The sequence below is a fragment of the Durio zibethinus genome, chromosome 1 (assembly GCF_047325235.1).
Source record: "Durio zibethinus cultivar Kanyao isolate XHJ-2024 chromosome 1, ASM4732523v1, whole genome shotgun sequence".
Lineage (NCBI taxonomy): Eukaryota > Viridiplantae > Streptophyta > Magnoliopsida > Malvales > Malvaceae > Durio > Durio zibethinus.
In genome coordinates, this window is record NC_143162.1 from 34,876,211 (window position 1) to 34,999,195 (window position 122,985).

Sequence of the window (122,985 nt, forward strand, 5' to 3'; positions counted from 1 at the left end):
TACATTAGTAATAAGTATTATATTAATTAATAAATTTATAATTCAAATATTATATTAAAAATTTTTTAAATTTTATTATAATTTAAAATTTATTTATGATATTAATTTTTATAAATATATATGTATATAAAAAAGTAGTAACTTGAAACATACAAAAAATTATATGTATTAAATTTTAAAATTATTAAATATTATATTTTAAAAATAATTGTATAAATTAATTGAACTAACTTATAAGCCTCTCTTTTACATTTTTTTAAATTAATCGACCAATCCATTTTAATTTAAAATCAATTTAGCTCTAAATCGTTTGATTACATAAATATTAGTACTAGCGATTAAAAGATTCTCAAAAAAGTTTAGCGTCGGCATTGTCTAATGGGACAGACGATCCACCGTTTCAGACCAAATTTTTAAAATGTATCAAACTAATTAAATTCATGTGCCCATGATTTAGGTCATGGAATTCAATCAACCGTCCATTTATTTTAGGCAATTATTATTTATATTGGAGATCAATTATACTTATGACCAATGTTCTTTACTCTCACCTAATACAGATGCTAGGGTCCTACATGTTCTGCAAATTTTTTTTTCTTAAATAATATTAATCTTTATTATAATGTTAATTAATTTTATAATACTTACTCACAAAACTTCTATAATTCCTTTCGTTTCATTGGAAAATAATCAAAAGCAATCATACGAAGAGCTGTCATCCATGAATGTTGGTTTTTATAAATATGATTTGATAAAAAAATGCTAGTAATATACTTATATAGCGTGAAAAACTTGAAGAAGAGTTGGTTGCCATTAACAAAAGCTCATGCGTTAATGTTTTAGTATTTCAAGAAAGTGAAATTCAATATCTCAACCTAAATGAATGTACAACAATAAACTCAAGAGCTTTCATGTGTTTCCACTCCTTTGGACATCTCAATAAACCCAAACGCATTACAATGAGATACAGCAGCAAATTAAACTGGCACTGGTACGCAAACTTTACAAGCCAGCAACTACCCAACAGCTAATCAAACAAATTTAAAACAGACATTGCATGGCAATAAAGCCAGACCACAGCTAGAGTTAAATATTAAAAAAAATAAAAGGAAAAACTGCCTCTTGGTTTAATATAGGATGGAAGTAACCTCTTTGTATTGGATAATTTTTAATAAAAAAGAAAATTTATATTAATAAACAAAAACAGCAACATATAATCCTCAATATGATGATGGAATTATCGGGAAAAAAATGGTAGTATGATGTGTGTATAAAATTTTTTATGTAATTTTAAATAAATTATTATGTTTATAGTGATTTTTAAGCTACTTGTAATGCGGAAATTCAACTCTATTAACAAGTAAAAATGATTTTTATGTGTGAAATATTCATTTTTAATTTGCCACTTAAGGCTTGGCAAAAAAAAAAAAGAATGAGGCAGCAAGTAGGCGAAGCGAAGATTGCGCGAAAGTAGATGAAGGCACGACAGGCAGCTGCCGGCTGTAGTGGCCAGCCTGGTGTTGTCTTTTCCTCACGTCACTTGCCATGTGTCTTGCCTTTAAATTGCTAAGATAAAAAAATTGAATTTCCAATTTCACCCCTTGTCCTATGTTTCAGACAGTCTATATCTTGTTTTTTTTTTTTTCTTTAATTTTGAAAATGCTATGTTGTTCCTCACTTTATCGTGTCTCACGCGACCATGACCAAATAATTCGTTTTCATTTTTTTTTCACAAGAGGAGTTTATTATACCGTGCAGCCGATCAGCTCGGAGGAGTAAATGTTTTGGCAAAGGCAAAGATTTGGATCACTGATTCAGTTTTAGATCAAGGCATCGATTTTCTGAAGTACCACAGTAACACGGTGCTTGCGTGTTCATTGATTTTTCTTGTATTGTCTCTTCATCCATTGGATTTCCCAAAACGACCCTTTGTAACTTCACGCTCTTTGACTCCAAATTGTCGGTGGCATGGAGAGTGTCGGAGGCTAATTTTGACAATTCGACAAAAACAAATTTTTGATCGTCAGTTCGTCACAACCGAAACCGCAACTATGGCGCGTGCTTTTCTCTCCTTATATTATTCTTTATTATTGGCTAATAATAGTAGGAAAAATAGGCAATATTAATTTTTTGCCTAAATTATGGAAATAAAAAAATTAATTAACTCTTAAAATTCCAATTAAGGGCATTTTCCATTTTTCTAATTACCAAAGTAAAAATAGGGGACTTGGTCTTCTTCCCTATCCTTTTACCTCATCAAAATGGGATAGCCGTGGATGAATTACTGCTCATTAGCCATTAGCCTCTCTTCTCTCCTCCTCTCGAAAAAAAAAATATATATATATAATATAAAAAGAAAAACCATTTTCATTTTTTAGAAAACTTTTTAACACAGAATGGTTGTTAGAAACATAACTTTGAACTATCTCGAGCTTGGCCTACATTTTAGCGTGTGATCATTTATACATAGATATATATTATTCTCGGAATAATATATTTTGTTTCCTTTTTTTCTTGAATCAGAGGCGAAAATTACGACGCCAACCCAGAAAGAAAGAAGATCGGAGCTTACCATTTTTACACGAGGGAAAAATCTCTTCGATTTTTACTGCTCTGTAAATTCTGCCGATGATTTTTTATTTTTTATTTTTTTATTTCTAGGGTTATCGGTTATGGCTGATGTTGTCGTGGTGTGTTGTTGTTGAATTTATTAAAATTTAAAAGCAGTTGTTGTAAAAAAGATAGAGAGAAATTGAAAAGAAAAACTGTCATTGTCGGAACTCCACAAATGTCTTTGTTTTTAAAAATCCTCTTTGTAATTATGAACATAATCTTGTATTAATTCAATTCCTTAATTGCCGTCTTTCTTTTTTGTTGTAATAAAATCTTCTTAGGGGTTAAGATTTGGGTTGTGGTAAATACAAACAAAGGTTATCAAGATAATTTTTTTTTTTTTGAATCTTTGAAATTGACTGACAACGTGCTGTCGTGTTTTGTGACTTGAGAAAATAATGTACTGTGTATGAATTCCCAATTTTTTTTAAAGAAAATAAAATCAAAGACGTGCTGAGCTGTTACCATCTTTTTCCCATTTCTGTCTTCTTTCAATTTTTGTTTTTGGTTTTTTAAAGCCACCTCCTTTTGCAAGTTGTGTAATTGAATGAGAAGAGCCTTTTTTGGAACTTAATCTTTCCCCTTAAACAGGTCAGAACTGAGAAAGCTTCTCTCTCTTCTTCTCAGCTCCCCTTCAAAACCCAAAGTTTCTCTTTTTTTTTTTTTTGTAAGTTTGGTTCGCCATAATTTAGAGGAAGACGCCTTCGCTTCTTTGCTTTTAACAAAATCCACGCGTCTGCATGTCCCCTTTTGTTTGCTTTTCTTCTCCTCCTTTATTCATCTGATAATGGCAATGTTGTTAAAATTTTAGCCTTTTTTTCTCCTACATTTTCAATTTTTGACCCCTCATCAAGATCGAAACCAACAGCCAAGTTTCAAGGATAAGAAAAACCCAACAATGGCACCGCCCTTTGATTGGTGGGCGAAAGGCAGCCATAAAGGAACCCCGGTGGTTGTTAAAATGGAAAACCCAAACTGGTCGATGGTCGAGCTCGAAGGTCCATCCGAAGACGATTTCCTCATCGGCAACACCCCCACCGGTACTCGAGAAAAAGCACGTGGCAAAAACGCGAAGCAACTCACTTGGGTCCTCCTGCTAAAAGCCCACCGTGCTGCCGGTTGCTTAACCTCCATTGCTTCCACATTGGTCAGTCTTGGTTCAGCCATCCGTCGCCGAGTCGCCTCTGGTCGAACCGACACCGAGACCGACAACGACAATGAAACCGACAACAGTTCCTCCAATGAAAACAAAACCGTTAAAACCAGGTTCTACAACTGCATCAAAGTGTTCCTTTGGTTATCTTTATTGTTACTTGGTTTCGAGATCGCCGCGTATTTTAAAGGCTGGCATTTTGGTGCTCCAAAGCTTCAACTACAGTACATTTTTACGGTGCCGTTTGGTGTTAGAGATTTGTTCGATTGGATGTACTCTCGTTGGGTTTTGATTCGGGTGGAGTATCTTGCTCCTCCTCTTCAGTTTCTTGCAAATGTCTGCATTATTCTTTTCCTTATCCAAAGCATGGATCGGTTAGTCCTCTGTTTGGGTTGTTTTTGGATCCGTTTGAAAAAAATCAAGCCAATTCCCAAACAAGACGCTGTTGCTGATCTTGAATCTGGAGAAAAAGGTTTGTTCCCAATGGTCCTCGTTCAGATTCCTATGTGCAATGAAAGAGAGGTAATAGAAAAAAAAATCTTTCTTTTATCATTTTAAAAGAAACCCATTTTGTGATTATGGTTTAATTTTAAATCTTTATTTGCAGGTTTACCAACAATCAATTGCTGCAGTATGTAATTTGGACTGGCCAAAGTCGAAAATATTAATTCAGGTTTTGGATGATTCTGATGATCCAACGACTCAGCTGCTTATTAAAGAGGAGGTGCATAAATGGCAACAAGAAGGTGCTCACATTGTGTATCGGCACCGTGTAATTAGAGATGGTTACAAAGCTGGTAATCTTAAGTCTGCCATGAGTTGTAGTTATGTTAAAGACTATGAATTTGTTGCCATTTTCGATGCTGATTTCCAGCCCAACCCTGATTTTCTTAAACGAACCGTACCCCATTTTAAGGTAACTAATTTAACTGTTTCTGTTTTGAGTTTGGTTGCAATTTAGTAAATTCAAGCTCAATTTAGTATGTTTAGGATTAGCTGAATTGAAATTTTATTTTGGTCATATGCTACAGGATAATGAGGATGTAGGATTGGTTCAGGCAAGGTGGTCATTTGTGAATAAGGATGAGAATTTGCTGACAAGATTGCAAAACATAAATTTGGCATTTCACTTTGAGGTAGAGCAACAAGTGAATGGTGTTTTTATTAATTTCTTTGGGTTTAATGGGACTGCTGGGGTTTGGAGGATTAAGGCTTTGGAGGATTCTGGTGGGTGGTTGGAGAGAACCACAGTTGAGGACATGGATATTGCTGTCCGTGCTCATCTTCAAGGATGGAAGTTCGTTTTCCTCAATGACGTTGAGGTATAGCTCTAGTTTTAATCTGTCATATTGGTAGTTGAATTTACCAGCCATTCACTTTCTAGGGAGTTAATGTTTGTTGGTTTTGTTATCTGTTCAGTGTCAGTGTGAACTTCCTGAGTCCTATGAAGCTTATAGAAAACAACAGCACAGATGGCATTCTGGACCCATGCAGTTGTTCCGCCTCTGTTTGCCAGATATTATCCGTGCTAAGGTGCACACTTTTTCAGAGCATTCTTTGCTTAAAGTGGCAATCATCTATCCTATTTTGTTAGTGATTCTGATTCCTAACTTTGTTCTTGTTCTGCATTTTAATTGGTGCAGATTAGTGTGTGGAAGAAATTCAATATGATCTTTCTGTTCTTTTTGCTTAGAAAACTGATCCTACCATTTTATTCTTTCACTCTTTTCTGCATAATTCTCCCCATGACAATGTTCGTTCCTGAGGCTGAGCTTCCAGCATGGGTTGTCTGTTACATCCCTGCTACAATGTCATTCCTCAACATACTTCCAGCCCCAAAATCATTCCCATTCATTGTTCCTTACCTTCTTTTTGAGAACACCATGTCAGTGACCAAGTTCAATGCCATGATCTCTGGTCTTTTCCAACTTGGTAGTGCATATGAGTGGGTTGTTACAAAGAAATCGGGTCGATCATCTGAGGGTGATCTTGTCTCCTTGGTTGAGAAAGAGCCAAAACATCAGCGTGGGGGATCAGAACCCAATCTTGATGAAATTAAAATAGATCTCCAGCAAGAACAAAAGGCTAGGAAAAAGAAGCATAATAGGATATATACGAAGGAGCTAGCTCTGGCATTCCTTCTTCTAACAGCTTCAGCGAGGAGCCTCCTGTCTGCACAGGGTATCCATTTCTACTTCTTACTATTTCAAGGGATATCCTTCCTTCTGGTTGGTCTAGACTTGATTGGTGAGCAGGTTCTGTAAAGGACAGATTAGGAGCTTTGTCGGAAAATGTGGATGATGTCAATACAGCTGACTTGGATGATATCAAATCCGAGTATCACCGCAAATGAACTTTTATGGGAGATTTGAAGAGGGCTGAGAAGTGCTTTTCATCGTCTTCTACCCTCTAGACTCTGCTTCCAAGTCCACCCAATACAAGAACTTGCGTTGCATGGACAGAAGAATGGCTTCGATTTGGATATAGGCGCGCTTGAAAATTGTGACACTCTTCAGTATATGTAAGCTCCCCCCCCCCCCCCCCCCAACTTTTTTTTTTATTCTTTTGTTTCTGTCAATTCTTTTGTAAGAAAAAATTGTTGTTCAAACATCAAACAGGAATTTAGTTGCAGTTTCAAGGCAGGCTAGAACATTGATCCCTTGTTTTTTTTTTTTCACTTATTTTACTCGGATGGTAATTGAGCCAATTTCCATTGAAGCTGTGGATGTTTGCATTAATCATTTGATTCACTTGAAGCAAATTATGTACCCGCCCCCTTTACTGTTGTTTTATTCACATTTAGTCATTGGGATTCTTATACAAACTAAAAAACCTTTTGTTCAACAAATTCAGGAAAAGTTAAAAAAACATGATAATCTTTATTGGCTAACGAAACTTCGATCTTTGATCATATTTGGACAACTAGCCCTCTTATCTCTTCAAAAATCATCCCCCATCCTCCCCTCCACCTGATTTCATGAACAGAAACCACCTTTCTAATTATGTTTGGATAAGTTGCTGAAAATAGCTAAGGAAAGGATCTTAAAAACTGAAACTTTTTCATTTCAGGTCTGCCAACGGCAGAGTACTAATGTTGTTTCTACATTTACTTTCTTTTCTAACGTTTTCAGCCTCGTTTTGACAGATTCAGTTAAAATTTCGGATGGAAATATTATCCAGGATTAAATTGAGCTTAAATTTTGTCCTAACACTATACAATTGCTAGTTATAAAATATGTCCTTTGGTAGCTGGCAAGCACATGGGGGTCTCCATGGTCTGATTCTAGAGTCGTGGGGTCGTAGCCCAGTGCAAGAGATGGCTCACCGAAGTTTTGGTTGGACCACACTAGGATATGGAACCCCATGAAATATTTTCCCGCACGTAATTTGTTCAAGAAAAGACAAGAAAATTTTGAATTGATGTAATTGAAAGGAAGAAAAATGAACATGCTTCCGAGGATATATGATGATGATGATGGGGTTTATGTGTCGTCAATTAACGTTTGCTTGGAGAATGTTTTTACAGCTTTTACATTTTCATGCTCCAACCATCTTTGTTGCAAGTCTTTCAACAGTTGAGGTTATTGTGAATAGTCAGAACTGATTTTGAATTTAATAAAAAGAAAAAGAAATTCTATAAAATCCAAACAATTGAAGGAGGAACGTCAACAAATGGCATGAAATTTGCCCATGCTCGCAAGATTGGCTGTAACGTCCATGTTTTGCAAATTCAAATGTAGTTTGTCTTCTTTCGTAAAATGTCCCTCATTTGACAAAATTAATGTTCTACGAATAAAATGTTCGTTACATTTGTCTTTCATGTACTCTTTTCGTTATGAAATTATCTTGTAAAATCCATATCTTCTAGGTATATTGTATTCATTAGCCATCCCATTCCTACTCATCTTTTCTACCACTTCGAAAAAGCTAGCACGCTTTCAAAATAATTGTCGGTCCAATAAAGCAAAACAACAGTAATAATCATAATAAAAAAGCAATTATATGTAATGTAAGGCTACCAGCTTTACTCATACCAATGAACAATAATTGTTTGCTCTTGTTGTCCAACAAGAAATAATTGTTGGTCCAAATGTTTTCTTTCTTTTTAGCAATTTATTTTTCCCTCCTTTGCTTTGATTTTTCATACTAGTTAGTCAATCTAATCACTTCTCCTGATTTTTTATGAAAATATTATCAATTTTTTTTGGCCAAATAACATTATCAAGTTTGATACTAATTTTTATTTGGCCAAAAAAAATACTGATAATAATCATATCTTAAAAAACAATGTCAAAGGAAGATAATACAATTAAGATATTTATCCAACAGTAATTAAATTAAATATCAACCCACAAGAGTTTATCTTCCGAAGATAAAATCTTGAGTAAGTAAGCTCATGCAAAAGCCTTATAGCACTATTGTCCATATGTCATGGTAAGAGAGGAGAATGATTTATGGGCCTCATTGGGCCTATAGAGAAATGCTGCTGCTAATTGATCAATATATGTCCAGATTTAACAATGCTTATTTCTCGTACCGGTCTGATTTTATGGCATTCCCATTTTTGTTGAATAAGATTTGCCCCGACAGCCCGACAACCACGAAAGTTGGAAAACTAGCTTTAGTTGTTTCTTTTAAAGATATTCATTCCTTCAATTTGATTAATTTTAAATTAAATTAATCAAAATATTTTATTCTATTTTTATTAATGGAATTAAATTTTTTAATTTCAAAAATTAATCAATTGAAAATAATTCGACCTATTTGATTAATATTTTTTTATTAACCTCATAATAAAATATATTAAATTAAATTTTAAATTCTGTTTTTATATGTAAAACAAATTAAATAAAATCATCTAATAAGGATATTTAATTACCAAAATATTAAATTAAAAACTCTAATAACTTAAAATGAAATAAACAAATTTTTACATTTTCATTTTATATATAAATTTTATAATATTTTTAACTGAAAATTTTTAAAATTATTTTTAATAATTAACCTATTAACCAAATTAAATCAATTAAAACTAAATTATAAACATCCTTAATTTCTTTCATTTCCTCTTCTCTCCCTTTCATAATAATGACTTGTTCCTTTCTGCGAACAAAACCATAGCCGAATACTTCTTTTTCCTTTGTTTTGTTTCGCCCATTAGGGAAAATATAGTTGGATTTTTTTGGTTCATATATTAGGACAAAAGGAGCTGGGAAAAAGTGTTGTAATCATACCTAAAGCAGTTTCTTTTAATCGATCTTTAGATGTTTCAAGCAGTCTATTTTGCAACTATAAAATTATTCATTAAGTTCGATCATCATTCTCAAACTACAAGAGAATTTTCTTAGCACAATTTCGCAAGCTTTCACATGCATCAAACCCTTACAATGATACCAACTAAAAACAAAATTCCATCAACCAAGTCTTGCTTTTGTTGCCTTAATGTACATGATTTGTAATTATAACAAGTTATCTTCCTCGACTAAAAATTCGGAAAACACACAGTTAGAAACTAAAAGAACCTATACAGCTGAAGAATCCTGGTTTTTCTTCTTTCTTTTCCCATTTTTTCCTCCATTGTTTTCCCAATTTTCTTTTCTAGATGAGTTCAATCTGCAGTCAACTTGAAACATTTGAATGTGGTTATTAGGAAAACTAAAGCCTTTTTATTTTAACTTCTTCCGCATATCAAAGCTCTGATTTTAAAAGCCCTGCTGAAAATGATAAGAGGCGTAAAGGTTTGAAAATGGAAAACCAAGTAAGAAAGTTTAACTCCAATACTTGAATGAAATACCGTTTGGTCCCAAACAGTCCATGGCTGAAGTGGAATCAAATCCCCTTTGAAAAAGATTTTGCAGCTCATTGTCTAGTACAGTCTGTAGGCAACAGAAAAGTGTTGAATCAATATTTTGATGAGCAAGAGGTGAGAAAGAATGGTTTTGAGATCCTTAAACACCTGATGGGGCAAGGAAGGGAATTGTGGATTTGTACTTGGGATGCCAGAAATTGTTCCCGGAAAGGTACCAGAGGAGAAAGGGTGAAAGGAGTTTATCCCTGGACCTAATCCGAGAACTGCAGCACTTCCACGCGAAAGAAGAATCTATATAGGAGGAAGAGTAAGGATTCATATGGTTTCTTGTATATCAAATCATAACTGATAGTACAATTTTTCAATTTATATTGGAAGAATAACTTACATCTTTGGATAGAATTCTCTCTAAATCAAGGTTTAACTCTGGGTTGACAGTGGCAAGTTTCATTGTCAAAAACTGCAAAAAAGAAACGGGGGTATATACATCACTGAAATTTAGTATACTTTGATCCAAGTAACAATGTTACAAAAACAGATTCAATTGTACTATATCACTAAATTCATTCATATTTGTATGTAAAAATGGCATAATTCTCAAATTCATGTCCTAAACCTTTAGTATAATACTGCAAAAACTGCATTGTAACATCCCAAAGGGAGGATCCCTTATTTAGTTACCAGCCTAAGGTAAGATAATACCCAGATAGACTCATGGTATCTTACCTCAACCTGCTGTTGCAGTGACTGGACATAGTTGATAATCTCATCAAGCATTACAGCTTTCCCAGTTATCTAAAACAATGAAACCACCTCAAATAATCAAGATTCCTTTTTTTTTATTTTATAAGAAAGAGTCTAGAATGAAGCTATGGTACCTCTACTTACCTTATTGCATCCTGGTACAAGTTCTTGAAGCAATCTCATTCTCTCACTTATCTTTTCCCTTCTCACCTGCCACAAGGAGGGTTTACAGATTCAATATTAAGTAAAGAACACAAAAATTGTTCTTTCAATATGAAAACAAGAATTACCCTTTCTGCCAGGCTGTGACTATTTGTAGCCTGACCCCTTCTTGCTCTCACATGGATGTAATTTTCTTTTGGAGCTTCTCCAGTTTGAGAACTGTCTTTACCTTGTTTTGCAACTTGCTTACCACGTGGATTTGCACCTGTATTTTGTTCAATTTTCTGTTTCTTTCCATCCTGTTCTTTTGGAACATCGCAGCTCTCTAAAAAAGGATCCTTTTGAGGCTCCTCGTCAGCATTCTAATGCAAATAGCCAATTTACCATGTCAGTGGTGCCATAGATTATCATATTGCTTCAAAATTTTGATATTCTAGTGATCATATTAACAATATACCTGGAATGATCTTAGTGGAGAGTTTGATTCAGGAACTCGTTTTCTACTCTTTCCATTGGGCGAAGCACCTACAACCCCCTCTTCTGAAATTTGTTGCTCATCAAGAGATCGTGTACTATTTTTTGAAGTCCTTTCATTGCCAACCTCAGAGTTTAGAGCATTATTTGGGGGGCACCTGCTGTTGGCAATCTGGCTGCATTGCGGTAGACTGAAGGGACCAACCATTTCTGACAAATTTCCACCACCAAATCCCGGAAGCTTTGGCACCAGCTCAACAAAGCTTGGATCAGATTGATACTGGGAAAAGTGGGACGTACTACTCATTCCCTGATTTTCTATTAGAAGAGGATATTGAGAATTCGCAAATTCACTGTGAGAAACCATTGAAGAACACCCAAGGCTTTCACTCTGACTCAGTGACACAATTGGATCCCAACCAGAACCAAAGAAAGGATCTGATGTATTTGAAGGCTTGTTATACATTGATATTGAACTCATTGCCATTCCATCAAATTTGTCAGACAAAGGATTTCTGTTCATCTGTGAAGATGGACAATTCATAAGGCTCTCGTTTCTGTGTTCAAATCCCACAACATCATTATCACCACTAGCCATGCTCTAGATTCTAAAGCTAACCATCCAAATTCTAAGGAACTCAGCCTATCTATAATTGCATATTTGAAATCAAGCCCTACTCAACGGCTAACCTAGACCTGGGCTAAGAATAGATATTTAACAGAAGGAAAGTAGCTAAAATTAGAGAGAAAGTTGGCTTGACCAAAATTAGCTGGGGATATCTTGCAGACTGAACAAGGAAACAAGTAATCTTGGCAGCTTTATAGAACTGAGAGGATGTTAAAGTAAGAAAAACCTCTCATTGCAGAATCCTAGAGACACAAAGTAAAAGGAGAAATCCAATGCATCAGGCACAAAATCTTACACAGACAAATTATTTACCTCTTCTTCCAAAAACCCTAGGATCAAGTCTACTCTGCTGGAAGGCAAAAAAGAAAAATGCTTCCCGCAGACAAGAAAGTGAACCTTTCAGAGCATAAAGTGGACATAGACAAACGATGGCAATAGCTAAGTAACAGCTCAATAGAGTAACAAAAGGAAAGCAGATTCCCTTTTTCCTTTTAGCTTAGAGAAGAACTATATTTTTCACAATCTCAAACTCAATTAAACACCAATGTGATTGATTATGTTGAGCAGTCTTGAATCTCTTCAACTCAAACCCTATTGAGGAGGATCAACTCAAGTCTTCAATTTGCAATCAAACGAATGTAGAATGAAAAATGGTGTGTAGGAGAAATTCCTAACAAAGCCAGTAACCAAATGTTCGAGATTTGAATCAAGACCTAACAACCCTCTAAGGACCAAGAAAAGGAATTTGTAGAAACCCTTTTGAGATATTCTCAGATGGGTCTCCAAAAAAGACAAGCATCAAATTCTAACTTGAATTATGCATGAGCTGAGATGGGGCAGTCTCATTCACAGTCAAATTGGTTGTTTGACAGTAACTCTAAAAACATCAAATGCTAAGCTTAAATTCTACAAGAGGAAAACAAATTCACCAATTTTGCACTCGCACAAAACAGCAGAAAGAAGCATCAAATTCCAACCTTTTATATCATTTACCCTCTAAAAAATGCAAGAGAGGAGACCTACAAGGCCAGAGAGAGAAAGCACGTAAGAGAGAGTGGAGTATGTGTAAGAAAGATAAAAATTGAAACTTTGCTTACCTGCCCAAGCTTACAGGTGACATGTATGCATTTTTTTAAAAGACAGTAACCACTGCCAACTGCTCTTGTTCCTAAATTATTACAAGAACCTAAGCTCCTTTCCTTTTTTCCCTTTGTAAATTTTTAATTTATTAAACACCTTTTTCTTTTTTCATATTTTACAATATTTATCTTAGAGGTTCTCCTCTTCAGGGCCAAGCTTGCTTCCTTCCGTCCTTCCTTCCTTCTTTGACATTATACTTTCTTTTCTCTTTTTGTTTCACTGACACAATTTGCCAACGATTCTAACAGAACAGACCTCTCTTTGCTGTTACTCACTTGTTTCTCTCTCTCTCTCTGCCAACTAAACTTCTTCATGTCAGAAACTCTCAAATTATACGCCTAAGCTCCATCAGTCTCCATGTACCACCACCCTTCGCCCATCATTTGATTCACATTGTCCCCACCAAATCTCCCTTCTACACCATCCAATCTCATCTCTGGGTCAAATCAGTGGGTTGGCTTCTCTTCTCCCCTTGTCCCATGGACAAAAGATGCGATTTTGCTTGATTGGTTCAAGCTGATAAAGTCGACATATGTCTATCTTGATTGGACAAGTCACAGAAGAGACTGTACGTTTATAGCATAATATGATTTCCCACGTTTTTAACAGTATTTTTAAATGATTAGTCAATTAATTAATAATACCTGCAGGCATTTTTCTTTATTTTTTGGAAACATACGGAAAAATGGAATCTAATCATCAATTTTACCTTGTTGTCCTGGTACTTGTTTCCAGCTGTAGCAGTTGCCCTATTCAAAAAGGCCAATCAACTAACCAACCTGGTCAAGTCAGATTATTTGATTAACTTCAAGTCCTGGTTGTGATCATGCTGGAAAAATATACTAACGAAAAACTATTATTTGCGAAATCAACGGGTAATTTTCTTAGAAATCAGAGATAATTTAAAATATAATATAATGATAAGATATTAAAAATATAAAAATAATATAATTTAAATTTTTAATAATTATTATAAGTAAGTTTAATAAATTTAAAAATATTATTTAAAATTTAATATAAGTTATAATAAATAATTTTTATATAAAATATAATATAAGCATATAAATTTTAACATATTATATAAACTAAATATTAGGATTATCACATCTAATTAACCATTGCTGAGCTGATCGTTATCCAATGTACAACACCCCACCGTTAAAATTGAGATTGTTATGGAACATTGTACACGATCTTCTGTGATTGATTACTTGATTTTGATGTGATTTTTTTCCATATCGTGTGATGTGGAATGGGACCCCACATCAAGGATTGGGTAGTCAAATAAATAGTATGGAGATGGAATGATTGAGATGGTACACCACACCTAAATCACCTATGTGGGTATTCACACCATGCCATTCTTCTGCGTACCAGTTTAAGAGCTGCATAGTTATAGTCTCACATTATTATTATTATTATTATTACAAGGAACGAAGGAATAATAAAGAGAAAATTTGGATTAATTTGATGAAGATCCAATCAAAATAAGTCCCTGTTGTACCTATTCGAAATCTAATCAATTAGAAAATAAAACCAGACCCACCAACATCGGTGGTTTGGTCTCATTGGACAGCTTAAAATCCTTTAGTTATCTCATATTTGATTGTTGCATGTGTTTAATATAATTAATTATTAAATTTTAAGTTTAATTCAATTAATTTATTTAATTATAATATTTAATAAATTTAAATTTTAAAATTCTTTATCTTTATTTCATATTCCAATTATTTTATAAAAAAATAAAACTAACGATTAACTCCTCAAAACAAGACTAATTTTCATATCAACATTCTTGGTAAAGTCCCCAATCACAAAACCAAATAGATGATTAACCAAAGCCAAAGCCGAAACCGACCCCGCCATCACCCATGCGGCATGCGCCGAGCTCGCCCGCCTTGGCCCTACCCTTCTTACCCCTATGGTCTCCCTGAGATGTGGTCCTTACCTATTTAGCAATGATGAGATGGGATACCTGAAGCGAAGAATCTCATAAGATTTTGCCACACCAGAGTTTCTCTAAGCCAGTGAAAATATAACTTGGGTCCTTCTTTTTTTCGGCTTTACAAAGTTCAGAGCCCATGCTTGATGCCGCCTCCTCCTAACTCTTTTTGGGCCAGTAAGATTTATACTTCAAAGAAGCTTTAAGCTTTTTCCTCTCTTCTTTACACAAAGTTGCCCCAAGCTTCCTTTTTTTTTTTTTTTTTACCGATTATACAAAGCCAGAAAATGAATTCTCAGTTTCTTGTAGTATAATATTAGTGGACGGTTTGAAGGTAGTAGAAATTATAAAAACAGTACAACTGATCGTGATTAGAAATATATAAGAAATTAGAAAGTAAGAACATTTCACTTATAATTATTTTAATTGATAAAAGTAAACTTTTATAGAAAAATTTTAAATGCATTACATAGATATAAAAAAAATCCCTTCTTAAAATCACTCCATAAAATTAGACATAAATAAATCTAGAGATACCCATGACTATATATTATCACAAAAAAGAAAGTCTTGGGTTGGAAGACGGATTTTTATGATTAGTTAATTTTAATTGGCTGCATGATGGGGATTAAGATAGAGTAAACATGCGAAAGAATGTGAAATCTTTCATACCATCCAATGAAAAGCAAAGAGAAGCATGCGCATAGGAGAAGTAATCATCATCATCATTTTTCCTTTTGATATTAAAGCGGAAAGGCTGCTGTTAAGGAAACTGAAAACAATGATGCGTTCTATTCGATTCAAACTCATCCAACCCTTGACGGCTCAGCCCGATAATTATTCCAAGTCATTGATGTTTTCCACATAAAGAAGTGTTTTCACTATGAAAAATGGCGAATCAAAAGGAGTTGAAAGCTGACGGAAAATAAAAACCACAACTACAAATCATTATCAAAAAGAAAAATCGATAACTGCTATTCCAGGCATCAAAGACACATTGGACAAAGATCTCTTTTTAACTTTCCAATGTTTTTTAAAATAGGCATGGTTCTACTGTCTGTAAAAGGGCAACTTCTGAAACTATTAACATTATAAAAAAATCTGGGTACTGAACATAATCATAAGTATGGTAGAAGAAAATGTATAAATAAGCATAATGATGAGTTCATAAGGTGGAAAAATAAAATCAAGTACTTGATTTCCTGGTGGTTATCAAATATTGCAAATCTTTTTAACATTTCTATATAGCTTACAGGGACAATATTCAAGTCAGAAATAATTGAGTATCTTGCAGATATTCCCATAATCCTACCATATCCCAAACTTTAAGCTTGATGTGTCTCTCTGGAATGAAATCCGGATAGCCTGAAAACTGAAAACATCATCAAATCTGATACTTGCAATTTTTCAACGTACCCCCTGACCCTGTCATTTGCCAGGTGGTAAAGAGGTTTCAGCTCCTGCAGCCCTTTAGCTTTGTACTTCATGCCCCAGTAGCCAATGAGCTAAGAAATAACTCTAGCTAGCCCTTTAAACCATACCTGATAGGTGATTTTGAAAGTAAACTGCGTATTAATCATTGGTTTTAAGAAAACTTTTATCACGTTTAAATCTACAAAAATGTTGCTTTCCAGCATTGGTTGCCATACCAAAAAATAGATAACACCTAGGGAAGCTGAAAACTCGGGTCATGTAATATATTCTAAGTCACTGACAAAGTCATGGAGTGATGTTCATCCACTACTTTAGGCTTCACAATTAATCATCTACAAAACCAGTAGTGTTTTGTTAATGTCATGGCCTCGTGCCTCGCAGTGCAGTGGCGGTGGGTGAATTAATATTGAACAATCTTTCCCTCAAAAGCAAATCTCAAATGGGCTGGCTCTGTGGATTCTTTCTGGACTGAAGTGGAGCCTGCCTTTTTTTTATTTATTGATTAAACTAGATTTCTTTCTCAAAATTCGAACAAATATGGTTAATAGGACAAAGTTTGTATGAAATTTTTTAAATAAAGTTTGTAAAGTATTTTTTAAAAAATGATTTAACAAAAATTTTAATAAAAATTTCAAATTCATAAATTAATAAAATTTAATATGAAATTAATATTATGTAAAAAAATTATTAAAAATATTATTTATAATTTAAATTTGATCGATATTTATATAATAATAAAAATTTTGTAAATATTTTTATTAAAAATATTTATTTAAAAATATATATCAAAATTTATTAAAATTTTTTAAATTTTACACATTTAATTTATATAATAAAATTTTTTAATTTATCCATTTTAATTTTGATTTAATCATTTTTAATAAAAAAACTTCATAAATTTCTTCTAAATCTTTCTATGATAAACAAAGGGTTGGCTCAATCTACTGAGCCCATTTTTTTCGTTATAAAATGCCTTGCTAGTGATCTTTTAAAAGTGTTAACCTCGAATGCAGCCAATAAATTTTTTGAGATATACATTTTATTTTGACTTGAGGTTAGAATAAATTTTTTTTATAACAAAATAAAATATGAATGAGTGGTTATTTCTCCCAGGAATTAAGTTTAAAACTTCAAAAAAAGGGTCCATCCTGCGTTGTTTCAAGAAAAAGGAAACGATCGTACCACAAACTTTAAATACAGGGAAACCATATTCAACATAACTACGTCTTTTCATTTTTGACATTGCCCTATGGTAGAGGGAATTTCCTGCCATTAAACTTCATGTTGAGGTTTAAGGACAACCACATTCTCATTCCTCACCTGAGGCCGGAAGGACAGCTTCTGAGTAGGGTTAAATGTTAATCTCTCTTCCTTTTCTTTTCTTTTCCTCTTTGGAGCAAAGCAAAAGCTATAGAATATCTAAGGCAATTTCCACGAGGTTACTCTCTTTAAAAAGATGAGTGCATCGCAAAGGACACACATAATTGCATATTTGTACGGAAAACAACCATTTCCACACTTTAGATTAAACCAGGAAAAAAAGCAAAAGGACAAACCCATTAAAGGAATTCCGAGTTGTTAAGTAAAGTGGGCACTCAAGTCAGACCTGATTATATTGGCATATAATTAGATTTTTACCCACTAAAGCGCCATCAGTTTGGCATAGTTGAAAGGTGAATCGCGTCACAAACTCGTTTAGATAACTAATGACAGTCCAGTAGAAACATCACCGCAGTGCCTCACCATTATTTAGGAACTAGACCTTCATGGGTTCAGTGAAGAGCTATCGGTGTTTTTCCTCATAATTATCCTTTTTTTTTTAATATTGACTATTTTTATTTTGTTTTACTTTTAAATTTTTATTAAAAAGTTTTCAAATGACTTTTTTTTATATAAAATCAAAATTTTAATTATTTATTAATAAATTTATTATTTTACATAAAAATAAAATAATTTTTAATTATTTATTAATTTTATAAAAATTAAATTATTTAATATTTTAATATAATATTTTTAATGATAATTTTTTCTTTTCATTATACTTTATTACATCATTATTGTTGTATTTGTATTTAAATATATATCTCACTATTTATTTTAATCTTATTAATTTTGCTTTAACTTTTATTTTTCAACTTACTAAAATTAATATCAACGTCCATTCAAATATATATATTTTTTTATTTTAAGAAAAAACTTGGCCAGGCTAATGAGGGACCAACGTGGTCAAATCATTTACCAAATATGGACCCAAAAACAAAATAAAAATGGGCAGTGCCACAACATCATAGAAATATGACAGGTTGTTTGGTCGAGGCATCAATCTTATTAACCATGCTTTATGCATTGAAAAGTGAACTTTGGTCGAACATTCAATAGGAAACTATGACTAAACGTTGTGAGCCTCAAAGAAGGTGGTCCTCACTAACAGTTCAGCTGATCTCCATGATAAGGATCAATGTATCTAGCTAATTTTTGGCTACCACTGTTCATTTTCACAAACACAAATATTTTATAATGGAAAGCAAGATAGACCATAGTTTTCCTGGAATCCTCTGGTTGTTTGTATATTTTTATAAAGAATTGTATGGAGACTTACATCTAACTTATAAAATATTATTTATTTTGATTAAAAATAATTTATAATTTTGTTTTACATAAAAAGTGTTTTATAAGTATAGCTTTAAATTTTTATTTTTATTATAATAAATTCTCATAATATTCATACATAAAATTGAGATATCATAAAATTTTTTATTAAAATTTGATGTTCTATAAAGCTCAATACAAAGTACGCACATAATTATAAACTCAAAATCACATTAGATGTTAAGATCTTAAAAATAATTCTTATTGTTTAACATTTAACTTTTTCGAGATTTTAAAAGTAGTTCTCACAATCTAGTACTAAATTCCTATTCAACTAATTACTTATCTGATATTATTTATAGAAACTTATATTTAATATGTAAAGTATTATTTATTTTAATTCGAAAGATCTAATAATTTTATTTTACAAAAAATATTTTATAAATATAAATTTAAAATGTTATTTATATATTTAGCATATTCTTAAAATATCCGATGTCATACATTGTTCAGTTAGATGTATCAATGCAATCATTCTTTCTTTAAGTGTTATTACCTGATTTGCTACATTGTTCCTTTTTTCTTCAAGCTTTGTCACAAGATGACAATCAAAAATTTCATTCAGAAATTGATGACATGAACAGGCCATTTTTAAGCCCAGGAAAGATTTGGACGGGAAATAGAAACACAGGAAAGACAAAAGAAGAGCAATTCAATACCTGAATTGGACCAACACTGGGCTCATGGAGTTCGGTAATAAGCGGAAAGACCCAACGAGTTGGAAAACAGAGTGGCCCTAAAGCTAAAAGTATCCAGAATAGGCCTAAACCAAAGTCGATTACTAAATAAACGATTGGGCCCAGAAAAAGCAAATGGCTATGGAATGTGGTACTAGAAGATAACGGATCGGCTGGCAATTGCAAAGATTATGCGTGATTTTTCGGAGAACCGGCCTGGAAACTGGAAGACTAAAGGAGTAGACAGGGGTAGCATTGAACTAGAGTCAAAAGAAAAGACAAATTTACAGACAAGACTCAAAGCGGTTACGGCGGTGCAGTGACAGAGACGACGTATCAATGCCACGTGCCAACGCCACCTGCTACGCAATTAATCTTTCTGAAACTAAAAATCACAGCCGGGATCACGAGGCAGCAAAATACTCTATGCCAGCAAAAGTTGGACCAAAGATGCTCACTTGGATTCGGGACGTCCGACGTTGACAGGTCCAACCCTTAAATATTTTTTTGTGTGTGTCTCAATAAAAGAATTAATTTTATGGGCTCCCTCGCTCTGAGGCACTGACCCTCTATTTGGTAGCAAGCATTTGCGTCAGGAACTGATGTAGAGATACGATCTGAAACTGTACGGGCTATGCCTCTGAAACTGGCTCCCCACCTGTAAGGACCATCACCCTCAATCTTGTCCGAGCCATTCATTTTATCATCATTATCACTATTTGGAAGTTTTAAATTCCAACATAGAATTAACTGAATGGTTAATCATGTTTTAGCCTTTGATAATAAATAAATTATGCTTTTTTATATAAATAAAACTCGAAAACAAGTAGGCTGTTTCAACTCGACTCAATTTCAAATTTACTTTTAATGCCTCAACTACCCAGGATGAAACCGATCCATTTCAATGTGAAAATGGGTCTTTGTACGAATGTAAAGTCTTGGTGTTTTTAACGTGAATTGCATGATCAGGAGACAGGGGGAACAGTGATGCAAGAGACAAGTTTTCTGGCAAGCAGCAAAACGAGAGGCACGTAATTGCAATGAACGTGCTGAGGATGGTGACAAATATAGTAGTAAATTCTCAGGATTCTGAGAAGCAACCGTATCTGGTGAGCCGGGCCCAAGGGCAATTGCTACCTCATCCGTTCACCCTTTTGTTACATCTCTTTCTCATACATGTATCTGAACACCCAAATTTCAAAACTTGAAATAAACAAAGAAATGCAGAAAATTAAAAGGGTAAATATTAAAGGATAACAGGGCGTAAGAGATTGGGGCCAACTTGAAAATGGCACATCAATGACCTATCTAACATTACCTGGTTAGGTGGACTTTCATCTACCCACCTCTGAAATTGGTCCTAGACTTTTATGTCCCGATAAATTTGGCTTGTGAATCGAAATTGGCCATTATATTATCGGTAGTTCTACGACTTGGAACAGGTTAAAGAATCTTTCAAAATCCTTCAGCCGTCTGAGCAAAAAAGTAGGGAGAAAGAAAACGTGAGAAAAGTCAGAAGTCTTACAATTTTGTTTGTTCCAGTTTTAGATTATGAATTTTAGTCTCATCATGTCCTTACAAGTTCACATGAAAATCTTGGAATGAAGGACAAGTCCAAGTCACAAGCAGGTAAAAGGGTGGAGAAAGAGCCACTAGTTTTTAAGGTCTCCCCCGAAGAAACAAGACTCCTCCACACAGGACATCCCCTATCCTTTCCCTATCAAAATGTTTGACAAATAGATGCACAACCTGAAATTGGGTCACTTTCCGGTGAGCTGTTGGTCACGTATTATCAAAATGGAGGAACAAGGAGTTGGGGGCCCTAAAAATTATGGGACCATTTATATCTGTCTCAACAATCTTTGTATCTAACAATAAAATTCATCTTCGTCTAAATGAGTTTGAACTATTCAAAAATTATGTACATAGTATAAATAGGTGACAATATGATATTGCTTTGGTCCTTTTTTTTTTTTTTGAATACTTGAGACAGGTTCAAAGGAGTAGGGCTATTAACCAGAGATTCAAAGACGAAACTTCTTTGTAACCCAACTGAATTTGTGCCTTTCAATAACATGTCTGGTACTTTCCATGTGAATCCCAAACATTCCTTCTACCAATCCATCAAGTTCACTGTTTGTTTGGCCTTGTTAATTAAGTAACAGGACAAAGAAGTTGAACGAAAAGATAAAACAATGTGAAAATGGCTAGTACTATAAATGAGTTGAACAATGAACAGGAAAATATTTGATCTTGGGATTTTGACGTAGCGGTCATGCACCACTTTGGAGAATAGTTTCCACCATCCATGCATTTTAAATAAGATTCCCCCCTGATTTTGCTTACAGTTCTACTGTAGTTCAATTACTTAGCAAAAAAGAAAAAGAAAATCAAGACACTCGAAGATTGAATCTTGAAATCAATGATCATGAGCTGCTAAGATCCAGCTCGTGCGCAACTAAGATTAGCCCATTACTTTTCCAATGCTGTCCTATGGAAAACTTTGTTTTCACCAGTACAAGCTGTCAACAACAAGCATGTAATCATATTTGTTGACTAAACTCAAAGGAGAGGTTTGAACTTTGAAGAAAATCATATTATTGTTTCTACTTTTTTGTTAAAAATGAGAAGTACCTGTTAACTTTCCAAACTTTTTTCCACAAAGAATAGCAATCTTTTTGACCATCAATCGTTCCACTGTGACCTTTTCATTGTTGTGGTTTGTTAGTGTGTTTCCCCTTTATATATCCCTCTTTTGCTTTCTTTTTTCCTTGTCAAATCAAGCTTTGATTAATTCCCTCTTGACATTTTAACTCCTTTGTTCATAAAATAATGGGAGATTTTCTTTGTGATGCAATTGCTGTGGGGCATCTTCGGCCAGCCCAAATGCAAACCGCGAAACTTATAATTGCCAATATCATTTAACCATCTGGCAATTACCAACAGTTCTTTCTTACCATCCTTCCTTCTACAGTTCGTTTTTATTTCGATATTATTGAGCATATCTGCCTAGAAATCCTTTTTTGATAATGTTTGAGTTCACTAAGTTATGGGTTAATATTATGGATTACTCTTGAATTATATTAAAATATTTAATATATATTTGAATTTTAAAAATTTTTAAATATTATATTTCAATAATAAATATGCTAATTAATGTAATATTTAAAAAATTATTTATCTATTACGTATTATGATTTAAAATTAATTATATTGAAAATAAATATCATATTAGTTACATATTTATAATTCTTATCAAATTAAAAAATTTTTAAATTCAAGTATTATATTAAATATTTTATTATAATTTAAAGATAATTTACGACATTAAATCTTAAGTTATTATGAAATGCATGTTTCATATATATTAAATATAAGTAAATGAAAACAAAATGTTGTCTAAACTTAAGCTGGATAATCTAGCAGTGGATCTTTTAAATTATAAATTTTCATATCCTAAGGATCTTTTAAATTGAAAATTTTATAAAATTAATTATAAACCATTGATTCATTGCAAGAAAAGTTAACGGAACAAAATTATTGTCATAAAGATATAATTCCATAAAAAATCATATCACTGACTCGACGTTTAAGTGAAAAGGATAGCTTTAATATCATCAAATTTCCTTAAAAGCATTAAATTAACCCCATTTTTGACATTTTTATGCTTAATCATGATCGCGGTGAAGATAAGCATGCATGTTTTCCAAAGTGTGGACTTTTTTGAGATTAATAATTATCAGAAAACGAGTTATTCAACCTCCAGCTTTTGCAGCACGTATTCATCGCTGTCATCCAGTCAGTGAAATCCCAACAATTTAATCGTCCGAAGATCGCAATCCACCTCAGACATAGCAAATTAACGAAGTAACGGCAGTGTCCACACAAGGGTTAAGGATCTCATATCTTCTCTCAATTTACACAATACATGCATCACTTTTGACGCGAACTCACCAGGACATGGACATGGAATCGCTTTTTATTACATTTGGTTTACATCGAGGAATAAGGAAAAAGCTAATGGGATTTTTAGCAACTATGTCATTATTCCTTTACGAAGTTGATATATAGTAGCAGACAGTCGTCACTAATTATGACACTATTAAATCCTACAACAAAACTTGCTAAAGTCCTTCCTTCGAGAATCTCATGGCAACCTTTTTGACATAATGGAGCGGAAAGCTAATGTTAAATAAGAGGGCGATTAATGTAGGGCGATTAATGTAATCATGTGTGCAATGTAGATTTGAGGGACAAACTTGTGGGAAGGATGGATAGGAGATATTGTTTGTCCAAACTCAGCTCCCCTTTTGCATTATTGGGAAACATTGAGCTGGTAATTTTGTACTTACCGGCCCCTAATAAAAAGTAAAAAGCGGATTCAATTATATGAACAGCCACAGCAATATCTAAAACATCATCATTCGATAAAATTTAATCATTTGGGCCCCCCCCTTTCTTAATCCCTTCCCTCCATTTTGTAAAAATCTTCATTCCAATATGAAGCCGAAAGGTACACTTTGGTTCCCAGACAGAACACTGGCCCCCCACCCGTCTTTCGTTAACCCCAAATTCCTTCCCACTAACTGCACCTTAAAAAATACATTAATCAAAATCTTACTTTTCTCCTAACTCCACTGATTTTGTTACTTTTTCTTCCTCATGCAAAACTTCAACATGTTCCAGTAACAGGAGAAAAGGGATTTAGGTATCGTTCCAGGCAGCAAAAAGGGGCAAGTGGGCCATTGAGAGAGCACCGGGCCTCAGTTCAGCTGCTGCTGATGGGAAGCAACTAACACCATTAGTTGGACTAATCAACTTTGATGCCAAGGGAGGCTTAGCAAAAAGCCTTGCGGAGCCTGTTTTATCAGGGCTGCCTTCTCTCGAGTCGCTCACACAGGTTACCAACGATGATGGGTTGGAATATTGAGTCCCTAGCTTGGTGGATTCATCCAACAATGGCTGGCTAGAGCTCACTGAATCAACAACGAGATCTTGCAGGGCCATTGAGAAAGTGGGATTTCGATAATTTCCGGTACTCACGGACTTCTGGTCAAGCGACTCAACAGCACCAATGCTTGGTTGTTGCTGTGGTGATTGATACAAAGCCATCTTCCAGTCTGAAGCATTCCTATTGTTGACGTCAGGTTGAGTCTCTTCATTCGTTAGAATCGGTGTACTGTAATCGTTGGCCTCATTGTTTGAATCTGTCTCTTTCTTTCCCCTAGCTAGCTCACCAGCAAGGAGAGTATTGCTAGCCATGATCCTTTTAACATCATATCTTGTTATGTCAAAGTTGGTCACAGCATTGACACCTCGGAACTTAATGGCAGCAATGTCATAAGCTTCAGCTGCTTCCTCTTGGGTGCCTGAAATGAAGCCAGAACCGTTAATTGACAAATTTTTGTTACGTCAAGAGCTTTGGAAAAAAGATTTAGCTTTTGGATTAAGCATTTTAGACTAAGAAATTCTTTTCCCATCTTCTTTATCACCTCACTAGAGAAAACAGCCTTAAAAAAGGTCATTGGGACTGGAATCAGCAACGTACAGTTTTTAAAGCAACTGTCTTCAGCCTTATAAAAGCATCATTATTCTCTATTGGAAAGATAAGAGCAGAGACGTCATAAAAATGAGCCGTTTAAATGCTCTTTATCCTAATGGAACAGCCAATAAATTTGAACTACGAATGAAAAATGATGGTAAAAGAAAAAGCAAAGAAAACAACTACCAACAGATTCAAGAAAAAAAATTGTTTGCAAGAGATCCAAAACTATCAAGAACTTACTAAATGTTCCAAGATAAAGGTCTTTGTTTCCAGCAACCCTGCCAATGCGAGCTTGCCATCTTCCATGCTGATGATGCCTACACCAAAGAAGAAAAAAAAAGAGGAATCAGTACATGTAATCTCTCATAAAGGAAAAGAAAAATGACGAGGTTCAATGACATAAAAGGAAATTAAAAGCAATAGAAACCTTGTTACTCCTCTGTACATCGAGGCCCCTCTGGAAAACCCACTACTTTTCCTGCAAATAAAAGCAATATATTAACTTATCATCAAGACATAATAGGCAAAAACAATAAAAAATAGAGTTTAGAATTTAGAATGCAAATTAGAAACCAACCTCCTCAGATGGGCAACATATTCCTGGCGGCTCATGTTCTTCATTTCCTCCAGTTCATCTCTGTAATTTTCAAGCTGCCAAAGCAACAAAAATAAGTCATACGGTTTTCCTCAGCAATCAAATTTTTTTTTCATTTTGAACAACAAAAATCAAATAAAGTTGCCATCCGTTTCACTTACCGGAAAATTTATATGCGTGGAAGGTCCCCAATACTTAAGAGCCGCAAGATCATAAGCTCTAGCAGCTTTCTCTTCCATGTCATAACCCCCTGAAGTTCATTTGTGAACTAGATTAATAAGAGTCAATCAAAATCATTAATGCAATGCTAATTAACTACTGGTTAAGAGAATGCTCACCAAGATAAACTGAAAAAGCATGAGTTGATAGAAATGGCATCCACGGGGAGCACGAACATGACAAGTACAAATAACACAAGTCAGGTCATTAAGACAGATGGACCAAGAATTGCATTCAAAAGAAGGAATACTTCCAAACGGATACTGTAAATGTGTTTCGTTTTTGCTTTTGACAAACCTTGCCTCCCTTTCCTGGTTTGTCCTTCCTTCTTGCAACTGTTATCCCAGAGATGAGCTTCATATCTACCCGTCCATCTATGTCTGGTGGAAGTAATTTGACAAAAGGTTACTCGAATATTTTGATAAAAGAAAACAAGACATTTCAGAATAGAATAATACATTAAAAAAATGCAACCTGAATGATAGCAGGATAATGGAATGAATTTAAAGAATAACTAAACAATAGTAAGGAAAACAGTTAAGAAACTATGTTAACAAGACCAAGAATGAAATGTAGTGGATTAGAGGAACAGTATGAACTGACCTAGTAACACCTCTATACTGGGATGTTCTCTGTCCAAATGTGTCAATCGACTTCCTATGAACAGGTTGCTTCTGGCCCACTTTTCCAGTCCCTCTCTTCTTTGTTTCCATGGCCACACATTCAGTGGCAGTAGGTGAGATCTGTCTTGGAGCTGTAACACAACTGGACTGAGATCCGGGGCTCATTGACAAACTGAGTGACTGTAAATCCCCGCAACCCATTGTACCAACAGACCCAGAAGCAGCCCCATCATCAACCATGCTATTAGTCATCTGCTGTTCCAGTGAACTATGGGTAGAGTACTGTCTAGTTGCCCAGTTTTTAAAGCATGGCATTGTTTCCTCTCCCAATTGAGGAATCTGGGAATTACAGTGTGTAAGTTGGGCATCCTTGGTTTCCTCCAATGGCGATTGATACATGCCTTGGCAGGCCAAGGCTGAATAGTAAGGATGAGTTTGAACATCAAACTCTTGGTCTTGTTGCCTAAATGGTTCTTGAAGAAGTTCCAGAGAATGATGCCTGTTAGTTTCCTGGTTTGCATTTTGGTGGTAGTACATGCTGTCTAAACTCAGAGCCATTGCCTCTCTTTCGTGGCTTCCATATTGATGAGTCTCCATTGTTGCACCACCCAAAAAGTCCTCCAGTTTTGGAGATGAAGTAGGTACAATCCCTTTACAAAATAAACCAATACAAGTTTTAGAACAACTAAAAGCAAATAAGATATGGGAAAACATGCAAAATAGCTTAAGCAAACCTTCTGATTGTGATCTACTAAGTGCTTCCATTATGCATAGCGACCCATCTGACTTAAGTGGCATAACAGACAAGGGAGCGTGAAAGCCTCCAGTTTCTCCAACTCCATAGCAGATTCCAGTACCATTGAGGTGAGAAGGCAAGTAGAAGCTTGTAGGAACAGCATTAGAAATACAAGAAACAGCAGGAGCAGCTGCTGAAGCAGCTTGACTATGATGAGGGTACTGATGATGACGGTGTTGGGGATCAGTAGCTACCTCCATTTTCATGTTGGGTGAAAGAGAGAAACCCAGCCAGTGATTATTGCTGCCATTGCTATTGTCGTTCATAGTCTTCATCTTCCTCTCTCTCTCTCTCTCTCTCTCTCTCTCTCTTGCTTTTCTTATTCAAGAAGTTCCTCAGCAGTTACATATACCCAGCTGCAAGGCAACTCAATCATTGAAGCAAAAATAAACTAATCATACCGAAATCTCTTGCCTCCCTCCCATCTGAAAGCTTGGCCTTTTGTTGTCTAGTAGCAGAACTCGTTGCAAGAACATTTCCAATGGTCCAGAACTCTTAAATCTATGCACTCTTTTTCTCTCTCACTCAGCCTCTGTCTTCTCGCTCTAAAGTGAACAAAATTGGTCTCTTTAAACTAAACAAAAAGAATGAATTCAAGCAAGCAATGCTGGGGGGCGCTCCTTCATTCCATAGGGATCTGTGTATATGAGAAAGACCACGTCTCTTTTACTTTTCCTTTCTCGCTCCACTTCCCCTCTTTACGTTTTATTTTAATTTTTCCTTTAACATTCTCGCTTAAACCCTACAAAAATCTCAGATACAAACATAACTACCAAAAACCCTTTTTGCATAAACTCACAAAGCCTCCCTTCAGTTACTCAAATGCGCCCCATACAAACTCCTCCCTTTTTACACACACACAAAAAGAAACACAAAACCCAGATATAATTACCCACTTTTTTCTACACACACACACACACACACACACTCTCTCTCTCTCTCTCTCTCTCTCTCTCTCTCTCTCTCATACACACATACTCTTTTTCTCTACTTCAAGATTGACAGCAAAAACGTGTCAGTTGAATCTAGTGGAGGTGTGAAATAGCCAATAGGGGAGAAGGGGTGGTCAGATAACCAAACTTGGTTTTGCTTTATATTTACGGTCGCAGGGCCTTAGATAGATTTGACGGGCAGGACACTGCCCATCCAGTCACTTCATACAGTACAGCCTTCTGTGCCCCTCTGCAAACTCAAAAAGGATCCAATTTAAACCTAATGTTTTTGTTTTGCCCTGGTCTGCCAACTTAAATAATGCTCCAACTTGGTTCGTAGCTTTAATTTGAAAAGAGAGAAAAAAAAAAAAAACTTGCGATGGGAGGAAACACACAAACGATAATAGGATTAGTAGTAGTAGTATTTAGAAGAAGGCTGAAATAATATTTATTCCCTAACTGGGACCATAAAAATGGTCACAGCCTATCACCCACCGTAGATTTTGATAAAGAAAGGTGTATCTGAGTGGGCCATCCGATGTGACCTCTGCTGAACTTGTGCTTCATTCAGCTGACCGTAATGAAGTTGGCTGTGATCCTCAACTGTAATGCTAGGGTGACAGGGAAACACCAAGTTTTTCTTTATATTGTTAAAGCCTTAAAGAAACAATGGCTTGAGCTGGATTTTTTTCCCTGAAAACTCCCATAAAACATTAAATTGGAGAAAAAAAAAAGAGATGAAGCAAATGATATGCTATATATATTATATGTTTCTTTTTTTATTTCAGCAAGCAACATGTTGCAGCCTATCCAGCCACAAAAAAAAAAGTAGCAGGCTAACAATAGGCTGTTCATATTATATGTATTTTTTTATTTGCGGAGAGAAAATTCAAACTCTTTTACTATTTAAACATAATATATTATGCATCTATGTTCAAAACTGAAAATATTTTTTTATATATAATACTTAGATGCTAGTTTTTTATTCCATTCTTTTCCCTCTTCTTCTGCCAATGTTTTCCTGGAAAAAAATGGGTTTTCTTCATTGGTACCATTACCTCGATTGCAAAAGCTAATGGACAAATTTAATTGGGTATTGTTTCTGGTTTCTGTATTTTAATTAATGTTTTTTTCATTTATTATTCTTACTGTCCTTTTTGGTGGTCACTGGTCAACCTTTGCTTTTACTCTTTGCTTTTGTTTTCTAATAGTGGCAGGGATTTAGCAAAAGGAAACCGAAGTAAGATTTTATTTGTTTCATTTATTTTGATCTGGGTTTGTCATTTGCTGAGGTTGTTCTTTTATATGTGGGTAAGTCTTGCATGGAGATGTGCATGAAGGAAGGTAATCATGATCATGGAGACAGATTTTCAAATGTAAATGATTTGGTTTGAAGTTTGAACCCATTCAAAGGGAGACTGAGTTTGGGAGGGAAAGGGGGAAGTAGTAATAATAGTAACATGAAGAGAGTATGTGTTGTGTGCATGGAGGTGGGGAGGGGATTTTTTTTTATTATAAAGTAATGATGAGCGGCGAATCCATCAAACATCTGAGCAAGAGAAACAAAAAAAAAAAAAAAGCACTGAGATTTCCTTTTCTTTTTCTTTCTTTTTATTTCTTTCATGAATTAGTGCATGGTCTTGGCTAAGAGCTGCCTTGCCTGTTCCTACATTAACTTTTGTTCTTTCATTTTCAGCAACCTTTTCATGAGAAGCAAAGGGGGTGGGGTTTTTGGTAGGTGCTGTAGTCTCTGCTTCACCCGTTTTACCTGCCCTTGCATTAAGAGAATTAGTTATTATTATCAGAATTGGCAAAAGTCAAAAGCAATTTACAATCTAGAGTTCCTCATTCCTTACATAATTGACTTTCAAAATATAATTTTTTATATTTTTTTTAGTATTTGTTTGATAAAAAAAGTAATTGATCAATTGAAAATAATTTATTAATCAATAAAAAATAAGATTTTTTAAAATTATTTTCCTTTTAAAAATTAAAAAAAAACAATTTAAAAAAAAAAGATATTTATTAATAGAGCTGCTTGTTGAATCTATGAAATTAATTCGACTTTGACCCGGATCTTAGATTTTATTTTTTTAGATCCGAATTCAACTTGGTCTATTTTTATTTAATTTTAATTTAAAATTTAAAATATTAACATCAATAAGCTAAAATATTAAAAAATCTTTTAAATTAGTTTTTTTTAATATGTTATTATACTTTTATTTTATCCAAATAAACTATTATTCTCTAATTTTTATTCAAATAATTTATTATTTCAAAAAAATATTTATTTATGTCAATAACTTATTTAAGTGTAAATTAAAAGTTAAAAACTTATTTTTATATAAATTAAAATTTAAAACTTATTTAAATACAAATTAAAATTTAATAACTTATTTATGTGTAATAAAAATATAAAATATTATCTAAATAAAATAATAGAATTCAAAAGTTTTTATTTATTTATTGTTAGCCGTATGAAAAGTACTAACACAGCTAATCAATATGGTTTTTAATTGTTTGAAGGATGGGCATCTGTACCACTTCCTAAACTTAATTAAATTACCCTTTTATCAAAGGGAAATGAAAAAAATAACTTGATTCATAATCAAAGATTTAATGATAAGTGCATGTACTTTACACATCAATTTCATTATTCTACAGTACAAACACATGTTAATCTTCCATTATCAAAGGCTAAATTTAAGTGAATGATGAGATACATGTAACATACGAATGGAAGTGAGGATTTTGTCCAGTTCTTGAATATATATTTATGTAGGCTTATATTTAGTCAGAGATGTGGACCTTACAAGCAGAAGGAGCGAAGCCAAAATAAAAAGAACAGTCACCACTGTTTTCAAAGACAAAAAACAGTAGAAAACAGTTTGCATAGCATTAGAAAATGGTTTTCTCCTTGGTGGGAGTCAGTTCATTTTTAATGAGCTCAAGGACATGGACTCTATCCCATGTTTATAGTGACTTTGTGACATAGAGAATTCGAAACCAAGGAATAATTAAATGCGTTTTAAAGAAACAGCATTCAACGACACATGAACCCAAAATTTGTACGAAATTATTAAAATACAACTAAGCAAGTGGTAATCATAACCAAATCATGTGTTCTAATCTGATCAAGATCATTTCAGAGTCAATCGGGTAATTGTGGAAAAGAAATAAAAGTGTTTTTTTCTGCAGAAACAGCCTTCAGCAAAATCTATGGCCAAGTATGTTTGTTTTTGTTTAACAATCAAAAACAATATTTGATATGCTGAAATATGATTTTTCTTAATCTTAGTTCCTAAAGAAACGAGATTAAACATACAGAATATCAGTCTGTAACTGAAGACAAGACAAGCCAAGTAGCCAGCCCTGTTTGTGAAAAGGGGTAAATGTACAAAAACGTATAGGATACAGGCTGCTTCCAGCTTGCTGGTAGTTGGTCCTTTTAGGCCAAAATATTTCTTTGGCCATTTTAAGTCAACGAAACCCCTACAGTGGATTATTTGAGAATTCTTGTTATTCACTCCTGGTTTCCGTGAATTAGACAACATATTTTAAGGTATGAATGGTTTGATTTTTGAACTTGTCCTAAACCCAGAGAGGTCCAGCTGAGCCTGAGACTTGAGAGGGAATTAAATGCGGGAAGGAGTTATGAGAATCACGTGAGAACACAAAATCCAAACAAAATCTGAAGAAAGATTCACAACAAGAGCCAAAAACCAATAAGCGGGGCCAACAGAGAAAAAAGAAAAGTGGATTATGAGATGATCACTGGATACCCCAATTCACAAGGACAACAACAGCTGTGCCTGTGACTCTCTGTAACTCACTGTTTATTTAGCCGTTGAATATCCTCCTTCTCTGTCTCTTGATGCTTTATTACTCCTCAACCTCTCACTGAAGCTGAAGCCTGAAGGGTTTATTACGAGTACTAAAGTTGTTTTTAACCCTTGCCTTCCCACCCTTTTCCTATTTGTCACTACCCTTGAGCTCTTTTTAACTAGTGATGACACATCAAAATCTAAGCCCATGTGTCATGTCAAAATCAGCCTAGATTCTCTCTCTCTCTTTGTTTCCACAAGAGGGGTTTTTGCCCAATTGAGAGATAACAAGTTCAGAGACAGCTTGGCTTTGATGCAATAGAACAGACCAGTAGCTTCTTCTTTTGTCAACCTAAATATCCTAAGCAACAAAAGAAACAGATCATTTTAAAACCGGAAGCAAAACAATTAAACACAGGCACATCCTAAGACATCCTTCTACATACTCTATTAATTCCCAAAAGAGTGAAAAAAGGTTATAGGGATTTATGGTTGGAAGCATTCAAAGCAAACTAAAAATATGAAGAGAGGTGGGTGGGGAGGGGATGTGGGGCCTCCTTTTCAGCAGTAATTTCTGCCTTAAGTCACAGCAATCCCATCAAGATACCCACATGTGCCTTTAATGTTTTACTCGAATACTAAATGGTTTAAAAATGTTATCCATTTTGCTTTACTCTTTACTTGTTAATGGCAGAAAAAAATGGGGTCTGTTTCTTTTTTTAGTAATGTTGGATTTTAATACAAAACATGTTTTTGATTTGCAAGGAATGTGAAGAAAAGGAAAGCATCCATCCTCCACCCTACCTATTCAAAAATTCTTTACCAACAAATAATTGATTTAATTAGATAAAATTTATTCTCCTCAACAAATAAATTTTAAGTTTAAATTTTATGATAATTATTTGTTAAAATTATTTTAAATACACAACATTCGTATAATAATTTTATTTTGATATAAAAAATTAAATAATTTATTTACTTTTAAATTTTAAAAAATAAAAATAAAAACTCCTTCACGAGATAAAAGCTATTAGGCAATTAAAGATAAGAGTTCAGTCTTTTGTCCATTACTACCAGTTTACCACTGTTTTCTTCTACTCTATTAGCGGCTGTTGGACCTGGTACCCTATTTTCCCCTTGGCAGTACCTAACAAAATTTAACCCTGGATTATTCGTTTTATAGTATATACTACATAAAATTAATTGGTCAAAACTCAAAAGACAAATATTCCTTTTATGATTAATAAAGGAAATTCAAAATTCAAAATTTAAAATTTAATTAATTTATATAATTATTTTTGTATTTAATAAATTTGAGTTAAAATTTTAATATCGAAAATTTTTTTCTCATATTATGATTTTTCTTGTATAAAAATAAAAAAAAAAAACAAGAAAATGCTTTCAAGTAAATTTTGGGAAGTTTATTTTGAAGATAAAAGTGTTCTTAGCATTCCTATACTAGATAGCCCTGATTTATAAAGAACATACATTTTTCTTCATTTTGAATGTCTCAAAAGTTATAGTATATTGTTTTCTAAGTTAATTTTCTTCTAAAACAAAAAAAAAATGTTCAATAATGTGTTATTGAGTGCTACAATATATTTGTACAGGACGGCGATGGGCATGGCAAATTGACATAAAGTCATCGTAACACCGAACGATAGTGTGATAAGGTTGGGTGACAACCAAAGGGGACATCAAGAGCTGAATGATGGTCTCAATGGAAAGACCCAAGGGGAACTGGTCCATCTGTTGCCTAGACAGAAACAAAAGCAAGAAAAAAAAATTCAAAAAAAACCAGTGGTTTTGATTTTTGTGTAGCCATATTATAAGGCCGATGGGACTCCTCATGAAGCAACCAATAAGATGGTCTGTTGTGACGGCTAATAGTTGCTCCTACCAGAGAAATTCAACACATCTATTCACTGACTCCTCCAATTACCAGCCGCCGAGCCCACCCACCTTAATCGCTATGCTGTATTTTGCTACCTAAAAAGGCCTTGTCCAATCCCTCACTTCACCAAACGTATATCTCCCATTCAGCACTGTACAGTTCCGTTTGTTTAGAATTCCCCGTTTATTATTATTGATTATTACACAACAAAAACATAGTAGCATTCAGAAACGACCAAGACAAACGGTGAATTTTTGACTATGAATCTCATTTTATTTTTATGCTAAATACTGAATCTAACACAGATAATATTTCAGTTTTCCCTTTTACAGGTATAATTACTATCAACGAAAAAGGTATGATAAAACTCAAGCATATTATAAGAAAAACTCATTTTATTTCTGATGACAAAATTAAAGAATTACAACTCATCAAATCAGATGAGATCTACAAGACAAGTTGGTTTAAAAAGTTTCAACCTTGGTCTAAAAAATCACTGACTGTTTACTTGAAACAAGCAAAAATCGAAAAACAGAAATATTTTTTTGCCATCTTTTCGCGCATCCAGAAAGAAAACACAATAGAGTTAGGGGCAGCAAGCAGATTTTCAGTGCAAATCCTGTTATACCATGCACTCTAGTATAACGATCAGACAAGCATTCCGGGACAACACCACCGGTATCAACTAGACTCGGAAACCATTTTACCACAAAAGGGGAATTTACAGTTATCCAATTGGATTTAAGTGGCATATGAAATCTGCTTCAGTTTTCTGTGATTGGGCCCAGAAGGCAATCATGATACGCAAATTGGGTCAATCACAATCTTCTGTGGAAGAAGTATGGGGAAAAATGGAAGGGGAAAAAACTCATATCGTCATAGAGGTTAAAACTGACTTGAATTGTATTATCATGCTACAGCCTTGAAGTGTAGTAATCAAAAACTATAAAGAGATTTCTCTTACCTGTTACAACTATAGCTCATTAGTACAAGTATACATGAAAATTCTGAAAATTGATGACTTGAGGAATCAACCTCATGGCAGATATTGGGTATTACCATCTTCGTACCAATGATGTGAGCAACTGCAACAAAATGTCCATTAACGGATGTTTATAAGGATCAATTAAAAATTATTTTTAGTTTTTGCATTTATTACATTTTTTTTATCATATAAAAGAACAATACATTCATTGCATTTTTTAAAATATCACTTTAAACAATACTCAGTGACTCCCTATTAACAGTTTTCTTTAAAAGATAAAATTTATTAAGGACACTATTTGAAGTTAACCTATTAAGTTACTATTTCCATTATATTGAAATTCAAGAAATTAGCTAATAACTATTGCACTGAATATAAAATGTTACTAGAACTTATGTCTTAAAAGTTTTTGACTTGTTCATACAACCACAGGTGATTTCCAAACCTTTGATGCAATCCTTTTTCATATCCCGACCTTTTTTTATTAAAAAAAAAAATAGAAATTAAAATTAACAACTATTCCATTTAATATAAAATATTACTATAAATGATAAATCGTGCCTGTTAGCAAATTTCTTAAAATTGACAATCATATTAACTAACAACAGTCACCAGATTCTCAGGTCAGGTTAGCAGTTTATAAATCCTGAAGAGATTTTCATGTTTTACAATAATATCCATGGGAATATCAATTCTTCTTGTTATCGAAGAAGAAAGAAAACAAAGCTGAGGGATATGCTCCTCAGTCCTCATTAAAAAAAAAAAAAAAAACCAAAGTTATTCTACAAACAAATACATCGAGATCAAAACATGATAGTGAAATGCAATTTCATCTCACAGCTTGACAAAAGTATAGATCAGTTCATGATCAATCTAATAATCTTCTTAAGCATGGCAATTCGTGGTTAAATTTAAAAAAGAAAGGTATATCCTATCATAAAGGCTCTAAAGAATAGAAATCCAAAACAATCTAAAAGCTATTGACTTTGGCTATATATTTTTTTTTACAAATGGGTCTGCGTGTAATAAATATGTTAAGGTTGAGTTGGGGGGGGGGGGGGATATTGGAGAGAAAAACAGGTAATACCAATGGGATAATAACATCAATGCCCAAGAAGGACCAAGAAAGCAATTGTTTGGATCCCAATATGCTTCTGTATTGCTTCATTATTAACATTACCTGACAGAGTGATGAAATACACAAGAGAAGTTGAATCCAAATGCAGTTATATTACAGAATGCTAAATTCTGTACTGACAATTCATAACACTAAAGAAGAATATGCAGCATGTTTATGACACAGATTACATCTAAAAAGGACACTGAACATTGATGGTTAAACAGCCCTAAGACGATGAATCAGTTAAAGAATTTACTAAGAGTCATCTAGAAGCATTTACAGGTAAAGACTTAGTTGTCCATCAAGACTTTTCTGATCCTGTTCACTAGAAGCACCACCACTACACTCTTTTAAACCGAACAATCACTACCTAAGTTTACCCTCTCAATCTGGGGTTGCATGGCATTTGCTGGCAGATATCCAAAGCCACCGAGAACCTGATTTCATTTCCCATCAACTCCAGCCCCAATAATTCCATTGATCCCATCAGCCACAGTACCCATCAGACCAACCTCACTGTTCATATAAGCGGGATAAATGGATGCACTGCCATAAGGCAGCTGGTAAACCCTTGCTCCAAGCATTACAGGGGTGTATAAAGGGCCCCTAGGAGTAAAAGGAGTGACACCATAACAAATCCTATGGCCTACCATGGGGTACCCACTGCCATACACACCTGTTCCATATAAATAACCCCCAAACGTAGTATACCCAGGAAGAGAAGCATAACCAGGAAATATTCCATATCCAGGACTATTCGAAGAGTACTCAACAGCCTGAAAACCATTATAAAGAGATCCCCTTACAACCCCCGCCTTCATGTTATGATTACTGTAACCACCATTATTTTCCTCTTTTGGCACTGCACGCTTGACCTCCACAAGCCTATTATCCAACTCATGAAAACTCTTCTGCATAACATTCTCCACAGACTCCTCTGAGTCAAAAGTAACAAAACCAAATCCCCTAGGCCGGTTAGTAGAGCTATCGTGCATCACAACAACATCTGTTATTCTACCAAATCTTTGAAAGTAATTCTTAAACTCTTCCTCGGTTAGACTAGCAGATAAACCCCCTACAAAAATTTTTTTAGTCGTCCTAAAGTGATTATTGCTGTCAGCAGCATCACTACCATTCCTACTGTACCCACTATTCCATTGTTGATTTGGATTGTGGTGTAGTTGCTGCCGTTGCTGTTGGTTTTGGGGTTGTTCGCTTCGGGGTATTGCTTTTTTCACTTCTACCTAGAAAACCAATTCATATATAATACATTAAACAACCCAAAATAACTGCATGCTATCATTCCTTAAACTACTTAAAACTTTAAACTTTATTCTAAGTTCAATTCCTCACTTTTCACAGCAAGTACACAGAGTAAATAGATAAAAACAAATGAGAGTGACTGGGTCAGGAAAGAAAGCTTTGAACTGACCGTTCTCCCAAGAATAACGTGGGTGTCTTGAAGAGCTTTATCAGCTGAAGAAGGTTCAGAGAACAAAACAAAGCCAAAACCACGAGGAATTTTAGTGTTCCTGTCTCTAGCTATAACTGAGCTGAATACGGTGCCGTATTTACTGAAATGATCGTTAAGAATAAGTTCACTTGTCTCCCGAGATATCCCTCCCACAAAGAGCTTGCCTTGATCAGATTCCATGCTCCGCTAAAACCCTAGCTACCGAAACCAAATAAGATAAAATAAAAATTCCCAATTGCAGCAGAATACGAATTACATTAATTTGTGCAAAAAAAAAAAAAAAAAAAAACTAATTGTAGTAAGAATGATAGAAACCCTAACCCTAAAACCCTAAAATACTGTACATCTGGAAATAAAGAGAGTGAAAACCCCTATAAACCTCAAATACCAGAGACCCGAAAATTCCCAATTGGAGTAAAAACCCTTTAACCCTAATTGAAAATAATTAACGTCAAAAACCCCCAATTCACACGAGAATGATAAAAACCCCAAGTCTAAGGTTTTTAGGGTTTCTTGCTAAAAACTTGTACAAGTGAAACAAGAAAACGAAGTTAAGAACCAAGTGAAAAACGCGACATTTGGTTTGGAGGAAAAAGAGTTGAAAAATGACAATTCTGGGCCAAATTAGTGGGCTTTGTTAATTTCTTAAGAGGTGAAGTTAGGTGGCCCACAGGCCAAATGTGGATCTCAATCAACACGTGCCTGATTAAAGCAGGGAATGGATCTGCTGGGTTATTGGATCCTCAAAGGTTTCCTTGTCTTTCCATATTTGTCCTAAAAAATGGATCCATGAATACTGTTGAGTTCTTTCCCGATCAGGAATCATCCGTACCAGTCCAATTGGGTAGGGAAACCCATATTAAACGGGTTGAGTTGGTTTTCAGGTTTGCCCAATCCAGTATGCACCCCTAGACGAAAGACTTTGCCCAATAAGTAAGTACAGAGGCTTTGTTCCAAGCCCCGACCTCGTGAAAGCAACCACTATTTGCTTTTGATTGAGAACAAATTCTTCATTCTTGAAAATTTTAATTGTAATTTTTATCGTATTTAGCATTACAATTGCTATACAAACGGCTTCGATATCAATCCCAAATGGGTTGTAAATAGATGGAGATGATAACATATTCCACTTACAAAAACAGAAACTATGATTTTTTTTTTTAAATAACATTTAATGCAGATTATTATTAGTATTAGTCTTTCATGCGTAACCATCATTCATCATTCTCGCCGGAAACTAGTAATGCAAAATTTTATTAATCAAATTAAATTAAATGTAACCAAAAAAAAAAAGGTTAATGAAAACTTTAATTTATGGGTTAGCACGTGCCATGATTCCAAAATGCCTTTTGTCATTGTGTGCTCCATTTGAAACATACAACTTGCCATTTTCTTTTTCACCATGTTTATTTTTTATACTTGTATAATACTAATAAACCATGATTTTATTTCTGAATAATATTGTTTATGAAAATTTCTATATTTACTCTGCAACTATACAAACTGTCCCTGCGGGGGTGGTCCAGTTGGTATAAAGGAATCAAGTTTTTTTTCCTTTCCTTTATCACTTGGTGTTTAATTTTTGTGTCAAATATTTTAAAAGTTAATTTTAAATGTATTAAATCGATATAAATAATATGTTTTTAAAAATAATAAACAGCCAAATGAAGGAATAGATTGTGTTAATAATCATTTTTTTCGCCAAATTTTAAAACCTTGTTTGGTAAGAAATAGTAAAGTCATGGACACATTGAACTTTGCTTTTGGTTTCGTACAAATTTTCAGCTACAATAATGATTATGAAGTGCCTTGAGAGTAGTATGTTTAACTGCATTCTATTTTCTATAATGTTCTCGGTAGGTAAGATCGGATCAAGTAAGATACAAAGAGAAGAAAAAAAATGTTAACCAAAAAAAAAAAAGAAAGTTGCAAAGCTTGTGCAGAGGATTCAATCCCAAGATTTCCTCACATGTAGGGGTGCAGCTCAATGCCTAAAAGCAAAGAAATTAATCCATTTCTATAATCAACTAGTCTTATGCGTGCGAATATTCCATAATTGCGTCAATTTATTATCATTTCAATCAAAGATATGTGCACATAGGAATTCATGTTAATCATTTATCTAATCAATCGGTTTCGTATTTTTTAATTCTTTTGCATGTGACATCTAGCATTGAATAATTCTTGAGAAAACAACTGTTATTTGCAATGATCTTTAACTAATCTTCACGTAGAAACTTGTGGTAGTAAACCCAAGTATTAGGAATTGTTTTTGAGGTCATTATCGATGTTCGAAATGTTAATTAACGAAATTAACATAAGATAATTGCATTTAAATATGTTGAAGCCAACCCAAATTTTGCGTTTTGACCAGCTTTTAAGGTGTCCTAATAGAACCATGGAATTAAATTATTCAAAGATGATGATGTGAGAAGCATCTCTAGGTGTTATTGAATTAAATCTTCTCTAGGGTTTGCCGATCTTCACTTGCATTAATCTTTGTCATCTTCTCGTTGCCAAAATATATTCAATGCTCCTTGTACATAAAAGCTTTTTTGTTCTTTTATTGGGTTTTGGGCTTTTTTCAATTGCTAATGGATGCCATGAGTGGAACCCAAACTCCAACTAATTAAAAGTAGTGTTATATCTACATATATTTTATTAGTAGTATATATGGAGTTTAACCAAGGTTTTTAACTTCTACCTCTCATTGCCTAACTTCAAGTTTCATGGTTGCACTTCTCATGGAAAGCCTAGTCAACCACGTGTCGATCATGAACCATGTTGGTTCACGATATACTTAGAGAAGGACATGACATGTGAAATTGAACAACGGTTTAAATTAAAAAACCAACATAAAATTAATCTGAATTCTTAAAATTTAATGAATTAAACTTGATTAACTTCTATGATCCAAAGAAAATGTCCTCTGAAATGAATAAGAGTTGGGAATACTAATGAAAAAGTGAGCAGGAAAACGAGGAAGGATCAAAGTTGAAGTTTGATTTATGTCAAGTTGCAGTATGATATCAAGGGATTAATAGACAACCAGCTGGTGTTAAAAGCATTTCAAAGCCTCATAGAACAAAAACAAAGCTGAGTCAAATGCAAATGTGACCTCAACATGCTTTCGAAGGCACATGCAAAGCAATTTTGTACTATAAATATGGTTTTATTAGACATGGAAACCGAGTTTAAGGTTTAATGAAAAGATGCTAAACATTTTGTCTGTTCATGATCTTGTCCAAATAATGACATGTATTTGTATACAAATATAAAAGCTGAAGAGACTTGAGATGAGATTAACAAGTGCAAGTAGCTAGAGACTTCATTTAAGTTGCAAGTTTATGGCCGGACCAACTATTGTCATGGTTTCCTATTTTCGTTTTAAATGAGAGAACAAATTGGTAGTTTCGATCTTTTATTTTTCATAAATACATGGCCAGAGAGAGAAAGGGAAGAGAGAACAAATACCAATGAGATGAGATGATAACCTTTATTTTTAAATAAAAAAAATGGGAAGAAAAACGCTAAAAAACCTTGGAGCTTAGGTGGTTTTTAAACAAAAGGGAAACACCCAACGCAAGTTGACGCACCTGAGGCTGAAATTAAGAGAACACGGCAAGGACAGGCATGGTTTGGTTTGTTAATTGGTCTCTTGAATATTTTAATTTTAGTTTATTTTGACCAAGAAAACCAAAGGCGATAAGACATGCCTTTGGGATTACACACTTTCTTTGGACTTACAAAACCCTAGAAAGAGAAAAATTAAATTATGGGCTTGTTTTTCATGCTTCTGCTTTGATTTTAATACCTGTAGGTGTTATTAATCATATTAAAAATATTAAAATGAAAGGATTTGCTTTGAAACCCAAGAAACCCATCCATATTCAAGACATTTGTGACTCACTGTTCTGAAAAAAAAAAAACTAACTTACAATAATCATTTACATTTATATAAAAAGAAAAGGGTCTTTACCCACAAACTCACCCTGTAATTTCCAATACAAATTGTCTTTTCTCTCTCTGGCCTCTGCCATGGAAACTCACAGAAAGTTTCTACCTCAAACTCAAGGAGAGAGGGAGAGAGACAGAAACAAAGATAAATGTATTCATGTTCTCATCCAAACAAAGTCTAACATGTTTGCTGGGGGGACCAAGTTGATGTTCTTTTGAGTCAGCAAAACTCAGCGGAGCATATATGCTACTATATACCTATCCTTCTACCCCTCTACTTACTGACCTAAAACAAAAGAAAAAAAAAAAAAAAGGGAAAAATTTGAAAAGTGGGGTTGGGAAAGCTACAAAGCTAGTCACGTGAGCATCATGACCCCAACTGGGGTCACCCTATTATATATTTCTTCCCCTCTAATTATTACATGTTTGGTTCCAGAATCTCATTTCCCACTTTTTCTTTATTACTACTTTTTAAATATTCTTTTTTATTATCTTAATTAAAGTGTATTTAAGTATTTGTTTTGGAAAGGTTAGATGCAGTCAAAGATGCGTTCGGTTTAGTTTTTTGGTTAGTCCAGTCCATCCGTCCTAGTGTTGATGATGGTTTGGTTGACAATAAGTAGTACTAGTAATAAATCAGTCTTCTGCATTATTCTTTGTTCATTGGGTCATTGGGTCATTGCCCTTTAACTCCAACCTAACCGCTATAGATTGTGAAAAGATCCAAATTCCTAACCCCGTGGGGATAGAGCCGGAGGGGGCGTGCTGGCAGTGGCAGGGCAGTAGCTAGGTTGGCTGCGCAAGTTTTATCTTTTTCTTTTTTAATGATTTTGGACATTGGCGCGACTAGACTTGAGATATCGGCACGTTTCAAAGTCTACCACCAACCATAGTTGCGATAACCAAAAGCACAATTTTCACTTTTTTTTTCCAAATAATTTAATTAAGAGTTCATCATTGCTATGGGAGTTTCTTTTTTTTTTGGCATTTGATATCCTGACAAAAAAACATTCCAATCTTTTCAAAGATATTTTCAACGTTGAGATTTTGAGTTAAAATTTTATTATATGTGAATTTAATTTAATTTTTAATTATATATGAATTAATTAATTAATTATATTTAATTTAATATTTTTATGTAAATATATAATTAATTATGATTATAATTTTTTAAAAACTTTAATCTAATTCTAATTAACTAAAGTTTTATCATAACTGAAATGTTCAAATTATCATAATTGATCTAATGATACATATAGAATCATAGTAATTAAACTTAAAAAATGTGACAAAAAAATAAATAATTAGATCTTAGATGCTTGATTGATTTCATTCTTAATTGTAAATTAATAATAAAAAAAGTTTTCCAATACATTACTATATCTTTTTCGGATACGCATCATGAGTCTGAGTTGGATATAATACGGTTCTTTTCTCAATTTAACTTATTCATCCATAATCCATAATTTGGAAGATAGTGAAACTAAAAAAAATAGTGTGGAAATTGTATATCTTTTAATGCTCTGATATTGAATTGAACTGCCTTTCTACTGCTAATGTCCTTTCAGATTTGAGTGAGAGATGACCGTGCCACCGTGTCAGAGCGTATACAAATATACAGCAAATGCTTTCTAAAATTCCATTACTACAATTAAAAAAAAAAAGTACAAAATTGTCAATTTCATTTCAATAGTATTTTAATAACTAATCTAATGTGATAAACTTGTGTGACACAAGCTACATTTTCGTCATAAAAAAAAAATCCCCCAGCCAAAAAAAAATTAATTTTTAGGAAAAATTACAATATTCAGTGTATTTGACGTATAAGTTGTAATCTTCTTACATAAATGTAATTTTTATATTTTTTAAAAATTTTAAATCAAAATTAAATTTATAACTCTTTTAAATTAAAATAATATTTTAAAATTTAATAATTTTATCAAAAATTTTAAAAATATAAGAGTTACAATAATATAAATAAATCCTTCCTCTAACTTTTATATACATTATATAATTATAAGAGTAGATTAATATCGCATTTTGATTTAGTATTTTTTTTACTTAAAAAAATAATTTTCCTATATCTTTTACTTAAAAAGGTTGAATTAGAACACAAAACTTTTACATATTAAAAAAAAAGGTAATTTGTTCATGTATTTGATTTGAAGAAAAAATAAAATATTATTAAGAAAGTTAAAAATAGATATTTGATATATTTGATTATTTAGTTAATAAGATCAGTTTTCATGTTTACTAAGTTAAATATACATTTGACTATGACGTTCAATTTTTTTAATACAACATCAGTTGTTATTGAATTGCTCGTTCAATTATCTTCACTAATATTTTATTAATTCATTATTTTATAATAAATTAATTTATTTATAATCTATTTGAATTATTAAATACAAATCAAATTTAGTTACATAAACTTTTTATTAAATGTCATAATCTCTAACTATGTAATACTTGTTTTTTCTCAAAAACCCTAAATTACTTAATTAAGTATTTAAACATATCCTAAAAACAAACTTCAACGCTCGTTAACTGTACTTTTTTATTTCAGATCGAGACTGAGTTCCAATTCATTTCCATTCAAAAATACTATAACAATATTAAAATAGTTTTCTCTCTCGTGCCATTAATGACAAAACAACCTATGTAAAATTTAAACAAAAAAAAAAAGGGAATAAAGTTCGAAAACACAGCTCAAATCCAGTAGGCAGCGATGGTAAGTTGCAAATAAAGTATATACAATAAAAAAAAATTTATTTTTGGGCCAATCAAACAAAAAATGAATTGAGTTCTTCCACTTTTAGATTAGAGCACAGCCCATCACTTTTAAATATCAGGATTTGTGGGCCCCACCCTCCATTCCCTTTAATTTGGTACGAAAATATTGTATTGCAAGTGGATCTATTCGATTAGAGATATAATTAAATTGAATCGAATTTATATAATAAAAAATTTAAATTTAAGTTTAGTTTTTAATTCGTGATATGATATTTAGTATAAATTGGATCGAATTTTATTTTTTTAATTTAAATTTAATTTATGATTAAAATCGAGTTAATTGAATTTATTTAATTAATATATAAAAATAAATTCGATTCGTATACTCGATAAAAATTTAATTATTTATATTCGAACTCAAATTTAAGATATTTTATTAATTAAAATAATAAAAATATGTTTAAATATAAAAATTCAATTAAATTCATGAACTATTCAAACTGAATATAAAAATATTTAAATTAAATTCGATCGATAAATCAAATTATTCAAACTTAAATTTAATTTGATAATAATCAAATTGAATTTAAATTTTATTATAATCAAATCTTAATAATTTATAAATATTAATATATTATTTACACATCTGAATTCAATCCTACAAAAAAAAATCAAAATGAAAATAATAAAAACTAAAATTTCAAAACTAAAAATACGTATATTTGGGAAAAAAAAAAAAAAAAGGGAGGGAAGTGAGGAGTAGGGCCCATGGGAAGGGCTGTCGGCAATGGGGAGGCGAACCGTTCCAAATCCCAACATCTCGCCATTTTGCCCACAGTCATTCCAAAAACCAGCAAAAAAAAAAAAAACTTTTTTGAAAAAAAAACTTCATTTACCTCAGTGAAATTCTTAAACTCACATAGCAAAATTAACAAGACGACATTTTTCAAAAGCAATATAATAAAAAATATAATTGTCACTCCTTATTTTTTCGTAGCGTTAAAAACCTTTTAGATAGTGTAAAAAATAAAAAACATTATTATGTATTAATGATATAATTTTTTATTTCATAAACGAATTTAAAAATTTATCAAATATCTTATATTTTAATTATTTTTTATTTTTAGTAAAAAAAACTAAGAAAATAAAAAAAAAAATTAAACGGTAGAAGGAAAAGGAAAAAATAAGAATGACCATGTCCTGTGGGGCACGTGGCATTATCTTGAAAACCCCCTCTGCTGACACGTCAATGTCATTGTACCCGTCCCTCTCTTTTGAGCATATATGAAATTAAAAAAAAAATTGGGAGGAATCCAAGATGATGCGATGGAGATATTGCAGTCTTTGCTTTTCTTTTTTTCGTTAACTTTTCTTTGTTTGTTTCCGTGAGCTAACATTTCTGTTTTGGTTTCTCTTCCTTCTTTTATTGCAATCCTCGAATTGTCTTCCTCAAGCCCAAACTAAATCCTCCTTTTCTTTTAGGTCAAATTATAGCGTTAGTCCCTGTATTCTTTTAAATTTTGAAATTTAATTTTTTTCCGATAATTCATCTAAAATTAATCATTTAATCTTTGTACTACTTAGATTTATAAATTTTAATTTAAACACTAATTTTATTCAATTTTTTTAATTTATTGACATGACAATTGATCATTTGGCATAGACGTTGACATGTCGATTGGCTTAATTTTAAGGTAACTGATGTAGTAGATTAAAATCACTCTGACATACACTTTAATCCACTTCGGCAACACATGTTACAAATCCCTTTTTTATTATTATTTTTTAAATTAATATCACAATTTTAATTCATATAAGTAACCTTTAAAAATTCAATCGACCAAAATGTTATGTCATGTTGGTGAATGATCATACTCAACAAATTTAAAGAAAAATTAAATGAAATTAACGTTTGGATTAAAATTAATAAATCAAAATATTATAAGTATTAACTTTAATAAATCACAGAAAAATAATTTTAAAATTTGAAGTAGTACAAAAATTAGGGGCATAATTTAACCTTTCTTTTAATTTTTTATTCTCCCTCTCTCTTACATTCTTGCGCCTTGGCCCCTACTTCCCATCCCATTCCATTATTGTTATTTATAGTTGAAATAAATTAGGTTTTGGTTAATTTGTTCTTTGAATTTAAAGGTTAGATTTTGTCATCTGAGTTTATTTCTTTATCTCAATTAATAGATAATGAATAAAAATTACTTATAAAAAAATATGAATTTAAAATTGTCAAAAAAAGATATTAAATCTAAATAAAATCTAAAACATTAAAAATCATCATTTGGTTATAAACCATGGTTAAATTTGCTGTTTTTACTAAACTTTTACCCCCCCCCCTTAGAATTTGGCGTAGGAAAATAATGGAAGTTAGAAAATGAAATACGAGAAAAAAAAAAAGTTGACCTTTGGGACCGTTTAAAGTTGGATGTATTGTCAAAGTGGCAAAAAACCCAACAAAAATTGTACCAAAAAATTGTGGGCAAATTCAAACAAATCACCAGAGAAACAGCACATAAAGTATAGCTTTGTAAAGAAGAAGAGAATAATTGTTTCTGCCTCAACTTGTCTCCCCTAGTTTCAACCATGACAAGGAAGATGCTTCAGGACCATTCATGCGTGCACCTACCAAGCCATCGTTTTCTTTCCCATCCTTTCTTCTTTTTTTTTTTTTTCCATCTTTCTTCCATAATGTTCCCTTTATTATTTCATTTCCTTTCCTTTCTTTCTATTTTTCCATTCGAATGATTAAACATAAAAATTATTGGCGTCAAACACTGTATAGTCTTTATTTTGATGTGAAAGCATTGAAATTTCGCAGGCAACTAGCCAATCAAACTCAGCTCCACAGACAATGAATTTTTTTTTTTCTCTTTGATATTTTTAATTTCACCTGAGGCCCCATTTGGATATGATGTTTCAACTTGCCATAAGGAGAAGATCTTTCTATATTTACAAATCACAAACCATATCCAAAAATTTTTTAAAATGTTCATAACTGCAGTTATTTTAATAAAAAAATATATAATTAATATATTGTTTTCTCTTAAATGTAATAAAATAATATATGATATGTAAAAAAAAAAAGGTTAAATTTTATTGTAATTACCTTTAATTAGTATTTACAAACACCCAACAGAAAAAGAAGATCCGGCCAGATAACTTCCAGCTAAGAGTGTCAGCTTGATCAGTTGAATTAAAGTCTAAACATTCTCAACATTTTTATCTCAATTCTAGTCGATCTTTCAATGAACTAAAAGTTTAGTACTCGATTGAAAATATATGGTTGAAGATCAAACCAAAAGAAAAAATTTCAATGTTGCATAAATGAAAATTTGTTCAGAGTTTGGCAGGAACACCTACAGCATTTAGTTGGAGTAGTGAATCAAACAACAACTACAATGGTGGCAAATAATAAATGCAAAAACGCGTAAAGAAAAGTTAGTAAATTTAGTTCAGAACAGCCCATTTGTCTCCATCCATTTACATACGAACACTACAGATTTAATATCAAAGAAGCTTCTATGTCTATTTTTGGGGTCTTAAGTGATGCAACAAAACATATATGTATACATATTTATAGATTAGGTTTTAATTTGTTTTGCTTTTTTTTTAAAAAACAAAGCATAGATGAATTAAAAAAAAAAAAGAGTCACTTTCAAATTTTTTTTTAGTTACATGTAATTAGTCATTTATTAAATTTTATTATTTTAATAAAATTTTAAAATTAATTAAAATTTATTAAAAAAATAATTTTAAGGTCTGTAAAATAGTTTGAGTCTGAAAGTTAATTACGTATGAAAAATGATTAACATTCTTATAGTATCTGTTTAAAATAATATCAATTAATTACGTATTATCTATTGATTTTGATAAAAATAATTTTATTTTCGATGTTTAAAAAAGTAATTTTTTAATTTTTCTTATTTATTGAAATTTTATTTTTTAAATATCTTTTATTATTTATTGTTCTATTTTTATTAAAAAAAATAAATTAAAACATTTTTTACTTAAATAATTATTAAAATATTTCAATATGTTAGTAATATTATAAGAATTATTTCTCACATTAAAATTTTTTATGTATTATTTGTTAAAATACTTTAAAATCTTATTATCGGATACTTGAATTTATTTTTTATAAAAATTATATTATGTATGTAACACAAAAATTAATATATTAATACACGTATTTTAATTTCTTCTTTAAAAATTTTATTGATTTTTTGATTTTTTTTTTAATTTTTAAAGAAAATAAAAATTTTTATTATGTTTAAGATTTTTTATAAATATTTTAATATATTGATAATATTAAAAAAAAAATTTACTTAAAGATTTTTTATTTTTTTAGCCTTTTGGATATGTTATATATCACATCAACGTCAATGTTGTTAGGCTTCAACAATTAATGGAAATTAAATGATGTTTCATTTTGGGTTTCAAGAGTAGCTCATCGTGGGACCTTTGCGTGTTAAATGCAAGCTAGAAACTTTGAAATCTTCGACTCAAGATTTGTTTCACTTTCACATATGGGATTGAACAAACTCAATTCAGTGTTTTTTTCTTTGGATGGTTGAATATAAACATGTCCTTTGTAAGGCTTTTCTTATATATATGTATATATCACTATTTTATATGGAGTATATATTTTCTACAATCAACTTGATTAAGCTTTTGAATTTTTTAATTATCTAAAAAAATTTAAGTATAATTAGAGAAATCAAGATCTCATACGAGGAACAACTAAACTAATTATTAATCTTGCGAACATGTTTGTGGGGTTCTTCTTTACAATAATGGCAATTTCAACTTTGACATTAAGACAGAATGGTGTTGATACAAATTCAGTTTGTTTACCTAACGACTATTGGAAGTGAAACAAGAGACCGGCAATAGTGGTATCTACACTTCACAAAAGCTGCTAACTATAACCCTGACAAACTATTAAACCATAAAATTTGATATTCCAGTCCAAGCAGAAGCAATTGGATGAATCATTCAACCGAACACCCCTTAATTCATATAAAAGTTATAGGTTGAGGAAATTATTGATAATTGAATGTTTCTAAGGCAACGAATCTCCTAGACAACACAGCTTTAACGACGTTATTGCAACAAAATCAACTGTTTACTGTTTATATTTACGTCTACCTATGATTATAAGATCAAACTGGTCTGTCTGTCTGTCTCTTCTCTTCCATGAGAAGTGAATTAATGAACAAGATTTAATGAAACAATAAACGAGAAAGAACAGTACACTTAATCTCACTGGCAAATTTTCAAAATGCCTGAATCTTCAATTAGTCAAAAGCATTATCAAACGTTATTACTAAGCTGCAAACTTGCTCATTCAAAGTGTTATTATAAATTTCACCCAACATGTTTGGCTCGATGCTGCAGTCACTTAAAGTCGTCCTGAATAAAAATCACAAGGAGGCTGTCTTAATGACTGTTATTTATTGCATTTACCTAAAGAGAGCAGGTTATTTATTGTAAGCTAGTATCATCTCTTGCCTCTTGGTTGAAACATAGCTTTATTTTTTTTTCTAACTTCACCGATTTGGGTAAGTTATCGCCCAGGGAGAACAGTCTCAGCTTGTTGGAACATGTATCTTTTTCCAGCTTTCCATGTTATGCCTGTATAGATTTAATTGCAGGTAGCAAATAGAGTTCACGGTAAAAATAAATAAATAAATAAAAGTGCCTTGCTTTGGGAATAAAGATGTTAATATACACTGATGTACGAAAAAATCGTAAATTAAACCTCTTCAAGTTAGATGTTTTTGTAATTGAGTTGTAATGATATTGATTCACTTACTGTTTGAATTCAAGTATGTCTTAAATTTCCATGAAAGAGATTGTTAGAAATTTGTAGAAATTTAGGAGATGTCAAGAGAGTATGAACAGGAAAAGAAGGGGGTGAGTGAGAGTCGAGACAACAGAATAGTGTAGAATTTTTTTGTGCGACTGCAAGTGGCAATGCATCTTTGTACATTACTTCATGCAGCCCATCACTCCTTGGCCCTTTTAACGTTAAGATGAGAGAGAAAAAAGGAACCGGCTAGCGGACTTTGCAATGCAATGCAATTATATTCTCCTTTGCCTCTGTTACTCTCTCTCTCTCTCTCTCCAATAATTTTATTTTATTTTTCTTTATCATCAAATCTTTAAAAGAGAAATGGTCTGGTTTGAGCTTGAGCTAAATCTTAAACCATAATTAACCAAACAGTTAGAATGAGCCTCTTTGCACTCTCTCAAGCTCCTGTCTTTAGTACTAGTAATAACCCAATGCTTCATTTCTTGAGTCTAGAGTTTTTCTAGGGCGGGTGTGTTTTTCTATATGGATTTTGGGGTAGTGGGTTTGGAAGGGTTTGAGGGTTCAGAAACTACTACTACCACTGGTTTTACTTCTCTTGCTTCAGATCCTGAGACAAAGCAGAAGTGGTACGGATCTGGGTTCCTCAAGCAAGAGAGATCTGGCAATAATGAAGATGACTGGAGGAGTTCAAAGCTGGCCAAAATTGATGATTTTTCAGCCTCCAAGGCAATGCTGCTCCAGCGGAGAAACACTTTATTGAGATCTAATACCTCTATCTTCTCTGACGGACAACAACAGCAACAAATGCTGAGCTTTTCTGCTCCCAAATCAGAAGCTCTTTCAGTGGATAGGAGCTCCCAAAATGTGACATTCCCTTACTTTCACCTCACATCACCTGCTTATACTAGAAATACAGGTATATATATATATTATATGGAGGCAATGTTAAAGGTTCTAACATTGTTACCTATTCACCATCATCTAAGGAAATCATGAAAGAAGTAAAATGGCTGTGGCCTGTTGGTTAATGCATGCTTGTGAGTTGTAGCATAGATGCCACATGTTTTGTTATTGGTTCTCTGGTTTGATTCCATGATTCTGGTGAAGGGTCTTTTCATGGAAATCTATGAGTGGTCTTTGTTTTAAGTCTTGTCAATGAAAAATCATCTTCCTGTTTTAGGAGAGAAATCTTTTTGGTAATAAACGAAACAGTGATCGTGGGGAACAAAAGAAGAAAAATATGCACAGGAAGAAAGAATAGTAGTGAAGAGTGAGAGCACCGAAAGTTCCAACCTTTGATTGTTTTTGGGTATCCTTGTATTTTTTTCTTTTGTTACCTCTACCTTTTCCCCATCTTCCTTTTATGTTCTGTTTTCTTGTTCTATCAAAGACAACAAATCCATGACTCTTATAGTCTCCTCAAATGCTGCAGACAAGTTATGATATCTGGGTTATCTGCCACCTCTTTCTATTCCCCCCTTTCCCCTTTTACTCTAGAGTAAAAACTACGAACCTTTTTATTTCTACTATACTGCTTTGAAAGCCTTAAAATTTTGGCTTTTCTGCTTTCATATTTATTTGTTTCTTTCAATCTTTTTTCTTGAACTTCATTTGTTTTTCTTGGTTTTATGTTTCAGCATACAACAGTGGAGGACTTAATGATGCAAACGTGCATGGGTTGTTAGCAGGAGCTAGAGGACCATTCACTCCATCTCAATGGATGGAGCTGGAACACCAGGCTTTGATCTACCAATACATAACTGCAAATGTTCCTATACCATCTAATCTTCTCATTCCTATAAGAAAAACCCTTGATTCTGCAGATTTCCCAAGCTTTTCTGGTGGAATCCTTAGACCCAATACATGTAAGTTCCTTTTGTCTCTTCTTAGAGAAACAAGAAAAGCAAACTTTTTCCTCTAAAATGTCCATATAATTTCCATGGTTGATGCAAAAGTTGAAGCAAAAGAATTCTCTCACTCAGTGTGTGCGTGTATAAGATTTGGGAATGGCAAAGGGGGGCGGGGGACACAAATTAGTGCTGGCACTTACTTTCATTCTTCTGCTGAGTACTGATACTGAGACTAATTTTCCTCTCTAATCTTATTGGCCAAGAAGTACATTCTGGGTTTTCTTTTATCTATTTATATTTCTTTCCACTTTGAAACCTGAATGCAAAAAACACTGTTGAGCTAAGTAAAACCAATGCACTAAACGCCCGTTACTTGACTGGGGTTCATAATCTGTTTCAATCAAAAGCATCACTGTCAGGGCACTTAAAATTTCAACTATAGCACGTTGCCACATTTGCTTTGGTCCCCATAAGCGACAAGCCAACTTCTCTCTACTTTTTAAAGTAAAACAATGAGTATTTATCTAGGAAAAAATCCAAATAATAAAGCAGGAAATTAAAATTTTGAACCGAACACAGATTAGCTAGCTGAAAAGGACATCAGCATTCATGCTTAGGCCGGCATCTTTCACTTAAAACTTGGTGCATTTCGTTTTTTAAGTTAGAATTTGGAATTTGTTGGTAGTTAAGTTTCTTTTTTTCTTTGTTAGTCTGTTCTACTGACATGGGTCACTTTTTTGTTTTGACGGTGTTACAACAGTGGGATGGGGAGCTTTTCATCTTGGGTTCTCAAACAACTCTGATCCAGAGCCAGGACGGTGTCGTAGAACAGATGGAAAGAAATGGCGGTGCTCAAGAGATGCGGTTGCCGACCAGAAGTATTGTGAGCGGCACATGAACAGGGGCCGCCATCGTTCAAGAAAGCCTGTGGAAGGTCAATCTGGCCATTCCGCTGCAGCCATCACCGCCACTACCACCAAGCTGATGCCAACTGTCTCATCCTCTTCAGCATCAGTGGTAGGGCCAGTAGGTGGCTGCGGCGAGTCCAACAGCCTTGCCATTGCACAGCAGCAGTTCAAGAATTTGCAGCCTGGTGGTGCATCGAATCTTTCTGCGGCAGCTCCACTGAACAGGTGATAGAATTAACCCCCCCCCCCCCCCCAAAGCGTTCATTCCTTGTCTGCAAGCTGTAGTTGATAACATTTATTTTGACATCGTAGGTTGCTGCCATCTGCACAATTGTTACTTTTATTTTGCTTTGATTTAGAAAGAATAATAATTGCAGGATCTACTTATTATCTGCATTCCTGAGAATCCTGACAGTGACTGGTCTTACTAGTTATTCCTTTTAAAAGATTGTTTAATGCATGTTAAAGTTGTTTATAGAAGTTTAAGTTTAGCTGTTACATAATTTTACTTTCATATTTTGGCTAAGTCATTGATGGATTCTAATTCTATTGATATCATATTTTGCAGGTCGCTTCTGAACAAAGACACTGTGGGTGAAAGAATACATGATACTGCACCAGGACTCTCCATGATATCCCCCAATGTTGACCTGAAATCTAAGGAAAATCCTTTTTTGATCCTAAAAAATGAGTTTGGAGTTGTTTCTTCTGACTCACTCCTTAACCCTTCCCACAAAAGCTCTTCCTTGATTAAGTGCAGAAATTTTGGTTCTTCTCAAGATCTTTCTAGTCAAGAAACTGAATCCCAGCAGTCCCTTCTCCAGTTCATGGATGACTGGCCTAAAAGCCAGTCTGATCGCTCAGCCATTTCCTGGCCTGAAGTTGATGTTCAATCAGACAGGACTCAACTTTCCATATCAATACCCATGGCTGCCTCAGATTTCATGTCCTCCACTTCCTCTCCCAACAATGAAAAAGTAACTTTGTCACCTCTCAGATTATCACGTGAATTTGATCCTATACACATGGGATTGGGAGTGGGCAATGTTATTAATGAACCAAACCAGAGGCAAGCAAATTGGATTCCTATTTCTTGGGAGACTTCCATGGGTGGTCCTCTTGGTGAGGTATTGCACAGTACAAACAGCAGCACCGCAGACTACAAGAAATCATCAGCACTTAACCTTATGACAGAGGGCTGGGATAACAGTCCTCGGTTAGGATCATCTCCTACTGGGGTCTTACAAAAGACTACCTTTGGTTCTCTTTCGAATAGCAGTGCAGGAAGCAGTCCAAGAGCAGAGAATAACAAGACTCATGAAGGTGCTAGCCTTTGCAATGACCTCCTCGGTTCAACCCTTATTCATTCTTCCTCTTTGCCTGCTTTGTAACCACTTTACCTACCCGACAAGTCACCAGGATGTGGAAGAAGAAAAAGAAGAAATAGAAGCCAGAATTTTATGTCTGCCAAACATGGAACAATTAGTTATGAAAGCTTAAATTGTTATGTTGATCTCTTTAATTTTTGTAATTTGTACTTTTTAAGCCATGGTTTGTTCCTAAAATTTAGAGATGAAACTAATCTTATATCAAGTCAAATGCACTTGTAAAATCTCTGTGAAGAACATTAAAAATCTTCTTATCTAAGTAATTAATCACTAGAACTAATTAAAGAACATCTAATTTCTCTGAAGAACATATAAAATCAAAATCAAACAATTAAAAAATGTAGAGGTGTGCGTAACCGTCACCAGTGGCATTACTCGTCTGGTTACCATCACAAAAGCACAGAAAGTAAAATGCTTTGTGCAGATCATACAGCCAACTCCTATATGCCTTTTGAAATCACTGCTAAAATTTACGATCAAACATTTGTAAACTGATCACTTTATATGTGGGTCTGAGTCTGACAGTCTCATAAAAAAATCTCTTTTTTTCTCTTCCACTGACTTTGGCCATCTAATTCTCATGATCCTAATCATAAAAATTCAATTGACTGGAATATTTCAATGATTTGACATAAGTACTGAACTTGATCGTAAGAATTAGATGGCGAAAGAAATTAATGATTACCCATATTTAGCCAGAATTGAAAAGTCTCACCACACAATATGAGGCTGTACATGAACTGAAAAGGACATCCCACCAATTCCCATTCCAACTATTAACAATCAAATTCCAGACTTGTTGAGGGTGCGTCTTATTGGATGGATGAGAAAAAAATGTGACTGAGAAATAGGACAGACAGATGAGATGGTAGTAACTCATTCTATATCCAAACATAAAACAAATGGAGAGTAGAATATGGGTGTAAATGCTTTGGCAGAATGCATTCAGTTTGAGGAATTTTGCTTATTATCGTACATCCCAACCAACCCTTAACAATTTTTTTGCAGTTTAAATATCGAAAGTGTTGAAATTTGAATCTAATTTATTAATTATTATGGTAATTATAAGAATTAATTAAATTAAAATTAAAATTTATCTTAAATATTTTTAATACTTGCAGAAATCATATAAACGAGTATAAATGTTAATTACAACTACAGAATTTTAGTAATGGTACTATAGTTTTATTAAAGGAATTGAATAAAGAGTAAGCGGAGAACCTGTTCATGTGACGGGCGCCCGTTAAAACCTGCTGAATTAGCCGTGAAAACCTTCCTTGATTTAGCCTTTTAATAGACTAATTATTAGGGAAGAATCAAAGTTTGTTAGGAAATCTTTATCCTAATCCTGATTTCAGTTCGGCCTTTATCTAATAATGCACCCTAAAAATAAATAAAAAAATCCTAAAAGCAAAAGCAATCCGTTTCCGCTGGGCCTCTGTGAAATAGTGGATTTTGTCTTCACATCCATTCTCCATGGATTTAAGTATTTTGGGCTCATCTTTTTGAGTTATATATTATTTATTATTATTTTACTGCCCACTCTGATCCTTTTTTGATTTATTAACACACAGAAAATTGAAGATAAAAAAGAGATAAATCTTGTGAAAAGTTGATAGAATAATTAATGAATAGATGAATCTTCAACTTGATAGGGCAGCAAACAATTCTTTTTAACAGGTCTTAACTTTTGTTCATTATTTTTTCATGTGATAATAAATTTATGAAATAATATAGAAATGACTATTGATTAATTGTGCTGTAATAGCTGCGGGTAAAGTGTTATAAATATATTAATAAATAATATACAGATGCCTAAAAATGATAATAATAATAATAAACAGGAGCCAAACCCTCGTTTAACAAAGCCAGAAAACGCTTTAGAACGGTCTATCCATCTTTCTCAGCTATCAAAACCAAATTTTTGGTTCATTTCAAAAGGTAAGCGATCTGAAGGTCCTTCGGCGTTCAGGTTGCAACAGGCTTATCATTCTTGCCATTGGCGACCGCCAACTATCAGCATGGAGGTTAATTCCATTTTCTTATTAAGAAATAAACACCAAATCCAAGGTGCTCGTGTCGTGTTTCCCCTTTCATAGTCAAAATCATCTTTAGTTACACATTTGTATATGTATATGCATATTAGAACTACTTTTAATCAGACTTAATTACAACTTAAAAGTTAAAATTACTCTTCAGAAGAGCAGAGGCAATTTTCATTTCCAATTAGATCCTGGCTTATGAAGGACATTTAATCTCTTGTGAGAGACATGATGATGATGATGATGATATTCACATGGAAAGAGGGAAAATGACCCAAAAAATTGCTGAAGTGAAAAGACACCATACTAAAGACATGAAAAACAGTGTAAACATGACGATTCAGAAGGGAAGATGGATGACTACAAGATCTAGAAAAGGTACAAAGGAAGAACAAATCCTAAATCCTCAACAATTGCAATCAGATTCGTATCAATGAGAACGCATATGCACAACAAATAGCTCAATACAAAAATTAGTCAAATGATATCCCAAAAATAAGAAAAATATAAATGCAAAATGCTATAAACTTTTGAGGAGCAATGAAATAAAAATGTCAATCCAATATCGCTAACTCATATATCCACCAGAAGGCAAAGAATATAATTCAATCAAAGGTCCATCTTTCACTCAGGGATAAATTACCTTGTCATCACAATCAACTTCAGAATACAAGGACCAAAAGGTCTACAAAGTCAAAGAGCATATGTGATTGAAAGTCTAAACTGAGAAAAGACAAAAATTACCAAATTTAGAACAATTTTAATGACTACGCATGTAAAACTTTTTTCCATGAAAGAACAAACTCACAAAGCAGACTCTGCTAAGAGGACTTAGACTTCAACTTCTTTGTGCGATTGACTAGTGGATACATGCTCTTTCTTACTCTCCTAGCCTTCTTCACAGATTTAGCTTTCTTTACCTTCTTTGCCATAGGAGGCATTTCCCTTATAGGACCAGGAGGTATCCCTTTCTTAAGTGCACTTCCTCTAGGAGTAACAGAGGGTGGTAATCTCAAGCTTAGTGGAGGTAAAGGGCTGTGGGGCTTCCAAACCAAATTGTTTTTAATTGAAAATCTTACCCTCTTTGTGCTATTCTCACAAGTTTTTGCAGTTCCACCACCTTCACCATCCTCTTGAGTGGTTTGCTCCCCATTCTGAGATTTTTTGCCATCCATACTCTTTGCTCTCTTTCTCTTCTTGGAGACAGCACCATTAACTTTAGGCAAATCACAGGCACTTGCAACATCATTATTCAAGCCCACTTCTTCGGCAACCTTCTCAAACTGGAGCTGAAGGTTTGAAATCACTGATTCAGTAAATGTTATCGAATCCCCATCACCATTCTGCTTAATATTAGAACTGGCACTTTCTGCAGGTACCATAAAATCATTCTCCTGATCTGCAGGGCTACATTCAGCATTCTTGCTTTTCTTAGTCTTTTTGCCACTGTCCCCAGTGGCCTTTTTCGCCTTCTTGCTCTTCTTTGACACCTTATTGGCAGGAACATTAGCATTAACTTCAACCGGCTCTGAAGCACCATTAGAACCATCCACTTCCATCTCACTAGCAATAGGTATCAATTCAGGCACCTCATCTTCTTCATCCCCTTCATTACCCTCAGGAATAGAAATATCAATACCCAATGACATCAAATCCTTCTCCAACTTCAAGAATTCCTCATGTAATCCTAACACAATCTTTCTATTACCCTGACAGCAATCCACTGAAGAACCCAATTCATAAAACTTTGTAGAGAATCCCATCACCAAACTAATCGTCCCCATCACAACCAAATCATCGCCTTCATCAACCTCATTAACGGACCTCTTAAGTTCCAACAAGATCCTTCCCATTTTAACAAACACATCGAACACATTGCTTCTAATCTTTCCAACCAAAACCTTATCACTCACTTTCCCCATAATTCCAACAAATGGTTCCAACAAAACCTCAAGAACCTCCCTTTTTACCGGAAGAAAGGGCCTCAGTTCCTCGAGAAAAACCGAAGCAATATGATAATTAACGCCATTCCCTCGAAACTTATCATCTGCTAAAAAAGTTCCATCAACTAAAACCCTAATCGAACGACGCGTAAAATCTAAATCCCACGACCATCTCTTCAACATAACGAAAAAGCAATTCAAAAACCTACGAATTAAGAGGTAAAACTTATCTAACCTTAGCTTATCAATTCCAGTCCACTCTCGACGCATCGTAAGAAGAAAAACAGAGAAATAATGGAGAGAAAGACCTTGTTCGAGCTTCGGGAGAACCGAGGAAAGCTTTTCGATGAGGTCCGACTGAGCCGGTAGCTTGTCGGCGTGCCAAACGCAGTAGAAGAGACCTTTCCAGAGTCTCTTCATCTCTTCATCGGAGACATCCGTCTGAGAAGGAAGCCAAGTGTCGAGGAGAGACCGTACGGCTTTGTCTCGGGTCGACTTGTCGCAAGCCGCTAGTTGCTTTATCAGGCTTGGGCCCTCTCCGGCTCCAGATCCGGTCATTTTGAGCCGGTTTAAAAGGAGTTAGAAGAAATTGAAAATAACTGGATTTAGAGAGACAAGATTTTGTTTGAAATTATTGACAGAGAAAATCGTCGGAATCGGAGGCTTCTGTCTATTTTGCTGCTAAAGAAAAGTGAGCTAAAAAAACCCTAAGGGTAGTTTTGGAAATTAAAACCTACACGCCAAACGGCTAAACGGAAAAAATTAAAAAAAACAAAAAAAAGAAAAAGATGAAAGACGGCTAAGGATTTACGTTCATTATATTTTTTAAATTGTTATTTTAATTTTTTAATATAAATATTAATAAATAATATTTAATTTATAAATAAAAATTATTTTCATAAATATAAAATATATAATAAAAGTGACGCTATTGGTATTTTCAGAAAAAAATATAATGATTTTTATTTTTATTTTTATTTCATTATTGATAAATATTCTTTAATTTAAATGGAATATTTTATTTTCATTAATAAGTGATTAAAATTACATAAAAATATATTAAAATGATAAAATTGTATAAAAAAATAAAATGAAAAATATAAAATTTCAATCTAACACAATAATTTTTTTATCAAAGTATAAATATTGGATAGTAAAAAAAATTTTATTTGTGGATTATCAATCTAATCTAGGCAGGCCTAAAAAAGAGTTAGCTCACATCCTTTGCAATGCCTAAACACTGCTCTTTCTTAAGCCACTGGCCCATTGTTTTCAAGTCAACAAAAATGGGCTAAAGTCCAAATAAAAACTCCCATTCAAATACAGTTTTTTTTTTTTAAGGTGGCTAATTATTATTTATGTTTTGTTTTAAACTTGATTTGTTTGTATATTTTCAGATCAAAAGAATATTCAATTGGTCTCTAAGTCTACAATCTTGATAGTTTTCCGAATAATTTTATTTTTTTGTCATGTGGCTGCTGTTTTATGATTTTATATTTTTTTACATCAAATTTAGGGATGGCAATTAACTCCGTCCCTGACGGGTTCCGATCCGACCAAACTTTATGGGGTCGAGTTATTTTTTTTTTGAATTTCGGTTTTCAGGTCGGGTCGGGTATAGTTAGTGAATAATCGGAGTCGGGTTCGAGTATTCCTAAAATCCGACCCGACCCGATTCGACATTATATAAAAAATTATTTTTTAATTAATTAATTAATTATTTATATATATATATATTTATATAATGATATTTTTAAATATTTATATTTTAAAAAAATATTTTATATTTTTAAAAAATAATATTTTATTAATTTTGAGTCGAATCAGATCGAGTACGGTTTACATAGTATCAGATCGAGTTCGGATATGCTGAAGCATAAAATCGGATCGAGTTCGAGACGAACAAAATCCGCCTCAAACCCGATCCGATGCCATCTCTAACCAAATTACACATAAGCTCTTAACCTAGTATTTATTAACATTGCTTTTGGTATTTCTCAACAAGCAAAGAAGATCTTATAATTGGAAATTTTATTTTGGGGTATTAGTCGTACATAAATATGTTGATGACAACATGTTAGGTAGGTCTACCCATAAGAGTGATGGGATGGTGACATGAAAATTGAAAAACAAGGTACAATAATTTTGAGGAAACAAAAGGTCAAATGTAATTTTTTATCCAAACTAATATGGTAACATCTAATTTAATTGAGCTTAAAGTGCTTTAATGAATAGAAAGCTAATGGCAAGACCAAACACAATATTTTCTTATTTTGAAATTTAAAGCCAAACCCATTTATAAAATAATTTTCAAAAGGCTAAAATTTACATGTATAGTTTGGTTTTTTTTTTATTTTTTATCAAGGAGTCGTAATTTGGAGATAATAAAAAAATTACATATATTGTAATTTAAATCTTAAATTTATTAAATATTATAACTTAAAATGATTATATAAATAAATTAAATTACGTTTTATGTTTTTATGATAATTTAAATGCGAAGTTGATTTACACATGGAACAACATATAATATTTTGATTACAGCAGTAGATATTTATTGACCAGCTCTTTTTTTTTTTTTTGGAGATATATTGACCAGCTAAATTGATCAGTGACAAAACAAAGGAAATAAGAAATCATTTGTGCTCTATTCAAGCACATTTCTGCCATATGTATTACCGACTTTGAAAGCAAAAACGACAGGGAGGCAGAGGGAGATGGGTGCTAAGATTGCCAAATTTAGTTTTTGTCCTTTGTCAAACTCGCAGGGAAATGAATGCCAAAAACCCTTTTTTTTTTTTTTTTTTACTAACAAGGCCTATCCTTCGTCAAGGTATGGAACAAAGGCTAAACAGGTAGGCATTTAGCAACTTTCATGGAGGCCAATGCAGAAATCTTAATTAAGATCGTTCTGTTGGTTTCTATGTACCGCAACTTAATCTTTATACTAAGATTGGTTCAGCCATAAATGGCAGCGTTGGAGGGAATGTTACTGTCAGAGGGATGTTGGTTACCCCAGCAATTTTCATGTACAGCCAGGATTTCCTTGAACCAATTGTCTTAGTTTTCAGGTCAATCCCGGCCTCTTGTATACGTGCATGAGGGTGGCATGAACTCGCTTGAGTTGGCTATTCATAGTTTGTTAGATTAGCCTTCATATAACTCATTAGCAGCTTTTCTACGTTTCTTTCTTGATGTAAACCTGTAAGCCGCTACGCTTCTTTTCGGTGACATAAAAATTTGTCTAATCTGCTTAATTCGTTTAAAAGCTAACACCCTTTCTAAGGAACATCAGCAGTTGAAAGGCTAAAGCACAGGACCAGCAGTCCTTTAAAGGAGTAGTAGTACCATACTTGGTGTCCAGACTAACCCCAACATCACAAGAAAATGAGTCACAACAAGGTTTGCTCCCAAGTGAATGTACCATTTTCATGGGAGCTCAAACCTGGGGTCTCAAAGGTGATACGTGAAGAGGGCAGCATTAATATAAGACATGTCACAGTAAATTTACCCCCTCCTCCTTGCCTGTCAAAGAGTGCTCGGTTTTCTGTCGATGATTTGCAGGGTGTTCTTTCTCCATGCCAGCTTCAGCCTCTGCCGAGAAGTTCAACAAAGAAGGGTAATTTCAACAAGCAGGATGATCCTTTTGTATTAGCTTATAGGAAATGCACAGAGTACTCTATGAATGGTAAGTTGGGAACTAATGATAAAAAAGATGTCTCCAGGACTAGGACTAGGAAGAACATGTTCACTCTCTCATGCAGGCACTCATGCACTGTTAGCAGTGATAATGTGGTAAGAGTGTGTCAGTGCTTTAAGGAAAAGGCGAAGGAAGAACAGAAGGAAAAAGACAGGGGTGAGGCAAAATTGACCGGACAAAGCGATGTCAAATGCAAACAGGAAAAGTTATTAGTCAGGTTTGTATGTCTATGAATTATAAGGCCCATGTTTGACAAATGATCAAATGTATGCAATTTGTATAATTCTGGGCGCATTGGTATCTTGAAATATGGATCTATAATAATCAAATTGCCAGTTGAACTGTTGTCAGAATTGTACTAGTTCAACTGATGTGTTGAAGACATTCTACCATTGAAAGTGTTGAAACTTCAAACAAGAAGCTAAGAGTATCAAAGATTAACAAAAACTCTTCTTTTCTTTTTTTTTTTCCTTTTCTGCACTAATTTTCAACTTTCAAAATCTGTCTATAGTCTTTGAGACTGAGCCATAATTGCGCAAAAAGGGGGCAAGGAATGTGGATGAATCAGTGACCAAAGTTCTGTACATAAACACAGCCAATCTTTCTGAGTTTGTCACTTTCTCTTTTCTATTTTTTTTTTCAGCTTCCAAACTTTTCTGTGATGGAGACCCATAAGACTTCGTCTTTTAGCCGCAACCTCTCCTGGCTTTTCCTTGCAAGTTCTGTTTAAATTGCTAATTCTCACCATCTTTTATTCACGTTTAATGTGCTATGATGCTAGGAAGCTATGTAATCATACATTCATAAATCGCCTTCTACAAGAAAGCCCTTTGCTATAAAAAACCTAACCAAATAATTTCCTACCCGAAAATAACATTTAGAAGAAAAATGAATAAAAGCAAGGTTAACTCCCAAGGGAAGGTGCCTTTCTCATGGGAAAACCAGCCAGGGGTTTGCAAGGAAACAAGCCAAGAAGGCTGCAAACAAGATTACTTTCTGCAAACGCTACCGCCACCTCCATGTCTACCTGAAAGTGCTCAGATATCGATCCATGACATCAAAATTCCTCCTCCTCCTTGTGCTTTTCACCCTCCTTCCAGAACTTCTTCAAGACGAGGACTTAAGAAATCCGATGACCCCTTTTTGGCAGCTTACAAGGAGTGCACCAAGAGCACTACCAAATATAAGTTGGCTAAAAAGGATGGCGGGTGGGGTTTGAAGAAGGGTATGTTCAATTTCTCTTGCAAACAATCCTGCAGTGTTAGGAATGACAGTTTAGTTAAGATTTCTCAGCTTCCTCTGGAGAGAAACAGGTCAGGTACAGAGATGCGAGAAAAAAATGGGAATTGTTTGTGAACATTGATAGGTTCAACATCCTGTATTTGTTTCTTGGAATTTTGTTGTTTTTCTCTTCATTATTGCATCGATGCTTGAAAAGTTTGGCTTACAGAGATGATTCAATTTCTACTCGCATCCGCTAAATGAAGTTTGGGTTCTTTCGCTGGAACAAAATATCAGATTCAAGGTTGATCAAAATTAAAAAAAAAAAAAAAGTTGACGTACAAGATAGGGTTTAAGATTCAATGATTGAGAGCCACCGGATATTATATAATTGGATAAAAAAAGACAAAAAAAATTAACCTGAAGCCGATTCCAGTCCTCTGAAACCAATTTCAGTACCATTGAATTACAGCGTATTGGTGATTTTTGGTTACCATCGAGCCTTTAGGTTAATAACCAAAGAGATATAGCCATATAGGGCCGAACTTATAAATTATAATCACCAATGAGCTGTAGCTCGAATGCCAATAGTAGTCAAAAGACAAAAAAAAAAAAAAAACATTTTTCGCATAAAAAAACCTGTTATATAATTGGATAAAACAAAAAGAATTTTTGCCAAATAAAAAGTGTATATATGAAAACTTTTATTTTCTTTAGTTTCTAGCCATGCTTCATATATCATGCTCTAATTAAAACCTTGTAATTTAATTAGAAATTTTAATTCAAATATATATTTTCCCAATTGCTTTAGACAATAATATTATTTACATTATATTTATTAATAATGAGATTGAAATAGCCAAATAAGTAAATTGATGATAATTATTTTGTTGTCTATGTAATAATTTTTTCATTGAACAAAACCAACAATTATTTACCTTTATTTTTTTATTAATCCATGATAATTGATAAGTCTGATTAAAAGTTAAAAGTTGGAATTTGAGACCCGTGGGTGGGGTTTATTCAGGACCCGACCCGGAAAATCCTAAGTAAGCTGAACCCGTCAAGGATATAAGTGGCAAAAGATTAAGAAAGCGTTTCTGATTTATATGCAAATTTTCCCCATAAAATATTTTTCATTATTTCCACCTGTTCCTCTCTAAAACCCTAGCACCTGAAATTTGGATACTGAGATCCAAGCTCTCCCTCGCAATTGAAACTCTTTCTTTTTCATTTGATATCTGTAAGTATGCAAAATTCAACTTTAACTTCTTTATTTTAGTAATTTTTATACGATTGATTTGGAGTAAATTTGATTCATGATAATTTCTGATACGAATAATTTAGCCATTTAAATTACTTAGATTGGAACCTTTGATGCAGTTTCTATCTTTTTTTTTTTTTTTAATAATCGTTCTTGTTGACAGCTATTTGAGGTAAAACTTCGCATATGTGCTGGAATGGCCAACAATTCTCAACCTTCTAGTGCCCAGGTAGAGCATGCTTATTAGGTTAAATTTTCTTGGTTTTATTTCTATAATCTAAATTCTTATCTAAGATTCTGTTGTTTTTTGGGGTTAAATCTTAGTTGCTTTTGCCATGTTTTCTCGAAATTTTATAAAATTTATAAACATTGTCTAAGGCTTTTCTTCGTCTTCTTGGAAATAGTTTGAAACAACTTGAATGTGGACATTACAAGTTATGACTTTGAGAAGATTCTCTGGGTGGCATTATTGTTCTTATATCGATGAGAAATCGCATATTGTTTTTGGCAAAAGTCCATACATAAGTAATCTTTTTATTATAGTTTTTGGATGAAGGTCTAAGATGACTAAACTTTTTTGCTATCCTCTCTTTCTCCCAGCCTCATTGGCCTCCTGCAGTTGGATCCTTGGGTCCTCAAAGTTATGGCTCTTCCTTATCTTCACAGGTAATTCCCTTTTTTTTTTTTTGCATGTTTGCTGACCTTTTTCATACTCTGAAAGAAATTTATTAAATGCATTACGTGTGAAATTTCCATCATAGTTTCGACCAGTGGTTCCAACACAGCAAGGACAACACTTTGTTCCAGCTGCTTCCCAACAATTTTGGCCTGTTGGGCAGGTTGCCTCTTCAAATGTTGGGATGCCAGCTGCTCAAAATCAGCAGATGCAGTTTTCTCAGCCAATGCAGCAGTTTCCTCCCTGGCCAAATCAACCAGGTCTTCCTACACCTTCAGCACAGCCTATACAAGTACCATATGGCCAAACAAACAGGCCTCTTACATCTGAATCACCACAGCCACATCAAACTGCTCCTACTTTGAATAGTCATATGCCAGGCTTAGGGGTCCCTGGAATGCCCCCCTCTTCATCATATAGTGTAAGGCCGGATGCCTATGTTTCTATTTTCCCTTTGTAGTCTTGCACCTTCTCTGATGTTTTTACATTTTTCCAGTTTGCGCCATCTTCTTTTGGCCTGCCACAGAACAATGTCAGCACATCATCCCAGTTTCACCCTCTATCTCAAGTGCATGCACCTGTTGCCCCAGTTGCTGGACAACCTTGGTTGTCAACTGGAAATCAGAGTATTTCACTTGCTACACCAATACAGCAGACTGGCCAACAACCTCTACTTATTTCTTCTGCTGATAGAGTAAGCATTCCTCCCTAGGACATAAAACACAATGTATATTAAACAGGAATTTAACCAGGGTATGCCTTATGTAATTTTTGGTGTTCGATTCAAATGTTATATACTCAATATTTATTTGTTGCTGTGCTGGTTGGAAACATTTTAGATAAGAAATTGAATTTTGCAGAGAACACATGCCTAAAAAGTGCAAATTGTTATCAAAGTTGACCAGTCTTTAGCGAAAGACAGAGAGAGGGGAATGAAAAACAAAATAAGGACATAAATAACCAAAGAAACACTGTAAAAGGGAAAAAGAAGAGAGCTTAAACCTTCTTAACTTGTCCTATCTTTATCTTTTTCCTCTTTCTTGATCATTAGATAACAAATGCTTCTGTTGGTTTTTCTTTGTTCTTCTTTAACCGTTTTTATGATATAGTGGCCTTGAGTGAACTTTTTCTTCAAAAAGTACATATAAATTTTTATGTATTTCTATGAGCTTTACTTCCTTCAAGCATAGTAGCTGGAACTCTGCATAAATTTTTTATCATGAAAAGGTTTTGTTTTTACAAAATCAATTTCACATGCTCTGCAAACTATCAGTTGATTTAAGGCTTTCTAGACTGAGTTTTTGTTTAGTCTCAATTTCTGTGCGTTGCATTTGAAAAAGAAATTGTACGTTACACCATCTCAAATTGTTTCTTTTCCTGATCCAAAATTAACATTCCTTCTCTGTTATGATTTCAACATTAAAACTTCTGTCCTCAGTGAAAGGAGCTACCAGCACTTCAAACAATGACTATATATATATATATATATATATATATTACTTTCCATCCCTATTTAGAATGCGAGTTATAATGTTAAGTAACTTAAGTTATTGTCATAACATTTTGGATATTATATATAATGCCAGAAATTAGTCATTGTGGGTAGCATCTTGGAAATTAGTTTCCACCATATTTTGTTTTCAGTGTCATGTTATCTTGCTGCTGTACCCATTTTACCACTCTGTGAAACCTTTTTGTTTTTTATTTTCCAATTTTGGTGTACCAGGCCGCCGATGTTCCTAGCCTTACTCTGCAATCATCCTCTGATTGGCAAGAGCATACATCTGCTGATGGAAGAAGGTAACTCTATATTGTAGCTCAACGTTGTAATTTTTGCTCACATCTTGCCATGTATTTGTAATTTAACTTCCGCTAGGACTGTTTAGGTATCTTCTTGTACTTTTATTATTATATATTGTCATTAATCAGTCCTTATATTTAGTTATTTAGACATCTAGACTTCATGGGGAAATTTGGTGTTCATTTGTTTCTAACTTTTCTTATATATCTGCAGATACTATTACAACAAAAAGACAAGACAATCTAGTTGGGAAAAGCCTCTGGAACTGATGACGTCAATAGAGGTGAGGCATATGATAATCTGGTTGCTGTTTCTGCAGTTAAATTTTGTGTTCTGTAATCTGTTAACTTTGAATTTGATGTGATATGCTATTTATACAAATTGTTCCTTTTAATGGATGCTGAAAACTGTAGCCGTTCTTAACTTGATCAAAATTGTTTTATGCGAAATCTCCTTTCTTTTGCATGTTTTTGCATTGGTTTGTAGATGTCATGGCAAGTTGGAGAAATTTAACGACTGCTCTAAATGGTCACTTTGAGGGCGGGCCTTCACTTTTCTCAAGGCAGGCAACATTTTGCTATTTACATCTTGTTTATCATGTGGGGATAAATATTGTTATTAGGAATGATTAGATACATACACATACTAAATCAGTGCCTACTATTAACCGTTCTCAACTTTTTTCATCATTTCCTACTCTGAAGTGAAGTTTTAGGATGGTGATAATATTGTCCCCCCTCCCCCCCTTAACACAGTTATTTAATCTGCTGTTACACATCTGTAGGCTATATATATTTCTCTTTTAGTTTTGTTGTCTCTTTGATAGTCCATGTGTTTTTCTAACCCTATATTGTATTTTAGATAAATGTGGTTTATACTTCGTACTGTAATAAATTTGTAGATTGATCTAAAGGGATTCGTTATGCTGTTCATTGTGTATTTATCTTCTTGCAAAACTTCTTTGTTGTTCATTCACTTCTGCTACTTCTGATTTTATGTTGATACTTTCTCCCTTTTTTCACATTTATGTTGTTATTGTTGCAAGCTTGTGTTTGCAATGGTTTGTACTGAGTTACACAGGTACATATTGGCTACTAATTTCAGAGGTATGAAATGCTGGGCCAATGGCTCTTGCTGTATTTATAATTTCTCTTTATTTTCATACTTGCTGCTATTGATTCTATAAATATTCCTTTGGGTTGGAAATTTGATGTAAATATATTTTTTTTCATATGCGCTCTAGAATTTCTTTTCTCCTTTTGCAGTTGCAAGGGAGGGAGTAATGGGCGTTGGCAGGAGGTTAAAGAACTGATGATTCCTAGAAAATATCTTTAGTTTCTTGCTTGGCCGATGGAAACATCTTTAAGATTTGTGTCAGGCAAAGGTGTTACTATCTGTAAACAAAAAGTATGATTTAAGTTTAGGTTCATCATTGCAGCTGAAGGAAAAGGGGTTTTATTTGTTGTTGAACTAGATTAGGTATGTATTACCTTGTATCCATTTTAGATGATGTTAAGGGAATGCAAGTTAAGAATTCAAGATGAATCCTAGCACATTCATGAGAAGAATTTGGAGGTTACCTGTGGGCTAAATTCTCACCCAGAGTTGAGATAACACTTCCTCCCCTTCTGAGTTTCGACTAGACTTAGATAATTTTGTTATCAGTACATGGTAAAGACTTTTGCCACAGCTTCTCTTACCTTCAGTGTTTGCACACTCGTACCTGGTCAAGTGAAGCTCTGCAGTATTGACTCTAGACAGCCATTATGCGAGCAAAAACTCTTGCCTGCCTATGGACCAACGTCTTGCGAATGGCTGAAATGTTTAATTGACCACTCCACCTTTTCAGGGTTTGGACTCTTTCAAGTGAAACCATTTTGTAGCATTAGTGTATCTTTTACCATGGTAGAATAGATTCTTTCACCCTATTGGTTGCATGTAAACCCATCCTCTCCCCTTCTGGGAATTTTGTATGGCTGAAACTGATATTGTGTCTCATTTTTGAAGCGGTCATGATATAACTTGTTTTTTTTTTTGTTTTATCTATTTGTTCCATCTTCTTATGTTTGGCTTCTTTGTTGGCAATTTCATTGCTGTCCTTACATTGACTGATATAATGCCACTCCCTTTAATCATGATATTTTGCTGAATTTTTTTTTTTCATTATTACTTTTACTTCTTTGCCTAATTATCGATTTTTCTGTAACAGAGAGCTGACGCTTCCACGGTTTGGAAGGAATTTACAACTCCGGAGGGAAGAAAGTATGTTTGAGCTTTGTTTTACCCATATATTCATCTACATTTTTTCCTCGTATTGTTTAATATGCTCTAGAATATCCACTTTTTTCTGTTAAAATTTTATTTTCGCGATTGATATGTGATCAAGAGATTGCTTTTGCAGGTATTATTACAACAAGGTTACAAAGCAGTCTAAGTGGACAATACCTGAGGAACTGAAGGTTTGTCCTTGTAATTTGTGATTACTGTTTCTTTACCTGGCATTTTACCTTTCTGACCTCATTTTTAAATGCTTAATTCCAGTTAGCTCGTGAGCAAGCTCAGGTAGCAGCTAGCCAAGGAACTCCATCGGATTCAAGAGTGGCTTCTCAAGCTCCAGTTGCTGATTCTGTTTCCATAGCTGAGACACCTACTGCATCTATTCCTGTGATCTCCAACACTTTGCAGGCTTCAAGCCCAGTTTCAGTTACGCCTGTTGCTGCTGTTGCTGATCCTTCCCCTACTGGATCAACAGTTGTTCCTGTTTCACAATCTGCTGCAACAAGTGCATCAGGGGTTCAACTCCCTGCGATGTCTGTGACTCCTTTACTTGCTGTTGCCTCCGGTGTTTCCACTAGTTCTGTTACTTCAGTCAATGCTAACAAAACAGTCATGTATGGACATCTTCTAGACTTCTACTGGTTTTTTATTGAAATTTTCAGTGATTCAATAGCAATGTTGAAATTAACTACTTCCTGCTCTATTCTTACTGCAGAAGGAGCTTCGAAAGTACAGCATCTCAAGACAATGTGCATTTTGCTGATGGAGCTTCTGCTCAGGACATGGAGGTAGGGCTCATATATTGTTTGTTGAAGGCTGTTTCTGTTCACATCTCACTTTCGGTTGACCATTTCCAAGAGAGGCAATAATCTCTTTAAGAGTTCTTTTCTGTTTAAGAAAAACTTCTAGTCACAATACTTACGTTGCTAGCTGGTCTATTTGGCAAAATGCAGATGCTCCTGCTCTCAACATATGTTGGCAGTGGGACATATATTTTATTTTTTTTAATTACTTTCTTTTTACTCGCAGGAAGCAAAAAAGGGGATGGCAACTGCTGGAAAAGTTAATGTGACTCCAGTGGAAGAGAAAGTTCCAGATGATGAGCCTTTTGTATATGCAAATAAGCTGGTAACATTCTAGAAACATGTCATTTCTTTATGTTGTCACTTGACCTTAAGTTTTGTTCTTTCTTTTCCCCTGAGAACTGGGAATTATGATGCCAATTCCTTCGTTTATGTATTATTTCTTCGTACTTATTTTTCCTTTTGTTCAGGAGGCAAAAAACACTTTCAAATCTCTCCTTGAATCTGCAAATGTGCTCTCTGATTGGACTTGGGAGCAGGTATCCCAGCTGTATCTTGTCCCTTCCTGCCAGCTTTGGTCTTTTGGTATATTTACGTTGACATTGAAATTTCTTCTAGGCAATGAGAGAAATAATTAATGACAAAAGGTATGGTGCTTTGAAGACACTTGGTGAGCGGAAGCAAGCCTTTAACGAGGTAAATGTTCACAATTGTGGCTTTGTGATAGGATTTTGTTATGTGTGTGATAAGATTGCTTTAAGTTTGAATTACTTCCCTCCCCCTCCAGTTGCTGCTTAGTTTATATTTATCTGCAATTAAATGTTTGAAGTCAAAGCAAACATTATTAGTTTATATTTATCTGCAAATAAATGTTTGAAGCCAAAGCAAACATTCTACATACTGTTCTGACATTATATTGATTAATAGTACTTGGGTCAAAGGAAAAAGCTAGAGGCTGAGGAAAGGCGCATGAGACAGAAGAAAGCTCGGGAAGAATTTACAAAGATGCTGGAAGTATGTTGCACTAAGCTCATGTTATCTTCTTTTCTTCTCTCTGTTTACATTTCTATTTGATCTAATGCTTTTGATTTCTTTCCAGGAGTCCACAGAACTCACATCATCCATGAGATGGAGGTTGAAATTTCTCTCTATATCATGGAAAAAATAGATTTGTTGTGGCCTCATCATTCTAAATGTGGAATTTATTAAATATTCTAACTAAAGCTATTGCATTTTCAGCAAAGCTCAAAGTTTGTTTGAAGATGATGAGCGGTTCAAGGCTGTTGAACAAGCCAGAGACCGGGAAGATCTTTTTGAAAACTATATAGTGGATCTTGAGAGGAAGGTAATAGTTTCTGATTTCTCGCTTATTTTGCAATTGTGCACTTTCACACCTAATTGAGTTTTGGTGTTTGACTGTTGTGACAAGATATAGAATGCCTAGGTGTTGTCTGTAGGAATAAAACCTACGAAATTCCACCCTGTTCCCCACCTTTGCATTTGTCCTAGATAGCCTGTTGTATTTCTTCAGCAAGATTAATATTCAAGGTTGGACGTTGTTTCATCCAGATTTTGCCTTGGGAATAATAGCTTTCATGCACAAGTTAATTGGTAATATTATAAATTCAGTAAGCACAGTTTGGCTAGAATTTTATCACTAAACTTATCACAATCATTGGTTTATCTCTCTGATTTTGAATTCATTGACTCTTGAAACGTTTGGCAACTTCTGTTTGTAACATATCTTGTCAATGATATCTTGCTACTCTCTGCCACAGATTTATGACTGTTATTTCCATAAAACATGATGGGTCAGACATTTAAAAATGATCCATGTGTGCAAATCTGTCTTTTCTGGTATGGATATATGTTTTACATGCTTTTATCAATTATGGATATATGTAGAAAATTTTTTGAGGGTGATGCATCAGGAAATGGTCAGAAATGTCATGTCTTATGCCAGCATTATAGTGCTCTCTGCTGTATTCATTGGAAACTACTCCAAGCAAAATATCATACACCACTTGAAATATGAAGACTTACATTTTGTTATTTAATGCAGGAAAGGAAAAATGCTGCAGAGGAAAAAAGGCGGAATATAGCAGAATACAGGAAATTTCTGGCATCCTGTGATTTTATTAAGGTACAACCTTTAGAAAAGAGGATTATAATTTGTCTCCTTTGTAAAGAATGCTAGCATGGTTTCTATTTCCTTAACTTTTTCTTTCAAGTTGCAGGCAAGCAGCCAGTGGCGGAAAGTTCAAGATCGCTTAGAGGATGATGAAAGATGCTCACGTCTTGAAAAAATTGACCGGTTGCTCATATTCCAGGACTACATTCATTACTTAGAGAAGGAAGAAGAGGAAAAAAAGAAGACGCAAAAGGTAGAGGTACTTTATGATAATTAATTTCCTTCCAATCTGTGTTCTTATCTTTTCTCTTTTGTCAAAACTTAGGAACAATTGAGACGTGCTGAGCGCAAAAACCGTGATGCATTTCGTAAGCTAATGGAAGAACATGTTGCCGATGGCACTCTTATTGCTAAAACTTACTGGCGAGATTATTGTTTGGAGGTTTTTTTTATATCTATTTTAATTTGTTTTATTGTAAGAGTGGCTTTAATTAAGGTGTGTTTTGTCTTCATCAGCAGTAGTTTTTGCTTAATTTTTTTGTTTTTGATTTCCAGGTGAAAGATTTGCCTCAATATCTTGCTGTTGCATCTAACACATCTGGTTCAACACCGAAAGATTTGTTTGAGGATGTTGCCGAAGAATTAGACAAACAGGTTTGTGCCTCAATTCTGTTCTCTGTAAGATTTGAGTGTCCATTTTTATCTCGTGTGCATTATTCTTTTGTTCAATTAGAAAAAATGTCATGTTTCTGATGGTTTCTTATGTAAATGTATAGTATCATGAAGATAAAACCTGTATAAAAGATGCAATGAAGTCAGGGAAGGTAAGAAACTATATTTATCTTACATGATCTTGTCTGGTGCCCCTGATTATTGAACCCATTACTTGACTTCTCCCCAGATTACCATGGTTTCCACGTGGACAGTTGAAGATTTCAAGGCTGCTATTTCAGAAGATGTTGGTTCCTTGCCAATATCCGAAATAAACGTAAAGGTACTTCTGTTACAATACACGTTTTCAACCAAAAGAAAAAGAAAAAAAGGAATCGTTAAGCTTCGGTAGAATTGTTATGGAGATAAATGGACGTTAACCTTCCAAGAACACTATATGATTAGAGGTCCTCATTCCTTATCTTTTAATTAGAGGTTTAGAGCTTTAAAATAGTGGTTGTTAGAATGTTAATAAGTTGGATAGTGTATTTATTATTTTGTTCACTTGTATTTATTAGTTTAAAGTAGTACTAAACTAGTGATTGAATATTGATAAGTTTATTCTTTACTCTTCACAGCTTGTGTATGAGGAGTTACTTGAGAGAGCCAAGGAGAAGGACGAGAAAGAGGCTAAAAAACGTCAGCGTCTAGCTGATGACTTCACTAAGCTATTACATACTTATAAGGTGTGTTGTACTGTTTTGAAGACAAATGGGCAATACGGCTTTTATGCACTGTTTAAACAATTACCATGACCATTTTGTTTAACTTCTGGTTGTTGTGCTGCTTTGCAGGAGATAACTGCTTCTTCTAATTGGGAGGATTCCAGACCACTTTTTGAAGAAAGCCAAGAATACAGGTATTTGCACCCTTTTATTTTTTGCATTTAAGATGAACAGCCATCTGGAGCTGCTTGCTGGGGGGTATTTATCATTCTTAAGCATCTCAATCCTAAGATCATTTCCTCCCTGTTGTGGTTTCCTGCCATGCACTTTTATTAGATCAATTGCGGAAGAGAGCTTTAGGAGAGACATCTTTGAGGAATACATTGCGCACCTACAGGAGAAATCTAAAGAAAAGGAGCGCAAACGTGAGGAGGAAAAGGTATGTGAATCTTGAACTATAATGTCCAAGTAGTTGGTGGTTAAAAATCCCAATGTTCATAAATTAACTTTGACTTATGATGGACGTCACTCTTAGTTCACAATTAAGTTACTTTAATTGCTTTCAGACCATAAGATACCCAAAAGGTGTGAGAGAATAAGAGCACTTGTACATTGCATATTTTTTGAGCTTTCCTTAAATTTTCCTGAATCACGATATGCATTTCATATTGTATAAAACCATATGTTTCTTCTAAAATCTAAAGATGTTTATCGGGTTGGTTTGTTGCAGGCTAAAAAGGAGAAAGAGAAAGAAGAGAAAGAGAAACGGAGGGAGAAGGAGAGAAAGAAGGAAAGAGAACGTGAAAGGGAAAAAGGTAAGGAACTAACTAAAAAAGATGAAACAGATAGTGAGGATCTAGATGTATCTGACGGCTATGGCCATAAGGAGGAAAAGAAAAAGGAAAAGGAAAAAGAGAGGAAACACCGCAAACGACATCAAAGCACTGTTGATGATGGGAGTTCTGACAAGGATGATAGAGAGGAGTCCAAGAAGTCTCGTAGACATGGTAGTGACCGTAAGAAATCAAGAAAGGTATTATCTATCCATCGATGATATATTGTTTATTTATCCAACAGGTTCTAATGTTCTTCCAATGTTTCCTTTGCAGCATGCTCACTCACCTGAATCCGACGGTGAAAGCCGGCATAAAAAGCACAAGAGAGATCACCGTGATGGGTCACGAAGACACAGTGGTTACGAGCTGGAAGATGGTGAACTTGGTGAGGATGGTGAAATCCAGTAGTTTCCTATTTAACCTATTGATGCAAAATTTAAAGAAACCAATTGGGGATTAAATCGCTTGAGGTTCTACTACTACATTGCCGTATTCATAAGCTTAATTGTATTTGTCTCTAGATTTTTAGATTATTTAGGCTATTTCAAATGAATTACTAGTATTTCACTTACTTTCCTAGCCTTAGGGCTTGAGGGTTGTGTTTGGTATTTGACATTTATATTAAGGTTTAGATCTTAGTTTGGCGTTTTGGGGTTTTAATTTTAGGTTTTTTTTTTTTTTTTTTGGAGCCTCAATGAGTATTTGTTAAAAGCCCTTCTTACCGTGTATTTCGGATGGAGAATTTTAAAATTTTGAAGAAATTTAAAATGAAGGTATTTTAAAATGCATTATTTCAAAATATTAATATTTGTAATTATTTTGTTTGGATAAGCATTTCTTTAAGAAATTTAGTCGAATTTGATGAAATAAAAAATAATGATATTAAAGATAAAAATATATATACATATAAATAATATATGAAATATAGATATTATTAGATTTGTAAAAATATATAGATAGTATTAATAATATGAAAAAAAAATATATTAATAATGATATTTATTTTTTTTAGTTTTATATTTTATGGTAAGTAATACGTAAAATTTGAAAGAATATTGAAAAATATCGTATTTATGTGAAATTTTAAGAGGAAATTTGAGCAGTTTAAATGCACTTCAAATTTTTCTTGAAATTTAATCTAAATTTTGAAAAATTTTTAATTTTTATCTAAATAAATGAATTTATTTTTAAAATTTTGAAATTCTTGCTTGAAATGAAAAATTTTCTTTAAATACATCATCTAAACAAACTCCTATATTTAGCTTTCTTTTTTTTTTTGTTTTTGTTTTTTGCTAACAAATTGGTGAGGCAACAATTGCGAGAATTAAATGGATTGCTTTAAAACTCTATCACTTGGTATTTCATCTTAAATTTGTTAGTGTTAATATTGCATAATTATTAAAGAATTTTTTTTCTCAAATAAACTACAATGGAATATTTCACTAATAAAAACAAATCATATCTAGTGGGATTGTGGAAGTGTTAATAGTAAATTTTATTAAAATAAAAAAAGTAACAAATGAAGGTTTAATTGCTTAGTCAAAATTGTTTAATAACAAAAATAAGAATTAAATTTGATTGGATTATATAGCTGAAATATAGAACCGATACTATTTTTTACCTTTGGCAACATCTTAAGATTAAGTTTAAGAAAATCATGTAAATGGGTACTTTATGGTGGTTTGGACGTCAACGTCAATTCATGCATCAATTTTTTAATAAGCCATAAGACTGTCTTTCAATCATTAAATTTCAGGGCTTTAAATCGCGATAAAGCCAAGAGTCCATGACTCTTTTGCTATCTTCCATTTGAGAAAAAAAAGATATTGATCATTTTTTTCTACATTGTTAGGTTGTTAGGTACATTACTATCAATCTGAACTAGACAGGAACAAATCTGAACTAGACAGGAACAGTGACAGATATCAATATTTTGAGCGAAACAGTAACTGAAATTTAGACAAGTAATTAGAATTTGAAACAAGCAAAGGACATCTAAGCTATAGGACATTGATCATGTCCATTACAACTTCAGTTGTAATCTCCTCTGCTATGGCGTTTCCAATTACTAGAACCATGTCCTTTTTCTGGGATTCAAAACCATTCCATTCCTGGCTTGAATCCATTACATCTAATTCCAACAATTGCATTATGTTTGATTCATCTCCACACCGTTTTCCCCAGCCCTTTATTTTCTCACAGATAACCTTTCCCATCTCCTCAGGCCCTAAAAACTTTTTCCCTTTCTGTTCCTTCTCATGGTTCTTATCTACCAACTCCCTCGCACAATCAAAGAGAAGCTGCTTTGTTTGCTGCAAAACCCTTTTGGATATCGAAAATTGTGAAGAGTTAGACCGATCAGGCTCTTGTAATTCACTTAATCCTGCACAGCTTGATTTGTCCGGTGTGGTTTGAAGAAGTAAATTCCAGAGCGAAGCTGACAATATCGAGTCCTCCGTTATTAGCTTAGGCAAGAAGAAGCTTTTCTGCCTTGTGGTGGAAACCCTCCTTGCTGTTTTAACTCACGAGAATTAGTAATATATTCATTTTAAATCAGAAGGAAAGTAATCAAGAATTGCTTAGCAACTTTAAAGATACTAACTTTTATCGAGTGGGGAGCCTGTTGAAGTAGATGATATTTCTTCTAAAACTGACTGAGGGCTGTGCTGTTTACTGTCTTCCATGCAACTCCATTGAAACTTCGTATCTGCAGCAGCCTGTTAGCTTAATGAGTAACAAACTAGAACATTATATTTTCCTAAGAATATCAAATAGTCTTGCTTTATACAAAACATAAAGATAAGCTATAAAGCTTTTCTACCTTCTTTTCTCTTTCACGGTGGAGTTTCAAATTAGATTTGGAATTGTCAGTAAACATCGATGGTTCATCTATGTCACTATCTGAGCATGAATTATACACTGTTGTGCTGCTAGCGGAAGAAAATCTATCTGGCTCTGCCGTTTCTTGGTTATTTCTATCCATCTCAGTAACACTAAGCTTTCCATCATCATCAGAATTTTTGGTTCTTGAGCCTTTGATTGCAAAGAACTTGCTACATGGTACAACTTTAAGTACTTTTGGAAAGTTTGGAATACCCTTCTTGCTCTTGTTTTGACTACCAGACTTCTTTAAAAACTTACCTGAATTGCCATGGCAGCCGATGAAGTTGGCCCCTGAAATTAAGTTCTTTCTCACACACCTTCTTTCGGAAAGGTAAACTTCTAAGACGAAAGGTTCTTGTTGTTCTTGGAGGAGTTCTCCAAGTTGCCTTGCTGGCTTGGATGCTGTGATCCTTGTGGCCATTTGAGCAGTATGTTGGGCTGAAGGGTTTGCAGGGGCTGAAAATGAATCCCTATGGTTTAAGGTTTAAGCTTGATGATCCGAAGGAGGGAAAAATGGGAAATAAAAAGACGATGAGATGGTGCATGTGCAGGGCTAGCTATTAAATGGAAAGACAGACATCTGCCAGTTAGGGTCTAGAAAAAGAGCAGAAACAGAAGGAAGATTGGGTATTTAAGGCTAAGACAGGGAGAGAGGGAAAAAGACATAGTTCAAACAATCTCAAGGTTATATAGCTTCAACTGCTGAGGTACCACCCGAGAGTTTTGCCTGGATACAGTAGTTAGGTGATATAATCTTTTAGTCTAGCATCTTCTGTTCCAGTGTTTTGTTCATGTCATTGCCTGTCTTTACTTGCAGATTTTGACATTTTATTCAATCCTCCAGGTTCCATCCCTCATTTTTTTTTTTGGTCAGATCTATCCTCTCATTTTATTTGAATTCGAATTTAATTTTTGTTTTTGGTACTTAATATGGTCCCAAAAGCACTTGTCTTTGTCTGAATGGTGTCCATAACTAGTCAATATTGCTAATGGGAACATAGGCAAATTGAATGCTGGAATTCCTGGATTGGAATTGGCTACTGTATTCATTTACTTGTAGACCTAATCTCAAATATATTTATCCATGTGAACATGTTTATATTCATATGTATGAGCCTGCATTTCCTCTTCCAAGCCCCTAAGTCAAGGAGATGCAATCAACCAGTCCATATCATGGTTCATTGCTCACGAATGATATTATAGTCTTCATTTGTGAACTTATGCTAAAAAAAAAAAAAGGTAAAAAAAGAAGAAAAGCTGCTTTCTTTTCCCTCTTTTTGTTTGTGCTTTTTTTTTTGTTGATGACATGATATGGACATTGGAAGGTCCCAGTGTATGTTTTCTGTTTATAAAGTTAAAAAAAAAAAACAAAAACTTGGGAGCATCTTTTACTTGGGTGTTTGGTTTATTGCAAGATAGAAAGGTGAGGTTAAAAAAAGATGTAGGTATTAGCAATGGATAGGGAGAGAATAACAAGAGGTAAAAAGAGAATCTGTGTCCTCATATTGTTCTGGAATTACTTAAAAAACATTTTTATGTCAAGTAGTAACTTCAGACAGTTGTTTCTGATTGGAATAAAAACCTAAATCCCCATCATGTCCCTCTGTAAGAAATTGTCTTTTCACCATTTTTGTTTATTGATTCTGTTATGATTTTGGGAGAGGGTTTTCAAATTTCAAACTTTAGCTGGGTGGATATGGTAAAACATATATATATATATATATATATTATAAAATGCATTTGGAAAGGAAAGGAAAAAGAAAAAAAAAAAAAAAGCCTACTCCTTAGACCAAGACCTGCAAACCATTCAACCAAGCTATGCCTCCACTTGATGATTTGCATATATCCATGTGACATTAGCAATTAAGAAAAACTATGATGCAAAAAAAACCAAATTTATTTGAAAGAACCCTTCAACTACCAAATTTTGTACTATCATGGACATCAAACTGTTTATGTCTCATAATCTGGTCCGGTCATGGTCAATCTCCCCGTGATTGTTTTAACTTCTCAAGATTCTCCCCAAAGCTTGTTTTTGTTGCACCTAACCAGATACACCATTTAGATTTATATATTTGTCATTTGTACAAAGAATTATTCATTAGAAAATGTCTAAGAATAATCAAAATCAAACCCATGATATATATATAATTTTTTTTTTAAAATTAAAATATTAAAAAAGTTAGATTCTAATTCGAAGTTCAGTAAATTATGAAAACCATCAGAACATGTGGGTAATCCAATGCATGCTGTTGATGGGATGGGCTATGGGGCCTTGTCTCCTTCCATCACAATCGTATTAATACAAAGAAGAAGGCAACAGTCGAGTAGCCTTTAGCTTTCAGCTTAAGCATCTTACTTTTTGCTAACGGCTTTATTGACTCATCCCGAAAGTGAAGATTTTCCTCTGCTGTTTCTTGGCTGTTTTCTTTTTAACAGCGAACTGGTTTTGTTGTTTGAAGATGACAGGGATAAGATGTTCTTTTCATGTGTGATTTGTGAATTAATATGCAGACTCGCGGAAGGTTTGAAGCCTGGTATCAATGTGAGGTAATGGAAATGGACACGGTTTCCAACTGCCAAGTTGAATAGGAAGAACAAGCGTGTGAAACTGACTTCACATTGACAAACCCCAAACCCATGTTTTGGTCAACCATTTAAAAATTTTTAAATCAATGGTAGAAGATTCTGATTTGAAACAAGAAAAACCTCAGGATATAAACAATTAGTGGGTGCATGGCCCAAGTTTCCATTCTTTATGTATAATACCTAAAAGGTGTAATAACTATCGACTATGAATAATAAATATGCAGCATTCCATATGAATATCACTTCAAAACAACATCATTAAGATTCAAATAAGGTGTGAATTAGATGGAGAACAATTTAAATACGTCCAAAGAGAATTGGAAGGGGTCATGGCAGTTTCAGAAAAACAAAGGAAAAAAATAAAACCAAAGACCTAGCATTACAGTTAAGAATTGTAACTTATGGTTTTAATACTGTAGATTTGTGCACTGAACCTGGATTTTCAGCTCTTAATTTCTCAATTTTAGATTTGAATTCACCGTGAATTGACATAAGTGATCTCTGTCGAGAAGCAAAAGCAACACTGAATTGTTTAATCTCTTCTTCGAGATCTTTCCTTCTTTGTACTTCAGTGTTCAAGTCCTGTAAAATATTTTCCTTTTGATCAGTTAAAAGTGTGAGCTTCTGAGATGATATAGAGATCGTTTTCAGCAATGATTCTCGTTCTTCTTTCAGTAGATGAAACTCTCTTTCCAAGCTACCATATCTCTCCTGAGAATCCTCCAGGAACTTGTTACTGAGATCTAACTCTTTCTCCAACTTTTCATACTTTTCCTTGACAGTGTTGAGTTCATTGCTGAGTTTCTCCTTCCAACTAGCAGTTTCTCCAACCAAAGTGCAGCCCTTCCACATTTAAAAACTAAATCTTAAAACAGGATAGAAAGCAATCTACTCTCTAGTCAGTTTTCTACTAATATGTAGTTCCTTTTTTTTTTTTCCAGGGAAGCAGCTAAAAGCATTGCGCATTATACAAAGCAAGACATAAAAGAGTATAATTACACTTATAAGAAGGCACACATGCAGAAAACAAACATTTGAAAGTGCCCCCAATACAAGAGGTCATAGCTTCATCCTGGGGACCCTAAGATGATGCATTTTTTGGTCGAGCCCATTCCTCTGCAATTTTGATTTTGGTTGATGCTAATTGGTTAATCTAAATCAACATAACAACTATTCTCCCAAAGAACACATCACTAGATGCTTGAACATTAACAACAGAAAAGAAAATTCTAACCTAAAAAACACAAGTCCAACACCTGATAAGTATACTTTTATTTACGTTGCTTTTTGTATTAGTATTAGAATTTATTCAATACAGAAAAGGGATACAACTGGCATAGACTCTTAAAGTAGTCCTAAATATTGGTTGTCATGAAGTACAACAAGGATGATGTTTTTTCCTTTTCTTCTTTCCATAGGGAGAAACACAAATTTAAAGGAATTTTGGAGTTCCTTTTTGCTCACTAAACAATATTTGAAACAACCAAAGAAGAGATGGACAGAATATATAGCAAAAAGAGTTCAGAAAATCAGGATCCTGAAGAAGGCAACAAAATATCCTAAAATCATAATGAAGAATAAAATCATAATTGATGAATGGTATCCTGATAACTGTGACCAGGCAGCTACCTCAAAATTGCAGCTGCATAAAGGAGCCTTTGCTTGTTTATCCTCAGTGGCTGTTGTTTCCGATAGAATCAGGGATGTAATTATGCTTTTAAACGTTTCAGAAAGCACTTTGTCGCATTCTTGGATTAGAGAATCATCGGCAGATGAAGATTCGTGACCATCCATTGCCTTTGAAATGTGGGTTTCCAAGGTTGAGAAAAGAGTTGTCCCAATTTCACTTGTGCTACAAAGCAGTTTTGCAGTTGAAGATTTCCCATCAGCAAAACTCTGTCATTGCTCAAAAGGATGGAATGCATGCATGTTAGTGTTTCATTATAAAGTAGAAATAAAAGTTGGAATAGGCAAATATATTGCATTCTTCACCTGCATTTCAGACAAAACGTCCTCATAAATATGTTTGCAAGTAGCCACAGTGCCGCACAATCTTTGAGGCATTTCTCGAACAAGCAATGCTTCTTGTTTAAGTTCAGATATTTCTCCCATTAATCTGTCATTAAGTTGTATTTGTTCTGCATGCTTTCTCTGCAAATGTAACAAATGAAACAGTTACGGCATAGAAATGCACAAGAAAGCATGACCATCGAGAAATCAAATGGTGAAAAATGTCAATTCCCTGAGGTGCAACTTAAACAAGTAGCTATTTACTTAAGCTTCAAATATGTGGTGTATATCAACAAATAACCACCTTGCTTTCTCCCAATTCTGATTATCATAAAATTATGACAATCATGTTTTAATAATGTGGTTCATCATGCAGAAGTATCTAATGATACCAATAAAGAAAGTAAGCATTTGGATAAAGAAAAGAAACTTCTTTCTGAAATGCTAGCTTTATGCAGTTAACCCTCCTCTCCAATCTATGCATTTAAAAGTAAACATAGTTATCAAGAAAAAAAGTGGAATTTAAACCACATACTGACCTGGAGTTCTTTCTTCTCCTCAAGGACAAGTTCTAGCTGTCTCTTGAGATTTTGGACTTCTTGTTTGTAATTCTTACTTAAACAATCCTGACAATGGAACCATATATTAAATTAAATTATGCAGTCTTTATTATGAACAATATCATTTATCACAGAGAAGGGCATTGGTAAAAATACAATAGCAAATAACATATATATAATCCTGATCACAAGATGAAGAAAAAATGACTTTGAATTATCAACTCACAGGAGTAACATCTTGTGGTGGAAAGGATTGAACTTTTCTTGCAGGAGTTGTTAGAAGTGAATCAAGGTCTGCAATATAACCCTTGTTCATTTTGAACCAATTGTCTTCATCAGCTACATTACTAAAAGAATCTGGAAGAGGACTGAAATCTGGCAACCGTGAATAATTTGATCTCTTGGCAACAAAGGCATTGGGAACCGCTTTAAAACAAGGGGTTTTAAAATCATCTCCTCTATCATTACATTCATCCTTTGGGCTTTCTTTCATGGAACCCTGCCCTCACCAAAAGTAGATCTATAAAATTACCTCAACATAGAGTTAAATGCAAAAAGAATAAGAATAAGAAGAAAAAAAAAGAACAAGAATAATGCATAATGAAAGAATGACTCTCAAATAGCGGCCAAAAGAAAAAAAGAATGAATCTAAAATAATGAATAATTCTTTAATCAGTCAACATCAAATTTGATGCCAAACTTCAGTATTAGAGAATAAAGAAGTCCATGGAGACTAGCTAAAAGATCATAGTTACACTAAACATGGTTAGCTCTGAACCAAGTCCAGAATTCAAATTTACTTGTACTGATCTCCAGATTATAATATAAAATGATATTTTCAACCATAATTCAGTTACTTCACTGTACCCTCATATGTTAATTTGTCCATAAAAAGTTACATATTTGCTGTAGTCTGTAGATAAACATTTGGCAGAAGAAGGTATAAAGGGGGCATGTAATGCAGGAATTCAAGTACTTCAAAGGCTTAAGATCTGTGATCACCTGAATTACTGAAAGAAGCAGCCAAGAAAGCAGAACAAAAAACTAAAATTTCAAAGCTAAATCAAGTGTTCTAAAAGATTATAGGATACACAAATTAGGTGGTGATCTTGTTGTGTAGGAACTACAATCAGACTAGGGTGCAAACAAAATTTACAAGCACACCCAAAAGAAAGAGAAATTTCTATACTCTATTTTGCAGTTTGCACAAATTATACCTGACTAGAACTTCCATCTCCATCTGAAACCAGACTACTTAGGTTTTCAATCTTCATCTGCTGGTCTCTAATGCGCTGTTCACGTTCTTTATGTGATCTTCTTTCCTCTTCAAGTTCCATTTCAAGCTTCTCACGCTCTAGTTCATACTGCAAATTGGAAGACCAGTGGACAAACAAAAAATATATGTATATGCTAATAATTGGTGATACAAGATGATAACCCAGGTTCTGCAATAAACAAATAACGAACCTTAAGCATATCGTTCCTCAGTTTTAATATCTCTTGCTCCAGCACCTCAGAACGAGATCCCTGAATGAAGGTAAACAATGTTAGATAGTTTTTTAACTTTATCGTTACGATATGTAACCTGATCCTCACCTGAAGCTTCCTGCGTAGCTCCTCTATCTCTAACTTTTGCCTTTTCAGTAAGGCTGCATCCGTCAAAATCTAGAAACAAGTTAACCATGATTAGCTTGACGTTAAATTCATGTTAAATCAATTAAAAAATATATGATGAGAAGCAAAGTGGAATTATTACTATTGTTTGTCATAGTAAAATATAATAAATATTTCATGATTTAGACATACAAACTAGAGTTAGAGATCCATATATTAGGTGATAATGTGGTCCACTAAAAGAAAATTGTACAAAACCTCATTCACTTGAGCACAATTAGTAATGCGCTTGGCCCTGCTAGCAAACAGGAGAGTTCCCTTTGTTTCCTCAACGTGAACCTAAACATATAATATCAAAATTAAACCAAAATGCTCCATTGCACATGCCATTTTAGTCTTCATTTCTTCTAAAGAAAGATAAAAACAAAAACAATAAAAAAAAGCCATAGAATAACCACACAAACACTCAAAGGAAGGCTACCTCTTCTGGTGCAACAGTACATATAATTGAAGTTTTGGCATTCCCGCCTAGAGCAGGTTGGAGTATGCGGGTTAATTTACTATCACGATAAGGAATATGTGCCCTATACATGTCAATAATTCATATCATTAGAACATATTTATTCTATTCTATACAAATAAAGTTACTTCACACAGGATAAGCAAAACAAGTACCTTTGTTTTGCACCATCACTAAGTTTGTTAATTACATTACCAAGAGCCATTAAGCTCTTGTTAATATACTTTCCTTCCTTCAAACGTACTCCGCCAGCCCTGGTCTTAGCTATTCGCTCAGAACCAGCCAAATCTACCAAATTCTACTTTCAAATAAAAAGTTAAATTAAATGCATAAAATTAACAGAACAAAGCCGAACCGAACAAAAGAAAAACAAAAAAAAAACTTCTACTGCATGATAAGATACAAACCAAAACTGAGACGCGAACGGCATCACTGCTTGAATAATCACCGGAAGATCCTGTATCCTTTCCCTTGCTTTCTATCACCTTGTAATTTAAAATAAATATAACAGATATTAAAAGTAAGATTCATAAATAAATAGAGTAATATTCATATTCAGCAATATGTTAAAAGAACATACCATTCTGAATATTGTATGAGACCTACTACTTCGTGCATTCATATTTGTCTCCCCAAAATGCCTATTAACTGTAAGAAAAATGATTTAAACAAAATGTTTTTTTTTTTTTTTTAATTCTGTCTACATGAAACTAAGGGTAAAAATAAGAAGTTCAAAGGACCTTCTCCTGACTCTAGGAGCTTCATCACTTGTTCAGCATTGTTCACAATTTCTTCTCTGAGACCCGCAACGAAAATCCCACGCTACAAATAACAATAAAAATCAGTGATTTTTATGCATTCTGGATAAACAAGTGAAACTTCATCAAAATTTAATCAATGGCTGACCTCCAAACTCTCATGAATCTGCAATTTCTGATTCTCTACCGAGAAAAGGTCGTTAATTTCTTCATTATAAATTTCCATGTAGGAAACTCGGATGAGAAACTCTCGATCAGAAATCTGGGAATTGTTATTCAACACCAAGAAATCAAAGTCAAAGCTCCAATATTGAAAAAAGTAAGCTGGATTAAAAAAAATCTTTGAAAAAACCCAAATTTATTTAAATTACCATCTGTATTTTCTGAAATATATCGTTAACAGCTCGATGAATAATTCCGGGATCGTTCGACGAACCATTCATAGTGAAGGTTTTACCACTGCTCGTTTGACCGTACGCGAATGCAGTCCCTAAAACATTAAAAAAGTGTAAATAGTTACAAATTGAACGACTTTTTGGACAAATCATCAAAATTAGGGCTTAAAAGAGGGATGAAAATTAAACCGTTAAAGCCGTCGACAGCAGCATGAATAATATCCTCAGTAAGAAGTTCGTAAACCTTCGAATTTGAGCAACTTTCATCGAAAACATGATCTAGAAGAAAAAACGAAATTTCAAGGCGTGAGAATTGGATTTAAAACGGGAAAAGGGGGAAGAGGGATTTACCGAAAGCGTAAGAAAGGCCAGAAATTGGGGTGCCGTGAAGCTTGTGCAGAGAGATTCGGTTATCTTCGACTCTCCAGAAAGTTCCAAAAGAAGTTTCTTGGGAGATTGGAGGTCTTACTCTCACTGCTACGCAGATCTTCTCAGCCATTTTCTCTCTTTTTTGCTTGTGTTGTTTCTTTAAACGTTGGATTGCAGAAAGAGGCGGGATCTTGAAAAAGAAAAGAGCAGGAATCGATTTGAATGTTTTGGGTTGACGGAAATGCCCTTAAAATCGAGCTTTTATTACATTTGTTTTGGCCTGGAGTAGAGGATTAGGACCCAATAGAACGGGTCTCATCGCCCAGGTTGTTTGGGCCATGTTTCACATTTTTATCCTTTTCACAATATACAATTTTAGAAAATTTGACAAATATTTTGAAATTTTTAAATATTTGGTTATTGAGACCCACCAACAATATTTTATACGATTTTAAATTTAATTGTAAATATCGTCTTGATGGCAAAGAAAAAGTTCTAAAACTTTGAGGTCTAAGCCATTGTATGAATTTGATTGTTTAATTATTTAATGATTGTAGTTTACTTATAATATAATAATTAATTAATTAATTATATAAATATAAAATAAATTTAATTAAAAATAATATTCTAGAAATAATAATAGGAAATAATTTAACATGAGACAATATTTTGGTTCAAATTTTAAATTTTTTTTTTCGAATTTTTTGCCTTTGATATTAATATAGAGCATTTTTGTATTAAATGCTTAAAGAGTAGAATATGGTATGAAGCGGATCATGTGAATAAAATATGTGCCAAATACGTTAGGTACAGATATTAACAAATGAATATCCAATTTATATCATCTTTTATGGTTACATGATTTGTTTATAAAGTATTAAATCATTTATACTATAATTTTAAAAAGTAAAGCATTGTATCATAGTTTGGTTTTGTAGGAAGGCAGATGCCCAATTCTAACATTTGTATGGAAATTAAAATAAGCTCTTGTAATTGGAAATTAAAACTACACCTTTAAAGTAACTATAATTTATTTCACCTATATCTTGTGTAATCCAAAATAAACTTTGTTTAACAGATAGATTTTTAGCAAATTTAGAATTTTAATTTTAACTCTTGTAATTTCTCTTTAATTTCCTATGTCAATGTATAAATTATTTTACCATCCACGTTAAGTTAGATTGCACAAAAATGATCGAGGGTTCTTTGTTTGTACTTCATTCAAATAATTCAACAATGATTATTAATCTCTCACACTGAAAATTTAAAATTTCTTAGTGTGCACATAATGGTTTATAGTGTTTTTTGCTAATAAGAAAAAAATATTATTTGAATTTGAAATTTAATTCAGTTAGTTTATATAATTATTTTCAAATAATATTCAATAAATTTAAAATTCAAAACTTATCATATGTAATTTTTTTTTTATTTCTAATATGCAATATGCTTTTATGAAAAATGTGATTTAATTTTTAGAAATTTTGGTTTTGGATTGAAGTGCATAGTACATATTCCATCATCTCTAGAAAATCCATTTAAAAAAAAAAAAAAGAAAAACTTGTTGTAAAGCCTACAAAGACGCCCTAATTAGTGGACGATAATAAAGATGAGTTGGACAAGTTTCAAATTTAAAGCATTTTTCAAGGAAAAAAGAAAAAGCAAGATTTAAGCAGCAATACCATTAATTCTTCTCTTTTTTTTAGCTAACTTCTGAGAACTTTCAAATTAAGAAATACAAAAGAGAGAAAAAATTTAACATTTTTTTCGGCAAACTTTGGTTGACGATGATGATCAGCCGAATTAAGCGGAAAGACAGGAGCCTACCATTTGGCAACATCTAAGCCAAAATTATGAGTGTAGAAAAAAAATGGAAAATCATCTTGAATTTGGTATACTCAACTTATGGCAAAAGAAGACTGGCTCTTACTCTTTTTTTTTTTTCTTCTTTCTTTATTACAGTTGTTGGATAATCAAATCTCTCTTTCTTTTTTATGTTTCTTTTTGTTGATATGATGGGGGGCTACAGATCCAAATTATCAAAATCCATTCCCTGTACCTGGATGAAAGATGCCCCATCTCCTGAAAATTGTAGGACTCAAACAGTTTCATCATTCATGCACTTTATTAAAGTTTAATAATAATAATAATTGTTTTGCGTGATGCAGCCATGTAGGGACATGCATGCTTGTTTTACGTAAATTAATTAATAATTTTTTGTTTTTACAAGTAAAAAAGCAAATGCACATTTGTTATTCATTAACTGTTTAATGAAAGTTTTGTCGTGTTTACATCATGATCCATACAAAATCTCACTAACAAAAAGGCAAATAAAACACACAAAAAAAAAAAAAAAGACTAGGGTGGGAGGATTCTTTGGCTTTTTGACTCGCATTCATTGGGTTGGTACGTTCAAAGTTCCACATTTTGATGGTTGTGGATTTCTCTAAAAGTTTCTTTCTTGTGTGCGTGTGTTTTTTTTTTTTTTTGAAATGTTGGTGGGTGGGGTATTAAGCTAAAAACTTTGACGAGTTCAAACTTTTAACAACTGAAATATTCGAGATATAGCAACCATATTTGATAAGGAGACAACCAAGATTTTTGAGAATCTCATCAAAAATTTGGATTTTAAAGCATGAAAAGACATAATATCAGTTAAAGATGGAAATAATTATATCAACTTATATATATTTTTCGCACCTGGGAAACAGCACACGAATTGTTCTGGAAAACGAGGGGTGACTTATACTTTCTCTTTTCGCCCTGGACCCTGGTGATCAAACTCTCCCTTCTCACGCATACTTCAAGATTCGTGATTTAAATTATTATAATTTTGTTTGGTCACTTTCATTAAAATTTATGCTAATTTTGGAAAGTCGGTCTGTTATCATCTTTCAATTTTTTGAGTAATTGAGCGTTCAAATTGGCGATTGCATTCTTTTAAAATTAAACAAAAAAAAAAAAAGAAAGAAATATATTTTTTGTATTTCATAATTCTCAGTCTCCTCTTTTAAATATTAAGATTTGAGATTATTCTAGTTTTGTTGTTGGAATTTGATTTAACGGAGAGTTAAAATTCATCGAAACTCAAATCCGGCCTATCCCTTTTAACTATGTATAAAACCCATTACCGCTAGCCTTGAACATGTCACAAGCAAGCATATCTGGTTTCGTTTGGCTGGAAGTAGGCAAAAATTACAGCAAGGGCTTGGAAATCCACTTAAATGTATAAAGAATATTGACCACTCTACCTTTCTAAAGGAAGTCATTTTAAAAGCATAACGTCAATTTTTTTTCATACAATTTCTATACACATCAGATGATGAAAAGTCTTCGCATAAGCAGTACTAATCAAATGAGGGGAGATTAAATATATCTATACATATTCAATGTTTCACCCATAGTTATCAAAATCAGATTGCTTCTATTGTTTGATTCGACTTTTACATTAGATTGATTCATTAATTGGATCATTTATACAATTGATTCAAAAAAATTCATATTGATTTGTTGAATATATGAAAAAATCGATGATCATTCAAGTTTTTAATTGACCTGAATCAATTAAATGACTTTCCAGAATAATTTTAAAATCATACTTAATTTTACACCATAATTATTGATTCTTTTGTATTTTATAAAAAAATTATTATTCTTAAAAAAAAAGTTTAAAAATTTATTAATACATTACAAAAAATTATAAGCTTAGGTTTTTTGTATTTTTAAATGATAATGAATATTTTTAATTCTTATATAATATTTTATAATTTATATAATTACATAAAATATTTATAGTAATTATTAATTTATTTATAATATTTTAAAATAAATTTATTAACATAAGATGTGAATGATTCAACGGTTGAATCATTTGACCCAAAACTCAAAACCTTAAACATATTATTATCTAATTTGATTCTGATAATTATGATTTCATCATATAAATGCATATTAACTAAGATCCAAAATCCATATATTTATATTTTATTATCCAGTTATTAGGCATTAATCGTTAGTCATGAAATGTGTGGCAGCAGCTGTAGCAATCTAGCAGAGAATCTATTGGTTTTGTCACGTTGAATTATGGCAAAATTTTTACCAATAAATTTCTAATCAACTTTTTAGCAGATGAAACCATGGTTTCATCCATGGGGTCACTTCAAATTTTATAAGCTTTAAAGCCAACAGCCGCCCACGAAAATTAAACCAAACCACCACACGTTTACGTCCAAAAGTTTTTGTCGGTTGCTCTTTTCGTTTGCAAAGAGAGAAGTTTAATATTGTCAAAACTTGTCAACATTTTATCCATGAATCGCATCCAAATTAACAATAATTCTTCATATAAGACAGTGAAACAAACATCATCGCATTCACTAATATACAAGAACTCATTGACCCATGAATTATATACAAGAATTCATTTACTTGTCTGCCTAACTTACAATACACATGCAAAAGCAACTATATTAGAAGGTTGTCAGAGATTGATCTCTGATCATTTAAATAGTGAAATTAACATTTCAACATGATATCAACAGATGACACGAATAATGGCAATGTGATAATAATTTTTAGTTAAGTTAAACTCTATAAAAAGTAGGCTGCTAATTTGCTTGCATGGCGGCTAAAGTCCAGTATAGATCCAAGAGCTTGGCCCAAAGTACTATGGATTCGGATCTTAACTGTTCATTTTCTCGCCATGCAGCGTGACACTGATTAATGACTGAACTTAGCCTGTTCTTAAGCTGCTGGTTCTCTATGTTCATCCGGTTCACTTGGTCCGTGAGGTTCTCCAAGTGCCTCTTTTTTCTCCAACGTGACCGCCTGGCTGACTCCCGGTTTGATATCATGCGTCTATGCTTCCTCTCGTCCGGTGAAAATACCGCCCGACTTGAACCTTCTGAACCGGAGTTTGGACTAACCCGTTCATCAGATTCAAGAAATGATAATAATTCTTCAACTTCTTCGGGTGTAAAACCAGTTTCATGAACCGGTATTTGGAATTGAACCGCTTCTTCAGCTAAGAACATTGGGTTAATAAGACGAAACCAAATAAGAAAAATCAAAGTAAACCAACCAAAATGAGGCTAGAAATTTTAAATTGATGCTAGGAAGTAAGAGAAGAGGGGAAAAGGGAAGGACAGAAGAGGAGGGAAAGGGTATTTAAAGAGAGGGAAGGGACATCTAGGGTCCTCGTGAACAAAAGATTTTGGAATTGCAGGGATACTTTTCCAAAAACATAAAGGAAAAAAGTTACCATTTCAAAGCAATGTTAAATACTTTAGTTTTTTTTTTTTTAATTATCCTTATATTAAAGGCAGTGGGGGTCATTTTTTTCTTTATTTTTTTTACAGACAATCGGTGGGCCTTGCAGAATATTAGGTTTACCTTAATCACGAAGATTCAAACAAAAATAAATTAAAAAATTTTGTCTTTAATATTATCAATGAAATTTTTTAATTTTGTAGTCGATAGGATTAAAAATTAACGTGTGTTTTTTAGTTAATTTTTATCTTTTTTAATATACTTTAATTACTTTATTAATCTTATTTGTAAAGTTTAAAACTTACATTATAAGTAGATGAAATAATTATAAAAAAAAAAAAAAACTGCCTGAGAAGTGATATATATTAGATAGACAAATAAAAAAAATCATGTGGGATACAAAAGGGAGAAAGGTGGCAGTCCTACTATAATTTTAAAAAAATAAAAAATTTTCGAAGAGAAAAATGTTTAAAGGTGTTGCTAGAGAGATTGTGGATCAAGGACTACTGGGTAGGGGTTACGTGGATTTTGTCGGGGTGTTTAGTTACAATGATTATGAGAAGCATAAGGCACATTTGCATGTGGGAGAAAAGACAATGGCAAACATGCATTACACATTAGGGTTTTTCTTTTTCTTTTTTTGTTAAATTATTTGTTAGTGTATTTTATTTATGAGAAAAGTGTATAGTAGGTAACTTGATTTAAGAAAATATTTATTTTATAAAACTAGAATGTTATAAAATTTTTGACAAATTTATTGGAAATAAAATTTCCAAGTCCAATGAAAAACAACAAAAAAATATCATATGAGAAAAGAATAAATAAACAGAAATCCATATGGTGATCTTATACTAAGAATCTCGACATTTTTAAGGTACTTTTTACTCTTCTGCAAAAGTAAGCAAAAATTGTAGTTTTTGTGAGGGAATTAGGATTGCCTTTTGTTTGAGTTACTCTTGACCTTTTCCCCTCCCAAAACTTCAGAGTCATTTGCTTTTCTTCTAATATATTATTCTTTATTGATTTTAAATTGTTTCCCAGTACTGCAGATTCCAGGGTAGTGTTATTGGAAGTTTTTCGTTTATTTGGCAGTCAGTTCTCGTTTCAGAATCATTTTAAGCTAACCATTCCCAAAAGGCCAAACTACTATAGTGGAGGCTAACATGCACAAGATCGATTTTTAATTAATTTTTATTTATTTTATGAAAGTGAGCTCAACCATTATCATTTTAACTCAGGATATTACGTGCTTTAAGTTCTTTTGAGGTATTTTTAATGATTAACTGCTTTACTTAATCCTTTTTTATAATTCACTGCTTTAATTAACAAATAGAGAAGTTGGCTTCATGTGCTGCTGCAACTGATTCTCATTAAAAGCCATTACATCTGGATGCCTTATCCCTTTTTCTTAATGTCATTTACCTTTTGTTGCGCTAAAAGACTGCCTCAATTTGTCGGGTAAGACCCCATAGTAGCAATGGCGCATTAATGTTTTTTTTTTTTTAAACTTATAATACAGGTAGGGGCATTTTCAAAATTTTGTTTTAACCTAATTTTTTTTCAAACAATTTTAAAAATGCATTTACTTATGTCAATTTGATGCGTTCAGAATTTTTCTCTCAAATAACCTCTCACAATCTAATTTTGATTGACAAAAAAAAAAAAGCCTCCTTTTCTTGTCATGGCTATATAATTTTACTGGAATTATATATAGTTCCAGTAAGAAGCAATTGGAAGAATTATTTATTGAAAGCTAAAGGACTCTTATCGAATCTTTCGTAACGACAGTTTAATGACTAACTAGGTATGAAGTTTCAAATTAAAATAATCTTTTAAAAATAGATTATTATTCCCGTAGGCTTGTTTATAATAACATAACAATTTCGATCTTATAATAAAGTAATGAGAAATTAAATATATATATATGATTTTTTTTTTGTACATATAAATAAAGATAATAATAAAGTATTAAAGGGCCAAGCCAAGATCTTCCTAGGATATGGTTGTTTCAACTTTCAAATAGGTTATAGTTAACGAACCAAAAGTAGTTCATGTCTTTTGGCACAACTGAAGCGTCAACATTTCCCTCAATAAAACAGTCCTTTTGGAGTTTTATAAGACGAAGCAATTGTTTAAAAGCCAATAGCCTATAGCCACGCGTCCCAACACCAGAAGCCCTTTGCTATAATTGAGTATTACTTCGGAAGCAGGCAAACCCAGTGGAGCCTCTCACTCTCTCTCTATGTCTCTCCCATGTGCACCCAAAAGCTGAAATGTTGAAATCTCATTGCCCTTTGTTTATTTTCAGAGGCCAACACTGGTTCTCAAAAATATATCGAGTTTAAAGACAAGGCAACCACAGTCCACAAAAGATCAAATCAAAAGTGATGCAAATCTAAGTTTTTCCAAGCAGTTGTCTAGTTATAGACTGCATAATTTAACTAGTTTTGGCAAAAGTAAATTTGATAGTATGGAAAGCCAAAGTAAAGCACCGAACACAAAATTGAACTGGTTGGCCAATGAGAAAAAGAACCATAACAGCAATTAAGAAAGGATAAGTACCTTTGACACTCGAAGAGAACATATATGGAAACTGACACTCCTCGAGTATTTTAAAAACTTCTAGGGTTAGCTCAATACTGCAAAGAGAAACAATTCGTATGCAAATGGAAGGATTAATGCCAAGTGATAGCCTTTGCCATAGAACAGTTAGGAAAGTTGAACGTAAAACCTTTTCATCCTTTAGGAATGTAAAAAGAATCTGATACAATGAAGTAGCATAAAGAACAGACTAGCATCTACAATTAATATTATACAATATTTCATCATACAGCCTTAAGACACTCAACCCCACACAAATATAGTGGGGAGAGAGAGAGAATTTCCTTTCGTGCTCTGGAAGGTGGGATTTTTTGGACATTTTTTGCTAGTATACCTCTTGAATGCTTTTTCCTTCTGCAGGTTGCATCTACTCATCTGTTTCGCAGATTTTGGCAACAAGAAATACAAGACATTTACAAGTTCACTGGAGGACTTCCCTGAGTTTGGCAATAAGCAAAAATAGAACTTACCACACTCATTGGCATGCAGAGAAAAATCAGTGAAGGCAGCCTATGAGATTACAATACAAAGATCATACCTTGAACAAAAGATCATAAGCAATGTGTTCCCAAGGCAATGTTATAGACATTAAGCAGCATTTCAGAGGTATCATCTCTTCATCAGAAGTTGAAGTGGCAGCAGCTGCTGCATAAGCATGCTTTGCTGCCACAGATGCAACAGAAGCTGCTTTACGAACAATTGAGCCAAGCCCGAAACCCCTTTTCGACATAACTGGTGAAAATGGACCCGAATCTTGCTTGCTTTGGTCTGATAGAGAAACATTTATTTAGTGTTTGACTCAATCCTTGCATGCACCACCTTTCACATAACATGATCAATCATCTAATATCTATTTCATTAAACTAATCAGTTGCTCATAACAAGCGGAAAGATAGAGCATTAGAAATAAAGGGAAGCAAAGTATTCATAATAACTTCCATAAGTAATGGCATACGGATTGTTCACAGTTCAAATGCTAGCACAAACTAAACTGAGAACACATCGTTCACTACAGGTAATTACTAATTACCATTTACCATAAAACTCAATACCCTCAAATTTATTTTCACTTTGAAGTGTGACATAATGATTGATCAATGGGACATAGGACAATTTGGGTTTTGACACACAATAAGCCTAGAGAAACATAGGTCATAATCAATTTACAGTCAGTTGCCATAAGCAATTTACAGTCAGTTGCCAAATTTAATATACATAAGCATTGAGAAAATCAAGAAACATAGAAGAAAGTGAATTTTACAAGATAATTCGAAGTAGGAAATTCTTACCGACCTGCAACACCAGAAACAGCCACTTCAACTTCCCCACGTCCTCCAGGACCTTTCATGTAAAGTCTGTCTGTTTTGCCAGGGGAATGACCAATTGACAGAAGACTTCCAAATCGAGAACTCCCAGCTGAGAAAGAAAGACAAATGATATGAGATGAGAACTAAATAAGCATGAAGAAGACATTAAGAACAAACTAAAAGCCAAGGATAAGCTGTTTAGAACATTAGCTAAGAAGTCTACATATTCTGCATCCTTTAAACTACAGCAAGCTTAGTCAGCTAGAAATCAACTGGAAGTTTACAGAGTTAATATGTCCGTTTTTCTATTGGCACATTACCATTATTATCTTTTATAAACGAAGAAAATGTTGTGCTAAGAGGTACCAAAGGGGGGGAGGGGGTTGCCAACCCATTACAAGACAGCAGTAAAAGGTACATTAATTGTTGCTTAAACAAAAGAACCAAGTTCAATGTCACATAAGCCATGCTTACACGTATCACATATCTATCAATTTCTTCATCAACATTCAACACGTAAAAACCATGCAGAAAGTATCTTATCCTCTGATGCACTAAGTTTTTGCAGAACTCCGAATGAACAAAAACAGAAGCCAATTCTTAGAAAGAGTAAGAAGGTATACCATCATATGCATCCCGAACCATTTGATAGCTCACAAATCCAGAAAAAAGTGTAAGCTGCAATAACAACTAGCTGCATGTCAAGTTTTCCGCAAACTGATCTTTGTTGCATTTAAAGAATTCCTGAGCAGCTTTTTCACAGAATAAATCCATATAAATACTGAAACTCAAGCATCAGTCTATTTGATGCTAACCAAAATGTTATTAATAACTTACACCTTCAAAACTAATTCATTATAATAAAATATTCCAAGTTGGCATTGTTAAAATGATACAACAACAACAACACACTAAGCCTTATATCCCATATTCTGGAGTCAGCTGTATGAAAAACTATATAAGAGAATCAAATTAGGCTGTAGTTTGAATCCTCTTGCGCCACTCATTTCTATCAACAAGCACATTTTCATTTAATTCCTTAACCATCATATTGATTTTTTTATTATTTGCATCCATATCTTTCATGGTTTACCTCTAGATGTTTTGATCTCTCCTAGATCTAGAGACTCAATTCTCCTAATCGGTGCACAACTAGGCCTACATTTCGCATGTCCAAACCATCGCAAACGGCCCTCTCTCATCTTCTCTTCAATTCGGACTACCCTTAATTTTTCTCAAATCTCTTCATTTCTGATTTTATCTCTTCTAGTCTTACCACACATCCATCTAAGCATCCTCATCTCTACTACATTCATTTTCTTCACATGTTGTTTCTTAACAACCCAACACTCAGTTCCATATAGTAATACAGGCCTTATAGTTGTTTTATACAACTTCGCTTTAAACTTTAAAGGCATGTTGCGATCAAACAACACACCCAACGCACTTCGCCACCTCACCCATCCTGCTTGTATCCTATATTTGACATCTGCTTCTATCTCAGTATCACTCTAAATAATTGATTCCAAATATCGAAACTAGCTACTCTTTGGTACTCTCTCACCATCCAACTTAATCACACTAGTACCCACTTCCTAGTTATTACTAAACTTGCATTCCATATATTCAGTTTTAGATCTACTCAATTTAAAACCTCGAGACTCCAATGTACTCCTCCATAATTCTAATTTCGCATTAAGGGCATCACAAGTTTCCACAACTAAGACTATATCGTCGGCAAATAACATACACCATGGCACCTTATCTTGGATACGTCCAGTGAACTTGTCCATAACTAATGCCAAAAGGACAGGACTTAGTGTTGAGCTTTGACGTAATCTTGAGATAATAAGAAAGCTATCTGTCATACCTCAAACCGTCCTCACATTCGTTACCACTCCTTAGGGTTACCACTCCTTAGGGTTAAAATGGTAACGTAGGAAAAATAATTTTCTTCTCATGCATATCTACCCCTTTCATGGTTTATGTTAATTTGACTTGAATGTTCACAGGAAAATGTAAAGCAAGATTCCTTCTGCACAAAAATGAACCATTGTTAAAACTACAAAGGCAGCCCATTAAGTTGTAGTCAACTATGCCACCTCACTTGCCTCTTAGCAATTCATTGTTGTAAAGAACAGTGAATAATTCGACTATCATAAAATTACATCAAAAGCCAAGCAGTTCTAAACACCTTCAGAAGTGAAGACCCTGGTTGATCGTGGAACTAATACACATAAATTATCACAAAGCACCTGAGAAAGGACCCAAACCTTACTATTTTTTGTCTTCATAGAATTAGTATCTACTCTCAATGGTAATTTGTTGCTAGAACTGCTATCATTTGTATCCTTTTCATTAGGAAATGCTGCCCCTTCATGTGCATTAAGAAGCACACAATAGCAATGATCCATATCTGTCAAGACCTGCGTGAGGAGAAAAAAAATGTCACAGCTACGTATTAGAGGTCCTACAATTAACCAAAAATTTCCGCTTTTCATGAAACCTGCAACGTCATTATAAATAAAAAAGAACAACATGACAACACTATAACCAAGAAAGGGTGCAAATCTTCAATAAAAGAAGTGACTTTGGTCCTTACACACTACACAAATACCAAGTTCCCAACTTCTTGCTAGCTCAGTGCTTTTGAAATGGGTTGCAAGAGGGAGGCAGTAATGCTAGCCAAGTTGAAACCCCTTATAGTGATCTAAACTTATTCTAATGCAAAAAGAGCAGTAGTTTACTTAATTGGAAATTTCATTATAAATAAATTAATTTGAAAAAATATAATATATCAAGCGCATTTATGCAACAAAATGAGCATAAACACACAGATGAATAACTTCATAAAGGAAAAGAAAGCAATTACCACTGCATCAAAAGTGGAGTCAAAATCGTCTATTGCGAAACATATGTCTGGATAGGCAGGTGTTGTCTCTACTTCCTAGATACATGTTAGCAAGAATGTCATGAAATTGAAGAAAGCTCAATATCACCACGATTGCTGAAAATAGAAAGGCTTGCCTTTTTTGAGTCCAAATGAAAATTTACTCGGCTGGGAGATGCATAAACAGTCTTCACAACCTGCAGGACAGCAGAATGAAAGCTTGACGATTAGGTAATGCAGCATCCAAATGTTGGCATGGACATTTTGGAATCCTTGCAAGAGACAGTATTTGATTTAGCATAAAAATAATTAAAGTTATAGGATTCAAATTGCAAAAATTTGCAGCCTATGGCTTATAACAAGAAGGATGAATTCAGTAATTAACGCAGGATATTAGAAGCAATGGTTGCATGTTTTTCTCTAGACTTCTCAGCAAAAAAATTTGGTCAGATTTTCTCCATGACAACAGATATTAATTTCGACAATAAGAACAATTCCAAAAGGTTAAAGAAATATATATATATATATATGTCCTCCCCAAGGTTACCTAAATCATTAGCAGGAGTTACCTTGTAGATAGCAGACAATGGTGTATCTTGCCCCACTTGATGATGTCTAAGGACATCGTGACTGGAAAAAGTGGAAAAATAACTCATAGTTCAAATTTAATCAAAATCTAACACACGGAATCTATCAATAAAGAAAAATACATAAGCAGCAGATAAATATCTCTTTTCTTTCTCAAACTTAATATTAAAGTTCAGAGACAGAAAAGTAAGTTCACAAAGGGGGAAGAGGAGAGGAGGAAACAATAGGCATTGTTAGAGTAATAAGAAATAGAATATAGCATTTAACTTAAGGAAAGAATCAACCATAGATAGTAACAACATGAAGCTGACATACAGAAAAATAATCAAAATATGCATCAAAGTGCATAGATAAGACACAACAAAGGAAGCAAAGAAGAAACCTGCAAATCGCTACGGTTACAGTGTACGAAGTATGGGCAACCATGTTCAAGTAGAATGAGCGCCTCCAATCCACCTCCGATATACTCTCACCAACTAACTTATCCAACTGGTTCACAAAAGTAAAGACAATTATATATTAACTAGAATTAAAAATAAGACACAATTTGCACCTATGGCATTATAACGAGAAGCTAATGAATCAACTTAAACAAGAAGACCCAATTCAGATTCAAGTTGGTTTTGACTTTCTTTTACCTCAGGTGCCCACCTGCGTACAAAGTACGGAGCGACATCGTCGTCGTTATCATTAAAACCTTGTCCCCTCTGTAGCAGCATAAATTGAAACAATTAGCTTAATTTTCCAAAGTTAAAATTTTTATTTTTGATTTTTTTGAGATAAAATTAACAAGAAGTGATCGGGATTTGATACCCATTTTCTGACGAAAAATATGAGATCATCGTCTTGGCGTCCCCTCGATTCCTTACCCCGAACGAAATACAAATCGAAGACATCGTGCCAAAATTGGCCGTCCATTTCAACGTCGGAAGCATCTTGTTCTTCCACCGTCGTTTTCCCCAACAAATTCGAGTGCTTTTTAACCATGCTCAGTAACTCAAACCTAGACCCAACATTAAATTTTCAAAAAATAATAAAAAAATTAACATTTTTACTCGAACATGAAATTGTGGGAGAGATAAAACCCTAATCTTGAACGCGTTTACCTGGAAGGGGTTTCTTCACCAATGCGGATCATGGCTTTTTTTTTTCTTTGAGCGGTTGATGAGGTGCGGTTCTGTGGATTGAATTTTAAATTAATGTGCCGTTAAATGTAGTGCCTTTTTTGAAGATTTCGACGATGGATTGGGGAATTTATGACCAGATTTCAAGGTATTTAAAGCTGGCGCGAGGTTGATCCGCGTAGCAGTAAGTCGCTGCTGAGGCGTGAGGGAGAGAAAAAGAGACGACTCTTTCTTTCGATTTAAAACGGAAAAAGAAAATTGAAAAACGGTAAAAAGCTTGGTGCCTGCTGCTTGGAAGACAGACGGAGCTTTGGGCCTTTTATAGTGAGCTACTGGACCCATTTCTTGGCTTAACCTAATTGAACTTGTAAACCCAATAATCGAATTTTTTGTAGTGGGTTTTGGGCCTGAGACGGACCAAAACTAACAAAATGGCCCACATTAAAAATCGAAAATTTCTTATCATTTCTTTCCAAATTAAAGTATTTTATCGGGAAATTAATTTTTACATAATAAACAAAAAATTTATCTTCGTTTTGCCCAATAGTTACTCAATTATTATGAAAAGTAGGGAACTAATCCTTTTTACTGATACAAAATAAGATGATTGAAAATACAAGACGTGTGAGAGAAGATATAATCAATCAACATATAAATCTTTAAAGAAATTTAAATAAAAAATTGATAAATGAGATTAATTTTTTTTTTCTTAATCATTGTAAAAATAAGGAGTTATGAATGATACCAACTGTCCACTTTTCTTTATAAAAAATCATAATTTAAAAATAAAAAAATAAATATTAATATTTAAATTTTAAATTTATCGAATATAATTTTTTAAAATTAATTATATATAATCAATTAAATTAAATTTTGAATTTAAATATCAACCGTCCTATTTAAATAACTCTTTATATTAGTTTTATTTAGGAGTATGTAAGACATTTATGACTACAATTCTTTTTGTTCACTCTTTTTGAAGAATAAATTCTAGCACTAAAATTTTTTAAAATCAAGAAAGGCATTTAGAATCTAATGATCAATTGGATACTTCTTTAAGATCTTTAGTGAAACTAGTCTTAAGACACAAGAATTACACATGGATAGTTGTCAACTGTCTTACTACAAAATTTCTCACTTTAGGTAATATCTTTAATGCAGATTTGAAATTGAAACCTTAAGAACCATTTTTCTTATGAAAATTTGCGAAGTACGTGAAAAGTGAAACTACAGAAGCTAAAAGAACAAGAACACCTTTCCAGCACAACATCCGGGTAAACAAAGACATATCCAGTACTATGATTCTCAATCATTTAGCAGGCTAGCTAGCTCATGCGTTTGGATTGAAGACTGAACGGATAACCAAAATGATTGATAATCAAAGATAATGATCAAGTTAAAGCTAAATTGAAGATTAAAAACGATTAGGGAACGGTATTTGGTGGGGTTTGATTTGACCCCTCACCATGAAAAATGAAACCTCTCCTTTTAATTTCTCGAGAGTTGTTATGGTGGCATAAATCCAAGGAGTTGTGATTTAAAGATAAGGGGCAAGTCCCTTCCTCTTGGTTGGCTCAAATTCCCTTTTTTTTTTTTTTTTAATGCTGCTGTTAGGCCTTCTGGTTCAATGGCAGTCTGCTAGGAGGGGTGGAATGAACTTTTGGTTCAATTGGCAATATATTAGAATTAATGTTTGAAAGTTGTGAGTTAAAAAACTTTATGTTTTTAATTTTTTTAATCAAATAAATATAATTTAAAGGTTCAAAGCAGATTAAAAATAAAAATAAAAATAATAGGGGTGAAAGGGGAATGAAAAAAAAAATGCGAATTTTGCTGTTATAAAGAAACAAGCTTTGGATTCCTGAATAGGTTGGTAGAAAAGGGATTAAAAAAAAAAAAGCAAAAGAAATTTTGCCCAACAGTTCCAACAAACAACGTTATGATAATTATACCCAAAATGTCAACATCATTCAAAATCGTTCATATTTTATATATATATAAACACATTTGATGATTCATGTGTTTATATAATGTAAATTATTCATTATATATACACACGATAATTCATGTATTTATATAATATAAAATATTAAAATTTTTGTATTATATGTTATATTTTAAATAAAAATTATTTATATAAAAATATAATTTTTTTTGTTTTATTAAGTTCATATATAATTATTTTTAAAATTTTAAATCATATAAATTTTATATTTTTTATATCAAATTTATATCATATTATTATATCATATTTTAAATTATTAAATCTAATCAAAAATCGTTTTTGAATATTTAAAGCACCACCCTTAGTTAATATTTACTCTGTATTTTTCTACGAAAATAAATATCAGCTGAGCATTCTTTCAGTAGGATGAAAAAGTAATGAAAATGTGGATCAATCTGAGTGTAGTATCTGAAGTATTGAGTTCCATTCATAAGAGGAAAAGATATACTATATATACGTATGTTAAGCACTACCAAATAGCAAAAAATTCAACGAGGAAAATTATCATAAGCATTAATAACATACAACCAAAGCCAATTTCTGGTTTTGAATGTTAAAGTATTTGATTTTTTATAATCATACATCGGATTTGCTTGCAAGTTGCAATGAAGCTTCTATCAAATTCTTTAAAAAAAAAAATTTTAAATACCCAGGCTGGTTGTGAGTATAAGTGAGAAAGTGGAATTATTTAGAAGAATCAGAATACTTTCATGTCATGATTTGGCAAGTAACATGTGCTTAAGGAAGATCTAACCTTATGAATTAATGAAAAAAAAAATTAAGAACCTTCCATTTTCTTGGAGGAATAATTAATAAAAATTTATCAGTTTTCCAGCAAAATTTTTTAGCCACTTGCAAATTATTTATGTAATTATAAACAATCTGAGTTCTGAATAATTGACCTGAAAATGTATTGTAAAAAAATTAGAAGATTGAAGAATTAATTGATCACATTGAATAAAAATGTTTAAAGCATAAGAGGAAGAAATTTTCTTATTTTCCATTTCATATTCATCGGAAATTCAAACAAAAGTAAATATATTTAACTCTTTCGCAGTTTTACCATTGTCAAATCCTCCCCAACAGCCATAATTCCATTAAAACTTTCACAAATCTGAGAAACTTCATCATATTTAACTTACCAAATAAATAAACAAAAATATTTCCAACCCTTCAGCCTTCAAGAAACGCTACTCCTCCTTTCTTCCCTTTCCCTGTCCTCCTCCGGCTAGTAGTTCCAACATCATGCATCAGGTTCCCATCACTATGAATCAAAGGCACGTCGTTGGCTTCGTCACCGTCGTCTTCCGTGGCTATACGGATGCAAGAACATCGTTCTAGTGATGCAAAGAATGCAGTTGCAACACCATTGATGAACCACATTGCAACACCATCAAGCTTTCCGCACACAGCAGCCGGTGACCCATGGGTGGATGATGAGGGCCGGACCATCCTAGGCTCGACGTTATTTGATCGAAGGTTGAAGAAACCAGAGCTGCAGCTACTTGTACCGGAGGTAGTGGCTGCCATGAATTTGGTATAATGAAAGTCTTGAAGTAGCTAGACACAGAAAGAGAGAGAGAGAGGTTTGGCTGAAGTTCAGGATGCCCCTTTAGCTCTTATGAGACTTGAATTATTGCTGTTGTTTCATTATGATTACAACAAGTCTAATTCTTGACATATGCCCTTAATCCATTGTGAAATTACAAGGGTGTTTTCCAAATTAGCAAGTTGACATTAGAAAACAAAAAAAAAAAAAAAACATTAACCCTATCCCATGGCACCCCAATCATCTCAATATATGTAGAGAAGGGCCCGCCCCTGCCCCCGCATGCACAGTGTTGTGTCCCAAGCCGGAATGGTAGACAATCACATTTCCTTTCACATTATTTGTTTTTTTTAATATAATGGAAGAATCTAAAGATATAGTGAAATATTTAATATAAAATTTTAAATTTATTAATTAATATGATATTTGAAAGATTATTTATTATTTATTATTATTTAAATTAAATACGTTAAGAATAAATATTATATTAATTTATAAATTTATAATTCAATTAGTATATTAAATATTTTATTATACTTTAAATTTTATTTTTGATATTAACCTTAAGAAGCAATTTCAATATTTTTATTTTTTTTTTCTTAGTAAATTTTAGTGTTATATTTATGATGATTTTGTAAAATTAGAACCAGAAATATAATGTCACGGACAACAACGTCATGGGTATACATAGTTTTAGAAATACTGCTCATTATATATAAATCATCTGGTCATATTTTAATTTTACTAAATAATGGATAGAAGTGCCTAAAGATTCTTTGTGAATTTCAGTACTAATGATTGGCAGTTTGGCACCAGATACTGAGTCACCGGGATGCCTAAAACTTTAAATACAAAGTACGAAATGTTTTAATTCAATTGATTTATTTAGTTATTTTTTTATTTTTAAATTATGATTCTTTTTATAAAATAATATGAAATGTTTTGTCAAATATCATGTAACCTTAGCATATATCTTATCAAATTAAGGATATTTTTATAATTTGAGGTCTTAAATATTCAAGTTTTCCTATGTAATCATTGGAGACCTATGACAGCGATAAATCAAATAATAAAGAATGGCAAAGGGGAGAATTTTGAGGGGCAAATTTGTGAAAGCATTGATACATTGTGAAGCAAGCTTAAAACAATAACAAAAGGCAAACCCCATCACATATCTTATGGATAGAACTTGGGCAATGCATGTAATTATTGTTCAAGTATAGACTAAGAACGTAATAGTAAAATGAAGGATAATGATGAGACCCAAAGGTGAAAGTGAGGCTAATCATAGTTTACCCCACTTGGCTGACCCACCCTTTTGCTTAACCTATCTAGCAATTAACAAATTAACTTTAGGTTTGGAGAGAGACCGAGATTAATTGTATAGTTAAAGCATGAAAAAAGGGTTCTTAGTTAAAATCTTAAATTCAATCTTTTAGTATGGGCAAAATGTATTCTATTTTACAAAATTATGTATATTTTGGTACAAAGAAGAATACAGTTTGAAAATAAAAAATTATAAATATTAAATTTTATTTTTTAAGAATGATTTTATGAATTAATTAAATTAAATAACAAAAAAATCGATAAATAAATTATTTACATTGATAAATTTTACCATTGATCGATCTTTATGGATATTTAAAATTAATTTGGGAATGTAAAATATAACCGAGCAAAAGAATTGTAAATAGTGGTAGTTGTTATATGAGAATTTAATCGAGCAACAAGTGTAGGACAAAATTTATTATGTGGAACAATGGAACGTGCTTTGTGCACTGTATGCATGAATAGATAGAGCGAAATGAATTATTGATGGCAGTCGGTGGGAACTTATTGCTTGAAGAGTTGATGCTGATATATATATATGAATTAAAATAGAGTAGGAAAATGTTGTAGGAATAATGAATTGATGATGACCATTCAGGCATTGGTAGCATTAATTATTATCATGAAGGTGAGTTGAATCTTTATACTGGCTTTTCCATATCAAAGAATAAATAATAAATGAATGCATCACATCTGGGAATGCACTTTTAAAGGTTATCTCTAATTTTTTATTAAAAAAAAAAGATTTGTTTGAAATTATTGTTGGATTGGAAATTGATTCAAGTACCCAAAAAAAATTTACGATTCGAAACATTATGCAAAAAAATTCATCTTTTTTCAGTAAAAGTTAGTTTGGAACAAAACCTGTGAATCCATTTGCAATAAATTGTCACATAAACAAGATTTTGGCACAAAATGCAGGTCCCAAACCAGTGATCAAACCATAATTGAGGCTTGATAATGATTATGTACTACTGCATGGAAACCGCTATAGCAGTAAGCACAACAATTGGGCTATGCTCTCGGCCAAGCGGTTTAAACAGATGGGGTTGCGTTGAGCTACCTTGATGTTGGGTCTGGATTCCTACCTTCAATGGGCTCATCATAATGTGATGAAGCTGCTGGTCCATTACCTGTTCCTTCAATCGTTTCGGCTCTGTAAATGAGCTAACAAATTTGGAATTGTCAAAACGGGAAACGTTTTTAATGGCTTCAAAAAGGAGGGTAGCCGTTTTTTGTCATTGCTATTCCAGATGTTTCAGAATCCTACGCGGTCAAGCCTGGATTACAAGATATTCCAGCTACTAAATGCCATTAATTAATTTCTTGCTCTGAATACAACACTATCAAATTGCAAAATCCCCACTCCCAGATTTCTTTTGTTTTTCTAAGGCAATCAAATCACTTAATCTTAACATATTAGAAAAACAATAATTATTTTATTTTTTATTAAAAAAAGTCGTTATTGAAAAATAAATGCATATATTAAATTTCAAACTTTAAATTTATTAAATATTTTATTTTAAAAATAATGAATCAATCAATTGAATTAAAATTTAAATTCAAAGAATTATTCCATGTTAAAATCTTAATAATCAATTCCATTCAATTGCTAATTTGAATAGGTACATTGAGAATTTGAGATGAAGATCACTGTTGGTGCCATTGCCTTTTTGGGTCTTAAAAATAAAGTTATTAATATCGTATCGAATAATGTTTTAATTTTTTTAAAATATGATATATATTGATATTAATTATTTTGATATATTATTTTTGATATTTTTGTTTAATACAAATATATTTATAAATATATATAAAATTATATATTATAATATTATTAATAATCTATAAAATATATATATAATATATTCAAAAATCAAATAAATAAGTTTAAAAGTATAAGAAATAATATCATAAATTTTCATAATATTTTTAAACATTTAATTTGATCAGATAATATTTAAATATGTATTTTTCATATAATTATTAAGATAAAAATAAAGAGATAAAAAAATAACGAAGACTTTATGATTGTTAAACTTTATAAAAAAGTATAATTATTTTTTTGAAAATTTTTTTTTTATAAATTTTGATTTTAAAAAATAAAATATAAAAAAATTAAAATAACAAAACTCAACCTTTAATAATTATTTTATCAATTAATTTTATTTTTATTATATTAAAAATAATTAAATAACAAGAAATAAATTAAATTTTATAAAATATATTTTATATTTATATATCGATTGAATTATGCTATTTTATCAAAATTTATCAAAATAAATCAAAACTAACAAAAATAATCGATTTTATCTAATACAAAATTTAATATAAACATTTATTATTAAATATATCTTATTTTAATATAATTAAAGCATACCAATCGTTCAATGCCAAAACGAAATTCACAATTATACTTAATGGCAAACAGATCCGCTCAAGTCAAGTTTTACAAGTAACGAAGCATATCAACGCATGTCAGAAATTAACTGGTTGGGGTAGAATTGACATTTAATTGCCTAAAGTCCACCCAAATTCAACCCTACCTAATCACTTCTACTCTTTCTCTCTCTCTTCTGTTTCCTCTATAAATTGATACTCTTTGTACCTCTTACCCTGCACCTCCGAAAATTATATCCGGAATCCAAAACAATGTCTAAGCTCTCCACCTTTTTCATTGCTGCCCTTCTTCTCAATTTTATGCTGAGTTATGCTGCTCGGCCCGAGCCTGCTTTACCCTTAACCCAACACAAGGTATGTGTCATGTCTTTACCTTCTTTCTATCCTTCTTACCAAACCCAAGTCTTTGGTTTCTTTTGTTCCTAAATGAAGATTTCCTCTACAAGTTTATATATATATTTTATTGATATTGAATTGTGGATAAGGATATTAATTGGTTTTTGTTCATGCAGGGATTTGAGGCAGAGAAAGTTGATGTTGATGAGAACTGTGAAGGAGTAGGCAAAGATGAGTGCTTGATGAGAAGAACCCTTGCTGCTCATGTGGATTATATTTATACTCAGCATCACAAGCCATGAAGTTGAAATTGTTGTAGGAGATAATGAAAAAATGGTTCAATTATAGCCTCAAACCATAAATAAATTATGTTTCCTGTTCATGTTGGCTTGATTGAGTAGATGGCTTAGCTAGTTTAGTTTCACAGTCGGTATGGTTTTGCATTGATCTAGATTTTTAATGGATAATTCAATGTTTTTTTTTCTCATGTCCATGCCCATATTTGATGCTAAAGAAAATGTTTGAACAAGTTTGAAAAACCTTTCAAATGAAAAGAATACAGATGAGCCAAACAGCCAATGAAGATTCTCTTAAATGGAGATTAAGACAAGGAAAAATTGCTCACTCTTAATTTTGGTCAAAAACAGTCACTGAAAACAATGGAGATTCTCTTAAAATATTAGGACTATTTGCGGCACAATTCACACATGTATGTAACGTATGAAATTTCCAGTCAACTCCAAAAGAAGAGATAATTGGCAACAGACAGGCTGAGGGTCAAACACGGCTATGACAATTTCACACCCTTTACATGTATTATCGAAGCGTATGCTGCTGTTAAAAATTAGTCATTTTCCTCATTAAATTTAATCTGATATACATTAAGATGATGTCGTAAATGCATGTTTAACAATCATAAGTGAGATGAATACCATCAAATTTTGTTTGAATATAATCCGTTCTGTGAACATTTTTAAGAATACATTTCTTTTTATCGGTTTTATGTATTTAAGATTTTATTTCTCAAATGCTAAGGATCGAAGTATGGTTCTTCCTACCAACTAGATTATCCCGTTTGGTTTTATTCTTAGACGTTATGTAAATATAGATCTTAACAGGTCCAATAAAAAGATATTCTTATTATAATAAAGGATCATAGTTTATACTAAGATCAGTTGTTGTGGAATAATTCTGCTTTACATTTTAATTGGAAATGAATGGGAGACTAAAGATGAAAGTACAGGTCCGGCGAGGAAGTTTCAAAACAAATATTATGGCATTGGTTGACCTCGAAAGTCAGTTCACTCAATTTAATGGCAGGCAGTTTTGCACCTGGTAATTTTCCTAAGAGGAGCCCACTATCCAGACTGCATAGTCCATACCCACTTTCATTCTCAAAAGTTTCAGCATCTGAAATTTGAATGGCACCGAATTATCAATCATTGCTGCTTTTGAATAATTCCGTTTCCTCTGAGAATCAGAAATGTGGATGATTGTCTCACTCGCAATTTCCAGATTCATCCCTATCAACTTGAGAAAAATAGTATTAATATTAGATCATAGAAGCCAAAGACAAATCTTTTAGGAGTAATTTGTTATCAATGAAAGCAGAGTTCAGTCTCTAGCAATTTCTCACTAAAAACAAGCTCTACGTATATGCACAGAGACTTATATCAACAAGGAAAAATGCAGACTGAAAAATAGACTAGGCTGAAGGGTTGTGAATAAGTCCCCTCCATTCATGGGGTGTGGTTGCTATGAATGGTCTTTCTGTCACATTTTGTGATTAAGATCGACCAATCCCTTGATTTTTTGAGATAATTGATTATTATCTCCATCATAAATTCATAATCCAGTCATTGTGTCGAATCATGTTGCGGGATCAGAAAAACTTTCTTTGCCAGACAGAACTGATGCTCCTATGGAATAAATATCAAGGCACCAACCAGCAAAGTCATCCCCTCCTACTCAGAAAAAACACACTTCCAAAAGTGTGATATGATGCTGAATGATACAAGCTGTTAATAACAATGGCCAAAAAATTGACACAAATATTGGAATTCTATGTTTCTTACCAGGATCGGATTTTTGTGGAACAACAAATACCACTAATTCTGTTATACAGCAGTGAGAATATTGAGTATACATTTGAATAATGATAATAAATTTCAAGGAAGCTAGTATTTCTTAAAGCTAAGATCAATAAGAAAAACGAACTACAACACCTTAGTTATAAATTTTATTTGCAGGGGAGAAATATGCATACAAGGCCTTCTGATATAAGCAACTTTGGTAAGATTTCTTTGTATTTCCATGAAAAAAGGTACAAACTCGTTCAAGCAGGCAAAAGAACCCTACTACCACCCAGGATATGTAAGTACAGAGCAAGACAAATGGTGACAATAACGGAAGACTTCGCGCCAACATATCTGATAACATCTAGTCCCCTTTCCACAACCTTCTCATGGACAATATGAATGCTTCTTTTCAAACCCTCTGAAAGCTTCCATAATAGAAACTCCACTATAGACCTTATTGTTTCAACGGTCACCCTCCCAGTCACATCAAGCACAAACTTCCTATTGCTGGGAACTGCCCATGTGGATGAGACCTTATAAACCCACCCATTATTCTGAATCCCATCAAATGAGCTCCCTTCTTTCACTCCTTGTACAGATACTTCTTTATTGAAACCATCTCTCATTCCACTGGCATCCTCACTCTGATCAAGAACTGAACAAGTAGAACCCGAGTTTGAACTTGTCAACACTTGATGTGATGTTCTCACCAGCGTTGCCACAGCACCATTACAAACAGAAACTAAAATGTCCCTCACATTTTTTTGATGCTTTGGATTGGTCATCCCAGCAAACATTTCATCATAAGTATTAATGTCCATTGTCTTGTCAAGATAAACTGCAATAGCTGTGCTTACAAATCTTTGTATGCAATCAGCCATTAGCTCTTTGCACTTATCGTCATAAAGCACATTAACCCATTTAGGCACATCAGATGACACATCATTCCCACTCAACCCCCCAATTTCTCCACCACTTGAGTAAAACCCCAGAACCAGGTTCCTAGCAAAGCTACCAACCACAACAGATACAAAACCAGTCCCAGCATTAGAGAAAACCCTATCCAACACCCTATCAGTAAAGCTGGAATTCTCCGAAACCGTTTCCAATTCATTCTCATCCCCTGATTCTAACTTATACCCTCTTAAAACTCCAACTGTTAAAGCCTCAGTAACGCTAATAAAAGATTGGGAAAAATCCTCTGATCTCACAATCTTTGAAATTTGCTTCAAACTATTAGGAACTTGATCAGATTCAGATTGCAAAAACTCCCTCAAGTCCTTGGAGACAACATTGATCGTCTCCGCGGATTCTGAGACCAATTCAGCTAACGAAATCAGGGCTCCAAAGAGCTTGAAAAACCTCTTTCTCTTCTTCACCACAGAGGGCAAATTATACACCTTGTAAACCCCATAACCAGAGACTCCACACATAGCTAACAAAATAAGCCATTTTTTCTTCCTACGTGAAAAAGTCAGCGCCTTGTTTACCAATTGCAAATCCATTGACTGAAACAAAACGGTAGAGCTACAAGAAACGGAACCCGGGGCTTATCAAATACTAAAAAGAAAGAAGCGCTAATTAAGCCCAGAAAATTGATGGGTTTTAGATAAGCTTTCACAGGAAGAGAAATCTGGGGTTTCTTTTAAAAGTAAAAATAGATAAGAGAATTTTAAGAGCAGATATTAAAAGAGACTAGATATAGGAGGTTACTTGTGTAATACCCTTTTTGAAATTGGTTTTGAATTGCAAGAATTCCTCTTCTTTTTTTTTTTTCTCGCCTTGAAGGAGAAAATGGATTTGCAGAAGGATGGTGAGAAGACGAACCTGGTTGCAGAGGGGGAAGAGAAAGGAAGAAAGGAAAGAGCAATTGCGTTTTTTTTTTTTTTCCTTTTTCCTTTTTTTTTTGGTTCCAGTTTTTTCAGGTCCAGAGAGAATCTCTTTCTGTTTCTGTGGTTTGATTTTCCCAAAAGGCGGGGTTCTTTATAAAACGACGCTGCATCAGCATTGCGTTTGCTAACAGCTAACAGCTAACAACTTGCTTTTCGTTTTTATATGGTTTTGGGAATTTAATAATTGGTATGACAAGGATATAAATATTCCTAAATTGTTTTTTGAGTTTCTCTAACTTTGATAGATCATAATAAATCTCTGTGAATTTTTTGTAAATGATTTATTCTACTCTACAATTTAGATTTCGTTATAATATTATTGATAATAATTAGAAATAGATAAGTTTCTCTAATCCAGACTATGCATTTATTATGAATGTGTTAGGTCAAGTATGATATATATATATATATATATATATATATATATATATATATATATATATAACGAGTTGCGTTTGATTCGATTAGTTTATAAAAGATCATAAAAGATAAGAAGTCAACTTGAGCATTTTTCAAGCGAATTAATTAATTTATTTTATAATCATACATAAAAAAAAGGAAATAATTTATTTTATAATCATGCATAAAAAAAAAAAAAAAAAGAAACCAGATTTCAAATATTAATATTTCTTTGCTCAGAATTGAATAAAAAAGCACATGATCCTTCCACCGATCTAATTACATAGAGAATTCATATATTATACAATAGCAAATATGAGAATCGAATCTCATGAATCATGATCTCATCTTATTACATAACTGTTAGCAGAAAGATTTAAAAAATATCTCCTGTATCTAAGGGCAAACTTCAAGTTCTAAAAATGGAACCTTTAACTACAGATTTTCTGTACAAATCACAAACTTGTTCTCAATGCTACTATTCTCATTTCAACTTAAACTCCGTGTACATTTTCTATCGACACAGGCAGTCGTCCTTTCTGACATAGCGTAGTTTTCCCACCCTGGGAAATCGCTATATCGTTTGAGTTACAATCCTTGGACAATAATCACTCTATTAACAATTGATTGATCACTCACCGTATACAAACAAGCTCCCGAGACACCTTCACCACCTGCAACTGTTGCCCCTGCAACCATGATGATGTTGGTGTCCATAATCCCAGGTTTTACATCAAATCAAAGGACCTTTCGTTTTTCCATCTTTGGTCGAACCAGCAGAGCTTACACCAAGCTGAATCCAATCATAGGGCTTATGTTTTAGAAGTTTCAAATACTTTTGAAACAATCTTAGATTTCGTGGGAGTACTACTATCATCAATATCCTCAAGATCACTAAAAGAAATATCTTCTTCATTCTCCACAAAAATTGCAGCCCCACTGTAACCGCCAAATACAGAATCATCATCTTCTGGCCAATCGATCTCATCATCTTCAAAATTTGGAATCAATATTTTTGAGGATGAACCAACCAGACAATCCCTATCCTCAGTGTTGGACACCGGTTTTTCTTCAATAACAGACTTGTCTACAAATGGCATCTCATTACTTTCAATCAGATGCTTCTCAGTCTCATAATCTGTTGTGATGCTAGATGCAGGTTCAGAAACATAGGTCCTAGGTGACATCGTCTCAAAGGCAAAATAACTGGATTGGGAAGGAATAAGATCTTCCAGCGCGATACTAGAGCTGTCTACTATGCGGGAAGTGCTTCCATACCAATTAGTTTCAGGCTTTGTTTGCTTTTGAAGCTCCTTCATCCACAATGCTCTGGCTTCCACTACCTGCTAGTAATGGATGAACCACCAATAGAATTAATCAACAATCTTGTACTGCAGGAACTTGTCCAACATCAAGGGTGGAAAAACAAGTACATAAGGTATCTCATGAAGAGTACACTTAGATAGCATTTGGTACGGGGTAATCACTTCAAAAATCATGGTAATCACTTCAAAAATCATGGTAATCAACACATGGTGATTAGATCACTATATTTGGTATGCACTTGGTGATCCCACGTAGCGGTGATCTTGGACCATGTTGGATCACCCAGAGCGATTAGATCACTGTCTTGGAGGGTGATATAATTTCCATACGAAAGGGTGAAAAACTTTTATTATCGAAGTGAAGTGATATATAAAATTAATAATAGTCAATTTACCCATTTCATATGTGAATTACAAATTTGTTGCTACTTAAAATTGTAATTATTTTATATTTTTAAACTAATATTCATTATAACAAGTTTAAAATTAATTACGCATTTTTTATTTTTTACTATTTTATATATAATGTTTTTTTATTTTTCTTTTATTATGAATTTAATATATTGGTTTTATTTTCTAATTCAAATATTTTTTACATAATTTATAGTATTATAAAAATCAATTTGCTTATCAATAAATATGTTTATTAATTTAATTATATTTTATTATAAAATAAATAACTATTACTAATATTTTACAAATTATTATTTATAAACAACCATAAAAATATTAATTTATGTAACAATGACAATATGCATGGTTATTTTCGTATTTTTACACAAGATAATGTTTGGTTTTTAGTAATGCCAAATATAGCAATCTTTAATTCCTAAGAATTAATCATTGTTAACCAAACAAAATGATTTCAAATTACGAGTGTTAAAATCACTTTGGTAATAAAATCACCCCAATAATTATATTACCATGGTGATCTTGCAAAAGATACCAAACGCCACCTTATGGAAAACAAATCTCAATCACAACTTTGATAAACCATAACATCACTTCCATGAAACTATATGAAAATGTTATTGTATTGAGCATATAGCAGGTTAAGCTACAATTAAGAATTCATGAATAATCCAAGAAAAACAATTTGATAGACGGATTTGTAAGCATAACCTTGTTGACAAAGTGGAGAAAATAATTTTTTCTTTTAAAAAAAGGAAAGAATAAAACTCTTGTCTGACATCGTCAGCACATCAGATATGACTTAGGAACCATGGAAACCAAGCCATTAAAGGTTGCTTGATTAATCTAGACAAGAAAATACACGATGGACCTTACGGTGAATTGGTAAACTAGCATACAAAATGATGGACACCTAATATTACCTATTATGTACATGTAAATGATAATTGTGAATCCATGGGAATAAATTAAATAGTGTACAACTCTAAAAATGGATGTCTTATTAGAGGGTTGATGCAAGGGCAATGCGCAAGAATGAATATCTCAAAAACTCAAAGGAAATATCAATTAATCATCAGATTTTGCAATACTTTTTATTCCTGGATTAACAGAAGTATAACAACTTGAGATTAAAGTTTAAAACGTAAATTGTAACCCGAGCCATGAAAAATGAAACAAGAAAAAAGAAATGGATATTAAATTGAACACTCAATAAGGACTCAATATATTCAAAACCCATTACATAATACCTTTCTGTGAGAGAAAATAATTAAGAAGCTTCACAAAGTAAAAAGATACTTGGGCCACTGATGAAGTTGTTTCTATGAGAAGTAACTGACCTGAGGTGTGGACAGCATCTCTGCATCATTCTTGTTAAGTCTCGGATGCAGAAGAACAAAATAAACTTTCCAGAAGTAACTGTCACTTATATGGCAAGGACAAAGCTCAATTCTCAGAGCTGCCAGTCTCGGAGCAAGATGTTCAATAGCCATAGAATGCTCTCGTTGGGTAACTGACATGTCAAAATCTAAAACAAGGAAACAAAGGAAACCAAAAATCAGAAATGCACTGATTGTCATTTTTGTAAATCTAGACATCATATATCATAAAAATAATCAAAATGAAATCTCAGAAATTACAACTAGAGTTGAAGCTTGTAAATCAAAATTAACTAGCCAAAGAGGCAAAGAATACATGAAGAATGTGTTAGATTGAGCAAGGATAATATAAAGCATTCTCCTGCATCTAAAATTCAAACATAGAAGGTGGATCTTGATCAAAATTGCAAACAGAAAAATAAGTTTCGGCCCAATCACTTGATGAGAGAAGCATACATTTATGCAATGGTTCAAACTTCAATTCAATAATGTCAAAGGCAGGAACTTCAGGGGCTGACACTTAGGTTATTAACTAAATTTACTTTAATAACAACGAACTCCGTTATTTTATGATCCGACATTGTCAAAGACTTTCAACAACAGATTCAATGGCTTAGATAATAAACTAAGAAAATAATGGTAGCATAAATTTGGCAATTTTACATAAGAGTAAAGATCTGAATTCAAACTATTCAGTGTTTAATTAAAATTCAAACAATATATAACTTTTTGATCAGTTGAACTTTAAACAATTGAACTTAATAGCAAGAATTCCATGGCAGAGCATATAAATAAACACCCAAATTATAGTACCATGCAATGAGATCAAATTAATAATGAATAATTAAAATATATAAACTTACCATCCAAGTCCTCATCTGGATCAAGAGGGAAATCCAGCCACGTTTCTGGGTGATGCGCGATGTTCCTCGCAAACGCCAATACCTCATCCGTTATCCCAACCGCATTGAACTCCTGATCCTCCTCCTCCTCGTCATTTTCATTTTCCATCTCGTTTTGGTCCTCATTTTCCCCCGATCCAAACGGAAAATAATCAGATGCCATCTTCGATAACCTTCCACCGATCTCAGTTAAATCGTCCATAATCCCCGCAGCCGCCGCAGAATCAGACGGATGCTCTTCGTCCCCGGAGAAAGATTGATCCGACGGCTCAGATTGATTCAAATTAGAGAACGATCGATTATTTGATTGGCCATTGAATTGCGCCGAAGAATGAGACGAGGGAGGAGGTGGCGGAGCGAGAAAGGAAGCGACTCCCCAGAGTTGGCGTGTTAGGGTTTGTTTGAGTTCGGTTAGGTCTTCTTTAACGCCACGCGATTGGAGTTCAGCTACTTGTTCGGGGGACAATGACTGTTGTTCCACCTTGGTTTCTTCGTTTTGAATCTTGTGCCTTGGAGGAGGCGATGATTGAGACTCGTGTGTTACGACGTCGTTTTCTTCATCCCCTGAAGAAGCTGATTCATTGTCACCGTCGTCGAGACGAAGCGAGTTCGCCAGCGACCGACCTAACCATGACATTGTTTTTTTTTTCCTTCTTATTTTATAGTTTTTAGTTTTTTGCTTTTTGGATTTTTGGGTGGGAGAGAAAGTGATGGATACAAAGCTTGGGGGTTTAAAAACGAATTGCTTTTATTTGTGATTTTCTTGTAAGAGTGGGGCAATCATATGGGTTCGGACCACCTTAAGCACAGATGCGGTCTGGATTTATGTCCTAAAGGTTATTGCCACGTAAGATAAAGGGCTTGCCACTGTTTTTCGTTTACTGCTGTCGCTGGTCCTGTTTTTAGGTACAGATTTCTTTTTCCTTTTGTAGTTTGTTTGTCTCTTTTGACTTTCCATATTCTTTCTCAAAAATGTCTCCAAAATCCAAAATTGTTTTTACTCAGGAAGATGGACTTTGCTTTTATTCTGGGCTTGAAGCTCAGGATGCTGGTGGGCTTTGGGTTTCCTTTTTCTCACTATCTCCTGGAAAAAGTTGACGGTTTGAATTTCACAAGCTTTGATGTAAAATCAGTTCGAAATAGCTGGGAGGCGTTAACATTTATTATGCAAGTTGGTCAACTCTAAAGACAATCAGCCACTTTCGGCTTGTTCTCAATCGAAATGTGGACTTAAAAGACCGGGCCCGGTTTGAGCTCAGACTCTAAGAACATGGCACAGCCAGGATTATAACTCCAACCAAGATCATGATTTAACTTTTTTTTTTGGGAACGAAGCGGCATGGATGGGTAGCACGGTCCAGAACATAAAAAGTGTGAGAGATCTTTTAATGAATAATAAATAGCACACTCCCAGTCCCAAGTCCCTATTCGAAGGGGAACACTGCATTTGACCAGATTCTAGTTTAGACTTGGCAAGTTGTTTGAGTTGATGCCAATGCGGCCAAAGGCTCCCAGCTAGCTCTACTTTTTAGGTAGACAAGATTTCCCTCCTTTTCCCACCCGCACAAATGTGTTTCTTTTGAATGGCAAAGGGGTATGACTGTGAATGCATTCATGACAACATAAGTGGAATTCAGGGCCCTCAGCCCCTTGGAAACCAGGATCTAATCATTCGAATGTTTATGTGTGCATGATCTCCAACCATATATTTTAAAGTATCCTCGAAGTTGAAGATCCTTCCAAACAGTATGGTTTCTTGATGTTGGAGAAACTATGTAAGGTTGTTCTTGACTTGACTCATTTGCTCCACCGAAGATCCAGCTTCCATGCTAAAACCTGAAGTTTAGGTATGCTAGTTGGACGTTGGAGACTCGCATGCTTGCAGCAATTACCAGTGCTACCTGCAGAGAAACTTCTTTTCAGCAAAAGACTCTCCTTCAAGCCACAGCTTACAGTTTGATTGAATGATGAGAAGAGTCCACCAGATTTTCTTTCTAAAAAGTAAAGACATGGTACCCCTTGACCACCTTTTATCTTGAAATTTTGGGGGAACGCTCTCAAATTTGCTTAACAATCTTAAAATCAAAATCCTTTAGAAAAAGATGAGTTTTATGTAGACAGAAGCATGTTTCAACTTAGGCAGATTGAATTGAGCAATTCAAATTGTTAACCATGTAAAGGAAACAAAGAGGTTGTACATGTTTTATATGATAGCAATCCAGAGGGTTTACAAATCCTACAAAGTTGAGATTTAAGACCCAAAATAACTCTTTCAACCAAGGTATAAATGTAAGCTTTCTCAAAACCTTACAGAGATGAAGGAAATCAAGGGATCAGTGAGACAGGTCTACCAACAAAAACTAAGTACAATTATAAATGACACAAATGCCAACAGGAATCCCCTCATATCATGTCCCTCAATCACCACTTCCCAATTCCTACTCGGCCCATTACATGAGCTTACAGTTACATTTCTCTCTTGTGGATTGAAACAACAAAGAATCAGTGACAAACAGATTGAATCACAACCTTGCTGGGAATTATTGGACAATATCGGCAGAAACATGACCTTAAGGGCAGTGGATTGGTAACTACACAACTTCCAATTAGCTCAAATCCACATTATGCTGGTACTTGATGTGAAACAATAATATAATGGAAATTCTTTAGTATTCACAAGAGAGCAAAGGGTACCTCAGAAACCCCGATTGACCTCATTATGAGTTCTACTAAACCGGAAGCTCGTCAGCCCCATTTTTAATATTGGACAAGACGAGAAAGTCCTGTATATCAACAAGCTGCTATTTTCCTTCATTGAATTGTTCTTGTAAGCTTACACTTGGAAATAAAGATGGTAGCCGTGTAATTTAGGCTACACAATTTCAACAACTCTGTTGACCGTTGCTTCAAAACAGGATTGTAACCACTCTGTATAACTAGAAGTAGCTTTGCAGCCAGACCTTCATCCACAGCAAGTGAAGCACATTCCTCCGGTGCAAACTTGCAAATGGTCCACAATATGGACAATGCAAGCTGAGTACAGGTTTCTGAAGCTTTCATCAATAGTTTCACCACATTCGGTATGGTATTCGGACAATCTTTCAAAGCCAATCTTCCTTCTGGAATACTTGACAAAAGCTCTAATATATAAAGGACTAATTCCAAACACTCATTATTCAAACCAGGCACCAACTCAACCAATTGAGGAACTGCCCCAACATTGACAAATGAGTTCCTAACTGATGCATGAGAACAGATTGTCTTGAGCAAAGTCAATCCAGCCAATACCCCATTTGGGTGCTTCTTATCTTTTACTAATCTCAACAACCCAACTAAAAGACTCAAACTTGCAACACTTTCTGACGCAAAATCATTCACTTCCATCAACATTCCAATCAACCTCGTACAGTTAATCTTGGTCTCAAACGACCCTTCATTTAAAATATCCACCATTAAAGATATTTTAGCAGGCTGCAACAAATCAGACTTGGAATTTAAATCAAGACTCAAGCTCACAAGAACTCCAATTACCTCTGACCCAACAGCATGAGTTGTAAAAGGACCTAGCAAAGATGAAATCAAACCAACGCCTCCATTTTCCACAACAATCTTCTTAGCTGTCCCATGAGCTTGAACCACTTGTCTAAGCTCCTTAAGAGCTTGAATTCTAGCTTGACCCTTAACTGTCTTCAAATTCTCCAAAATCTCTTTGACCCTTCCTTGCACATCCTCTGACCTCTTCTTCATAGCCAAGTACTTCTGAGAAAACCAACCATAAATTAGCTGCTGAAGTGTCTTGTTCGGAGTCACTGAATAATCCCAAAGCTCTTGCATCGTGGTGGGACAAGTGTAATGGCCTAAAGAGAACCATTTAAGAATGTTGGATCTCTCATAGGTTTGGCCAGTACAAAGAGTCACCGGGTCTTCCATTGGCTCCAAAGAAATTGGACATATGAAAACCGTTGGCACATCCGTGGACTCAAGCTCTTCAATCATTATCTTCAGATCCAATTTGTCTGAAACAAAACCAGTGGATATTACTCCACAACCGCCTCCCAAAATGCCATCTTTTACAGCCGTTTCTAGATCTAGAACTTGGCTATCAAGCTTCATGTCAGATTCTCTTCGACTAGATGGTTGGTACATTGGCATTTTTTAATACCCTTTTGCAAATGCTAATTGTAATGAGAGAATCTAACAAAGAGCCTTCTCTTTGTTTTTTTCCCAAAGAAAACAACGAGAGCTAGTTTACAAAAAAACTAGCCTTGAGGAACACATATCACATCCAGGAAGCAAGAAGCGTGCGGGAGAGAAAAATTGAAAGAGAGGAAAAAAAGAGAAGCAAGAGTAAGACTACTGATAAAGGCAGGAGTTTTGTTTTATCTCTATTTCTCGTCCTTTCTCTTTCATTGGCAAATCAGAAGTCAGAATGCCAACAAAGGGTACATCTTTTCTTCCCCATTCTTTTGCTTTTCATTGTTCTTTGCTGCTTTATCTGATCTCTTTCTTTGGTCAAAAGCAGTAACCTCCTCCTTCGTATTCTTCACTAATACCATCATCATCATCATCAAAGAATGATGACAAAAAAAATGCAATCTTCTTCCCTAATACCAAAGCTCTTTACTACTACTACTCAAATACCCTCCCTCTTCAAGACTCTTCAAAAAAAAGTGAAATCATCACAATCCCAGACCCAGATCAACTAAAAAGAAGAAAGTGGTAAAGAACATTCAAAGGTGAAACAAAGACGTCAAATTTGTATAGGAAAAAAGAAAAAGGACGAGATTTTTGGCAATAAAGATATGAAAGAAATGGGAGAATTTAACAATGCCTAGTTATAGAAGGACAACAAGAACTTTTCTACAAATGAAAACAACCAAAAAAAAAAAAACTCTGCCTTCTGCACAGTATTCTCTACCCCCGCTCTTCTTTTGGGCATGGCAAGAAAATAAATATTAAATTTTGGTTTTTTTGAAGTTTTAAAATTATTTATATTTTTATATTTCTTGGAAAAAGAAAGATTACCGGCGATTGACCGGCTGTAGGGAGTGAATTTTACCTATGGTGACTGTGCATCACACGTGCATTCATATCTTTATACACCGCTATATCCTGTTTCACCCGTTTATTTTATTATTATTTTTTTAAAGATTTTCAATTTCTTACATTTTGCCTTGAGTTTTGAACAAAAAGTTTTGCTTTTTAAATTTGACGGACTGATGGGTCCTAGGCTGCCAAGGACGCAACCTCAGTCTCACGGCCCAAAAAAGGGCAAATGATGTCGCCGAGGTGAATAATTACTACGGTGAGACCCCACATCACGTCCTTTTGTTTCCAAGTTCCATAATTCACAAGATACAACCTAAGTTGACCAATCAGATCGTGATGTTACCTTAAAATTACATTACTGTCCCCGAACATCAAATAACATTTTCAAAATTCAAATAACTTCTTCTTTTTTTTTTTTAATTCAATGCCAAATAAATCTATTAAATTTAGATATGATAGTTTGAAAAACAACATGACAACAAGATATAGAGATAACATTAAAAAAATATTAAAATTATATGAAAATTTTAAAAATACTCACATATGAATTTAACTAAAATTTTAAAAATATATTTTATATTTAATATATTAATACGAATTATAATGTAATAATTTTTTTATATATAAAATAAATATAATATAAATATATAAATTATCAAATTTGCTTAAATTATTCATGAATGTGTAATTTTTTTCATTCATTTTATATCAAATTTACATTGCAAATAACGTAAACTAAAAGTACCTAATGCTGAAATTTAAAGAAAATATTGTGTTAAGACAAAGAAATTAATTGAACAACATAATTTTTTGTTAATAATTATTTAAAACTAAAAAAATACACTTTAATTTACGGAGGAAGCTTAACCTTGAATTGTTACCTTGACGTCTATTATCATTTTAATTAAAAAAGTAACCTCTTGCTAAAACATCTATGTTAAGTCGTATTATGTAGCTATTTTGTTATAATACGTAGAGGATAATATTCTTTTAATTTCAAAATTTTCTTGCAGTATTTGTGTATCACATCTGCTGCAGATCCATATTTTTTAAAAAACATCTATTTATAATATATATATAAATTTATTAAATTTATCGATAAAAAAAAATTTAGGAGTGTTTAGAATTTTTTTTAATTTTATAATTTTTCGAGTGTTTATGTTAAAGTATATAAGTTATAATAATTATAATATAATTAATTAATTATAATTTAAGTTTATATGAAATCCATCAATAATTGATGTAAAAACTACATTTATTTGCATAAACCTTTTTTTTAATTAAACAATTATAATATTATAATAAAAAAATTATAAATAATATACTTCCTTTCCTTGCAGACTATTCCGCAATGCAGATCCGCCACTGTGTTACATGCAATATTGACCTAATATTCCAAATGGGGGGCAGACTTGAAATTGGAGGAAGCATTGGAATGCAATACACGTTTCGTTGGGCCCGCCAAGAGGAGATGGGGACCTCATAACCAACCTATACCCATTTTAGAAAAAAAAATGAAAACAGCGACAAGATTATTATCAGGCTTTTTTTCCATATGCAACTGATATTTGTAAGCAACATAAGGAAATTTTAGTAAAAGAAAAAAACGTAACATGAGATAATTATTAGAGCCTGAAATCGAAAAGTCATTTGAAAACAAAAAAAAAAAAACCTAAATTCATCAAACTTTAATTTGATAAAAAAAGTTAAAGATTCAAATTTAAATTTAAAATATACTTAAACTAAAAAAAATACTAAAATAATTATATCTTTAATAAAATCTAAAAAAATAATCTGATTAATTTAAATTCAAACTTAATCAAAACTAAAAAAAAATCAAATTAAAATTAAATTATATTCAAAATGACTCAAATAAAAAAATCATCTTATTCGAATCCATCATTTTACTATTTCTAATAATTATTAGTAATCACTGACAAAAAAGTAATTAATTAAGGGAACACTTCAATTGTCTTAAAAAAGTGATCCTAATTCCTAAATAGATAAATTTAGAAAGAGGAATGTAAAGCCCTCGTGGGGTGGGGGGCCCAGGAAGAGCGTGCCTTAGTTAAAGTGCCAGCTGGGGTTTTGACCGGTTGCGGGGCCTTTGGATATTCTAATTTTGGGGTGCTTTTTCTGGTCTTTGGTTTGACCACTTTGATTAGCGCTCTCATGCACTTTGCTTCCGCTTTGTCCATCACACCACACGACACGTGCTTGTGGGAACCGTGCATCTCTGGCTCCATGCCACTTTTGCTTTGCTTTAACTCGTTAATTGGACATTGCTGCTTTT

General features: G+C 33.3%; 15 protein-coding genes and 2 pseudogenes across 32 annotated transcripts; 5 read left to right on the forward strand and 12 right to left on the reverse strand.

Annotated features, from left to right (window-relative positions):
* Positions 1-3,152: 3,152 nt before the first annotated feature.
* Positions 3,153-6,484, forward strand: LOC111312526 (putative xyloglucan glycosyltransferase 12). Its single transcript, XM_022912868.2, has 5 exons — positions 3,153-4,288; positions 4,374-4,682; positions 4,798-5,088; positions 5,186-5,299; positions 5,410-6,484. Exons 1-5 carry the CDS (start codon positions 3,512-3,514, stop codon positions 6,028-6,030), a joined length of 2,112 nt encoding a protein of 703 aa, XP_022768603.1. The 5' UTR covers positions 3,153-3,511; the 3' UTR covers positions 6,031-6,484.
* A 2,621-nt stretch (positions 6,485-9,105) lies between these two features.
* Positions 9,106-13,050, reverse strand: LOC111312528 (transcription factor bHLH74-like). 8 transcript variants are annotated; one of them, XM_089766777.1, is made up of 10 exons: positions 12,681-13,015; positions 12,561-12,602; positions 10,939-11,478; positions 10,610-10,843; positions 10,464-10,529; positions 10,302-10,370; positions 9,964-10,035; positions 9,723-9,866; positions 9,561-9,642; positions 9,106-9,477 (listed from the first exon to the last, which is right to left on the reverse strand). In XM_089766777.1, the coding sequence occupies exons 3-10, from the start codon at positions 11,476-11,478 to the stop codon at positions 9,455-9,457; spliced, it is 1,230 nt and encodes a 409-aa protein (XP_089622903.1). In that variant the 5' UTR covers positions 12,561-12,602; positions 12,681-13,015; the 3' UTR covers positions 9,106-9,454. The 8 variants fall into 8 exon arrangements, with proteins under 8 accessions (XP_089622903.1, XP_089622914.1, XP_089622892.1 ...); XM_089766788.1 differs by having other exon boundaries at positions 9,106-9,480; positions 12,513-12,602; positions 12,681-13,000; XM_089766766.1 differs by having other exon boundaries at positions 9,106-9,480; positions 12,681-12,992.
* A 10,940-nt stretch (positions 13,051-23,990) lies between these two features.
* On the reverse strand, positions 23,991-27,609 carry LOC111311327 (AP2-like ethylene-responsive transcription factor ANT). The gene is made up of 9 exons (XM_022910701.2): positions 27,142-27,609; positions 26,388-27,057; positions 26,082-26,164; positions 25,904-25,912; positions 25,727-25,815; positions 25,548-25,621; positions 25,398-25,448; positions 25,211-25,287; positions 23,991-24,794 (listed from the first exon to the last, which is right to left on the reverse strand). Exons 1-9 carry the CDS (start codon positions 27,476-27,478, stop codon positions 24,130-24,132), a joined length of 2,055 nt encoding a protein of 684 aa, XP_022766436.1. The 5' UTR covers positions 27,479-27,609; the 3' UTR covers positions 23,991-24,129.
* An 8,439-nt stretch (positions 27,610-36,048) lies between these two features.
* LOC111312529 (RNA-binding protein 1-like) lies at positions 36,049-38,005 on the reverse strand. Its single transcript, XM_022912871.2, has 2 exons — positions 37,391-38,005; positions 36,049-37,202 (listed from the first exon to the last, which is right to left on the reverse strand). Exons 1-2 carry the CDS (start codon positions 37,610-37,612, stop codon positions 36,402-36,404), a joined length of 1,023 nt encoding a protein of 340 aa, XP_022768606.1. The 5' UTR covers positions 37,613-38,005; the 3' UTR covers positions 36,049-36,401.
* A 12,149-nt stretch (positions 38,006-50,154) lies between these two features.
* LOC111311328 (growth-regulating factor 1-like) lies at positions 50,155-54,406 on the forward strand. The gene is made up of 4 exons (XM_022910702.2): positions 50,155-50,868; positions 51,590-51,817; positions 52,563-52,935; positions 53,279-54,406. Exons 1-4 carry the CDS (start codon positions 50,475-50,477, stop codon positions 54,099-54,101), a joined length of 1,818 nt encoding a protein of 605 aa, XP_022766437.2. The 5' UTR covers positions 50,155-50,474; the 3' UTR covers positions 54,102-54,406.
* Positions 54,407-56,741: 2,335 nt separating this feature from the next.
* On the reverse strand, positions 56,742-58,828 carry LOC111312530 (uncharacterized). 2 transcript variants are annotated; one of them, XM_089766805.1, is made up of 2 exons: positions 58,392-58,818; positions 56,742-58,187 (listed from the first exon to the last, which is right to left on the reverse strand). In XM_089766805.1, exons 1-2 carry the CDS (start codon positions 58,639-58,641, stop codon positions 56,962-56,964), a joined length of 1,476 nt encoding a protein of 491 aa, XP_089622931.1. In that variant the 5' UTR covers positions 58,642-58,818; the 3' UTR covers positions 56,742-56,961. The 2 variants fall into 2 exon arrangements, with proteins under 2 accessions (XP_089622931.1, XP_022768608.1); XM_022912873.2 differs by having other exon boundaries at positions 56,742-58,828.
* A 3,698-nt stretch (positions 58,829-62,526) lies between these two features.
* Positions 62,527-63,383, forward strand: LOC149520572 (uncharacterized). Its single transcript, XM_089766811.1, has one exon. It carries the CDS (start codon positions 62,672-62,674, stop codon positions 63,137-63,139), a length of 468 nt encoding a protein of 155 aa, XP_089622937.1. The 5' UTR covers positions 62,527-62,671; the 3' UTR covers positions 63,140-63,383.
* Positions 63,384-64,106: 723 nt separating this feature from the next.
* LOC111312531 (pre-mRNA-processing protein 40A-like) lies at positions 64,107-74,959 on the forward strand. 4 transcript variants are annotated; one of them, XM_022912874.2, is made up of 28 exons: positions 64,107-64,247; positions 64,432-64,497; positions 64,869-64,934; positions 65,030-65,365; positions 65,441-65,638; positions 66,671-66,744; positions 66,959-67,028; positions 68,955-69,007; positions 69,147-69,204; positions 69,287-69,636; positions 69,738-69,810; positions 70,052-70,150; positions 70,296-70,364; positions 70,444-70,521; positions 70,753-70,839; positions 70,925-70,959; positions 71,065-71,170; positions 71,888-71,968; positions 72,057-72,209; positions 72,282-72,398; positions 72,512-72,610; positions 72,733-72,780; positions 72,858-72,950; positions 73,246-73,353; positions 73,462-73,526; positions 73,669-73,771; positions 74,063-74,365; positions 74,442-74,959. In XM_022912874.2, the coding sequence occupies exons 2-28, from the start codon at positions 64,465-64,467 to the stop codon at positions 74,574-74,576; spliced, it is 3,090 nt and encodes a 1,029-aa protein (XP_022768609.1). In that variant the 5' UTR covers positions 64,107-64,247; positions 64,432-64,464; the 3' UTR covers positions 74,577-74,959. The 4 variants fall into 4 exon arrangements, with proteins under 4 accessions (XP_022768609.1, XP_022768610.1, XP_022768611.1 ...); XM_022912875.2 differs by having other exon boundaries at positions 72,063-72,209; XM_022912876.2 differs by lacking the exon at positions 72,733-72,780 and having other exon boundaries at positions 74,442-74,814.
* A 1,112-nt stretch (positions 74,960-76,071) lies between these two features.
* Positions 76,072-78,184, reverse strand: LOC111311329 (uncharacterized). Its single transcript, XM_022910703.2, has 3 exons — positions 76,990-78,184; positions 76,771-76,885; positions 76,072-76,680 (listed from the first exon to the last, which is right to left on the reverse strand). The coding sequence occupies exons 1-3, from the start codon at positions 77,470-77,472 to the stop codon at positions 76,169-76,171; spliced, it is 1,110 nt and encodes a 369-aa protein (XP_022766438.1). The 5' UTR covers positions 77,473-78,184; the 3' UTR covers positions 76,072-76,168.
* Positions 78,185-79,874: 1,690 nt separating this feature from the next.
* Positions 79,875-86,116, reverse strand: ZCF125 (P-loop containing nucleoside triphosphate hydrolases superfamily protein). 2 transcript variants are annotated; one of them, XM_022910704.2, is made up of 18 exons: positions 85,849-86,114; positions 85,687-85,776; positions 85,474-85,592; positions 85,251-85,364; positions 85,085-85,166; positions 84,925-84,992; positions 84,752-84,829; positions 84,500-84,642; positions 84,306-84,408; positions 84,083-84,163; positions 83,807-83,875; positions 83,678-83,737; positions 83,428-83,574; positions 82,437-82,709; positions 82,190-82,276; positions 81,633-81,791; positions 81,270-81,536; positions 79,875-80,483 (listed from the first exon to the last, which is right to left on the reverse strand). In XM_022910704.2, the coding sequence occupies exons 1-18, from the start codon at positions 85,994-85,996 to the stop codon at positions 80,040-80,042; spliced, it is 2,532 nt and encodes an 843-aa protein (XP_022766439.2). In that variant the 5' UTR covers positions 85,997-86,114; the 3' UTR covers positions 79,875-80,039. The 2 variants fall into 2 exon arrangements, with proteins under 2 accessions (XP_022766439.2, XP_089622953.1); XM_089766827.1 differs by lacking the exon at positions 79,875-80,483 and having other exon boundaries at positions 80,918-81,536; positions 85,849-86,116.
* A 4,097-nt stretch (positions 86,117-90,213) lies between these two features.
* Positions 90,214-91,267, reverse strand: LOC111311331 (basic leucine zipper 4 pseudogene; annotated as a pseudogene).
* A 2,579-nt stretch (positions 91,268-93,846) lies between these two features.
* Positions 93,847-99,931, reverse strand: CW7. 3 transcript variants are annotated; one of them, XR_016345788.1, is made up of 12 exons: positions 99,621-99,931; positions 99,328-99,517; positions 99,153-99,221; positions 98,897-99,003; positions 98,496-98,556; positions 98,064-98,123; positions 97,909-97,983; positions 97,310-97,462; positions 95,660-95,714; positions 95,019-95,145; positions 94,268-94,497; positions 93,847-94,166 (listed from the first exon to the last, which is right to left on the reverse strand). XR_016345788.1 is itself a non-coding variant. In XM_022912879.2 (12 exons), exons 1-12 carry the CDS (start codon positions 99,650-99,652, stop codon positions 94,143-94,145), a joined length of 1,179 nt encoding a protein of 392 aa, XP_022768614.1. In that variant the 5' UTR covers positions 99,653-99,931; the 3' UTR covers positions 93,847-94,142. The 3 variants fall into 3 exon arrangements, 2 of the variants coding, with proteins under 2 accessions (XP_022768614.1, XP_022768615.1); XM_022912879.2 differs by having other exon boundaries at positions 95,023-95,145; XM_022912880.2 differs by lacking the exon at positions 95,660-95,714 and having other exon boundaries at positions 95,023-95,145; positions 97,315-97,462.
* Positions 99,932-102,623: 2,692 nt separating this feature from the next.
* On the reverse strand, positions 102,624-103,277 carry LOC149520573 (uncharacterized). The gene has a single exon (XM_089766422.1). The coding sequence runs from the start codon at positions 103,171-103,173 to the stop codon at positions 102,817-102,819; it is 357 nt and encodes a 118-aa protein (XP_089622548.1). The 5' UTR covers positions 103,174-103,277; the 3' UTR covers positions 102,624-102,816.
* Positions 103,278-107,114: 3,837 nt separating this feature from the next.
* LOC111312535 (phytosulfokines-like) lies at positions 107,115-107,744 on the forward strand. The gene is made up of 2 exons (XM_022912889.2): positions 107,115-107,275; positions 107,434-107,744. Exons 1-2 carry the CDS (start codon positions 107,174-107,176, stop codon positions 107,557-107,559), a joined length of 228 nt encoding a protein of 75 aa, XP_022768624.1. The 5' UTR covers positions 107,115-107,173; the 3' UTR covers positions 107,560-107,744.
* Positions 107,745-108,374: 630 nt separating this feature from the next.
* Positions 108,375-111,342, reverse strand: LOC111312534 (protein PHLOEM PROTEIN 2-LIKE A10-like). 2 transcript variants are annotated; one of them, XM_022912888.2, is made up of 2 exons: positions 111,060-111,342; positions 108,375-110,862 (listed from the first exon to the last, which is right to left on the reverse strand). In XM_022912888.2, the coding sequence occupies exon 2, from the start codon at positions 110,838-110,840 to the stop codon at positions 109,593-109,595; it is 1,248 nt and encodes a 415-aa protein (XP_022768623.2). In that variant the 5' UTR covers positions 110,841-110,862; positions 111,060-111,342; the 3' UTR covers positions 108,375-109,592. The 2 variants fall into 2 exon arrangements, with proteins under 2 accessions (XP_022768623.2, XP_022768622.2); XM_022912887.2 differs by having other exon boundaries at positions 111,049-111,342.
* Positions 111,343-111,868: 526 nt separating this feature from the next.
* LOC111312533 (uncharacterized) lies at positions 111,869-116,394 on the reverse strand. Of its 2 annotated transcripts, none has more exons than XM_022912884.2 (3): positions 115,605-116,394; positions 114,703-114,890; positions 111,869-112,969 (listed from the first exon to the last, which is right to left on the reverse strand). In XM_022912884.2, exons 1-3 carry the CDS (start codon positions 116,278-116,280, stop codon positions 112,439-112,441), a joined length of 1,395 nt encoding a protein of 464 aa, XP_022768619.1. In that variant the 5' UTR covers positions 116,281-116,394; the 3' UTR covers positions 111,869-112,438. The 2 variants fall into 2 exon arrangements, with proteins under 2 accessions (XP_022768619.1, XP_022768618.1); XM_022912883.2 differs by having other exon boundaries at positions 111,869-112,972; positions 115,605-116,371.
* Positions 116,395-117,818: 1,424 nt separating this feature from the next.
* LOC111311332 (U-box domain-containing protein 30 pseudogene) lies at positions 117,819-120,582 on the reverse strand (annotated as a pseudogene). Its single transcript, XR_016345805.1, has one exon. The product of XR_016345805.1 is annotated as a U-box domain-containing protein 30 pseudogene (transcript).
* Positions 120,583-122,985: the final 2,403 nt, after the last annotated feature.

Excerpts from the sequence above, each read along its gene's own strand:
- LOC111312526 (XM_022912868.2), top strand. The coding sequence starts at position 3,512 with ATGGCACCGCCCTTTGATTGGTGGGCGAAAGGCAGCCATAAAGGAACC. Across the intron at positions 4,683-4,797 it reads GAACCGTACCCCATTTTAAG|GATAATGAGGATGTAGGATT; the intron begins GTAACTAATTTA and ends CATATGCTACAG. Across the intron at positions 5,300-5,409 it reads CAGATATTATCCGTGCTAAG|ATTAGTGTGTGGAAGAAATT; the intron begins GTGCACACTTTT and ends TAATTGGTGCAG.
- LOC111312528 (XM_022912869.2), bottom strand. The coding sequence starts at position 11,553 with ATGGCTAGTGGTGATAATGATGTTGTGGGATTTGAACACAGAAACGAG. Across the intron at positions 10,371-10,463 it reads TTGTACCAGGATGCAATAAG|ATAACTGGGAAAGCTGTAAT; the intron begins GTAAGTAGAGGT and ends TCATTGTTTTAG. Across the intron at positions 10,036-10,301 it reads CACTGCAACAGCAGGTTGAG|TTTTTGACAATGAAACTTGC; the intron begins GTAAGATACCAT and ends TCTTTTTTGCAG.
- LOC111311327 (XM_022910701.2), bottom strand. The coding sequence starts at position 27,478 with ATGAAGACTATGAACGACAATAGCAATGGCAGCAATAATCACTGGCTG. Across the intron at positions 27,058-27,141 it reads TAGTAGATCACAATCAGAAG|GGATTGTACCTACTTCATCT; the intron begins GTTTGCTTAAGC and ends TATTTTGTAAAG. Across the intron at positions 25,288-25,397 it reads ATGTACAGAGGAGTAACAAG|GCATCATCAGCATGGAAGAT; the intron begins GTTTCTATTGCT and ends TCTTTGGTGTAG.
- LOC111312529 (XM_022912871.2), bottom strand. The coding sequence starts at position 37,612 with ATGGAATCTGATCAAGGCAAGCTCTTTGTGGGAGGGATATCTCGGGAG. Across the intron at positions 37,203-37,390 it reads ACGTTATTCTTGGGAGAACG|GTAGAAGTGAAAAAAGCAAT; the intron begins GTCAGTTCAAAG and ends TTGGTTTTCTAG.
- LOC111311328 (XM_022910702.2), top strand. The coding sequence starts at position 50,475 with ATGGATTTTGGGGTAGTGGGTTTGGAAGGGTTTGAGGGTTCAGAAACT. Across the intron at positions 50,869-51,589 it reads TGCTTATACTAGAAATACAG|CATACAACAGTGGAGGACTT; the intron begins GTATATATATAT and ends TTTATGTTTCAG. Across the intron at positions 51,818-52,562 it reads AATCCTTAGACCCAATACAT|TGGGATGGGGAGCTTTTCAT; the intron begins GTAAGTTCCTTT and ends GTGTTACAACAG.
- LOC111312530 (XM_022912873.2), bottom strand. The coding sequence starts at position 58,641 with ATGACCGGATCTGGAGCCGGAGAGGGCCCAAGCCTGATAAAGCAACTA.
- LOC149520572 (XM_089766811.1), top strand. The coding sequence starts at position 62,672 with ATGAATAAAAGCAAGGTTAACTCCCAAGGGAAGGTGCCTTTCTCATGG.
- LOC111312531 (XM_022912874.2), top strand. The coding sequence starts at position 64,465 with ATGGCCAACAATTCTCAACCTTCTAGTGCCCAG. Across the intron at positions 70,840-70,924 it reads AATTTACAAAGATGCTGGAA|GAGTCCACAGAACTCACATC; the intron begins GTATGTTGCACT and ends ATTTCTTTCCAG. Across the intron at positions 72,611-72,732 it reads CCGAAGAATTAGACAAACAG|TATCATGAAGATAAAACCTG; the intron begins GTTTGTGCCTCA and ends GTAAATGTATAG.
- LOC111311329 (XM_022910703.2), bottom strand. The coding sequence starts at position 77,472 with ATGGCCACAAGGATCACAGCATCCAAGCCAGCAAGGCAACTTGGAGAA. Across the intron at positions 76,886-76,989 it reads ACCGTGAAAGAGAAAAGAAG|GCTGCTGCAGATACGAAGTT; the intron begins GTAGAAAAGCTT and ends TTAAGCTAACAG. Across the intron at positions 76,681-76,770 it reads AGGCTCCCCACTCGATAAAA|CAAGGAGGGTTTCCACCACA; the intron begins GTTAGTATCTTT and ends GAGTTAAAACAG.
- ZCF125 (XM_022910704.2), bottom strand. The coding sequence starts at position 85,996 with ATGGCTGAGAAGATCTGCGTAGCAGTGAGAGTAAGACCTCCAATCTCC. Across the intron at positions 85,167-85,250 it reads AGATTCATGAGAGTTTGGAG|CGTGGGATTTTCGTTGCGGG; the intron begins GTCAGCCATTGA and ends TGTTATTTGTAG. Across the intron at positions 84,409-84,499 it reads AGTGATGGTGCAAAACAAAG|GGCACATATTCCTTATCGTG; the intron begins GTACTTGTTTTG and ends TGACATGTATAG.
- CW7 (XM_022912879.2), bottom strand. The coding sequence starts at position 99,652 with ATGATCCGCATTGGTGAAGAAACCCCTTCCAG. Across the intron at positions 99,004-99,152 it reads TACGCAGGTGGGCACCTGAG|TTGGATAAGTTAGTTGGTGA; the intron begins GTAAAAGAAAGT and ends TTTGTGAACCAG. Across the intron at positions 98,124-98,495 it reads CATTGTCTGCTATCTACAAG|GTTGTGAAGACTGTTTATGC; the intron begins GTAACTCCTGCT and ends GCTGTCCTGCAG.
- LOC149520573 (XM_089766422.1), bottom strand. The coding sequence starts at position 103,173 with ATGGCAGCCACTACCTCCGGTACAAGTAGCTGCAGCTCTGGTTTCTTC.
- LOC111312535 (XM_022912889.2), top strand. The coding sequence starts at position 107,174 with ATGTCTAAGCTCTCCACCTTTTTCATTGCTGCCCTTCTTCTCAATTTT. Across the intron at positions 107,276-107,433 it reads TACCCTTAACCCAACACAAG|GGATTTGAGGCAGAGAAAGT; the intron begins GTATGTGTCATG and ends TTGTTCATGCAG.
- LOC111312534 (XM_022912888.2), bottom strand. The coding sequence starts at position 110,840 with ATGGATTTGCAATTGGTAAACAAGGCGCTGACTTTTTCACGTAGGAAG.
- LOC111312533 (XM_022912883.2), bottom strand. The coding sequence starts at position 116,280 with ATGTCATGGTTAGGTCGGTCGCTGGCGAACTCGCTTCGTCTCGACGAC. Across the intron at positions 114,891-115,604 it reads TCCAGATGAGGACTTGGATG|ATTTTGACATGTCAGTTACC; the intron begins GTAAGTTTATAT and ends TCCTTGTTTTAG. Across the intron at positions 112,973-114,702 it reads AGATGCTGTCCACACCTCAG|CAGGTAGTGGAAGCCAGAGC; the intron begins GTCAGTTACTTC and ends ATCCATTACTAG.